At 40.2% G+C, this 137,354-nt stretch overlaps 4 protein-coding genes and 1 pseudogene across 6 annotated transcripts; all 5 read right to left on the bottom strand.

Moving 5' to 3' along the window:
• Positions 1 to 21,920: 21,920 nt before the first annotated feature.
• LOC146701054 (uncharacterized) lies at positions 21,921 to 107,384 on the bottom strand. Of its 2 annotated transcripts, none has more exons than XM_085467388.1 (4): positions 106,914 to 107,384; positions 46,626 to 46,728; positions 44,191 to 44,787; positions 21,921 to 22,837 (listed from the first exon to the last, which is right to left on the bottom strand). In XM_085467388.1, exons 2-4 carry the CDS (start codon positions 46,641 to 46,643, stop codon positions 22,148 to 22,150), a joined length of 1,305 nt encoding a protein of 434 aa, XP_085323514.1. In that variant the 5' UTR covers positions 46,644 to 46,728; positions 106,914 to 107,384; the 3' UTR covers positions 21,921 to 22,147. The 2 variants fall into 2 exon arrangements, with proteins under 2 accessions (XP_085323514.1, XP_085323515.1); XM_085467389.1 differs by lacking the exon at positions 106,914 to 107,384 and adding an exon at positions 48,160 to 48,281.
• Positions 24,156 to 26,251, bottom strand: LOC146701057 (E3 SUMO-protein ligase ZBED1-like). The gene has a single exon (XM_085469161.1). The coding sequence runs from the start codon at positions 26,249 to 26,251 to the stop codon at positions 24,944 to 24,946; it is 1,308 nt and encodes a 435-aa protein (XP_085325287.1). The 3' UTR covers positions 24,156 to 24,943.
• On the bottom strand, positions 71,474 to 72,591 carry LOC146701056 (uncharacterized; annotated as a pseudogene).
• Positions 99,112 to 102,579, bottom strand: LOC146701055 (uncharacterized). Of its 2 annotated transcripts, XM_085467387.1 has the most exons (3): positions 102,484 to 102,579; positions 100,908 to 101,504; positions 99,112 to 100,053 (listed from the first exon to the last, which is right to left on the bottom strand). In XM_085467387.1, the coding sequence occupies exons 1-3, from the start codon at positions 102,499 to 102,501 to the stop codon at positions 99,328 to 99,330; spliced, it is 1,341 nt and encodes a 446-aa protein (XP_085323513.1). In that variant the 5' UTR covers positions 102,502 to 102,579; the 3' UTR covers positions 99,112 to 99,327. The 2 variants fall into 2 exon arrangements, with proteins under 2 accessions (XP_085323513.1, XP_085323512.1); XM_085467386.1 differs by lacking the exon at positions 102,484 to 102,579 and having other exon boundaries at positions 100,908 to 101,595.
• A 7,758-nt stretch (positions 107,385 to 115,142) lies between the features above and the next one.
• On the bottom strand, positions 115,143 to 116,992 carry LOC146701053 (homeobox protein NANOG-like). Its single transcript, XM_085469282.1, has 4 exons — positions 116,962 to 116,992; positions 116,113 to 116,471; positions 115,939 to 116,022; positions 115,143 to 115,543 (listed from the first exon to the last, which is right to left on the bottom strand). Exons 1-4 carry the CDS (start codon positions 116,990 to 116,992, stop codon positions 115,289 to 115,291), a joined length of 729 nt encoding a protein of 242 aa, XP_085325408.1. The 3' UTR covers positions 115,143 to 115,288.
• Between the last annotated feature and the right edge of the window lie 20,362 nt (positions 116,993 to 137,354).

The raw sequence follows: 137,354 nt of genomic DNA, 5'->3' as shown, positions 1-137,354 counted from the left end.
TGAAAAAAAGAAAGTGCAGTTAGAATTTTATTATTCTACACATTGTAAACCAGAGTTGTATTTAACTCCAGTAGCATCATTAGAGTGACTTAAGAACAATACTCCTGAGTCAGAAACTGTACAGTTCTGTTTTGTTTGATGAAAAATAGATAAGAAGTTTAAAAAGTCACATTTTTTATACTCCTATGTAAGTTAGTTCCAGCAGGTAAAGGTGTGGGACTTTTATTGGCTGAATCAGTTTTGGGTTAATTCTATAGGACTAGATTGAGCTACATGAAGAGAAGAACGATTTCTTTTTTTTTACTAAAAACTCACAGAAACCTGATATGCTGTCAGACATACAGACATACATTACATGTTATTTCTTTCGTTCTCTTTTTTTATCCTGATCAAGTTCTAAATGTTGTGGGACAAAGATTTGTTTGTTGCTTTATAAATTGTGTGTAGAGGTCTGAGGTCAACCAAGTCTTTAAATTTAAGAGTATTTAATGAAAAGGCTAAAAAGTGGGTTTGGTGGTTCTGTTGAAGCAGTTTTATTTACGATCGTAAGTCTGTTATTTATCATCAGTTTATTAATGATAGAATTTCTACGACTCCAACATAGTATGAGTTTTGTTTTGCTCATATCCAGTGAAATATGATTGCAGAAAAACTCTTCAATTTCTTAAATTGGTTTTCTAGTTCATTCAGAAGTTGTTCCATGTTACTTCCACAATAACTTTGTATCGTCTGCAAACAATATGACTTCTGTGTCTTTGCAGTTACTTCAAATTAAGACATGTCAATACAAACACCTTTACCCTCACTTATCTCTCATGGCCCTGGTGCCAACTGTCTGCATTGACTTGATAATTAATCAGAGGTAGCAGGGTGTGATACAGGAACTCTAAAAGACACATTAGCGTATGTTTAGTGGTCACTGGGTGAACTGGGTGTGTCTCTAATTCTGAATAAGCCAGAGGAGGCCAGATGCATGTGTCTATGGGGTTTATGATGGGCGTTGGTGTGGCTCATTAGCCTTGCTATTGTTTTACAATGTAGAGGTGAAACTACCATTTGCTACCTTATAAACTCAGTAATGTTCTCTACATGATCACAAAGATCTAAATTAGAGGTGTAAGTCATTGTTTGTATGTAATATTGGTTTAATTTGGCTTATTTTAAAACATTTTTATACATATCAGGTTTCAATACTCACTGAAATAAATCAGATTCCATGCAAAACATATTTAAAACTGAGCTGTATTTGCTCTGATACATTTGAAATTATAAACTATGTGTACAAATTTTCTGATAATAGAAAGTAAATTAATCATCGGTGCAAAGATCAACTTGGTTGCCTTTTCTGAAACAACCAGAGCAGGAAATTAAATCAAAATCATCTAACACAGATCTAGTTGACATGAAAGCAGAACAAGCAAAACTGTTCTCAACTCACCAGTGAGAAATACCCATAAAAATCATGATATACACCAGTTTGTCCTACTGAAAACGTTAGGTCCAGATGAACAGAATCAACTTTTTGGGATTTCCTTACCTGGATGATTGAGCACGCATCAAGGTATTTACAGAAGCCACAGATTCTATTGAATTCTAATATTTCTAAAATCAATGGGTTTTAAGATAAAGGGCCTAATGTTCACCCCATACCTACCATTTACTAAAAGTACAGAAAACAGAACAGATCAGGATCCTGATATCCTGTCAGCTCAGTCATTGATACTAGCTACTATTTACAATATCTGTGATATTGAACATTAACTGTTGTAAGGCTCTCCACCTTGGCTGATGTGTGAAGGAGAAAGCACACACCCACCTGTGACGAGAAACCAAACATGAGATTTCATTACACTTTTTAACACCAAATATGTTTGAGACTCAATAAAAATGACGCATGGAGAAAGTATTTTGTTTTAGCAAAGTCCTCATTTATTGGAAGAAAAATCATTACAGATTCATGTTGACTTTACAACAGTTACACCATATAAAAAGTGGACTTTATCAATCACTCACACAAGCCTTAATCTACCCCACCAACTATGACCAAGCTAATTTTTCCTGGTTTTGTAAAAGTGTAAATGACGAAGAAGTTCACTGAGTTTTATCAAACCTGCCTCTGTGTTAACTTTTAAATAACTTTACATTAAAATGAAAACATAAAAAAAATAACATTAGCGTCCAGTATATCAGAAATACCAATCTTAAGGCTTCAGAATGATAGTTGAGAAATGAAAGAGAGATGTAACAGTAGCTACAGCCATCTTTAGCTGTTAGCAAGGCTCTCCGCTTTCTCTGTAAAAACTTGCACTGTGAAGTCCAGGGTCGTTCATATTCCATGCAGTGCTTAAGACACCGGTGTTGCAATCATAATGTCCGTTGCCTGGTGGCATCGACCAGCCAAACATCTGGGGTGAGTTGTGGAGGGTCCATTGAGGTCCAGAGACAACATTGCCCACAGCATCAGGATAGTGGGCCTGATTATTTGCACCCTTTCTCGTGAAGCTGATGTCCAGTTGTTCGCTGAGTGAGGATGCTCCCTGAAACTGAATCACAGACAGATGCACAGTCAGTAAAACCACAATACAGAGTTCTTGTTTTAAATTATAATCAATACGCTTCATCTAATTAAATGAATTCCCCAGATAGTGACTGAATTAAAAACAGTTCTGTTTAATAATTGGAGATACTTACATGAAGCGGGACGCCCTGATTGAGATGCTGAGAATCTGGAATCCTCCTAAACTTTCTTCTTCGGTTTTGAAACCAAGTCTTCACCTAAAGATGGAGGGAAGCAGAAGAAATTTAATGAGTACAATAGACCCAACATTCAAAACGAATTCAGTTCCTTATGTTCTAGTAACCTTGAAAAACACTCACCTGTTTGTAGGTCAGTCCTGTCAGCTCTGCCAACTCTGTCATCTCTTGTGGGTCAGGGTAAATTTTCTGATTAATGTGCTGGACCAGAGTTTTTAACTGGCTGTCTGAGAACAGCCCTCGGGTCCTTCCTTTGAGCACCTTGGCCTTTTCTTCCTTCACACACGTAGTACTTGTTACAGTGTTGCTGCCCTCCTGGTTTCTTGGGGAAGCAAAAACCAGTTCCTCCTCCGTGACGGAGCTGGAAACAGCTTCAGCATTGTGTTGATGCATGCTCAGTCATCAGGTAAGTAAATCCGTAAAGGTTGATTCAGTTCACCTGGATGTAATGTTTTCAATGGAAGAAATGTTTTGTCACTCAAATGAGTGACTTCTTCAGTCTGAGACCTTTTGGGATTTAAGACTTATCAATTTAACTTTTGTTTATTATTTCTATTAGAAAGTCAGTCGTGCCAAAACATATCAGTAACTGACCCATGTGGACCATATAGACTTGTGCTTACTTGTCCTATTGTGTCTTTACCCTCACAGACTTGTGGAGATATGTCAGCGGCCCTGAAGGGAGTCTTTCCTTGGAAGAACTCGCTACATGGGCAGAGACTGGTCTAAAAATGGAGATGAGCAAAAAAACCACTGATACCTCTGAGGCTGTTTCCAGTTCAGTCTCAGAGCAGAAACAAGATTTTGCTGTCCCAAGAAGCCAGGATGGCAACATCACTGCCACTCTGCACCATCCCAGCACTGCTCCAGAGAAACCTAAAGGAAAGGCCCGGGTGGTGTTCACAGAGAGGCAGTTGATTATTCTTGTCTAACACTTTAATGCGAAACATTACTATGAGCCAAGAGAGATGAAACAGCTGGCACAGATGACAGGTCTGACCTACAAACAGGTGAGTGTTTTTCAACTTGTTAGAATCTAAGTAACTGAACTTTGGGTCCATTGTACTGATTAAATGTTTTCTGTTTTCTTCCATGTTTAGGTAAAAACTTGGTTTCAAAACAGACGGAGTAAGTTTAGGAGGAGGTCACATCCTCAGCATGTGAATCAGGGCGTCCCACTTCATGTAAGTATCTCCTATTATTGAAAAGCCCTGTTTCTGATTCTGTCATTATCTGGGGAATTGATTGTATTTAATGAAATGTAATGTCAATAATTTAAAAGAAGTATTCTGGTTTTACTGACAGTGAATCTGTGGTTCAATTTCAGGGAGAGGGACAGCCCCCACTCAGGGAGTTGTATACCCAGCACCTGGAGGTAAACTCAATCACAAATGGTGCATATTATCATCATGCTGTGGACCATTTTGCAGCTGGACCTCAATGGACCTTCCCCACCTCGCCCCGGATGTTTGGCTGGTCAATGCCACCAGGCAACGTCAATAAAGGAGGCTGGAAGTATGACTAAACACTAAAGTTCATCTAAAGAATCTGGACCTGGATCAAAGATTTTCCCAGGAATACCTCAAATAACATCCCTAGCTTTGAATACTTCATCTTAAAAAACCCGAAATGATACATTGAAAAGTTTCTGCCTCTGTGATTATCTTCCTAAGACTCTAAATGTTGGGTTTGCTTTTAATTATTCACAAGTCTGATGTTTGGAGTAAAGCCTCCAAAAAGCATTTTATTGTCACCTTTTCTACTCTCTGCCCTATGAAACTGAAGTCTTGAAATGAAACATGCAATGTTATTAAATCTTCCCCTTACTGAACACCTGAAGTCAGCTCAATTAAAGTGTAGGATGCTGCTGATGGACATGCATGTTTGTATCAGGGCTGTGTTGGGATCTGTCAGGGGATGTTACGGATGGGGCATGGTGGCTGGAGGTTGCCAGGTTCTTGCTCACAATCCCACCCATGATCATGACTGGGAAGCGTACCAGCAACCAGGCGCCTTGCAGCAGGAGCACGGTGGTGTCCAGCAGAGCCTGAGTGGAGCTGTCAGAACAAAGGAGCTGCAGGAATGAAACATCAAGTTAATAAATGAGCAGCACTGAGTCTAATAATCCATGTAATGTTGTCTTTGAGAGTTTCTGAAAAGCATTATGCCATGAGGTGTTTTTCAATCTCCTGAATGTGAGCAAAGAAATTCAAAGTGAATACAGATTAATGAATAAATCATTAACTGAATGAACGTGGATTGATATTGTACATTCAGCTATTAGATGATGATAACACCAGAGGTGCCCAACCCAATCTAACACTGTATATCTGAAACTATGACAGGCACGAAGTCATTCATGCCTGCTCAAATACTTTGAGTTTATCATCTAAATGTTACAAACAAACTTGGTGTGTTCGATTACAGTGCCGTCAACCTCTGAAGAAATTACAGCCAGAAGATTCCTGCTGATGATGTCACATTTTCAAGAAATGTTATAAAGAACATGGCAACTTTATTAGTCACACTTTGGTAGCACCAGGTTGGATCTTCTTTTGCCTTCAGATCTTCTTTGAGTCATGATTTACATTCAACAACAAGCTTAAAACACTCCTCAGACATTTTCATCCTTGTTGACATGACAACATGGCACAGTTGCTGCAAATTAGATGGCTGCACATCAATCATGTGAAACTTCTGTTACACCACATCCTAAAGCTGCACCATTGTATTTGAGTTCAGTGAAGTCTATGGGCTCAAATTGTGGTCATAAATATTTTGTACTTGTAAACCAGTTTTGTACTTGGCACACACAAATTCATTTTAAACATACAAAATTGATTTACAAGTACAAAATATTTATGACCACAATTTGAGCCCATAGAAGTCCTTGTGATGTTGAAGAAACCAGCTCCAGATGGTCAGAGCTTTGTGACATGACTTATCCTTCTTGAAGCATTCAGCAGAAGATGGCACACAGTCAGTTCTGACCTTTCAAATGTTACATCAGAAATTGAAACTCATCACACCAGAAAACATCTCTCCAATCTTCTGTTGTCCAACTTTCCAAGTTTTTTTGACCTGTAGCTCGAGTTTCCTGTATTTAGCTGACATGAGTGGTACTTGGTGTGGTCTTCTGCTGCATCTTGCTGATGTGCATTCAAAGATGCTCTTCTGCACACCTCAGTTGTAAAAGTAGTAATTGTAGTTTCTGTTGTCTTCTTTCAATTCAAAGCAGTCTATCATTCTCCTTCAGGGATTCTAAAGGCCCTAAATGTTCTCTCAAGGTCGCACTTTGAATGTTGTTTATTGGCAAAAGATGAGACTCACTTATATTTATCAGACTGAGACCTGGCTGCCATGGATTCATGAGTGGGCTGGCTCTCACAGGAAAACACCAAGATGGCAAATGTGACTATGGCAGCACCAATACAGTCAGAAAAATCCTGAGTGCAAAAAGTATTTCCATCAATGAAGAAAGTTGTTCAGAGAGCTTGGATCAGCTGGAGAAACTGTGTTCAACGTGCACACACTTCTGAACCTGCACTGCTGCACTAAAACAAAGACAGTTACAATATCTACACAGTGCTAGTCTATATAAGACAATGGAGGGATCTGAGGCTGACTTTGTGCTTCTAGCTTGAGTCCAGCCTTTTTAATCAGAAGAAGACTGACTTGGGAAATAATGAACAGTAGATGGCAGTAACACACCAGTGATGCATCTAGCCTGCCAAACCCAAAGAAGAAGAACATGGCAGCAAGATTTCTGAAAGATTCACTCACTTTTCAACAATCCCACCAAATATTGTAGATCATGATTGTAAGAGGCCTGTCTGAACTTAATATACAGATTTCATGCTGTTGTTAACTGTGTCATTTCTGATGGTTATGTTTAAGAGGTTTGTATTGAAAGTATTTTGTGATAGTTTATGGTGGGTCATGTGATTTGGGCAGTATTGATTGCTTATTTTAGGCACCTGTTCATGCAGTGTCAGTTGGAGCAGAGAGGATTGCTGAGTTTTTGGTTCTCTTGCGTGTAGAGCTGGGCGATATGAGATTTTTTCATATCACGATATGTTTTTTTCATTTCAGGCGATAACGATATATATCACGATATAAGCCAAATAACTATATTTGTAAGATTTAAATGTGCCGTTGCTCACAAGTAAAATGTGAAATAATCAGCAGCTTGTTTTTATTTAAATATTTATTTCCCATAATAAGTTCAACAGGGTAGATGTACTTAAGGAACATGAGACTTTTTCAGATAAATAAAGGCAAATATTGCAAACTACACAAAAGGCAGCCGCTAAAGCGTTTAAGTTTCAAAATAGAACAAACGAAACAGACTACTAAATTGTCAATTCCACTTAGAAACAAAATATTAATTCTAAAAATAAATCTTAGTTTGTTTTACAGAAGAACAGACAAAACTGACTAACTTTTGTCAATATCAAATAAACTGAGAACTAAAAGGAAATTCTCAATCTCTCCTTGTTGTATAGCTTAGCTTTTCAAACAGTTTTAACAGTTACTTTAGTCTGAAAAAAGCCAAATGACGAATTAGCGCTTCCAGTCAGAGACTGAGGCTACGTCCACACGTACACGGGTATTTTTGAAAACGGAGATTTTCCGTTTTCGTTTTAAAAAATAATCCCGTCCACACATAAAGGCAGAAATGAAGGAAAATGCTGCTATGAACATGCCAAAGCAGCAGGTGGCGCTAGATTCCTAACCGTGCAGAAATGTTGGCCAATCAGAAGTCTAGAAGCCTCGGTGGGAAAAAGTAAACAAAGCTGCGGCATAGAAGCAGAACAGAGTCGTATGTGTGGAGGGACAGTAACTGTGTGTATATGTAAGCATTTAAACACTGCAGAGAGTAGAATTAACAGTATTGTAGAAATTCATTTCACCGAAACAATAACGTGGCGCACAGTGTGACGCATGCACCAGTTTATTGTATTTCCAGACTTGCTTTCGGCACATTTACAGTGCACGCTACTCTGTTTTTGTCAGACTTGAAATAGCCGAAATACCTTCACACTACGGAGCTTCTATGGCTCTTCCGTTCGACAATCTCTCCGGCATTGGAACCATCATCTGTTTTCTCTAGTCGGCACACTCATTTCCTCCATTACGCGCTGGCTCCATTACCCGCTGGCTGCTTCCCAAACAAACACACGTGCGGCTTGGCACTTGTGCTGTATGTAACAAGTCACGCGACGTGACGCTGCGGCTGTGATTGGTTCGGCTCTGCGCTACTTAGTTTGGATTGGCTGACCTTTTTTTTTTTTTTTTTTTAAATTTTAAGAGGACAAGAGCGGCGAGGTCTATCGCGATAGCTTAATTTCTCTATCGAGTAAAAGTTATATCGCGATACATATCGTTATCGTTCTATCGCCCAGCTCTACTTGCGTGCTTCGCTTTAGTTTGTTTCCCTTAGTTTTCTTCTGTTATTGTTAAAGATTTAAAGTTCTTTTCTGTCTCAGTGACTCACTGTTTTTGTGGAAGGCGTCACAAAAGTATTCAGGTCCAGTCTCACCTTCTCAGCAACTTTTCATTTGATCCTGAAGTTGCTTAAATTTGCCAACAAAAATCCATCTATGGAAGAATCTCTACATGGAGCATGGCATCAAGGATGGAGAGGATTAAAGTCAGCAGATATGGATCCAGACACGGAGGTAGGCCCTGACGGTTAAATAATTGCTGAAGTGAAGTTAGAAGCTTCATTTACTGGTGGATGTGCACAATAAGCTGCCCTGTTAATTGAAAAGATTTGGCATGCATAGCCTGTTTGGGGCTGTTGGTCTGCAGGATTGTTTGCTGCTGATTGCTGAGAGTTGAATGTGCGTGGGCACCGATGATGGTGTTTGTACTGAAATCTTGACACTGCTTTCTCCCTCCACAATTGAACAGGGAGTCCACTTCAGTCCAGTTTGAAGAAACTGGTTTAAGCTGTTGGGAAGCATGAATCAGATGGTTGGGTGTAGAGCATCTGTTTAAATCTCTTTGGCACATTTCAACATCAATCTGGTATAGATCCACTCAGATGAAGATCTTGCACATTGCACTCACTCTGGCCTCAGTTAAAAAGGCCCTCAGCAGTCAATGGTTTGGTCAAGAAGGTGTTGAGATTGACCTACATGCCTTTAAAAGAGCGTCAGCTCTCCCTACATGAATGTGGCAGAAACTCTTGGAACATTACACTGTCTTGAATTAAAGGTGGATGTTGGTTAGTTAACAGTTTGATTTTGGTCCTTTTCTCTCAGTTGAATTGATAAACGGCTTTCGTCTTAAAATCTACTACTCGTTGTCAGTTTCTTTGTCTCTCGCCACGGCATCTGACAAAGAGATGCTCTACAGTAGGGGTAGGGAACTCCAGGCCTCAAGAGCTGGTTTCCTGCAGATTTTAGATGTGTCCTTGATCCAACAAGGCTGAAATAAATGGCTAAATTAGCTGCTCAACATGTCTTGAAGTTCTCCAGAGGCTGGTAATGACCTAATCATTTGATTCAGGTGTGGTGAACCAGGATGAGATCTAAAACCTGCAGGACACCGGCTCTGGAGGACTAAGGTTCCCTACCCCTGCTCTACAGCCACAGACTCTGGTCAGGAGAAGAGATTTTCCAGTGCCTACTCTCCTGGGTTCAGGTGGGTGAAGTGGAACAGGTACATCCTAATGCAGTTTATGAACACATGACTGGTTATCATGTCTTCAACTCGCACTGAGCCTGACATCAGTGTGGTTGTTAATGCTGCAAAACAGGATGGTTTAAACAGATGCTTCGAAACCTCTGCAACAAACCACCTGCTCCAGCAGAGATACTTAAACCAGTTTTGTGTTCCAGTCTGTGAAGCTGCAAAAATGGCAGACTGGAAGACTCTGATGGCTTTCATCAATCAGAATCTCAACAGGTATGTACTCAGCATTGTTGCCCAATGAGCAATGTTCAAGTGAAATCTGGTGGCAAATTGTAGGAATGCAGCCAACGTGCAGAGTGTTTGTGTGATGCTATTCTGTATAAGAGTGAGCAATTTAGCCATTATTTAATTACTTTTTTGGTATCATTCAATGTTCTAAAGTGACTTGTGCCAAAGCATAACGGTAAATATTCTGACCCATGTGGACCATATAGTTATAATCATCCCTCCTTTTTCTCTTGTCGTTTTTTTTTTTTTGTTTTTTGTTTTTTTGTTTAGGCGAAGACTTGTTGTCAGAACTGAAGGAGGAAGTTTAGGAAAACCAGCACATGATGTAGAGAAATTTCAGCACTGTGGCTTGACAGGAGCAGGTCCTGTCTTACCTGAACACCTTTTTCAGTGATGGAGCTTCCTGTTTGTATCCAAACACTGGGTCAGTTAAAGAGGGTGGGGGGGTAAAGAAAGGCCACTTCCTCCCTTGTGTTGGTGTAGCTGAAGTTGTAGAAGTTAAATATTGCACAGTGCTGTGTCAATATTTTCTCCTCTTGCCTTTGGTGCAGTTTATCCATCTAGATTATTTTGGTATGGACAACCCACTTTTGTAGTTTTTGCTGAGCTCTGTGTCTCTGAAAAGTAATGTTTCCATCCTAAAGAAATCCAGACTGTGTTACAGATCTACTGACCTTGTAGGAATTCTTTTCTTTCCTCTGAACTACATCTGCTAACCATATCAGTGTCCTAGAGGAAGCACGTAAAGGCTTTGAACAAGAAGCTTGACTTCATGACAGGCTTCATGCTTCTTTGTAGTTGGCAGGTGTAGACACTGCACCAGATTTCTGAGTTTCAACAAATTCATGCATTTCAATAATATTTGGGACTAGAAAAGGTGGCAGTCAAGAAACAGGCAGTGCTTCATTTAACAAAGTCAATATTTACAGCAGAAAAGATGCAGGTCTAGATCATTGGCTTTAAATATTTATTAAAAACCCTGGACTAACCTCCAGCCTTAAAGTCTGTCATGTCAAGAAACATGAACAGAACATTTAAAATGGCTGTCAGATAAAATCCACAGCAAACCTGATATGCTGCCAGTGCCAGCTAGTTTCCATGTTGGAAAAACACAGATGTGGAAGTGCTTTAAATTTCTCTGAAAACCACCAGCATGTGGTTTCACAATCAGACCTCCACGCATCATATTTCTGCCATGTTGTTTTTGAGACCAGTATGGCAAAAATCCTCATCTTGAGGCTCCAGAATGAGAATTCACAAACAAAAGGGGCAGTAACAGCAGCTACAGCCATCTCTATGCTGTTAGCAAGGCTCTCCACTTTCTGTGTAGAAACTTGCACTGTGAAGTCCGGGGTTGTTTACATTCAATGCAATGCTGAAGACACTGGTGTTGCAATCATTGGAAGATGTAACAAAATGAAACGAAACACATTTTCATCTCTTAATGTTATATACAAATCTCTGATGGTGCTCTCTGATTTTCATTAGACTTGTTAACAATTAGAAGGAAACCCAACATTGAGAGTCTTAGGAAGATAATCACAGAGGCAGAAACTTTAAAACTGTATCATCTCAGGTTTCTTAAAATGAAGTATTCAAAGTCTGAGGTAGGGTTGTTATTTGAGGTATTCCTGGAAAATCTTTGAGGTCCATTTGAAAGCTCCAGATTCTTTAGATTGACTGTCTCATACTTTGATTGCGAATAGAGGATTGTAGCTCAAGTTAACATGGAAAGATAGAGGTCTAAAGTCTCTAAAACATTTGGATGTTCAGTCTCTGACAGAAGGTTTGGAGACATGTAGAAAGTTCAGTTTTGAATGGGTGAAACTAATATTTTATTCACAGTTTCTCAAACACAAGGCAGATAATATTCTTCATGTACATTATTTTTTTTACAAATATTGGAACAACGAAATTAAACAAAACATTTTCATGAATTCATCTCTTAATGTTCTACACAACTTCTCATGGTGCTCTTATTTTCCAGTTTGTGTTTTGGATAGACTAAAATGTATTTACAATAGCCAGAGTTGACTGATTTCAAATATTTCTAAAATCCAATGGTTTAAAAATAAAGGTCCAAAAATTCACCCCGTTCCTTTTATTTACTGAAAGAGATCAAATCTGAGACTGTTATGTTGAGCTATAAAAGCAAGAATAGTAAAAAATTTAATACAAAAAAGCTGATATACATTAGTGTCTGTAATTAAAGGAGCATTAGCAGCTGGCAAGGCTCTCCACTTGCTCCTTCAAAACTTGTATTGTGAAGCCCGAATTTGTTTACATTCATACCAGTGTTTAAAACAACAGGGTTGAATTCATATCAGTTGTCCAGTGGCATCGACCAGCCAAACATCTGGTATGTTGTTGTTTTTTTTTTTTTTGTTTGTTTGTTGTTTTTTTTTGTGGAGGGTCCATTGAGGTCCAGGCACAACCTTGCCCACAGGATGATGATAGGGGCCCTGATAATTTGCACCATTTGTGATTGAGTTTACCTCCAGGTGTTGGGTGTACTCCCTGAAACTGAATCACTGAAAGATGCAGAGTCAGTTCTTGTGTAATTATAGTCAATACATTTCACCAAATGCAATTAATTCCCAAGATAATGACTGAATTAAAAACAGTTCTGTTTAATAATTGGAGATACTGGCATGAAGTGGGACGCCCTGATTGAGATGCTGAGAATCTGGACTCCTCCTAAACTTTCTCCTTCTGTTTTGAACCAAGTCTTCACCTAAAGATGGAAGAAAACAGAAAATATTTAATGAGTACAATAGACCCAAAATTCAAAATGAATTCAGTTTCTCATGTTCTAGTAACCTTGAAAAACACTCACCTGTTTGTAGGTCAGTCCTGTCACCTCTGTCATCTCCCGTGGGTCATGGTAACGTTTTTGGTTAAAGTGATGGACAAGAGGTTTTTATCTGGCTGTCTGAGAACAGCCCCCGGGTCCTTCCTTTGACCACCTGGGTCTTTTCTTCATTCTCACACAGTGCTTTTGACATTCTGGTTCTGTGGGACAGCAAAACTGTTCCTCTGTGACAGAGCTGGAAACAGCTTCAGCAGCCTCAAAGATGTTGTTCCTCGTCTCCTTATTGAGAGCACTCCCCACCCATGCAGTGAGCTCTGCCATGGGGAGACTTCCTTCAAGGCTGCTGCCAGAACTCCACAAGTCTATATGGTCCACGTGGCTCAGCTCATCTGTGGTGCCATGACTCACTGTAGAAAAGCCAATTATACCAGGGTAAACTGCTGAGTGGATTTTAAGGCCTAGAGTTGGTGTAGGCAAGAATGCACAGGACTGAAAAAATCATTTTTCCCTCATTGATCCGCATTCATTGATTCATTGTTTAGAAAACTTAAAAAAAAAAAAAAACATTTAGAAAGTGGTCAAATAAATGAGCTCTCCTAAAACCTTCCACCTTATCTTTCTGAATATTCATCTTTGTTTGCAATTCATCATTTTAACCACTGATGTCTGAAGAAAGAGTGTAATCTCACAGACCTGTTTGTAGGATTGGGCGGCAGGATTTCAGTTTCTTTATACCAGTGATGTCAAAGTGATGCTGCAAGAGGTCGTTTATAAATTTGTAATCAGCTGTGTAAGATGGTAGCCTGGTATCATCTGCATATTAACTCACCTCCACATTTACTGTGGGAAATGGCCACTGATGTGTGAGTGGGTTTGTTTCACAACTGCTGTGAGCCAGTGGCTGTGATTGGGCTGGGTTCACTGAAGGCAGGTGTATTTGATTGCACTCTAGTCTAGTCTACTTATACTCCAGACTACAAGTACTGCTGTTAGTGATGGCCAAATGAAGCTTTCTGAAGTGTTGAAGCTTGTATTGGCCAAAAGTATGAAGAGCAGCTCGAATCTACAACTTTGAAATGAACTGCTTCATTATCATTGCCCAGTCACAGCTTCTGTTTAACATCATGTGATAATTCTGTCTGATATCAGGCTAACGTTGTGGTGCTTTGAACCTGTATTTTTCTCTGTGTGACACAATTTTATGTCTGTCTCATGAATAAATGTGATGAATAAATTTGTTTAAACATGAACAATGGTGTGGTCTCCCTTTACTAGTAATTTAACATTTGTAAACATAACAGACCAAAAACATACAAGAATTTGCCTCCACTTAGACTTCTTCTGTTCTTTGGATTCATCATCAAACCATAAAGTGCTCTGCTGTGAGAATAATCTCTGAAGACTTGGTTTAACTACAATTGAATATAATAAACGCACAATATTTGGGCCTTTGTAAAATTCAATCGCTAGTAAACTGATGATAAATAACATGGAAAAATATTTTTCTTTAATCCCTTGAACGGTTTTTATTTATTATCAAATGATGATGATATAGGAACCAAAATTGATTCAGCTAATAAAAGTGAATCTCATCCCATACCATTACCTGCTGGAATTAAGTTATACAGGAGCTTAAAAATGTGATTTATTAAAATAAATTATGGATTTTTTAGCAAACAAAACAGAATGCAATTAAACTACATTTTGGCTCCTGTTTAACTAATATTTGCATTACTTCTAAGACTTTTCCTGTAATATCAGTGCAAAGATGACAGTGTTAAAAGTGCAGAACTGTAATTTTGATTGGACGTGATGTAATTGTCTCAAACTGTACAATTCTGTGAGCAACAGCAGTTAATGATGGTCCGTTTGAAGCTGAAGACCGCATCACTGTGCTGCAGAAATACTGTGTCGGGGCTTGGTACGTCTGAAGTTTAATTCAGTACGTCACTGCTTTAGTCCTTGACTCAATGGTTTATAAGGAAGTGAATCACTGGTGGGATTTGTGGTGTGTGTTAGTGATTTTGTGCAAGAGATCAGTGTGCAACATATTGAAATACATTATTGGTCCAAGCCGTCATAAATAGTAAGTAGTGGGAAGAAAATGACCTTCAATGTTAAGCTTTTTGTTGACGTGTACAGTGTAGTATAAGCATTAGAAGATCTTAAATAAAACGGTAACAATTATGTAAAAGTCATTTTAATGAAAATGAACAGGAACTTTATAGATTTTCAAAGAAAGAATATGAAAACAACACTTTTTTTAAAAAAACGGTGCTCATCAAAATAGAAAACTGAACTTTTAACTTCCATCCATCTGTTCATTTAACTTAGAAGGAAGAAATGTCCTGCTGGTTAGGTGCATGTGCTCCCCTGTTATCTTTAACTGAGTTCACTTTGTGGCTGGGTGTTGTCTCAGTGTTCTCTCAGTATTCTCTCATCACAAACCTGTTTTATTTGACATTTCTCTTGTGCATGAGTTTAAAGCTGGTGCTCCACCCCGCCGCTGCTCTCTTCTCCTCCAGTGTCACAAGGTGTGCCACAGGCTTCATTCTAGTCCTGAGATGTGACATTGGATAATGGCCAGAAAAGAGTTTTACAGATTGTGATTTTTCCTGAGTGAAGTGAAATGGACTGGCATTTATGTAGCACTTTTCTAGTTTTGCTCTTAACTCATGACACTTTTTTCATATATATTCATTCAGCACTTTCATAAATGTAAGCGCTTTAGTCGACTTAAATTAGGAGCTCTGGCACATTTTGAATAACCTTTTAACCCTTTAAAACCAGTCAGAGCGGGCACGCTCCGTTTTGCGTAACTATTTTTAAATCCCGGTAGCACTGCAACCACGTAAGCTAGCGAAAAAATTGTTTTTGCATATGAAACCGAAGGAGTTGTACTTACATCTTATGCCATCAGCTTGTCCTAAGTCAGTTTCCTTCCACATAAAGCTTTGCAAAAACTGCATAAAAAGCACTTGCAGCAACAAAAACATAATATTCCAGAAACACGCTTTGCCGATCCGATCAGCTGTTTGTAACACTTCCTACGTCCATCAGCGCGAACTATCGCATGTCCGCCATGACCTGCCCGAAACCGGAAATGTAGTTTTTTACCATCAAGGCCTCATGAGCCTATACTTGTGTCTTTAAAAGTTATCTTTGACTTTATGACTTTGTGTCGTTTCTGGGATGCTCAGGACTCATATTGCACTGCTGGAAATGGTTTATTTTGATGCACATGCTGTTTTTTTGCAAATTTGGATTATAATATTTATTTTTTGTTTTTCCTGCAGTATATAAAAATTGGTGTATTTCAAAAATAAAACTATGAAGACACTTAAAATAAATTTCCTGTGGTGGGAAACTGTTTTGTGCAACTTTTTTGTATTTACAGTTTTGAGGGATAAGCCTCTTAAATTTCTCTAACTAGAAATATATGTTAAAAAGACAAAAACGATTTTATATTTCGTTGTAGTTTATTGCACTTTTTTGCAATTTATGCAATTACTATGCACTTAATGCATACATATTATTAAAGTTTAGGCTATAATGGTTGTATTGATGTATATCAACTTGAAATGCTCCCAAAAATGGCACTACAGCTGAAGGCTGTAAAATATAATATAAGCTCTGGCGGACTTGGTTCTATGGTAGGTCTTAAAGGGTTAATTAAAACCCAGTTAAAAACACATGAACTCATATAGCCCCTCTGACACCCTGTGTGTTTCCACACATGAACACGCATACCCCCGAGCACACCTGAACGCACATGCGCACACGCACGAAATCTGTCAAACAGGTTGTCAAACCGGTTTGGTTGGCCGCCATATTGGACAGGTAGCAACGTATTACTACTCATGGCCTAAATTTCTTCCCCGACTTCTTATTCCAAAGCCTTTGTCTGCTGGTTTGAAGACAATAAATAGCTGGATGAACATGAAAAACATGTCCATCACTGCGACTGGGGAGAGTGCCCACCCTATGGAAGACGTCCTGCATCGTCCCGGTCCCCAAAAAGAACCGGCCCAATGAGCTGAATGACTTCCGACCGGTGGCACTGACGTCACATCTTATGAAGACTCTAGAGCGGCTCTTCCTCAACCTCCTCCGACCACAGGTACAACATGCCCAGGACCCACTACAGTTTGCATACAAGGCGGGTGTCGGAGTGGAGGATGCCATCCTGTACCTCCTACACAGAGCCCACTCACACCTGGATGGGGGAAAAGGCACGGTCAGGATCCTGTTTCTTGACTTTTCCAGTGCCTTTAATACCATCCGGCCCTGTATGCTTCAAGAAAAACTGAACAGGATGGAGGTGGACCCCTGCCTGGTGGCTTGGATCTCCGACTACCTCACCGACAGACCACAGTACGTCAGGCTGAAGGACATCACGTCTGACACAGTGGTCAGCAGCACAGGAGCACCACAGGGAACTGTGCTGTCCCCTCTTCTCTTCACCCTGTACACCTCTGACTTCTGCTACAACTCTGAATTATGCCAATATTCAGAAGTTTGCAGACGACACAGCCATCATGGGGTGTATCTGGGATGATCAGGAAGAGGAGTACAGAAGTCTGGTGAGGAACTTTGTCGCATGGAGTCACACAAACCACCTGCAACTCAACACCTCAAAGACTAAGGAACTGGTTGTGGACTTCGGGAGGTCCAGAGAAGGTCCACTGCCGGTTCAGATAGAGGGGGAGGAGGTGGAGGTGGTCAACAAGTACAAGTACCTCGGGCTGTGGGTGGACAATAAACTGGACTGGTCATGCAACACAGAGCACCTGTATAAAAAAGCCCAAAGCCGACTGTACTTCCTCAGGAGGCTGAGGTCTTTTAACATCTGCAGGAAGCTCCTGAGGATGTTTTACCAGTCAGTGGTTGCTGGAGTACTTTTCTATGCTGTGGTGTGCTGGGGGAGCAGCACAGCAAAGAAGGACTCATCCAGGCTGGAGAAACTGATCAGGAGGGCTAGCTCTGTGGTCGGCATGAAGCTGGACACTCTGGTGACAGTGGCAGAGAAAAGGACATTAAAGAAACTGATGGACATTATGGACAATGCTGGGCATCCTCTGCACACGGCCATTAACAACCAGAAGAGTCTGTTCAGTGACAGGTTGCTTCTCCCAAAGACAAGAACTAACAGACTTAAAAACTCCTTTGTCCCACACGCCATCAGACTGTTTAACTCCCCTCTGGAGGGGAGAGGGAGGGGAAACAGGAGGACAAAGGAGGGGGGAACAACTAAGCTGTAGTGCCTCTTCACCTCACTGTGCAATACCTTTTGTGCAATACTTTTGTAAATAGTCAACGGTGCAATAGACTCAATACTTGAAATGTGCAATTCACTTGTATTTTTATTTTTATTCCTATTTATTCTATTTATCCCCTTCGTATATTTTATTTATATTGTCTCTGTATTTATATATGTGTGTGTGTGTGTGTGTGTGTGTGTGTGTGTGTATATATATATATATATATATATATATATAAAAAATATTCTGTAACTTCTGTCGGTGCTGTGCTTTTTTGGAAATCGAATTTCCCAGAGGAACCCACCCGAGGGATTAATAAAGTTCTATCTAATCTAATCTAATCTAAATCTTCTTGAGAGTCACTAGAATAAATTCAACTAGACACACAAGACAAAGGCTACTTTCACACTGCAGGTCTTAATGCTCAATTCCGATTTTTTGATCAAATATGATTTTTTTGTCTTCGTGTTCACACTACAAATAAAATGCGACAGCAAACGTGCTCTAGTGTGAACGCTCAAAGCGGCCCGCATGCGCAAAAGAAGACTTCACACACAACACGCTCTGCTTAGACCCAGAGCAAACAGTATTGTTTGACAGATGGCTGTTAATATAAAGACTTCGGACTTTACATTTCTCAATTTTTGCTTTAAGTTATTTTGTTATTTACATAATAATGTAAATAACCTAATAATTATCCTTATTGCTGTTTAAGAGAGGAGCGGTGCTTCAAAGGATAGTTGCAGATTTCTGTCAGAATCTGCAGATTATACAGTACAAATAAAATGTTCACATTTCTCCAACGTTGTCTTCCCAACAGTTTCACTGACATCTACACGGGATGGCCAGGAAGCGTTCACGATGTCTTCTCGGGCGCTTCTCTGGCACTGATAATTGGCGTCTGTCTTGTGTCGGTGACGTAAAAGACGGATTTAATGCGACCTGACCGTTCAAACAGCAGTCGCTTTCTAAAACATAGGATATGTATCGGATTCAGTACCACATACGAAAGTGACCCAGATCGGATTTGAAAATATCGGATTTGCGCCGTCTTTGCAAACTTCAGAAAGCAAATGGCCTAGATCTTGGTTCCACTTACCTCAATGACCATGCTTGCAGAGAGTTTATTGGAACAATAGCACAAACTTCAAGAGACCAGATTGAAAAGGAAATTCAAGAAAGCAGGTTCTTATCCATTCTTGCAGATGGCAGTACAGACACTGGTATAATAGAACAGGAGTTGGTTCACGTCAGGTATGTGAGGGATAATGGTGACATAGCCACATACATGATCAAATGTCAGCCAGTCAAGAGTGCAAATCCTGCAGGTATTTTAGAGGCTATTGATGAAGCAGTGAACACCATGGGTATCAGAGAGGACACATGGAAAAAGAAAGTAGTTTGTGCAAATTTTGATGGTGCTGCAGTGATGATGGGTGAGAAAACAGGAGTAGCTGGGAGACTGAAACAGAGGATACCCCACATCATAACAATCCACTGTGTGGCACACAAACTAGAGCTAGCCGTGCTGGATAGCGTGAAAGGCTGTGAGTACCTGGTGAAATTTGAAGATACACTGAAAACCATCTTTAACCCTTGTATGGTGTTCGGGTCTGTGAGACCCGTGTTCAGTTTTTTTCAAAAGAAAAATTAAACAATTAATTATTTTTTCACGTGTAAATGTGTTGTGTCTTTCCACTCACTCCACTTGATTATAACTGATTTATTTATAACATTTTATATAAAAGAAAAACGAGAAGCACATTAATTCATAAATGTGATCTAACAAAGGTAAAGGGAAAAAATTAACCATGTTTGCTGTTCATATGTCTTGTAATTGGGATGAAGTAAACATCTGTTGAGTAATTTAACATAAAATTGTTTGATAGTGTTAATTTGGAAAGCCAAAACTCTAGCGGGTCCACCAGACCCATGAACACTGGCTGAGTAACAAAAATACGAACACCACACAAGGGTTAAGATGTACTACTATTCCCCAAAGAAGCGAAGAGAGCTGACAGAAATAAGTGAACTGCTAAATGAGAGGCTGGCACATTTCAGTGGGCTGAAGAGCACACGGTGGCTTCTAAGCCGGCTGAGATGTCTAAAGGCTGTGGAAAAAAATTACACTCCCACTGTTGTTCATATGGAGAACATGGCAGAAGGAAGTGATGTCAAAGCCGAGGATGCAGCCAAGGCTAAGGGGGTGGTGCAGGAGATGAAGACTGAGAAATTTGTTCGCTTCCTGCATTTCATGTTGGACTACAGTACCATCTTATCCAAGTGCTCTACTGATTTTCAGCATGATAACCTAAACATCACACGAACAAATCAGTTAGTTGAGAGCACAACATCACGCTTACTCAGCCTAAAAACAAAACCAGGAGAATATCAGAAAACCTTGGACACAAAGTTCACAGCGAACCAGGATGGTAGCATTTGCTACTGTGGAACTCAGCTAACAAAAAGTCAGTGACCTGCTAGAAGAGGTGAGGGAACAGACAAAGACACCTTTGGTGCAGAGATCCAGAAGATTATTGACAACACAGTCAAGTACATGGACAACAGATTTAAAAATCTCCATGAAAAGCCTCTCTCTTGTTTCAAGGTTTTTGACCCTTCCACTCTTCCCTACCCCAGAGAAGAACTAGCAAATTATGGGGATGAAGAGGTGGATTATCTTGTCACACATTTTGCCTGTTTGCTAGATGCAGAAGAGAAAGAGAAAATTCCACAAGAATGGATGGATCTAAAAGTGTGGCTTGCAGAACGCCGGGGTCGCAAAGTAGATTGCTTGTACAGAGATCTCCTCTCTGAGAATCCAGAAAACCTCTCTCATATCTTGTTGCTGGTGAAATTAATGTTGACACTTAGTCCATCGACAGCCATCTGTGAGAGAGGATTTTCTTGCATGAACCGAGTGAAGACAACACATCGTACCTCTCTACACCCTGAAACACTGAATGACTGCATGCAACTCTCCATTAATGGGGAAACAGTTGAATCTTTTTGCCCTGACAAGTCGATTCGTTTCTGGATGTTTTCTGGAAAAGGTTCAAGACACCTGGATCATAAAACCCCGACAAGAACAAAGAGCAGTGAAATGGAGGGCAATGCACACGAAGAGAAAGCTGATGAAGGAGATGCTATGCCCTCAACGTCGAGTGGCATTTTCTCATCCGAGACTTCAGTGGAAATTTCAGATTCAGGATCTGACACAGACTAATTCATGTTCTACACAGTTCTAACAAGTTCACAGAAAATTCTGTTTAATTAGAACCAGATATTTGAGTTGATTGTAATGTTTACACAGTTGTTGTAATTTGTGTTTTAACAATTTTTTGATTGATGTTTTGTTTCCTTTACAATATTATACAATAAAAACAATCTTTTTTTATTCGGGCTACTCAAATTTATTTCGGGCTACCAAAAACTAAAGAGTGCCTGCCCGAAGGGCTACCAGGGATTTTAAAATTTTGCGAGCCCTGGATGTTATCCCTGCATGGCTCTTTAAAGAGGTTTTTCCCTCGATTGGAACCTCAGTCCTTGCTGTTATAAATAGCAGTATGACTTCCAGTGTGGTTCGCGATGGTTTTAAACATGCAATTGTACATCCTTTATTACAAAAAACTTTCCTTGAACCCTCAGTTTGCTCAAATTGTAGACCGATCTCAAAACTCCCAGAACATAGTATTTACCCAATTCAATACAATTTTGATACTAATGGTATTATGGAGGTTTTTTAATCTAGTTTTAAACATTTACATTCCACTGAAACAGCACTCTCACAGGTTTTTAATGACATTCTTATAGAAAATGAAATGATTTTTGAACTAAAGTGGACGATAGAAGATTGAAAAATGCTGCCTGGTCTGATGGGTCTCAATTTCTGCAACACTCAGATTTTAGTGCCAGAATTTGTCTTAAACAACAAAAGCATGGATCCATCCTGCCTTGTATCAGGAAACGCTGATAAATTGAGCAAGTGAAACCACAACTTTAAAAGATTATTCTCCAAAATGAATCTTTTTGACAGCTTAAACAGAAAATCAGAAGTTTTCATACCTACAGCAAGTTTGATAAAAGATAAAAGATTTTAAAGATCTTATTTTTCAGGACAGATTTTTCATAAGGAAATGACATCATGGCTCAAAATCTTTGTCATTAAATTATTCCTTTATTTAACATTTTTTAACTTCATTTAACTTTATTTAACAAAATAAATTCAATAAAAACTTAAGAACAGGGAACTGATTTTTCATTGAACTTTTGAGAAAGAAAACGGAAATCACTGAAAAAAAAGGTAACCACTGAACACAAACACCACAGAAGAACAGTTTACAAAGATTCAAATGGAACTACGGGAACATTTTCATTCATAGCTGCCTCATTAGATCTTTACAGCAGAGTCTATCTGAACTCTGTGGAGCCTGATCTCCAGGGTTTTAAGTTGGACTCTGAAACCAGAAGAGGATGTTTCTCTCTCTTCAGATTCACTCTGATCCTGTGATGGGAACGATTTCAGCCCTGCGTGATCCCGCTGATGTTTGCACAGAGCAGATAATGAAGTGAATGTTTTGGCACATTGGTAACAGTGAAACAGTTTATTAGTAACGTGGGATCGTTTGTGTGCAGAGTATGAACTGAGATTTTTGAAGCTCTTGTCACACTGGTCACAGCTGTAGTTTCCTTCCATGTGTGTACGTTCATGCTCGTTACAATTATCTGAACGTGAGAAGCTTTTGTCACAGTGTCTGCACATGTATGGTTTCTCTCCTGTGTGGACTCGTTTGTGTGTTTTAAGGTGACCTGCAGTGGTGAAGGATGACCCACACTGATCACAGAGGTGCTTTTTGACACCACTGTGAAAGAGTTTGTGTCGTTTTAAGTCACCTGATGTGGGGAAGCTTCTCCCACATTCTTTGCAGTATTTCAGTTTGTCTCCAGTGTGTTTACGTTGATGTATTTTTAGGCCGGCTTGCTGACTGAAAGTTTTTCCACAGATGTCACAACGAAAGTCTTTCCCACCACCACAGCGATGACAAGGTTGAGAAGTGGATCCATCTGTGTCGCTCTGCTTCTAAACAAAGACACAAAGACAGTGTAAGTCAGTCCTTCAACACTTTTATCCTGAACGTCGCCTGAAATAAAGAGCATCTCTGCGGACGTCCAATTATATTTAATTGTTTCAATTAACACACTCAGTTTACTGGGCTACGATAACTACAATACTACCACCATAATACTACAGTAATACTTCTTTAATATTATAGTAACATCTGACTTATGTGGGACTCATGTAATGGGTGGGCACAGATGGAAGTATTGTAATAGATATTGCCCCCCCTCCATAATCTCATGCATTCTTATCATTGTTATGTTATGCGTTCAGTTCTGTATTACTATTTCTGACACATACTGTGATAACTGGCAATATAGCTAGGATACTCTGATCAATGATGATTCCCACGGGTGGTGCTCACGCAGGCACTGAAACGGGCAGCTTCGGGCTCACGCAGGCACTGAATCGGGCAGCCTTGGGGTCCTGTGTGTTCTACTGCACAGATAGCCTGCAGAGCGCAGCTACGCTGAACTGAAGTGCTTGTGTTTTGTATTTGCAGGTGAGCACAAGTTATGTGTTGATAAACGGAATGATGTTGACGTATGAGAAATGTATTAGAGTATGGTACTGTCATTAATGGAACACACCGCTAATGTCGGAGTTTGTGATTTACATGATGTACCTGAACTGGTGTTAAACGGGATGTCACATCGCAAATGAGGGGATCGAGAGGGTAGTCTCCATGCGCAACAATACTAGTTGGAGGAGCATACGAGTGTGCAGAATATTGTAATATGAACATTGGTGGGAAAATACTGAGTAAATGAGTACTTTGTTAACACGTGTTCAGTAGTTATATGTAAAATGGTCGCGTGTGTTCTACTGCACAGATAGCCTGCAGAGCGCAGCTACGCTGAACTGAAGTGCTTGTGTTTTGTATTTGCAGTTGCAAAAGAGCAAGTAAAGAGAATGATTCTGAACTCATGCACGCCTGGAAGTGTCATTTGTCCAAGTGTGCAACACTTACACTTAAGTACTACCACACTAATGTTTTTAGGGTACCCACTAGAGGTGGGAATCACCATAAACCCCACGATACGATATTATCACAATACTTAACTCACGATACGATATTATTGCGATTTTTTTTTTATATATATTTTTGCAATATTCTGGGTATTGCAATACGATATTTTGTGATTTATCACATATTTTTTTCTACTGCAGATTTTGTCCATAAAGGTAAACTTTATCAATATTCATTTTATCTAATAATAAAGTCTCACACTCAGTGTTTCATGTCAGTCAGTTTTATTGCTGACAAAGTGAACGGTTTGTATAACAGTCTAGTAACTAACTTAACTGAACGTAAATATCTGGTACAATTATAGCTTAAAACAAAATATAATTTTACATTAAATAAAAAAGTTTTAAATTTAAATAAAATAAAACATTTCTTAAATTAAAATAAGTAAACTGTCCTGTTTGTTGCTGCCCTAAAAAGTTAAACACATTTGGACAGTGAAGCAATGTCAGCATTCTTGCTCAGAAAAAGGAGCTGATCAACATGCTCTGAAGTCAGAGTGCTCCGTTTTGCTGTGATGATGTCTCCAGCGGTTGAGAAGACTCTTTCAGCCGAGACACTAGTACCTGGGATACAAAGGAATCTTTTTGCCAGCGTGGCCAGGAAAGGATAGACTTCCTCATGGGATTTCCACCAGCTTAGTGGGTCTTCTGTGAGTGCAAGTGACATGACCTCCTGGTATCTTTTCACCTCCTCCTCAGCTGTGGCAGATAATGATTTTGGTGGGGCTCCAACATCACCATAAGTCTGACCAAGCAAGTCTGTTAACCCACAAAACTTCCTCATCTTGGCTGGTATGAGAGGGGGTCTGGGATTTTGTTCAGTCTCGTCAGGTTTCTCATGATGTTCATGGGCTGCTGCCTCTTTTCTTCCTGTAGAAAACCCACACACATACAGAGAGAGGGAGAAAATAAATATTTCATATCTTTTAGTATGCAGTAATATGTTAGCAAATTATAATTAATGTATTTAATTGTTAAATAGAATATTACCAATATGACAAAAATATCACAGATCTACTAATATTGTACGTAAGTTATTTAAATTATAACACCAGAATGTTTGCTTACCTGAAGGGTTATAGCCTCAGCAACCACTCTTGCATAGGTTTCCTGTCTTTCCTCCAGTGACAGGAACGGCAGGGTTTTAAAGCGTGGGTCAAGAGCTGATGCTGTGTAGAGGGTGTTCCTCTCGACTGTGCTGGCATATCTCTTCTTAAGATCTTGACTGATACTTTGCTTGATGTTTCTGACCAGCGCTGTGTCACCAATGTTGTCTTGGGTGTCGTGCAACAGCTGTGCTAGCAGCGGTGCTACGAGAGACAGAGTAGGATTCTTTTCCTCAGACATCACAGTAGTCGTGACTTGCATTGACTTCAAGGCCCGGACAATTTCTTCAGTGTTCCCAATATCCGTCTCGTTTAGAGCAAAGATATCTGTGCTACTCTTTCTGACTTCAGGAGACAGCAGCGCTGCACAAATCGCAGGTTGTTGTTCAAGGAAACGCTGGAGCATGTCATAAGCACTGTTCCATCTTGTGCAGACGTCAGGCTTGAGCTTGTGAGTCGGGAGCTGTAATATTTTCTGTTTTTGCTCCAGAGCGTGGTTTGCCACTGTGCTTCTATTGAAAAACCCAGTTATGCGCCGCACTCTCCCCAAGACCCTGGCTACTGCAGGCAGGTTTAAGGCTCGTTGTGATGCCTGGTTGAGCATATGGGCGAAACACTTCACATGCAGGTATCCCGCTAGCTGAGTGGCAATTGTCATATTAGAAGCATTGTCGGTGACAACCACCAGATTTTTGTCGGCAATCCCCCATTCCTGTGCTGCATTTTGCAGGAGATTTGCAATGTTCGCTCCGGTGTGACTTTCATGTAATGTTCGAGTTTGGAGAACGTAAGACAGCAGTTGCCAGTCCGCTGTGAGATAATGAGCTGTTATAGTCACATATGAATCCACAGCCCGCGAGGTCCATGCGTCGCAAGTTAATGCAACCCTTTCTGCTGTGCTCAAACTTTCCTCAACTTTACGCTTCACATCTATGTAGAGATTGGGTACGGCTGTGTCCATGAAAAAACGTCGTGATGGTATCACATACCTGGGTTCCAGCGTCTTGATCATGTAAGAAAAGCCCTCGTTTTCCACAATGTTGTAAGGACGCAGGTCTTTGCAGATGAAGTACGTGATAGATTGTGTTCTTTTCTTAGCTCGCTCTGAATTGGGAGATAGCTTTGCTAAGCTAAGAGTGTCCAGCGTTGGTTGATTTTTCAGTGGAGCTGATTCAAAGCTAGCTTTCCCGTCCGCGGTTAATGCTATTTTTGGATGGTGCCGTGTAAGATCGGCCCTCATGTTCGTAGTATTCCCAGAGCTTTATTTTCATACGACACACCTTGCAAATCCTGTGTGTCATATCCATCTCATTTGTTCCATCCTTGTTAGTGCTGGGCGATATATCGGGTTTTTTTTTTAAAAATATCGATATATTATACAAGACATAAGCTGTGACAATATCGTTTATATCGATATAGTCTATGTTGGTTATAATTACACTTGTGGAGCCGCTATTTTGCCTCTCTCTCGTCTGGGTTTGTTTGCCCCGCCTCTCACCCTCACTGAACACAAACCCCCTCCCCCATCGCTACACCTCCAGTTGGCAACAAGATGGACACAGGAGCTAGCGAAGAGGAGCTCGTCGGAAAAAAGAAATCCAATGGCTCAATTATTTGGAGATGGTTCGGGTTCAAAGTGTCAGATGAGCAGCAGAATACAGGGAGTGCAGAATTATTAGGCAAATGAGTATTTTGTCCACATCATCCTCTTCATGCATGTTGTCTTACTCCAAGCTGTATAGGCTCGAAAGCCTACTACCAATTAAGCATATTAGGTGATGTGCATCTCTGTAATGAGAAGGGGTGTGGTCTAATGACATCAACACCCTATATCAGGTGTGCATAATTATTAGGCAACTTCCTTTCCTTTGGCAAAACGGGTCAAAAGAAGGACTTGACAGGCTCAGAAAAGTTAAAAATAGTGAGATATCTTGCAGAGGGATGCAGCAGTCTCAAAATTGCAAAGCTTCTGAAGCGTGATCATCGAACAATCAAGCGTTTCATTCAAAATAGTCAACAGGGTCGCAAGAAGCGTGTGGAAAAACCAAGGCGCAAAATAACTGCCCATGAACTGAGAAAAGTCAAGCGTGCAGCTGCCAAGATGCCACTTGCCACCAGTTTGGCCATATTTCAGAGCTGCAACATCACTGGAGTGCCCAAAAGCACAAGGTGTGCAATACTCAGAGACATGGCCAAGGTAAGAAAGGCTGAAAGACGACCACCACTGAACAAGACACACAAGCTGAAACGTCAAGACTGGGCCAAGAAATATCTCAAGACTGGTTTTTCTAAGGTTTTATGGACTGATGAAATGAGAGTGAGTCTTGATGGGCCAGATGGATGGGCCCGTGGCTGGATTGGTAAAGGGAAGAGAGCTCCAGTCCGACTCAGATGCCAGCAAGGTGGAGGTGGAGTACTGGTCCATCATCAAATGTGAGATTTACAAGGAGGGAAAACAGTACACCTCTCTGAACAGTGTCTGGGAGGCTGTGGTTGCTGCTGCACGCAATGTTGATGGTGAACAGATCAAAACACTGACAGAATCCATGGATGGCAGGCTTTTGGGTGTCCTTGCAAAGAAAGGTGGCTATATTGGTCGCTGATTTGTTTTTGTTTTGTTTTTGAATGTCAGAAATGTATATTTGTGAATGTGGAGTTGTTATATTGGTTTCACTGGTAAAAATAAATAATTGAAATGGGTATATTTTTGTTTTTGTTTTTGTTTTTTTGTTTTGTTTTGTTTTTTGCCTGTCCCATTTGGTTCTTTAGCCATCAGAATTGTTGTCTGAAGACCAACAAGGATACCCAATGGATTTACTTTGCCAAATGGATCATCGTGGCATTGCCGTATTGGTCCATTTGATCGACCTTTGTTTTTATTATTTATTATATTTTATTTTCAGATGTTACAGACGGGAGAGACATGAGTGAGGGATAGGAAAGGGAGAGAGAAAGAGGAAGGAAAAGAAAAACGGAAGGGGAGAGGGACAGTGAGAAAGGGGGGGAGGAAAAAAAATCTCCTGGATCACCTGTTGAGAGAAGAAGAATAGAAAACAAGCACAAAAAAAAACCAAAAAACCAAAGCAACATACTAAACACAACACCATCGCATTAATCTAGCTAAGTGTAAACAGCAGTAAATACTAAATATTCAATGTTGTTGTGCAGCACGCAGGACAGACAGCGCACAATGTGCTTTGAAGTAGCAGCCAAGAAAGGTGTAATTTAAGTCTACGAGCAGTGAACATCCGTGTGCATACCTGTGTGGATCAGCGCGCTTGTATTCAAATGGTTTCCACATGTAATGGTCTGCAAGATGATGTAGCGAGCCATAGCCCCGTCCCCCAGGGCATGAAGCAGGCATGGAGGAGATCCAGGCCCCAGACATCCAGAGGCCTCAGAGTGCGAGAGCCCAAGGAGGACCACCGGAGGGGCATCTGTGCCACCCTCATGGGAAGGGCTGAGGATCCCCAGACGAGGCGTCACCCAGTAGCCACCAAGCAGAAGCTAGAGGGGGCTGCACCGGCGTGCCCGCCGGCTCTGCCGGCAGCCAGCTGTGCCAGAGTGAACCGAGCTGCAGGCCCAGAGGCCGGAGGCCCGAGGGCCCCCCGCACCCCGGAGGAGGCCTGACCGAGCAACAGGCGCCAGGCCCCGCCAGGTAGCCACCGGGAGTGAGCCAGTACATACTTGAGTGCCCAGCCCCGGACACCAAGAACCACCAATGCACCGACCCCTGAGGGCATCAGTCACCGGCAGGGAGTGTGGTGAGGGGAGATAGGCCTTGGAGGGCCTGGGAGTTCCCAGAGAGGTGGAGTCTAAGACCCGACCTGACATATAGACACAGACAAACAAGCACACACAGACACAAACATGCATTCCCACCCTCATGCACACATATACAAACACTCAGCACTCACCCAGCGTAAGGAACCCAGACCCAAGAGATGTTACCCTTCCCCCCGGGGTGGAGGCAAGCAGACCGTCCCAGGCTCCGCAGCAGCAGGGAGGCCAATCGGACAGCCAACATCTCCTCCCAGCCCCCCCGCCCCGATGACTAGCAGAGAACGGGGGTGTGTGAAGACCCCATACCTCCCTCCTCCCGCTCATGTGTAGTGTTGCTGCGTGTTGTTCTAAAGTGCATTTAAAACAAGGGAGAGCATGGTGCTGCTGCTAGAGTTAGCACGGCCCCTCCCGAGAACCCTCAATGTCTACATGGATTTAAAATTGAGAGGTGGGCACCAGCGCCAGAGGTAGGTTTGAGTACACAGACCGTCCACTGGACGCCGTTAACGTGCCCACCCTCAAGGCCCTATATATATGTGTGTGTTATGAGAGTGTAAGTAATGTGGATGTCTAAGTTGTGAGATAAAATTGAGGCACAGGTGGCCAGAAGGGGACAGGGGGGGGGGGGGGGAATGTCTCCCCTGCACCCTCGTGACACACCCGCACCCCAAGGCCCTACCTGTGTGGGTGAGTGTGGTGGAGCGGGAAGAGGGAGGTAGCCGGGGATGGGGAGGAAAAGGAGGGAGGGGAGGATGCCCCTCCCTAGGGCCAGCTCCCCCGCTGACCCCAGTAGGCACCCCCGTCCTCTGGTACCCACCAAGGCAAGGGAGCCCAGGTCCATCCAGACCGGGCCTACGGTAGCACTGCCAAGCCCCACAGGACCCGGGGCAGCCCACCCTACCCCACCGCAGAGGAAACTGTACGCACCCCAACATTCAATCGTCTCCCAGACTACACAAGACAACAGACACCCAGGTTAAGTTTATTCTCCACCTCTCCTATGTCTCTCCCCCACCTGCAACGGAACAACCTCCCCGCCAGTTGAAGAGCCCCCCAGTTAGGCCAATGCACAAGAGGCCCCCTGCGTCAGGGCTGAGCCCCCGTGCACCCACCCGCTCACAACCTCGGTGACACACCGATGAGGACCGAAGCCCCCAAGGCCCAGCCAGAGCCCCAGCACGGAGGCGAAGCACCCCCGAACCCCAAACCCCCACGCCTGCCCCGGATCCACTCAAGGGCAGCCAGGCCACCAGGCCAGTAACCTACGTCCACCAGTACAGACCATCCTCCAGCCCCGCTGCACGCAGCCACGAGGAGAACAACCTCTAAGAGTGACCAGAGCCACTAACCAGGTTATGAACACAACCCCCGGGTTAAGCCCTCCAGGGATAACGTCTCTAGGGGTCCTCCAGGCACCCTAAGCCCGTCCCAACTCCATATCAACCACAGTAGCTAAGGCGGGACCAAACCACGACCCCCTACCCCCGCTAGGTGATGGAGCCGATCAAAGGAGCCCAGAGGGATTGATCTAATGTGGTGGCAGAGGCTATATCGAGACTAATGTGATCTATTAGAAGGTTTCTATATTGGCTAGAATTAAGATTATTTTTATTTTTCCAGTTCATGAGGACCGTTTTCTTGGCGATGCATAGGGCAGTAAAAACCATGTGGACTGTATTAGTTTCTGTAGTGACCTCATCCAGTTTTCCCAACAAGCATACTAAAGGGGAGGTTGGAATTTTACATTTCAGACACTTTGATAAGTCTTCACATATCTCGTGCCCAAACTTCTGCACTGGTGGACAGAACCAAAGAGCGTGAATGTTGTAATTGTCTGGTGTATTGCCTTGACAGTGTGAGCAGTTGTTGGAAGATGTAAAGCCCATCTTGAACATCCGATGACCTGTATAGTGCACTCTATGTAGTATTTTGTATTGTATTAATTGCAGACTGGGATTTTTAATCAATTTAAAGGTTTTTAAGCATACCTGAGACCAGAAGTTTTGGTCTAAGCTGACTGATAAATCTGCTTCCCACTTTGCAATAGGAAGGGATATTGATTCATCTAATTTAGAAAGTGTTCTGTATATATTGGATAATAATTTGGGGTATTTAAGAGTAAGGAAATGTGCCGCACTTGGTGGTGTTTGTAATTCAACTTGACTGAGGTTAAATTTCTTTTTTACTATGGATTTAATTTGTTGATATTCTAAAAATCTTTTCTTGTTGATCCCATATTGTGCAACTAGTCTGTCAAATGGAATAAATTCTGTTCCCTCTAATATATGTTCTAAGTATTTAATTCCTTTACAACTCCATTCTGGGAAATTAATCATATTATTGTTTTGTAATATGTCAGGGTTATTCCAGATAGGTGTACGTTTGCATGGGATTAATGAAGACTCCGTTATTTTTAGAAACTCCCACCATGCTGTCAGAGAAAAGCTGATGTTGATACTTTTAAAGCATTCATGTCTTTTGATGTTTGAGCTAATAAATGGTAGGTTTGAAATCTCTAGATCCTTGCATAGTGCCTGTTCAACATCTAGCCAGGGCTCATCTAAGAAGGTATGTTTTAACCATTCTGAGATGAACTGAAGCCTGTTGGCTAAGAAGTATTGGTGAAAATTAGGCAGATCTAATCGTCCTCTATCCTTGGTTCTTTGTAGCGTTTTTAAGCTGATACGCGGGGGTTTATCTTTCCAAAGGAATTTGGAAATATATGAATCCAGAGATCTGAACCAATCTTGTGATGGTTTGTTAGGGATCATCAAAAACAAGTAATTTATTTTTGGCAAGATCATCATTTTTATAGTGGCGACCCTTCCCATGGGTGATATGGGTAAAGATTTCCATCTAGTCAGATTGCCTTCTACTTTCTTTAGAAGTGGGATGTGGTTTAATTTAGTTAAGTCTGAAAGCTTAGGAGAAACATTAACCCTTTAGAGCCGATCGGAGCGGGAACGCTCTGTTATGCGTAACTATTTTTAAATCCCAGTAGCACTGCAACCACGTAAGCTAGCGCAAAAAATTTTTTTGCATATGAAACCGGAGGAGTTGTACTTACATCTGATGCCATCAGCTTGTCCTAGGTCACGGTTTCCTTCCACATAAAGCTTTGCAAAAACTGCATAAAAAGCGCTTGCAGGAACAAAAACATAATATTCCAGAAACACGCTTTACCGATCTGATCAGCTGTTCAAAACACTTCCTACGTTGGAATAGACGTCAGCGCGAACTTTTGCATTTCCGCCATTACCTGCCCGAAACCGGAAGTGACGTCATTTTCGCGGAAATGTAGTCTTTTTTGCGATCAGGGCCTCAGGGCCTATACTGCTCTTTTTAAAAGTTATCTTTGACTTTATGACTTTCTGTGTCGTTTCTGGGATGCTTAGGACTCATATTGCACTGCTGGAAATAGTTTATTTTGATGCATATGCTGCTTTTTTGCAAATTTGCAGTATAATATTTATTTTCGTTTTTCCTGCAGTGTATAAAAATTGGTGTATTTCAAAAATAAAACTATGAAGACACTCAAAATAATTTTCCTGTGGTGGGAAACTATTTTGTGCAACTTTTTTGTATTTACAGTTTTGAGGGATAAGACTCTTAAATTTCTCTAACTACAAATATATGTCAAAAAATCAAAAACGATTTTCAATTTTTTTGTAGTTTATTGCACTTTTTTGCAATTTATGTAATTACTATGCACTTAATGAATACATATTATTAAAATCTGGGCTATAATGGTTGTATTGATGTATAGCAACTTGAAATGCTCCCAAAAATGGCTCCACAGCATGTAAAAATATAATATAAGCTCTGCCGGACTTGGTTCTATGGTAGGTCTTAAAGGGTTAATACCTAAATATTTAATATTTCCGGATTGTAGTGGGGCAGAGGAAGAATTATGGAAGGAGTAGTTAATGGGGAGAACTGTAGATTTTGGTCAGTTAATTGAATAATCTGAAACTCTTGAAAACCAGTTTATTAGAGTAATTACCTCAGAGAGGTTGGTTTGTGTGTTTTGCAGAAAAAGCAACACATCATCCGCATAGACTGATTTTATGTTCTATGTTCTTACATTTTACATATTTGTTTTTTGTTAAGTTGCCTAATAATTATGCACAGTAATAGTCACCTGCACACACAGATATCCCCCTAAAATAGCTAAAACTACAAACAAACTAAAAACTACTTCCAAAAACATTCAGCTTTGATATTAATGAGTTTTTTTGGGTTCATTGAGAACATGGTTGTTGTTCAATAATAAAATTATTCCTCAAAAATACAACTTGCCTAATAATTCTGCACTCCCTGTAATGTATTCTGTAGAGAATGTCGAAAAAGCGTCGCAACGAAAGGTTCGAGCACCACTAATCTTTTCCACCATTTACAACTGCGCCATAAAGTGCAGTATGAAGAGTGTGTGAAATTGCGTGCTGTAGCCCAGACCGCAAAGTCTTCCGAGGTTCCTTTTTTTTTTTTTTTTTTTTTTTTTTTTTTTTTGGCCTGTCCCGTTTGGCTCTTTTGCCATCAGAATTGTTGTCTAAAGGCAAAGGAAGATGCCCAACGGATTTACTTTACCAAACTGACCATCCCAGCCTTGCCGTAATGGTCCATTTGATTCACCTTTTATTGTTTATTTTATTTTCACTTAATGAATACGGGACAGACTTGACTGGGGGAAAGAAGGGGAGAAAGAAAGAGGGAAAGAGAAACAGCTGAGAAGAGGGACGGGGGAGAAGGGCAAAAGACAAAAACCAACAGAACGGGCAGAGAAAAAAAATGCATATATCAATCACCTGGATCACCTGCTGAGAAAGAAAAAAGAAAGCAAGCAGAAGAGAACAAGAGTAATAGAATAAACAACATCACAATGATATATGGGAATATGACAGTAAATACTAAATGTTAAACATTATTGTGCAGCACATAAGATCAACAGAACACAGTGTGCTTTGAGGTAGGAGCCAAAAAGGGTGTAGTTTGTGGGTGTGATCACCCGTGTGTACACCTGTGAGCATGGACGCGCTTGTTTTTTGTTTTTTTAAAAGGTTCCTTCATGTAATAATCTGCTAGAGGGTGTGGGGGGGCCACAGCCCTGTCCTCCAGGGCGTGAAGCAGGTGTGGAGGAGATCAAAACTCCAGACATCCAGAGGCCCCCAGAACACAAGAGACCAAGGAAGACCAACAGAGGGGCAGCTGCGCCATTGTCCCGGAAAGAGCTGAGGAGAGTCCCAGATGAGGGCTCACTCAGCAGCCGCGGAGCAGAAGCCAGGGGGAGTTGCAGTGACGCGCCCGTGAGCTCCGCCGGCAGCCAGCTGCGCCTGAGTGACCGAGCCCCAGGCCGAGAGGCCGGGGGCACCCCACCTCCGAAGTGGCCCGAGCGAGCCCCAGGCTCCAGGCCCCGATAAGCGGCCGCCAAGGAGTGAGCCGGTGTGTACCTGGACGCCCATCTCCGGACACAAAGAACCACCAACGCACCGATGTCTGAGGGGGTCCGCCACTGGCAGGGGAAGTGGTGGTAGGGGGAGATAGGCCTCCAAACCTTGGAGGGCCTGAGATGTCCCCAGAGAGGTGGCGCCTGACACCCAACCTGACATATAGACACAGACATACAGGCACACACAGATACAAACATCCATTCCCACCCTCATGCTCTCATATGCACTTACTCCACACTCAACCAACGTGGAGACAGACATAAAGAGACGTTGTACACATGATCACACTCCCCAAGCGTACTCTACAAACCGGGTCTAGGTGCCCCCGCCCCTGGAGGGGGGAACTGCACCCAGACCCAGGTGGTGTTTCCCTTTTCCCTGCGGTGGGGGGAGGCAGACCGCCCCGACTCCGCAGCAGCAGGAAGGCTCCACACTCCAGACCGCAGTCGGACGGCCAACTCCTCCTCCTAGTCCTAGCCCCCCTGCTCCAGCAGGTCGCAGAGAACGGGGGTGAGAGAAGACTCCGAACCTCCCTCCACCCGCTCATTGTAATGTTGATGCATGTGTGTTCTAAGGTGCATTTAAAACCCAGGAGGGCTTGGAGCTACCTGCCAGAGAGCAGCAGGTAAGCGCATGGTCCCTCCTGCTAGCCCTCAATGTCTACGTGTATTTAAAATTGAGAGGTGGGCAATGATGCCAGGGGTGAGTAAGGAGGATAGGTGAGTAAGTGACGGAGCAGGTGAGTAAGTGACGGAAGTGACGGACAAGGTAAGCGACTCATGTTGTAACTGACGTCAGACGCCGGAGATTTTGGCGGAAAATTAAAGCAAATGGTAGTTTAGATTTGAACAAATTCATTTAAGCTTCAGCATTACCAAATACACTTATCAATTGTCTTATAACTAACACTATTTGTCTAAATAATCTCCAACACCCTGGAGAACAACGAGGAGAGTTTAGAGACTCTCCAAGATTACATCGATCAGTGCTTTCAGGATCTCGTGATGAAGAAGACCCCGTGTGCAGCTTCCCCGGCCAAAGCTGAGACGCCGTCGTCGAAAAGACAACGCCCGGCAGATTCCCCCGGCTCAACATCGCCAGCCGGCAAAGATATTGCCGACATATTGGAGTCAATCGACAAGCGATTGTCCAGTTTCGACGCAAGGCTGTCCTTGGTGGAGATTCTTCACCGAGAATTTAAATGCTTGCGAGAATCCCTGGAGTACAGCCAGCAGCAGGTGGAAACGCTTGCTGCTGAAAATGCCACGCTAAGGGAGTCGGTGAAATGTCTCACAGATAATGTTACCCAGCTCAATAGAGAAAATAAAAAAATAAAAGAAACAGTTATCGATCTACAAGCTCGTAGCATGCGTGATAATCTGGTATTTTCTGGTATTCCAGAAGCCGCTGGAGAGGACGCGGAGACCACGGTAAAAAGCTTCATCAAAACCCACCTGAAGCTGCCGGAGGACACTGTGAAGAACATCGTCTTCGATCGGGTACATCGCCTCGGCCCCATTCGGGCTACGGCCGGGAGACCACGTCCTATCGTGGCCAAATTCGGCCACTTCAAACAAAAGCAACATGTGAAAAGCCGCGGCAGGGAATTAAAAGGAACGGACTTCAGCGTGAACGACCAGTTCCCCAAAGAGATCTTGGAACGACGCAGGGTCCTCTTCCCAATCCGACGCGGCTTCATCCAGAAGGGCTCCCGCGCTGTCATCGCTGTGGACCGGCTGTACGTGGACGGACAGCTCCACCGCGACCCCAACATCACTCCGTGGCTGTATTAACCTCACACCAGATAAGAATCAGCTACACCATTTCCCTATCCACTCACACTAACTTGCATTAACATCTGTTTAACTTACCAGTATCAAATCGCATCTTAAAGTGTGATTTCATAGCAGAATTAACACCGTCACTCTCCGTCAGTGATTTAATTGGAATGTTTACGTTTTGTTTCTGTTTTTTTTTTTCTTCTCGTTTTTTTTTTTTTTTTTCCTCCTCTCTTTTCCCCCTCTTGGTTTTATGCTGCTCACCCCTGTCCTTGGTTTCTTTCTTTATTCCTTTCACTGCCTCGATCACCTGCTTCGACACTCATCCACAAACATCCTTTATTTCGACACATACGCACCATGCACTCAACGGCAGCACATTTACATCAGTCAGACAGCGCACACAGTCATATAAGATACACACACACTTAAGCCAAGCCTACTCATATTAGTAACTATGCATACACAAAGTCAGTCTCAGGGAGCATCTCGCCACACATTTTTTCTCTCTCTCCTTCTCTTTATTTATGAACAAGTGACGTATTCTCTCCACCTGTCTAAGCAACGCACACAGCATACATCCCTAGTTATACACAAACATCTATGGGTACACTGAGGTTCATTACATGGAATATAAATGGAGCTGGCTCCAGAGAAAAGAGGTTAAAAATATTTAACCAACTCAAAAAACTACAGGCAGATGTTGTCCTATTACAAGAGACCCACAGACCTCTTAGAGGTTCGAATGAACTTAAAACACCTGAGTTTCCTAATGTGTTCTCAGCTTGTTATAATTCTAGACAAAGGGGAGCAGCAATTTTAATACATAAAAATATTAATTTCACAGTACTCGATACAGTTATAGATCCAGAGGGCAGATTCTTAATCATTAAACTATCTATACGTGATAAAAAGCTATGTATTGCAAGTGTATATGGTCCAAATGTTGATGATCCCTCATTCTTTCACGGTTTTTTCAGTGCACTCTCTGAACACTTAGATGGCACACTTGTTCTTGGAGGTGACCTCAACCTTGGACTAAATGAAGACATGGATAGGCTCAATACAGCGGGAACTCAGCGTAATTGGCAGTCCACAAATATAATCAAACAGTATATGAGCGACTTTGGTCTTTGCGATGCATGGCGCTCCCTTCACCCCACCAGTAAGGAATATACTTTTTTCTCACATGTCCATCACTCCTACTCTCGTCTGGATTATTTTTTGGTCAGCAGCTCACTGCTGAACGACATTTCAGACACTGAGATTCATCCTATAGCTGTCAGCGATCATGGTCCTGTATCTTTAACACTAATGCACAAGAATAATACTACGCCAAGAAAAAACTGGAGATTTAATATATCACTACTTAAAGATGAAGACTTTATTAAATATTTTAAAAAAGAGTGGACTTCATATTTGAACTATAATGACACTCCCGAAACATCAGCTTCTGTTCTATGGGAAGCAGGGAAAGCTGTGATGAGAGGTAAAATAATTTCTTTCTCATCACATAAAAAGAAAAAAGAAAACAAAAATATTCAGGAATTAGAAAAAAACATCAAATCACTAGAAGAAGCCTACGCGTCCCACCAAGATCAGGAAACATTGAACAAAATACGCAAAACAAAACTAGAATTAAATGAGATAATTGATAAAAAAACAAAATTCTTAGTACAAAGACTACGCCTACAAAATTATGAACATGGTAATAAATCCGGTCAATTTCTAGCAAACCAGCTAAAAATAAATAAAGAAAAAACAACTATATGTGCTGTTCAAGATTCATCTGGGAACACAATATATGATCCGATACAAATAAACAACATTTTCAGGGATTTCTATAAAACGTTGTATTCACCACAAATAAACCCATCTAAAAAAGAAATTGATCAGTTTTTGGACAACATAACTCTTCCAAAATTATTGGACACTCAAGCAATGGCACTGGATTCACCACTGACACCAGGTGAACTCCAGGAAGCCCTGATAAGTATGCACAATAATAAGGCTCCAGGTCCAGATGGCTTTCCTGCAGAATTCTACAAAGAATTCTGGTCGATTCTAGCACCAGTTTTCTACAGAACGTTGTTGGAAATTAAAGAAAAGGGCAGACTTCCATCAAAAATGAATTCTGCAAACATTAATCTCCTGCTAAAACCAGGCAAAGACCCTGTATATCCCTCAAGCTATCGTCCAATATCCCTTATAAATGTAGACCTTAAAATAATCTGCAAAGCTCTCTCAAAGAGACTGGAGAAAATAACCCCCCTCTTAATTCATCCTGACCAAACTGGTTTCATAAAAGGTAGGCACTCATCAACAAATACACGTAGATTACTTAATTTGATAGACTACTCATACAGTAAAAACCTAGAAACTACAATATTCTCTTTAGACGCAGAAAAAGTATTTGACAGAGTTAACTGGAAATTTCTATTTGCAACTTTACACAAATTTGGTTTTGGATCCTCTTTCATAAACTGGTTAAAAATATTATATAATTCCCCAACAGCTTGTGTTAGAACAAATGACCAGACATCCTCCAGCTTCTGTCTCTTGAGGGGCACCAGGCAGGGATGCCCACTCTCCCCTTCACTATTTGCAATTTTTATTGAACCACTAGCAGCAGCAATTAGACAGAATTCAGTAATTAAGGGCATAAAATGCAAGAACGTGGAACATAAAATCAGCCTTTATGCGGATGATGTGTTACTCTTTCTCCAAAATTCACAAACCAATATCTCTGGGGTGATTGAATTGATAAACTCTTTTGCAAGAATATCAGATTACTCAATTAACTGGTCAAAATCTACAGTCCTACCGATTAATTGCTCCTTCCATAATTCCTCTTCTACACCACTGCAATCGGGAAATATAAAATATTTAGGTATTAATGTTTCTCCCAAGCTTGCAGATCTAACTAAATTAAACCATATCCCACTTTTAAAGAAGGTAGAAGATGATCTGGCTAGATGGAAATGTCTACCCATATCACTCATGGGAAGGGTTGCCGCTATAAAAATGATGGTCTTACCAAAAATAAATTACTTATTCTCAATGATCCCAACTAAACCGCCAAAGATTGGTTCAGATCTTTAGATTCATGTATGTCCAAATTCCTTTGGAAAAATAAACCCCCACGTATAAGCTTAAAAACACTACAAAAGACCAAGGATAAAGGAGGACTAGAACTGCCTAACTTTCAGCACTACTTCTTAGCCAACAGGCTTCAGTTTATCTCAGGATGGCTAAAACACACCCTCTTAGATGAACCTTGGCTAGATGTAGAACAAGCACTCTGCAATAATCTAGAGATCTCAGACCTACCATTTATCAGCTCAAACATCCAACGACATGAATGCTTTAAAAGCATCAACATCAGCTCTTCTCTGACAGCATGGTGGGAGTTTCTAAAATTGACGGCGTCTTCATTAATCCCATGCAAACGTACACCTATCTGGAACAACCCTGACATATTACAAAACCATAATATGATAAACTTTTCAGATTGGAGTGATAAAGGAATCAAATATTTAGAACATATACTAGAAGGAACAGAATTTATTTCATTTGACGGACTAGTTACACAATATGGGATCAACAAGAAAAGATTTTTAGAATATCAACAAATTAAATCCATAGTAAAAAAGAAATTTAAACCGGGTCAAGTTGAACTACAAACACCACCAAGTGTGGTTCAATTTCTTACTCTTAAACCCCCCAAATTACTATCCAAAATATACTGAATGCTTTCTAAAACAGATGAATCAATATCACTTCCTATTGCAAAATGGGAAGCGGATTTATCAGTTAACTTAGACCTAAACTTCTGGTCTCAGATTTGCTTAAAAACCTTTCGTCTTCCGAGGTTCCTGCCGTGAAACAGACCACCTTACAACACTCATATACTCGTGCTGTGGGGGGAAATTACTAAAGCAGTGGCCTATCATATAGCTAAAGACATGGTCCCCATCTCAAATGTGGAACAAGAGGGCTTTATACAGCTGCTAAAAACTCTTGACCGAAGATACCAGTTACCTAGCCGGAAATACTTCACCAGAGAAGCACTGCCAAAAATGTATACTGAAGTTAGACAGAGTCTCGCTGCCCAGCTCACCAAAGTGTCTCACTTCGCACTGACAACCGACATGTGGTCCAGCAGGACGTGCGAGCCATATATGAGTGTGACTATAGATTTCATGGAAGACTGGGAACTGAAAACTGCCTGTCTCCAGACCAGCTACTTTCCTCAAGACCACACCGGAGAGCATATAGCTGAAGCCCTGCAGGATGTGCTCAAAACCTGGAAGCTCAACCCGACAGCACTGGTTGCTATAACAGCTGACAACGGGGCTAATATTGTCAAGGCGGTTCAACTGAACAAGTGGCCGAGGATCCAGTGTTTTGGTCACAGGCTTCATCTGGCCATTGGTAAGTGCAATACTGAATTTGTTGATTTGAAAAAAAAAACGCTAATAAATGAAAAGTGTATAGAGTCTCTTGTAGAGCTAAACATGCCTATGGACCACAAGACAAATATTTTTATAAGTCATAGCCAGCATATACATCTATCACTTAGAAATCGAAAGTTAGTTGAATAAATAAATAAACTATCCCTATTAAATCCAATAAACGTATTGGGGTGTATTTGTCTTTGTATTAGATTGAGTTGTGACACTAAATGAGGACCACAGCTGAGACAAGACAGGGATACATTTTTAAATACATAGTGAGATTAAAAGGTGTTTAAAAAAAAAAAAAAAATACATGTTCTAATCATTTGGTGATCTGGTGATTTTACCAAGATAGTTTAACTAGAACCATTTCTAGGTTATACAATACACGACACATTTTGCAAATATTGTTAAGTCTTATGCATCACATTCTATACAACTGAGATGGATGTTAATTTGCCTTTGAGTGATTTGCATCTTAACATAACAATTAAAGTGATTTTAAAAGTTTGTATTTTGTGTGTCACAGGACATGCTATGGATGATGCTCACATTACCCGGGCTATTTCTCTGTGTAAGAAAGTCGTCAGCAGCTTCTCCTACAGCTGGAGGAAGAGAAGAGAGCTGGCTGAAGTGCAAATACAGGTGGGTCTTCCAAGTCACCAGCTACTCACAGAGGCAACAACTCGCTGGGGATCAAGGCTTCTCATGATAGAGAGAGTTCTGGAGCAGCAAAGAGCACTTTCTAAAGTCCTCTCTGTCGACATGAAAACCAGACCTCTAGTCCCTACTTGGCAGGGCATAGAGGTCCTGGATGCAGTTCAGAAAGCTCTCAAACCCTGTCAGGACTTCACTGATGCACTTTCAGGAGAGAAGTATGTGACCTTGTCCTATGTCAGACCTGTGCTACACCTGTTTAACACTAGTCTCCTGGCACCTGGAGAGGAGGATAGTGAGCTGTGTAAATCCATCAAGACCCGCATTGTGGATTACCTCAACAATAAATATGCAGATCCATCCACCAGTGACCTGTTGGACATGGCTTCTTTTGTGGATCCACGGTTCAGGGCGAAATACATCCCTAGTGAGAAGATTAATGCACTAAAACATAAACTCATCTTGGAGGCAGAGTCTCTGCTCAGCTATCAGGGTACGTGTTTGTCTGAGCTGACTGATCCAGCCGTGCCTGAGTCTGCAGACCGAGAAGAAGCAGCAGTAGGACACACAGCTAAAAAAAAGAGATCACTGGCAAGCTTCTTCCAGCACAGCACAGCCACCAACACTGGTTTCACAAAAAGGGAAGCAATCGAATTTTCTAGCTACCTGTTGTCAGTTTGTGTAGAGAGTGATGCTGACCCTCTCAAATGGTGGGAACATGAAGTTGCTTTTCCAGCACTGAGCCTCCTGGCCAAGAAATATCTTTTTGCGCCAGCTACCGGCTCCGAACATTATTAGCAAACAAAATATCGTGATACTACGCAGTATCGATTTTTTTTCCCCACCCCTAGTACCCACATAGGCAAGGCAAATTTATTTGTATAGCACAATTCAACAACAAGGTGATTCGAAGTGCTTTACAGAGACATTAGAAACAAAAACAAATAAAAAGCATGATTTAAAATTGATTAAAACAAGCAAACAAACAAACTAACTAAACACACACATTTCACACCTGTTCGCGCGACCTGTTCGACACTTATCGTAAGGGGAGCTACCAGTCCTTCTGTGGACGAGCTACTTTCTATTTTAAATTCCCTGAATTTAAAATACTCTCTAGACCCAGTCTAGACCCAGTGGGGGAGCTACCCAGAGCTCTAATCCCACACCTGTTCGCGCGATCTGAACCCTTATCGTAAGGGGAGCTACCAGTCCTTCTGTGGACGAGCTACTTTCTATTTTAAATTCCCTGAATTTAAAATACTCTCTAGACCCAGTCTAGACCCAGCTGGGGAGCTACCCAGAGCTCTAATCCCACTTAACAAACAAACAAACAAACAAAACAGTATATAAAATCAAAACAGATAAAATCAGAACAGTAGATAAAATCAGTAGTTAATGTAAGTTTTAAAATTTAAGCTTAACTAATTAACAAACAAACAAAACAGTATATAAAATCAAAACAGATAAAATCAGAAATAGATAAGATCAGTAGTTAGTGTAAGTTTTGAAATTTAAGCTTAAAAGTGTGGATTTGGTGCTTTATTCAAATGCAGCTGAGAATAGGTGAGTCTTCAACCTGGATTTAAATAAACTGAGTGTCTCAGCTGATCTGAGGCTTTCTGGGAGTTTGTTCCAGATATAAGGAGCATAAAAGCTGACTGCAGCTTCTCCGTGTCTGGTTCTGACTCTGGGAACTGATAAAAGACCGGATCCAGATGACCTGAGGGATCTGGAAGGTTCATACTGGGTCAGGAGGTCACTGATGTATTTTGGTCCTAAACCATTCAGAGCTTTATAGACCAGCATCAGAACTTTAAAGTCTATCCTCTGACGGACAGGCAGCCAGTGTAAAGACCTCAGAGCTGGACTGATGTGGTCCACTTTTTTGGTCTTAGTGAGGACTCGAGCAGCAGAGTTCTGAATGAGCTGTAGTTGTCTGACTGATTTTTTAGATAGACCTGTAAAGATGCTGTTACAGTAATCAAGCCTACTAAAGATGAATGCATGGACTAGTTTTTCCAGGTCCTGTTGAGACATCAGATCTTTTATCCTTGAAATATTCTTGAGGTGATAGTAAGCTGATTTTGTTATTGTCTTAATGTGTTTTTCTAAGTTTAGGTCTGCATCCATCACTACACCCAAATTTCTCGCCTGGTTGGTGGTTTTTAGATGTATAGATTGAAGTTCTCTGGTGACCTGTAATCGTTTTTCTTTGGCGCCAAAGACTATTACTTCAATTTTGTTTTTGTTTAGTTGGAGAAAATTGTGGCACAACCAGTCATTAATTTCCTCAATGCATTTACCAAGAGCCTGTACAGGGCCTCGGTCTCCTGGTGACATTGTGATATATATTTGTGTGTCATCTGCATAGCTGTGGTAGTTTATTTTGTTGTTCTTTATAATCTGTGCCAGTGGCAGCATGTAGATGTTAAACAGAGGGGGCCCCAAGATGGAACATAGTGCTAAACTACTGTAACACTGCAATAATACTAATTTAATACTGCATTAAAAACACTGTAATTGTGCAGTTATAACACTCAGCTGACTGGGACACAAAAAAACACTATTACCCCCAATGACACTGCAATTATAACATTAAATGGCTATTTTAACACTAAAAGTACTAAAGCTATATGAAAGCAATAATACTACAGCTACAATACTACGAAACATTACGTAACGATACAACTTTGTTAACGATATCAGAAGATTACTGAATGGTTTGGTTTTGTACTTAATTTATGTTTTATTTTATTCCATTTACACCTGACAGAGGAATGAGCTGCTGTAAACCAAAGGCCATTTATACACAAATAACACCATGATATACCATGAAGCTGCCTGAAGATTAAATAACAGCAACATATCAATTTTCAGCATTTTTAGTTTTTCATGATCGTGTAAACAAAAATCATAAGTGAAATGAAACTCTGAATAATGGCTCAGAGCTACTCTTCGGTGCAGTAGCAGTGCTAACATGCTAACACAATTTAATGAGCAGGCTTGTTCCAAACAGTCAGACTGAACTTACAAGAATAAAATAAAAATACATACCTCACAGTAACTGCACTTGTAGAGTCTCTTTCTGGTGTGGATCTGTTGGTGTTTTCTCAGGTACTGTGGAGTTTTAAAAGTCTTCTCACACAGGTCACATTGATAAGGTCTCTCCTCAGTGTGGGTAAACATGTGGCTTTGTAAGTGTGTGTCTGTTGTAAAGTATTTGCCACACTGATCACACCAGTACACATCTTCTCCGGAGTGAATGCGTAGGTGTATATTTCGGCTCCGTAGCTGGCTGAAGGTTTTTCCACAGAAGTCACAGCTGTATGCCTTAACTCCAGAGTGGGTAACTAGATGTCTCTGTAAGCTGATCTTTTGAGTAAAAGCTTTGCCGCACTGATCACAGCTGTACGCTTTAACTCCACTGTGGACGATTTGGTGTGTTTTTAGGGCTTTCTTCCAGGAAAACGACTTTCCACACAAGTCACAGCTGAACGGTCTCTCTCCAGTGTGGATGAGCTGATGTTGTTTTAGTTTAAACTTCAAAGTAAAACCATTCCCACACTCGTTACAGGTGTATTTTTTCTCTCTCTTTCTTCTGTGAGGTTTGTCGGCCTCCTGAGAGCGCTGACTTCTCGGTCCACGTTGGTCCTGCAGTGACAGAGATACAAACAGAGGCAGTAAGTGAAATGCAGTCATTAAACAAACTGAAGCTTCAAACTCCCTCCATTAACACTAGTTTTAATCCTGAAGGTGGAATGTGGCACCAAACACCTTAAAGGTCTCTTATCCCCACCTACTGGTAGTAGTAACACATTACATCCAACCTGGTGTTAAAGATAATTAATGACTGTAAACACTCTAAAATCATGCCCATCCCTCCTGCTTGTACACAAATATTAATGCTAACACACTCAGAATAGTAATAAATGTTTACCAGGTCTGTACTTTTTTATATTTCCTGTTGCTGATTCTTATTATATAATTCTGTAATTGTCTAATTTATTCAATGATAATGAATCAAATGTAACAGTTACTAGCTTGGTTCAGTGCAGGATGATGTCAGAGTCTGATTGTAACCTGAGGGTTTTTTTTTTTTACTTTTACTCTCTACATTAAAAAAATTATATCTGTATTTTCTACTCCTTACTTTTTCAAAATAGGCTTGTTACTTCTGGTTTAAGGCATTTGAGGAGAGTTATTTCATCACTGCAGGTATCAAAGATCAAATTGATTTGAACCTAAACAGTAACATGTGAAATCCAATCATGATAATGTACTAATCATGAGAGATGAAAGAGGCAAAACTGTGTGCTTTAGTCAGGGGTTAAATTGGGCCGGTGTTTGTTTTTTGGCACAAAACCTGAACGACTGCAGGTGCTGATAAGGTGCAGTCGCGGTATTTCAACATCTAGCAATACAAAGACAACAAAGAAAATATTTTTTATGTGGCAGCGTTTCTATCAGCTCAACAAATATCAGCAAACACAAAACTCTTTATGTGCATTTTGTCTCAGTGTGATTTAAAGACTGCTGTAAAAATCCTCTGCAGGTTAGTGCAGGATAAGCAGGTAAGTTTACTGTTTACTGCATTGTATTATTACATTATTATTACATTACATTAATATAGCACAAGGTAGGGCTGCACGATTAATCGTTAGAAAATCGCGATCTCGATTCATACTTATGTGCGATCTCATTTCCAAATGACAACGATTTAAAAAAAAAAAAAAAGATGACGACGACGACGACGATTGTACCGCATTTTGATCCGGGACGTAATCTGCATGAAAACAAGCGCTCACTCTTCCTGCTCAACAAATGACAAGGGCGGAGCCTTATACCACGTGATACAGAAGCTGTGCCGTGTGATGCTAAAATTAGCAGGGAAAAAACAGCAGAGAGCACGTCAGGGATGACGAGAAAGTGACAGGAGAAAATCCGTCCCGGTCAACCACCCAAACATCAATAACGGGAACCTTATACAGCGCTTCCCTATACACGTCGAACTTCCGCAGGCACAAAGAAATTACGGAGGCTATTACTTATCACCTGACCAAAGATATGGCTCCCATCAACACTGTGCAAAACGAGGGATTTAGGAAAATGATCAACACCCTAGACAAACGCTATACAGTGCCGTCCCGCAACAATTTTTCTATTGTTGCACTGCCTGCTCTATACACGCAGTGTCGAGCAACGGTGGAGATGGAATTTCAAGCAGTACAACATTTTGTGGCAACGACAAAATGTGAGACATTTGTTGTTTTTATGTTTATTTATTGTTTTTATGTTCAGTCTCAACTGTTACAAAGTTGATGTGCAGTTAATAAGCGCAATAAATATTTATACTGGAAAAGAGAATCGTGATCTCAATTCTAAGCCAAAAAATCGTGCAGCCCTAGCACAAGGTTCAGTTAGTTTAGCATAAAACATATATCGGTACTTCAGCTTTTAATGGAGTATTTCTTAACACTAGTTTCTGTCACCTTCTGTGTTGAGCTCATTGTTTTCTCTGCAGTGGCTGAGCTGAGTCCAAGTAGCTGTTGTTCCTCTGCTGCTCCGTCAGACTCTTCTCCTTCTGCTGATCAGCTGGGACACAAAACAGATCTTTGTTAGACTCCACACTGCACTGAAGTGTCTCATATGTTCATTTGAGAACACAAAGAACAAATATTTAGCTTCCCTGGGTGGGCAACTTGGTTGAAATAAACACAAAAGGTTTGAGCACCGATACCAAATTTAGCAGTATGGCACACCAGTACCAGGAGAGCAATTCCTGTTTAAAGAATGTCCTGGCCAAAAACAAACACAAAACAATCAATGGAGCTGCAAAAACTAGTACAGTGTTTCCAAACCACTGTGCCGTGGCACATACGTGTGCCGTGAGAAATGATCAGGTGTGCCGTACAAGATTATCCTGTCTGAGTGGGTGTAGAAATCTGAGCCATGATCTGAATAACCCTCATCACAGTGGGGTCCACTCACACTTGGATTCTATACATGGATCAAGTCCACTGCACTACTTTCAAGTATTCTGAAACCTGTCCTCTAATGTGTGCCTTCCTCCTCTTTGTATTTACTCCTCCTCTCTGTCATTTATTCTAGCTGTCTTATTATTTATAATGTTTTCCAAGCACAGTTGGTATGGAGCACCCACAATTTAGTTAAATATGTACAATGAAAATAACAAAAACTATTCTATTGTATTCTATTCTATTTATCTTTGTTCCTCCATTTCAGTTTTGTTTGCAAACATGAAAATTATCTCACCCTCCAAAAAATTATGGAGCTTAAAAAAATCAGCAGTACTTCTAAATGTGATAAAATTAGAGCACAGATCCCCTCTTAGGGGCCGAGGCTGTATTTGTTTTAAAAATGCATCTCTGGTATCTCTGGCCTATCATTATTATTTTGCTAACAGTTAAGCAGACTCACTCGCTGAATACTGATCAGTATATATCAAATAATCTTTGAAATGATTCTAATAACAGGCCTCTCACAATGAGGCCAGTTTTTACAATCACATGCCCTGTGGGCCGACACAACTTTGCCCTGATAAGAAAAAGGCAGCTGTGTTTTAGCCTGGAATACATTTATTTTTATATTTCTCATAAATGTATTTTATTATAGCGCTTTTAATGCCAACATGTCAGAATTTTTGGAATTTAAGTTACCTTAAATGGATGAAGGGTGGCGCTAGCTAGCTTGGTTAGCTAGCTGCATTCAAAAACTGTACAGGTGCCACAGAGATGCTAACTAGCGCTTAGTAACAAACCAAAAAATAATAGAAGCTTAGCTCATTTTAAAGATTTTTTCTAATATTACCACTGTTTTCTTCTCTGTGTTTCATTAGCATTTGTTGATATTTTCTTGTAAATTAGTTTATAGCAGCTTGACTTGATGTAGAGGCTTTTTCTTTCACAGGGTTCACAAATAACTGACAACAGAGACCGAGGAGAGCAACAGAAAACTTCACTCAGGAGCTAAACTCAAGATTGACTGAACTCACATCGAAGTTACCTTAGTGCTTCTCTTTAGATGAGCCAGAACAATAAACTAAAACACAAACGCAATCAAGCGGGAACTGTGTGGCTTCTTCTTCTTCTTTTGGGTTTTTCTTTGGCGGTTAAAGCTTTAAGGTGCATTACCGCCACCTGCTGGACTAGATGGTTAATATCCTAAATGTCATCATTCCTTTTTTATGGCTTAAATTGTTTCTCATGAAAGAAAAAAACTAATTGAGTGTCACTCTTTGTGAGCTAAAACTAGAGATTTAAAAGTATTTTAATAAACAATAAAAACTAGGACAAAATGTTTCAGTGTGTTTTATTCATTAACATAAACATCAGATGTCTTCAGCTTACCATTAGCTCCATTTCTTTAAGAGGTTTTGCTTTCTGCAGGCCGCCACAGCATACATGTTGTTTTTCCTGATTTAATAAAGGTTACACTGACTCACTTCTCTATCATCAGATCCAAGTGTGACATTAGCCATAATTTCCCAGGAGGGTACTTGGGTTTGGAGTCACAGCACAGTTTTCAGGTTTAATTAATGGGTTTGAGTACAGCCTGATAATTACAGGCATTCAAACTGTTTGCTGATGAACTTTGGAGGTAAAATTATAGACAGCTTTAGAAGGTTTTTCATAGGAGAAGTATAGATTGATACTTGTTCCCACTGAATAAGGTTAGATCTTTAACTGGTTGATTGATGAACCTCACAATAACTTGTGTTGCTTTGCAGATAAACTCGGCCTGGTTGGTGCAAAAAGTCATTCATCAGCACCATGAAGCCATGAAATCTCTGAATAACAAAGACACACGAGACAGGAACATTTCTTTTGTCTTCCATGTAACAATCCCTAACTCTGTAATTAACCAATGTGACATTTTATCTTGGATGTCTAAAATGGCTCATCCCAGTGTGGCTGTTGCTCAACATTTAGCACAAGTCACCTTATGATCAGAAGCTTTGTGGTTTGATCCCTGGCTGCTCCAGTCTGCAAGCCACATATCCTTGGCCAAGATACTAATTCCGAGTTGCTTTCTGATGCATCCACTGGAGCGTGAATGTTTTATGGAATTTGTCAAACAGTTTTACGTGTGGTCACATTGTTTTGTTTTTGTGTTCGGATTGAAGCGCACGCTTGTGAGTCCTCAGAAGTTACACAACATTCACTGAAGATGAATACTTTTTAAAATCTTAGTTTGCACTTGTGGATCATACTGTGTGCATTTGTAACACTTTTGAAACAGATTTCTAAATGAGCAGTGTTCCCTGAATGCGTCTCATACAGCTGCAGGACATTCAGTCAGCTTTCAACACAATCTTTCATACATTCTTCTCCCGTGTTGCATTTTGCGCTACGGGAATGATTCTCACTTCAGGTGTGAGAGGTCCCGGGTTCAACTCCCGGACGAGCCCATGTGGTGTTATATAAACTCTATGAACATTAGATCTTACATATTTCTTGGTCAGGTGCCATTTGAACCACATTCAACTCTTTAACAATAAGTCTGCACCTGCTTTGTGGAGGCAACTAATTGATTTGATAAGAACTTTCCAAAAATCTCATCCAATTAATTCTCCTTTACAGATTGTATAACTGTCACTTTTTACAATAAGAATTCTCCAACAAACTTTTGGAAGAAAATTATTTTTCTTTCATTTGTTTTGACCCCAAACTAACCAAATGTAAGGCTTCTTTTCATCAGCACAATAGTTTTCAATTTCACGTTGGTCTATATTCCCCACATCCTGTTATGTCCTTGTTCTCTTTGGGAATCACAGATATGAATATAATCAATTGATTAATTAACAATTGAATTCCACTGATGTGTTCATCCACAGCCTCAGGTCTTTGTTACTGTTGGAGGTGCTGGATGGCCCGGTTCTTCTGGATCCATCTGTGTCTGCCGCTGGCTCCTGGGGGCTGTTATTGCAGCTTCCCACCCTCATCAAGTACAATGGTGACAAAGAAACACACATACTCTCTCTCTCCAACAGACACACCACAAGATGATTGCTGGTTTATGTATCTGTGGATTTATCTTCATGTGCAGCAGTTCTTTGTAAAAAAAATAAATAAATCAGCAGACGTAGTGAGACGTAGACTGTGACAACATGAGCTTGACACGGGGTCTCATACTGTGATTGTGAATATAGAGGATTGTAGATCAAGTTAACATGGAAAGATAGACGTCTAAGGTCTCTAAAACTTTCGGATGTTCAGTCTCTGAAGAAGGTTTGGAGACATGTAGAAAGTTCAGTTTTGAATTGGTGAAACAAATATTTTATTTAGTTTCTCATACACAAGGCAGATAATATTCTTCATGGACATTACTTTTACAAATACTGGAAGATATAACAAAATCAAACAAAACACAATTTCATGAATTCATCTCTTATTATATAGAAAACGTCGATGGTGTTCTGTCTCCCAGTAAGTATTTTGGATCGAACAAACTGTATTTACAATAGCCAGAGTCGACTGAATTCAAATATTTCTAAAATCAATGGGTTAAAAATAAAGGACCAAAAATTCACCCAGTTCCTTTTATTTACTGGAAGAGATCAAATCTGAGACTCTGATATGTTGAGCTACATGAAGACAAGAAGATTAAAACCTAATACAAAAAAGCTGATATACATTAAAACATTTGTAATTAAAGGAGCATTAGCTGCTGGCAAGGCTCTAATTTGCTCCTTCAAAACTTGTATTGTCAACTTTGGAGTTGTTTACATTCATACCAGTGTTTAAAACAACAGGGTTGAATTCATAATGTCCGTTGCCTGGTGGCATCGACCAGCCAAACATCTGGGGTGAGGTGGGGAAGGTACATTGAACATTGAAATAAACCTACACTAAACACAAGGGCACAAGACACAAAACCTGAGAACAAAACCATAAACTGAAACACAGGATTCTAAAATTCAAAACAGGATAACTAAAGAACCAGAAGATAAACCATAATACAGATAAATACCAAAATACAAGAAACTGAAGATGCTGGGAGAAATGAAGAGAGGATGTTCTGCCTATTCCCAAATAAAATAGAATAACTTCATATGCTTTGTTCACATGTCAACAGTTCATACAAATTTTCACTATATTATAAGTAATTCAGTCTCTAAAATATACATGAGGAATATATCATAACATATAAAGTGTATTTTGTATACTGGGTTGTAACTGGTCCATTGGTGAATTAAATAAGCACGTGGGGAAGCAGCCTCACAGCAGAAGCATACTCCCAACCTATAATACGATTGTGTCATTCACTATTATATATAATGTATTTTATGTTTATGTTTGTATCAGGGCTGTGTTGGGATCTGTCAGGGGATGTTACGGATGGATGGTGGCTGGAGGTTGCCAGGTTTTTGCTCACAATGCCACCGATGATCATGACTGGGAAGCGTACCAGCAACCGGGTGCCTTGCAGCAGGAGCACGGTGGTGTCCAGCAGAGCCTGAGTGGAGCTGTCCGAACAGAGGAGCTGCAGAAATCAAAAATCAATAAATGAGCAGCACTGAGTCTAATAATCCATGTTGCCTTTGAGAGTTTCTGAAAAGCATTATGCCATGAGGTGTTTTTCAATCTCCTGAATGTGAGCAAAGAAATTCAAAGTGAATACAGATTAATGAATAAATCATTAACTGAATGAACGTGGATTGATATTGTACATTCAGCTATTAGATGATGATAATACACCAGAGGTGCCCAACCCAATCTAACACTGTATATCTGAAACTATGACAGGCACGAAGTCATTCACGCCTGCTCAAATACTTTGAGTTTATCATCTAAATGTTACAAATAAACTTGGTGTGTTCGACTACAGAGCCGTCAACCTCTGAAGAAATTACAGCCAAACTTTCTGCTGATGATGTCACATTTTTAAGAAAATAACTTTTATACAGAACATGGTCTTTCAACTTTATTAGTCACACTTTGGTAGCACCAGGTTGGATCTTCTTTTGCCTTCAGATCTTCTTTGAGTCATCATGATTCAACAACAAGCTGAAAACACTCCTCAGACATTTTGATCCTTGTTGACATGACAACATGGCACAGTTGCGGCAAATTATTTGGCTGCACATCAATCATGTGAAACTTCTGTTACACCACATCCTAAAGCTGCACCGTTGTATTTGAGTGCAGTGAAGTCATTGTGATGTTGAAGAAACCAGCTCCAGATGGTCAAAGCTTTGTGACATGACTTATCCTTCTTGGAGCATTCATCAGAAGATGGTACACAGAAACTGTGTTCAACATGCACACACCTCTGAACCTGGACAGCTGCACTAAAACAAATACACAGTTACAATATCTACACAGTGCTAGTCTATATAAGACAGTTTAGGGATCTGAGGCTGACTTTGTGCTTCTAGCTGGAGTCCAGCCTGTTTAATCAGAAGAAGACTGACTTGGGAAATAATGAACAGTAGATGGCAGTAACACACCACTGATGCATCTAGCCTGCCAAACCCAAAGAAGAAGAACATGGCAGCAAGATTTCGGAAAGATTCACTCACTTTTTAACAATCCCACCAAATATTGTAGATCATGATTGTAAGAGGCCTGTCTGAACATAATATACAGATTGCATGCTGTTGTTAACTGTGTGATTTCTGATGGTTATGTTTAAGAGGTTTGTATTGAAAGTATTTTGTGATAGTTTATGGTGGGTCATGTGATTTGGGCGGTATTGATTGCTTATTTTAGGCACCTGTTCATGCAGTGTCAGTTGGAGTTCTGCGGAAGTCTAAATTGTCAGCGCCAGGAAATGATCAGGTATGCTATACCATGTTGAACCAACTCAGTGAGTCAGCTAAAGAACTTTTGTTAGGGTTGTATAACAGAGTTTGGGAGGGTGGGAAACTGCCGCGAAGCTGGGGTGGTACCCATACGGAAACCTGGAAAGGATGTAACAAATCCAGGAAATTTTAGACCTATAGCGTTAAAATCGCACGTTTGAAAAGTGATGGAGCGTATGATAACTGAAAGATTGACGTACTATTTGGAAACTAGAGGATTTATCTCTAAATTTCAAAGTGGGTTTAGAAGAGGGAGGAATACTATGGATCCAGTTTTATGTTTGGAACATAAAGTTTGGAAAGCACAAACAAACAGTGAGAGTGTAGTTGCGGTGTTTTTTGATATAGAAAAGGCTTATGATATAATGTGGAGAGATGGCCTACTAATTCAACTCTGTAAATTGGGGGTTAGGGGGAGGATGTACGGGTGGATAATGGATTTTTTTTAAGGGGGCGACATATTCAAGTGAGGGTTGGGAGGGTTCTTTCTGAAAGGTTTTTGGTGGAAAATGGTACACCTCAAGGGAGCATAGTGAGCCCTATGTTATTTTCTTTGATGATAGATGATGTGTTTAATGATATGGAGGCAGGGGTGGGGTGTTCACTTTTTGCTGATGATGGAGCAATATGGAAGAGAGGGAAAAATATAGAGTATGTTGTGAAGAAACTGCAGGGAACGATTAGCAGAGTCGAAGAGTGGTCTTATAAGTGGGGTTTTAAATTTTCGGTTAATAAAACCAAGGTGATGTTTTTTACGAAGAAGAGAGTTGGTAAAGACATCAAGCTTAAGTTGTATGATCACGAATTAGAAAGGGTGAGTAAATTTAAGTTTCTTGGATTGTGGTTTGATGAAAGGTTGACATGGGCTGCGCATATTCAGGTGGTGGACAAGTGTAAGAAAGTGTTGAATGTAATGAGATGTTTAGTTGGGAGGGACTGGGGAGCGGATAGAATGTCTTTGAGGGCCATATACACTGGGTTGGTCAGATCACTGTTGGATTATGGGTGTGTAGCATATAACTCAGCAGCAGACACAACTCTGGTAAAGTTAGACCATATTCAGTATCAGGCACTACGAATTTGCACAGGTGTATTTAAAACGACTCCAACAGCAGCTTTACAGGTGGAGATGGGAGAGATGCCGTTGGGACTGAGAAGGGAGCAGCTCACACTTAATTATTGGGCTAATTTACAGGGCCACAGGCAGGATCATCCCACGCATGAAGTACTTAAGCCTTGCTGGGAGAAAGAAAGGAGGGAAAAGAAGAGCTTTGGATGGATTGTGGGGAGACAAGCGACAGCAGTTAATCTGGATCAGTTCGACATTAGTCACAGAGTGCCGTCACCGGCAGTACCTCCATGGCTACTTCCTGGTGCTACGGTAGACTTAACATTGTTGACCAAGAAGAATGAGGATAGGGCATTTCCTTTGAACTCTCATGCGGTACAGGTTTACATTGACCAATATTATAGTTATGTTCAAATATATACAGACGCCTCGAAGAACACAACTGGTCAAACTGGTGTTGCAGTTGTGGTCCCAGAGTTTTCGGTGGAAATGGGTAGAAGGATTAGTGATGGGCTTTCTGTGTACACTGGGGAAATGATCGCAATATTATCGGCTGTTCAGTGGGTGGAGGACGTGAGACCTTTACATGCTGTCATTTGTTCGGATTCAAGTTCATCGTTGGTCAGTCTACAGCATAATCACTCAGACAGTAGAGCAGATGTTTTGGCGGAAAATCAGCAGTCACTTTTCCGGATACGAATGATGGGACTTGCTGTCATGTTTTTGTGGGTGCCAGCACACTTTGGTGTGTGGGCGAATGAAAAGGCAGAGTAGCAAAGGAGGCCGTAACTCAACATAGAGCATGGCATCAAGGATGCAGAGGAATAAAGTCAGCAGATATGGATCCAGACACGGAGGTAGGCCCTGACTGTTAGATGATTGCTGAAGTGAAGTTAGAAGCTTCATTTACTGGTGGATGTGCACAATAAGCTGCCCTGTTGTTAATTGAAAAGTTTTACTATGCATGGCCTGTTTGGGGCTGTTTGTCTGCAGGAGGATTCTTTGTTGCTGATTGCTGAGAGTTGAATGTGCGTTTGCACAGATGATTGTGTTTATACTGAAATCTTGACACTGCTTTCTCCCTCCACTGTTTAACAGGGAGTCCACTTCAGTCCAGTTTGAAGAAACTTGTTTAAGCTTTTGGGAAGCGTGAAGCAGATGGTTGGGTGTAGAGCATCTGTTCAAATCTCTTTACAATATTGATGTTGAAATGTGCTATAGATCCAGTCAGATGAAGTTGAAACAGTCCTCAGCAGTCACACTGGTTTGGTCAAGAAAGTGTTGAGATTGACCCACAGGCCTTTAAAAGAGAGCTTCAGCTCTCCCTGCAAGGACCTGGTGGAAACTCTTAAAACGGAGGCAAAAATGTCCTTAATATTTTGGGAAATTTATTCCACATCAACACGCGGCAAAACTTTTTTTCCTTATGGGTGCCATTTTTGTTGTGGTATGCTTTTTCTTTTAGGGTCATGATGATGCAGCATACGTGCCCTTACAATGAAACGGTGCCTCCTTGTGGTGACAACTAAAATACTCTCTCTCTCTGTTAAACAACAGTAACCATAATGCTGTTAAACACACTGTACAACCTGAGCAATGTTCCCTCTAAGCTGCACGCGTGTGCAATTGTGCAGTTGTGCACTGCTGGCACAGTCTCTGCACAGAAAAAAAATCTGCGTTGCGCACAAAAAATCTAACCTGAATTGAAATTGAAATTAAAACTTTTACAATTCTGTTTTGCAGTGTTAGTCAGTAAATTACTGGCTGCTCCCATATGGGATTAGAATGATGACACCTTATCCCATAGTCCAGCCAATCACGCGATTCACATTCGTATATACACAGCTAATCAACGTCGTTGACAGGCTATGACAGCGTCCTTATGTGCCGACGCCAGTGTTTTAGATAGCAAAGCGGCGTGGCTGATGTGGAGTAAAGCCACGTTAATGACAACGTAAACAACCATTAGAGATGTGAGCAGGACAGATGGAACAATTTTGGGTTAGTAAAGTGGACTTTATACCAGCTTTTAAATTGTGTTGATAGGCCACGTAAAACCAGAGTTGTGATTAAAAAATATCTGCAATGTTTGGTTTTCTTCCTGAATACTATCGTTGTTTATCACAGGAGCTTGCAAAGAAAAGCGTCTGGACTTCTTTAAGTTACTTGAAGACGTTTCACCTCTCATCCGAGAAGCTTCTTCAGTTATCGGAAGAAGCTTCTTCCTGAAGTTTAGCACAAATCTTGTTTAGTTAGTGTGTAGTGTAGTCAATAGTTTTGTTGTGTCAGAACAATGAGGCGACTGCTGAGTGTTACAGGTGTTACAGGAGTGATGCATCTCCTGTTGTCAGGCCTGCAGGTATCAGGCTGTTGTTCTCCTTTATCTCATAGTCTCATAGAAATTATTTTTTGGAGTGGCACAAATAATTTGTGTGACGTTAAATTTGATGCAGAACAGCTGATTGTTGTGTAAATAGTTTAAAATGTTTTTAAAAAACGCCTTGGCTGCGTTTTTAGGTAAACGGCTGCAAAAAACTGTTTGCAAAACTCAGTTACTTTTTCAAATAAGTAATTATATAATTAATTGCCCAACACTGGTATTTATACACTGTATTTTGCAGACAGAGTTACAAGACTCTCTCCCAGACCACAGACTCATAATACAAGTCAGAGCTTTATTTAAAAAAAAAAAAAAAAAAACAAAGTTGTGTTTTCAAAATTGGAGTTCAACTTATTTTTACTTCCAATAGTGTTTACATACTACACAGGTCATGAACAAGATTGTTTTTTCATTTTCATTGTGAGTGGGCTAAAGCAGTATTGAAAGTAGTCTAACATAAATGTAAATGCTGTAATTTGATTATTTTAATAAACCATGTAACTTGTATGTAACGTAATGCTTACATATACACACACAGTTACTGTCCCTCCACACATAGGACTCAGTTCTGCTTCTATGCGCCATCTTTGTTTACTCTTTCCCACCCAGGCTTACAGACTTCTGATAGGCCAACATTTCTACACTGTTAGGAATATATCGCCCCCTGCTGCTTTGACATGTTCCTAGCAGCGTTTTCCTTCGTTTTTGGCTTTTATGTGTGGACTGGATGTTTTGTCTGTTTTTTTTTTTTTTTTTTTTTTTTTTTTTATTATAAACGAAAACAGATAATCTCAGTTTTCAAAAATACTTGTGTACATGTAGATGTAGCCTAGAGTGCAATCAAATGCACCTGCCTTCAATGAAACCAACCCAATCACAGCCACTGGCTCACAACAGTTGTGAAACAAACCCACTCACACATCAGTGGCCATTTCCCACAGTATATGTGGAGGTGAGTTAATATGCAGGTGATACCAGTCTACCATCTTACACAGCTGATTACAAATGTATAAATGACCTCTTGCAGCCTCACTTTGATATCGCTGGTATAAAGAAATGGAAAACCTGCCAGGCAAGACTACAAACAGGTCATTGTCTGTGAGATTACACTTTCTTTTCTTCAGACATCAGTGGTTAAAATGATAAATTCAATCATCCGGTGAACTGTGGTTTACTTGGCTACTTGCTAAGTGCTTTTTTTTTTTTTTTTTTTTTTAAGTTTTCTAAATGATGAATCAATGAATGAAGATCAATGACGGATCAATGATTCTTTCAGTCCTGTGCATTCTTACCTACACCACTGTAATCAAACACACCAATATTTACTGTAATGTTTAGGTTATAAACTCAAAGTATTTCAGCAGGCATGAATGACTTCCTGCCTGTCATAGTTTCAGATATAGAGTATTAATATGTGTCGGGCATATCTGGTGTATTATTGTTTTATCCAATAGCTGAATGTTCACTCAGTTAACGATTTATTCATTAAGCTGTATTCAGTTTGTATTTGCTTGCTGAAAGTCTTAGGAAGATAATCACAGAGGCAGAAACTTTCCACGGTATCATCTCAGGTTTCTTAAAATGAAGTTTGAGGTAGGGTTGTTATTTGAGGTATTCCTGGAAAATCTTTGAGGTCCATTTGAAAGCTCCAGATTCTTTAGATTGACTGTCTCATACTTTAATTGTGAATATAGAGGATTGTAGCTCAAGTTAACATGGAAAGATAGAGGTTTAAAGTCTCTAAAACATTTGGATGTTCAGTCTCTGACAGAAGGTTTGGAGACATGTAGAAAGTTTTGAATGGGTGAAACTAATATTTTATTCAGTTTCTCAAACACAAGGCAGATAATATTCTTCATGTACATTATTTTTTTACAAATATTGGAACAACAAAATTAAACATAACACAATTTCATGAATTCATCTCTTAATGTTATATCCAAAACTCTGATGATGTTCTCTTTCATGACTTTTTAAACTACATCAATTCATCAACGTCAAAGACTTGATATGTTACATTAGTCCTTACTACCAGCTTGCTGAACATAAAGATTCCTTTCAGGTCCTGTTATGATCAAGTCCTAAATGTTATGTGTCAAAGATTTTTGTTGCTTTATAAATTATGTGTAGACTTCTGAGGTCAACCAAGTCTTTACATTAAAGAGTATTTAATAAAAAGGCCAAAAAAGTGGATTTGGTGATTCCTTTGAAGTGGTTTTATTTAGGAACCTAATTGCGCTTTTTTTTTTTTTTTTCTTTTTTTCAGTTCATTCAGAAGTTGTTCCATGTTACTTCCACAATAACTTTGTGTTACTCTGCAAACAATTTGACTTCTGTGTCTTTAAAATTACTTCAAATCAAGACATGTCAACACAAACACCTTTACCCTCACTTATCTCTCATGGCCCTGGTGCCAACTGTCTGCATTGACTTGATAATTAATCAGAGGTAGCAGGGTGTGATACAGGAACTCTAAAAGACACATTAGCGCATGTTTAGTGGTCACTGGGTGAACTGGGTGCGTCTCTAATTCTGAATGAGCCAGAGGAGGCATGTGTCTGTGGGTTTATGACGGGCGTTGATGTGGATCGTTAGCCTCGCTTTTGTCGACCTTGGCTTATGTGGTTGTTTTAATTTCACTTCTCACACTTTTACAATGTAGAGGTGAAACTACCATTTGCTACCTTATAAACTCAGTAATGTTCTCCACATGATCACAAAGATCTAAATTAGAGGTGTAAGTCATTATTTGTATGTAATATTGGTTTAATTTGGCTTATTTTGAAACATTTTTATACATATCAGTTTTCAACAATCATTGAAATAATTCAGATTTCATGCAAAATATATTTAAAGAGCAGCTGTATTTGCTCTGAAACATTTGAAATTATAAACCATGTGCACAAATCTTCTGATAATAGAAAGTAAATTAATCATCGGTGCAAAGATCAAACTGGTTTCTTGTCTGAAACAACCAGAGCAGGAAGTTAAATCAAAATCATCTAACACAGATCTAGTTGACATGAAAGCAGAACAAGCTAAACTGTTCTCAACTCATCAGTGAGAAATATCCATAAAAATCATGATTTACACCAGCTGCAGCTCTCAGTCAGCAACTCATCAGTTTTGGTTTTCTTTACTAGATGAGAATTTTTCACATCATAATGTCCACCATGTATTTCAAACACACGAATAAAGATGCAGAGTTTATTTAATTGATTGAATTTCAGTTGCCACTTTCAAAATGTTTCACTTAATAAAGTTAATAAAGACAAAACGAGTGGTCAGCGGTCTTCGTGATATTCAGTGTCAGATTTATTTTAATGATTTGTCCGAGTATGAAAACATTGTTTTGACCTCAACAAGCTGCTGTGGGGGTTTACACAGAGGTGCAACTGAACGCCTGCAGGTCAAATTAACATGAGGATGCATTTGCAAAAATGCTCGATGTGAGTGGAAAGTTCTTTGGGTGATCTAATACTGTGTTAATTGATGCAAACATGGAGTGAGTTCATTTCAGTAATTAGCTGCTAAGTGCTGCTCAAACATGAGCACACCAGTGAGGGAGCCAGTGATGTCCTCACAAAATAATTCTTGTGAGCAGTTTTAACATTTTTATGTGTGAAAACAGTGTGGCAGTTTAGGTCAATTAAAGGAGGCTGAAGAGGAATCGGGGTGGTGTGGTAGAGGACTTCATGTGTAGCTGACTGATAAAGTCCACTTCATTTAAATGTTGTTATAACTTTCAAAGTCAGCAACACATTTATCTGCAATGACTTTTCCTCCAATGAGGACACTGGTATGAAATAAAGCTTCTGTTAAATACTGTTAAAAAAGACTCAGAAATCTCGCTGTGTCATGTCACACCCACCAACTAAAGAAGAGTTTGACCTGTTTTGAGCTCAGGCCTCTCATCACAGGCTGATGTGTGCTTCCTCCTGCACACTGACACAGCTGGTGGATGTAGTTCAGTGGAAAGAAAACAGTTCCTACATTAAAATGTTAATAAAAGTTTGTGGATTTGCATTTGAGTCAGGCATGATTTCTAAAAACTTTGCAGCTGAGGAAAACCTTTGTTACTCTGAGAAATACATCAAGTCCATCTCGTTCCAATTTACTGTAGAGACTTATTTAAAAGGAGTCACCAGCCCCTCACCCCACACTTCAAGCCCGCTTGAGTAGAAATTCTGTACCCAGGTTGGAGATCACACAGTCATTTCTTGAAGCATCAGGGATTAAAACGATAAAATAATTTTAGGCATTAAGTGTTTCATATTTTATAAAGTGTGAGGTGGAAGGATTTGGTAAAGCTCATTTGTACGGCTGCTTTCTAACTGTACTTTCTTTTTTCAGACCTGAGAAACAGCATTTTAAAGAAATGTAAATGATGCCAGTTGGTAGAAACAGCCTGACTGCTTGTAAAGAGACTCACAAAAGAAGAAGCTCAAGCCCCCCCCCCCAACATTCCTGCCCACACCCACAAACCTCCTTAAAAGCCCAGGACAATTGCTCTTAAGTCACCTTCCTGCTTGGTTTGGAGCTCTTTCAGCAGAGATACTTATTCAATTTTTCCTGTTTTAATCACTGGGATTTCAAAGACGGAAGATTATGGGATGCACTTTTCTCCAGGTATGTACTCAGCATTGTTGCCTGGTGAGCTAATATGAACAGAGTTGGCTAACCTCTAAGACAACTTGCAAAAATACTCTTTTACTCTGTGTTGTAAGTCCTGATGGCAGAAGTCACCATTTCTCCCTCCACAGTTGAACAGAGTCCACTTTAAATCATTTTTGGTTTTAAAGAATGTACAAATATTTTTTTCTCTACTTTGTGGGAAACCTTTGTGTTTAAGATTCATTGTGTTGATGCTCAGTCATCAGGTAAGTAAATCCCTGAAGCTTGATTCAGTTCACCTGGATGTAATGTTTTCAATGGGAGAAATGTTTTGTGACTTCTTCAGTCTGAGACCTTTTGGGATTTAAGACTCATCAATTTAACCTTTGTTAATTTTTTCTGTTAGAAAGTCAGTCGTGCCAAAACATATCAGCAACTGACCCATGTGGACCATATAGACTTGTGCTTACTTGTCCTCTTGTCTCTTTACCCTCACAGACTCGTGGAGTTCAGGCAGCGGCCCTGAAGGGAGTCTTTCCTTGGAAGAACTCGCTACATGGGCAGAGACTGTTCTAAAAATGGAGATGAGCAAAAAAACCGCTGATACCTCTGAGGCTGTTTCCAGTTCAGTCTCAGAGCAGAAACAAGATTTTGCTGTCCCAAGAAGCCAGGATGGCAACATCACTGCCACTCTGCACCCTCCCAGCACTGCTCCAGAGAAACCTAAAGGAAAGGCCCGGGTGGTGTTCACAGAGAGGCAGTTGAATATTCTTGTCCATCACTTTAATTTGAAACGTTACTATGAGCCAAGGGAGATGAAACAGTTGGCAGAGATGACAGGTCTGACCTACAGACAGGTGAGTGTTTTTCAACTTGTTAGAATCTAAGTAATTGAACTTTGGGTCCATTGTACTCATGAAATGTTTTCTGTTTTCTTCTATCTTTAGGTAAAAACTTGGTTTCAAAACAGACGGAGTAAGTTTAGGAGGAGGTCACATCCTCAGCATGTGAATCAGGGCGTCCCACTTCATGTAAGTATCTCCTATTATTGAAAAGCCCTGTTTCTGATTCTGTCATTATCTGGGGAATTGATTGTATTTAATGAAATGTAATGTCAATAATTTAAAAGAAGTATTCTGGTTTTACTGACAGTGAATCTGTGGTTCAATTTCAGGGAGAGGGACAGCCCCCACTCAGGGAGTTGTATACCCAGCACCTGGAGGTAAACTCAATCACAAATGGTGCATATTATCATCATGCTGTGGACCATTTTGCAGCTGGACCTCAATGGACCTTCCCCACCTCGCCCCGGATGTTTGGCTGGTCAATGCCACCAGGCAACGTCAATAAAGGAGGCTGGAAGTATGACTAAACACTAAAGTTCATCTGAAGAATCTGGACCTGGATCAAAGATTTTCCCAGGAATACCTCAAATAACATCCCTAGCTTTGAATACGTCATCTTAAAAAACCCGAGATGATACGTTGAAAAGTTTCTGCCTCTGTGATTATCTTCCTAAGACTCTAACTGTTGGGTTTGCTTTTAATTATTCACAAGTCTGATGTTTGGAGTAAAGCCTCCAAAAAGCATTTTGTCACCTTTTCTACTGTCTGCCCTATGAAACTGAAGTCTTGAAATGAAACGTGCAATATTATTAAATCTTCCCCTTACTGAACACCTGAAATCAGCTCAGTTAAAGTGTAGGATGCTGCTGATGGGCATGTATGTTTGTATCAGGGCTGTGTTGGGATCTGTCAGGGGATGTTACGGATGGGGCATGGTGGCTGGAGGTTGCCAGGTTCTTGCTCACAATCCCACCATGATCATGACTGGGAAGCGTACCAGAAACCAGGCGCCTTGCAGCAGGAGCACGGTGGTGTCCAGCAGAGCCTGAGTGGAGCTGTCAGAACAAAGAAGCTGCAGGAAGGAAACAGCACTGAGTCTAATAATCCATGTAATGTTGTCTTTGAGAGTTTCTGAAAAGCATTATGACATAAGGTGTTTTTCAATGTCCTGAATGTGAGCAAAGAAATTCAAAGTGAATACAGATTAATGAATAAATCATTAACTGAATGAACGTGGATTGATATTGTACATTCAGCTATTAGATGATGATAACACCAGAGGTGCCCAACCCAATCTAACACTGTATATCTGAAACTATGACAGGCACGAAGTCATTCATGCCTGTCATATATCATCCACCTGGTCCTTACACAGTTTCTCTCTGATTTCTCAGACTTTTTATCTGATTTAGTTCTCAGCTCAGATAAAATAATTATTGTGGGTGATTTTAACATCCATGTAGATGCTAAGAATGACAGCCTCAATATGGCATTTAATCTGTTATTAGGCTCAATTGGCTTCTCTCAAAATGTAAAAGAACCCACCCACCACTTTAATCGCACTCTAGATCAGTGGTTCTTAACCTTGTTGGAGGTACCGAACCCCACCAGTTTCATATGTGCAGTCACTGAACCCCTCTTTAGTGAAAAATAAAATATGATTTTTTTTTTTTTTTTCCAAATTCAAGACACAGATGTTTTTTTACTGGTGCACAAAATGAGCCGTGCATGTCAAGGCGGAGGCTCTGCCGAACCCCTGAGACTGACTCACCGAAACCCTAGGGTTTGATCGAACCCAGGTTAAGAACCACTGCTCTCGATCTTGTTTTAACATATGGCATAGAAACTGAACATTTAACAGTGTTTCCTGAAAACCCTCTCCTGTCTGATCATTTCATGATAGCATTTACATTTACAATAATTGATTACACAGATACTCTGGATACTGTAGCTCCTGTGAAAACTAAGGTCTCAAATCAGAAGTACCTGACTCCGTGGTGTAATTATCAAACACATAGCCTAAAGCAGGTAACTCGTAAGCTGGAGAGGAAATGGCGTGTCACAAATTTAGAGGATCATCATTTAGCCGGGCGATCGTGGCTCAAGAGTTGGGCGTTCGCCTTGTAATCGGAAGGTTGCCGGTTCGAGCCCCGGCTTGGACAGTCTTGGTCGTTGTGTCCTTGGGCAAGACACTTCACCCGTTGCCTACTGGTGGTGGTCAGAGGGCCCGGTGGCGCCAGTGTCCGGCAGCCTCGCCTCTGTCAGTGCGCCCCAGGGTGGCTGTGGCTACAATGTAGCTTGCCATCACCAGTGTGTGAATGTGTGTGTGAATGGGTGGATGACTGGATATGTAAAGCGCTTTGGGGTCCTTAGGGACTAGTAAAGCGCTATATAAATACAGGCCATTTACCATTTAGCCTGGAGAAATAGTTTGCTGCTTTATAAGAAAGCCCTCCGCAAAGCCAGAACATCTTACTATTCATCACTGATTGAAGAAAATAAGAACAACCCCAGGTTTCTCTTCAGCACTGTAGCCAGGCTGACAAAAAGTCAGAGCTCTTTTGAGCCAACAATCCCTTTAACGTTAACTAGTAATGATTTTATGAACTTCTTCACAAATAAAATTTTTATCATTAGAGAAAAAATTACCAATAATCATCCCACAGATGTAATATTATCTACAGCTACTTTTAGTACCATTGATGTTAAGTTAGACTCTTTTTCTCCAATTGATCTTTCTGAGTTAACTTCAATAATTACTTTCTCCAAACCATCAACGTGTCTTTTAGACCCCATTCCTACAAAACTGCTCAAAGAAGTCCTGCCATTAATTAATTCTTCGATCTTAAATATGATCAACCTATCTCTAATGATCGGCTATGTACCACAGGCCTTCAAGCTGGCTGTAGTTAAACCTTTACTCAAAAAGCCATCTCTAGAGCCAGCAGTCTTAGCTAATTATAGGCCAATCTCCAACCTTCCTTTCATATCAAAAATCCTTGAAAGAGTAGTTGTCAAACAGCTAACAGATCATCTGCAGAGGAATGGTTTATTTGAAGAGTTTCAGTCAGGTTTCAGAGCTCATCACAGCACAGAAACAGCTTTAGTGAAGGTTACAAATGATCTTCTTATGGCCTCTGACAGTGGACTCATCTCTGTGCTTGTCCTGCTAGACTTAGTGCAGCGTTCGATACTGTTGACCATAATCAAATCAATCAATCAATCAATCAAAATGTATTTATATAGCACATTTTTAAAGCCCGAAGTACACCAAAGTGCTTTCCAGTAAAATCATGATACAGATAAAAATCACAATATAAAATATAAATTACAGATATAAATAAAATATAAAATAATTACATAATCTAAATGCAAAGCCAGATGTAAATTATCCTAATTCGCCTTGAATGCCAGGTTAAACAAATAAGTTTTTAAACGTGATTTAAAAGACTGAATGGAATCTGATGCGCGAATATGAAGAGGAAGAGTATTCCATAACCTGGGTGCAGCAATGGCAAAGGCACGGTCTCCTCTGGTCTTCAGCCGAGACCTAGGTTGCACTAAGAGCAGTTGGCCCGATGATCTTAGTGCTCTCTGAGGGCTGTACAGACAGAGGAGATCAGCTAGGTAGTCAGGTGCCATATTGTTTTGAATTTTATAAGTAAACAATAAAATTTTTAAATCAATTCGGTATTTAATAGGAAGCCAGTGTAAATTTGCCAGAACAGGGGTGATAGAATCGTACTTTCTAGTGCCGGTCAAGAGACGTGCTGCGGCATTTTGGACCAGCTGCAAACGCTGAAGAAGAGAAGATTGTAGGCCCAAGTAGAGAGAATTACAATAATCCAGTCTTGGAGTGATAAAAGCATGAATGAGTTTCTCCAGATCTTTGTGTGGTATGTAAGGTTTAGCCTTAGAAATTAGGCATAGTTGGTGAAAGCTGGTTTTTGCCACAGTAGAGACCTGTTTATCTAGTTTGAAGGAACTATCCATGAAAACTCCACGATTCCTAGCAGCATCAGTGAGGTGGTTAGCAACAGGCCCGAATGTGCCAGTCAGTTGTCCCAGAGGCATATTTCTATCAAAAACAATAATTTCTGTCTTCTTTTCATTTAAAGTAAGAAAGTTACGTGATAACCAGTCTTTGACATCGCTCAGACAATCAAACAGAGGATGTAGTGAAGATGAAACATCCCCAGTCAGGTGGAGGTAGATTTATATCCTATTAGAGCGATTAGAACATGCTGTAGGTATTACAGGTACTGCACTGCAGTGGTTTGTATCATATCTATCTAATAGACTCCAATTTGTGCATGTAAATGGAGAGTCCTCTTCACACACTGAGGTTAATTATGGAGTTCCACAGGGTTCAGTGCTAGGACCAATTCTGTTTACATTATACATGCTTCCCTTAGGCAGCATCATTAGAAGACATAGCATACATTTTCACTGCTATGCAGATGACACCCAGCTCTATCTGTCCATGAAGCCAGATAACACACACCAATTAGTTAAACTGCAGGAATGTCTTAAAGATATAAAGATGGCCGCTAACTTTCTGCTTCTTAATTCAGATCAAACTGAGGTTATTGTACTCGGCCCTGAAAATCTTAGAAATATGGCATCTAACCAGATTCTTACTCTGGATGGCATTACCTTGGCCTCCAGTAACGCTGTGAGGAACCTTGGAGTCATTTTTGACCAGGACATGTCCTTCAATGCACATATTAAACAAATATGTAAGACTGCTTTCTTCCATTTGCGCAACATCTCTAAAGTTAGAAATATGCTGTCTCTTAGTGACGCTGAAAAACTAGCTCATGCATTTATTACTTCCAGGCTGGACTACTGTAATTCATTATTATCAGGATGTCCAAAAAACTCCCTGAAAAGCCTTCAGCTAATCCAAAATGCTGCAGCAAGAGTCCTGACAGGGACTAGAAAGAGAGAGCATATTTCTCCTGTTTTGGCTTCCCTTCATTGGCTTCCTGTTAAATCCAGAATTGAATTCAAAATCCTGCTCCTCACATGCAAGGTCTTAAATAATCAGGCCCCATCTTATCTTAATGACCTTGTAGTACCATATCACCCTATTAGAGCACTTCGCTCTCGCTCTGCAGGCCTACTTGTTGTTCCTAGAGTATTTAAAAGTAGAATGGGAGGCAGAGCCTTCAGTTTTCAGGCCCCTCTTCTGTGGAACCAGCTTCCAGTTTGGATTCGGGAGACAGACACTATCTCTACTTTTAAGATTAGGCTTAAAACTTTCCTTTTTGCTAAAGCATATAGTTAGGGCTGGACCAGGTGACCCTGAATCCTCCCTTAGTTATGCTGCAATAGACGTAGGCTGCCGGGGATTCCCATGATGCATTGAGTTTTTCCTTTCCAGTCACCTTTCTCACTCAGTATGTGTTAATAGACCTCTCTGCATTGAATCATATCTGTTATTAACCTCTGTCTCTCTTCCACAGCATGTCTTTCATCCTGTTTTCCTTCTCTCACCCCAACCGGTCGCAGCAGATGGCCCCACCCCTCCCTGAGCCTGGTTCTGCCGGAGGTTTCTTCCTGTTAAAAGGGAGTTTTTCCTTCCCACTGTCGCCAAAGTGCTTGCTCATAGGGGGTCATATGATTGTTGGGTTTTTCTCTGTACCTATGAAGCGCCTTGAGGCGACTTTTGTTGTGATTTGGCGCTATATAAATAAAATTGAATTGAACTGAATTGAATTGCTCAAATACTTTGAGTTTATCATCTAAATGTTACAAACAAACTTGGTGTGTTCGATTACAGTGCCGTCATTCTCTCAAGAAATTACAGCCAGAATTCCTCCTGATGATGTCACATTTTCAAGAAATGTTAAACAGAACATGCACTGTAAAAAAAAAAAAAAAAAAAAACTGTCAAATTTACGGTAAAATACCGGCAGCTGTGGTTGCCAGGAATATACGGTGAAAAAAATGTGGAATCTGTAAAAGACAATACGGTATACTGGTTTTGTAACCCTAAATTTTAAGGTAGACAACGTATTATTTTACCAAAAATCATGATAGAAAAAAACAAATATATTTGTCAATTATACAGCAATTTAATGTAAAAAAAAATGCAACTTTCCATAGCTTTTTACGGATATTTGCAGTAAAAAAAAAAGTTATAATGTAATATTATTTACAGTAATTTGTTGTTAATTTAACAGTAATAGGATAGACCCTATTATTGTAAATAACTGTACAAATAACAGAAATATGTTAAACCTTATTAAAACCTTTGACAGTAAAAGACACAGTGAAATTGTATAACAAATTACAGCATTTTATTTTGACCAGATACATTTTACAGTAAATTCCTGGCAATCACAGCTGCCGGTATTTTACCGCTAAAAATACAGTACAATATGAGGAACATAAATGGTTTACCGTACATTTTACATTTGCAACCGCTAAATATAGAAAAATCTAAAGATGCTCATATACAACCAAGGTAGTGAATATTACTGATAAACAATGAGAAAATTTGACATACCATTTGAAAACAGACTAAACATATCATTTTCTCTATTCCTACAAAACAGCATAGATCCTGAGAATACAGCATGTGTCCATATATATGGCTGGTAATCCATGGAGGAATGAATAAACATGAAACAAAATATTACCTGCCCCTGACCTATCAACAGTAATGAGTCACTGGGTCCTGCCTTGGTGAAGGAAAGGACTCAGTGGAGTTTCTAATGCGCATGGTGTCGAAGATACAAGCTCTGCAGGAGTACTTCAATGTCCATCAGGAGTTCACTTTGGACTGGCAGGATCCCCTCTGCAGCAAAAAATGGACAAAGTTTGATCAGTGCTTGAGCAAAATGCACAGAAATGAACAAAACGTGCTGCCAAAAACAGATCTAATGATAAATGATTTCTTAAGTGTAAAATATACAGTTCTTAAAGGATAGTTATTGTCAAAATGCAACTTGGGCTGTTTTTTTGGTTTTTTCTACTGTAAACGAGACAAACATATATCTAAAAGCATAATTACGACAAACGAGCCGATTTTGAGATTGACCGTGATTTTGTTTTGTGGTCAATAGCCAGTGAATGGGAATACTAGGGGGCCGGGGCATAAATTTGAGCGCATCAAAATCGATACAGTAAAAAAAACAGCCCAGGTTCCATTTTGGCAATAGTTATCCTTTAAATCTACTTATGTAAAAGTGATACATGGACAACGCAGCCCTAATCACAATCATAATTTGTTGGAAAACGTATTTAAGTTTCCTATTGATTTATCATAGAACTTGAACTTAATGGCAGAATGCATGGTGATGAGACCTATCATTCAATCTACATTTTATAGTGTATGAAACTGCTCACCTGGACATGAACCTGAGCTTGGCTGATTAAGATTAGTGTCTCCTGTCCATCTTTCTTTAGCAAAACTTGAATAATACCACTGCTTACCTCTTATTGAAACTTTGGGTGCAGACTTAATTGAAGAGCCTCGTATAAACAGGCAGAGTGTGATGTTTAGGGAAACCAAAGAATACAGGCGCCATCATTTCTGCCAGAAGACTCATGGGGTGCAACGAAGCTTTCATTGTGGACTGGCTAGATACCTTCTGCATTCAGAAAGAAAACAAGAAGGGCATACACCATAAACAATAATAACTGACAAAAATAATGAGACAAGAAATTAAAGTAACAAAATAAGTGCAAATCAAGTTTCCCTGTGTTGCAGTGTAGCTGAATGTTTTTCAACAATTTGATTTACGGTAAAACACATACCAAATATTTTCAGCCAAGGTTTGTTTCAATCTTTAGCATGTTTTTCCTGCCATTGTCTTGAAACTGTTTCATCTGTCCCTCTCATTTGATGCTGTTTACAAAAACAAAACAGCAATATTGTAAAGGGAAAAAGGAAAATGAATTTAATGGAGAAAAAAGATTATGACCTGAAATCTCACCATTTCCTGAGAGTCACAGTGTCAGGGTCCTGGGACTGGGCGACCCAGGATCCCTGAGCAGTCATGTATTATTATTATTATTATTATTATTATTATTATTATTATTATTATTATTATTATTATTATTATATGTATTTTGGTATTGCTGCTGCTCTCCTCCATGATTGTAGATGTGAGTGTGTGTGTTATGTCTGCGGGGATGCTTGGAGGATGGAGCTCAGCCACCTGCAGCCCTGAGGGGTGTGGCCCTGCGGAAGGACTGGCCACACCCGAAGCCACACACCTGCCGCTGATCAGGGCTCGTCGGGGGAGCTACTTAGGAGAGTCTTGGAGCTCCCACCGACGCGGGATCATTGCATGAGACTCCACGTTAGTCGTCCTGTTACAGTGTGTGTGTGTGTGTGTGTGTGTGTGTGTGTGTGTGTGTGTGTGTGTGTGTGTGTGTGTGTGTGCGCGTGTGCGCGCGCGCGCGCCCGCCCATGCCCGCAGTTGTAAGTGTCCTGACGGCTGCGTCTTTTGTTTCCCGCAGGAGGAGCGTGGAAGACACGGGAGCAGCGAGCACCGGGGGGTGCTGACACGGGAGCGGAGAGCACAGAAACACGGACTATTCACGGGGAGACACGACACGGGAGTCTGGGAGAACACGGGGATTTATTGTTACTTTCTACCATCACTGTAAATAAACGCACTGTTTATACACAGAGTACCGCGCCTGGGTCCTCCTTCCCCACTCCTTCCACGGTGTGCCATGCCATACCGTGACACACAGGTCCTTTGAGTATCCTTATGGTTTCTGCTCAAATTCAGTGTCTGAAAAGGGCAGGAACAAAACAAACCTTTTTAATCATAATAAAGACAAAATAAGATTTAGAGACAGACAACAAAGAAATGTGTAAAATATCTTCTTGAATCTGTTTACTTTACTAACCTTGAAAGAGACTCTTGGGTCTTAGCTGTGCCACCACCCTTAAGCCTTAAAACACATGCATCAGAAAATCAATGCAACAAAATTTCAGATGTCCTTCACTGACATTTTTATTGTCTTGAACATATTTTGACCTCCACACACTTGCTGCTAGTCAAATATATTGCTTTAATCAAATAAAGGCAAAACAAGCATCTAAAGCTTCTCCTGGCATTATGAAAAGAAGAAAGCCAAAACTGCTTAAGCTCTACACTTAAAGTCAACTAACAAATGTATATTAACCATTGTCAGGAAAACATGAATTTGACCAAGCACATAAGCTTGTGACATCACTTTTGCAGAAACGTACAGCTACAAAATGCTATAATAACAGTTAAAGTCAAGTAATGTTTGTAACAGACAGTGCTGTTTAAATTTCAATGTTAACAGTTCAGTGCAACACTTAACTTGTTTACTAATTAGGGCAATACAAAATTCAAATAGTTTAAACTCTGTTGTATAGAATATAGAACATCTCTGAAACATCAAAAGTACAGTTCTCAGTAACAATCACTAGTTAGAGGGATTGTTTAAAGATGTATGGTCAAAACCTCTGAAAAGCATGCCTGTGATAACAGAAATCAGGTAAGAGCACAGTACTCAATATCAGCTGGGATAACTGAAAACATAAACAACACAGTAGTTCCCAGTCAAGGTACAGTTAAGCTGACTGTACCGATCTGTTCAAAATGTCTTTAAACGGTCTCTCGCCACTCGTGATCAGAGAGATCGGCGATGAGGGTGAGTACTCTTGGGTTCACATGCAGTGTCTTTTTCTTAGTTTTTTCAACTTTTGTTCCCTTCTCTGGGTTAATGTTGAAGAAACACCTTGATAAACACAATAATCCATAATAAAACACTATACAATGAAAAAAAAAAAGGGAAAAGTAAAAGAATTACCTCTGAAGAAATTCAAGTGTGGAGCCAAGTTCCAGGGGATAGTGGATGTTCAGGCAGTAGTAGCTACCAAGCATAAGACAGATTGCAGAGATGAAGTCAGTATTTGGTCATTTACAACTTTGTGGTCAATGCTGAGCATGAACAGTCTCGATGCAAAGAAGGAGGATCCTTGGAATGAAATACAAGTGTAAAAAAATTTAACTGTAAAACCCCCTTTACTATTCAAATGTGTCTTAAAATAGTGAAAGTGCAGACATTTAATATAGCGTATCCTTGCATTAGCTTAGGTTCTGTGCACTTCTGTGCACACTGTACTGATTTTCAATTCACCACAAACAATGATACATGGTGTCACAGGCAGGCTTTCCACTTGGACTTCTTTTGCCAGACATGTTTCATCAACATAGTGGAAGAGGGTCTCCTCTTTTTCATCGAAATAGGAGGAGCATTATATCTTTCAGGTCTTCTGAGCAGCCCTTCAGCTGTCCCCTCTGCATTCGAAGCTTTATGACAGCCTCCAAGACACGCTTGCTCTTGTCTGCACAAGTGGCTTTCAGAAAGTCCAGAAGCCGTTTTCCCTTCTTTTCCAGACTGGTGAGGAAAGTTTCTTTCAGCGGTACCCCAGTAAGTTCTTCAAAATGGACTGTCATTCCAATCGCCTGAAACAAAAAAGGCTACTCTTCTTTGAGGGTTTGCTGTTTATTGCTTTGCGCTGAGAGTAGTAGGTGCATTTCATTAGAGTTTTTACTTCTTCATGACTGAAGCTTGTCTGTTCACTGAGAATCTTCATACGTTCTTTCTTCTGCTGGGTTTCCAGTGTCTCACTGACTGGCAAAAACTTCATGTCCCACTTTATGCAGCCATATGTGTCTTGAACAGATGCTCGCTTTTCAGGTGTCACTTCATCAGTGTCATCTGATCCTCCCTGTTTGCGCTTCTGTAACACTGGTGAAGTAGACCTCTTCACATTTTCAATTCGTGCCTGAATCTGTTTTACCAAAGAGTGGTACCCCTGTCCTACCACATCCCCCTCTATGACATCCTGCAGTGACTTGGGATACATCGCAACCAGTTTTTTTGCAATTTCAGTCGAGGCTCTTCTACTTGGAGAGGCACAGGCTTTCATCATCTCCTTCACAATGATGCGGATCATCTCCCTCCGCAATCGAGGCGTTGGTTTTTTCTCTCTCTGAAGACACTGGATCAAGTCTTCTGGAAAATCTTCACTTGGAATTCTAAAGTTATCTACCCAGTCTAGAGAATATATTGGACTGGGTGAGGGGGAGGCAGAAAATGAGGAGCAAGAAGATAGAGACGATATGCTGGCCTGGCTTGAAATTTCCATATTTGGTGCTGTAAAACAATATCACAAACAATAGATTAATTGTACTTTTTGGACCTTGGCCAAAGCATAATAGAAAAAACAGAAAGCCCTTCGTGGCTATTGTGCAATGAAATCATAATACTTACTGGTTTGTTTCCAGGCAGCCAGCAGTTTTCTTGCCTGAACTGGTCTCAGGACAGAGTTCAGATCAGTCTCACTGATGAACTGCAAGTCCTCAGATGTCTCCACTCCTAATGATTGTAGTGCCTCCAGTACAATTTCAAGGATTAAGGCCGACAGGTCCGGCAGCACCTTAGTAATGGAACTCCTTATGCTGTCCCCCATTTCCGAGATGTCTGATAAAAGAATGTGAATAAAGGTCAATTTACACCAAATGGTACCTTTGGTCTTAAAACATGAAGCTGATCTTGCTTGATACTACACTTTTATACAGTGTTTCGTGAGTACCAAACTAACAGCACCATTATTGTGACAGCACACTGTGTTTCAATGGAACCATTTGGTACCCATACTTCATGTAAGATGTTAATGGATAGAAATCAATTAAGTCAATGATGTTCACACACTGCATCTTTTCTTTTTCCTTTCTTACTGAGTGCAGATGATACTGAGAATGGTATTCTGTCACGTGCACCGACACCAGAAAATAAACACTGTCATTCTTAATCAAAATGAGAACTACTTCACCAAACTCAACAGAGTCAGAGCCCCCTGTGACAAGGAAGTGTCCTTTCTTGTACTGTGTTCCCTTGTACATCATTTCTACTGTGACCTTTGTATTGGTTTCAGTAAAGTCCAACATTTGAACTGCTTCTTGAATGGCTTTACTGTACAGTACTGAGTAAAATGGAGAACCATCTTTGACTTTCAAGACAGATTGACACAATGACCCTGCTGCAAGATAGGCTTGAAACATCTGATGTCTTTCAGAGAGTGTATGGCAGAGGTTTTTGAAATTTTTCAGATTTCTGGCACACCTCTTGAAATAACTGTGCTTACTTTCAAAGCGCATTGTCCATAATCTTATCAGTGGGCCAAATTTCAGAATCAGTGCTGGGTAATGGCGTAGAAAATGGTGTTTTGGTCTCAGGTTGCATTCTGGGAACAGAGCTTTTCTTGACTCTAAATATTCTTGAATAAGAATATCAAGATATGCTACCTGAGCCACTGAAATTTTCTGAGCACACACCATGTCTACAATATCTTTCAGCTGCAGAGTTAAGTTCCACACATCATCTGTGGGGTCTGTCACTATGTCACCAACTATGAGAGGCAGCAATTGGAGGAAGTTCCAGTTCTGTATAGCCTGTCCTGAGAGTTTAGCTGCTTGAGGACTGACCTCAGATGGCTTTGTAGAAGCATCAGAGGCATGGTAACTAAACTGTTTGATGCGTCGGTTCAGAGTGGAGTAAGTGAACCATGCTTTTTTCTTTATGAAGTATTTCAGATACAGTGCCACATCATAAGCCAAAACTCCCTCAAAGATATCATGACCTAGACATGGTGGCAAGCCTGGCATACAAACGTTGAAGTATTTCAGTGAATTGAACTCTGACCTGAACTTCACTCCTTCGACGTCTGGTGTATTGTCAATCTGGAGGCGATCAACAGCAGAGTTGTAGTTCTCTTTGGTACGTTCTGGTCCACACAGATTTGGGTCAGCACCCTGAAATTCAGATTTCATTATCAGGCAGTACCTGCAGAACTTTGAAGAACTAAAGTTTTCAGTGAAGCCACCAATACAGTGAGAACCCAGATTATCACCAGCAATGCAAAACAAAGTTCCTTTGACTCTAGTTTCATCTGATGCAACAATCCCACTGTTCTCCAATTCTTTCAAGTCTGCCAGTAATTCAGAGAACACATTAGCATGACCAAACTCTTTAAAATCTTTCTCCCTGCACAGTAAGACAAGAGACATGTGATCTGTGTCTGAGCGTACATGAAGTGGCAAGTTTGCCACTGATGCATATACAGCTAATACCTTGTGTTTTGTCCTTGCAGAGCCTAAAGGGTTAGCGACTTCAAAGGCATCCTGGTAGCGTACTAGCTTGAGACATGATGGGTTTTGACCAAAAAAATCATTTGATTTAAACAGCTTACTATCACTTATGTCACACAGAAAATCAGCAGGAGGCTCAGTAGAGGGCTCTTCTGATTTCTGCCACAGATCAGACTCTAGCAGACATCTCAAAGTCTCTCTTAAAGGCACATAATAGGCAAACCTATCTTTTCTGTTTTCATCTCTCCCTAAAAATATTTTCTTTGGTTCCACATAGTTGAAGGCTTTTTTAAAGGTCTGAGCTCTGGAGTGCACTGTCCTCAATGGCCCGGTATGACATGCAGAAAAAAGATCATAGCTTTTGACAGACTCGCAGACTTTGTTGATGTCCTCCTCTGATAATGATGTGTCATCTTTTAACAGTGATGCAAGTTTACCCAAACTGTATGTCTGTCCCAACTCATGTATGTTCTGCATTTCCTCCACAATGTTCTGTTTGGTTGAAGCAGGCAGTAGAAACTGACCCTGCAATTTTAAGTAGAATAGTGAAACGTTTCTCAGAAAAAGATCACAGAATTCAGGGGGCATTTCCATGTTATCTTCATCTGTAATAGACTGTGCAGCAGGCTTGGAAATCAAGGGTACAAAGTCATCTGATGTGGTTGGAACAGATGATGATTGACATGCAGACTCTCTATATAAATCACCAATGCTGCTGTCTGAAAACTCTGTGTTTACGTGACGTGAGCAGTAAAAGATGATTTAACTATTTATTTGTTTTCACAGAAAATATTTATAATTTCAACATTTTATTACAGTAAAAAACAAAGTTTTATCCAGTCTCACAATTAACGGTTATTCAATCTATTTAATACAGTAAAAGGAAGTTTTTGGTTTTAAGCTCCATTACCGTTGGAATTTGACGGTGTTTTGCTGTATATTTTACTGACTTTTGTTACAGTGTGGTCTGGTAACTTTATTAGTCACACTTTGGTAGCACCAGGTTGGATCTTCTTTTGCCTTCAGATCTTCTTTGAGTCATGATTTACATTCAACAACAAGCTGAAAACACTCCTCAGACATTTTGGTCCTTGTTGACATGACAACATGGCACAGTTGCGGCAAATTATTTGGCTGCACATCAATCATGTGAAACTTCTGTTACACCACATCCTAAAGCTGCACCGTTGTATTTGAGTGCAGTGAAGTTATTGTGATGTTGAAGAAACCAGCTCCAGATGGTCAAAGCTTTGTGACATGACTTATCCATCTTGAAGCAAATTCATCAGAAAATGGTACACAGAAACTGTGTTCAACATGCACACACTTCTGAACCTGGACAGCTGCACTAAAACAAATACACAGTTACAATATCTACACAGTGCTAGTCTATATAAGACAGTTTAGGGATCTGAGGCTGACTTTGTGCTTCTAGCTGGAGTCCAGCCTGTTTAATCAGAAGAAGACTGACTTGGGAAATAATGAACAGTAGATGGCAGTAACACACCACTGATGCATCTAGCCTGCCAAACCCAAAGAAGAAGAACATGGCAGCAAGATTTCGGAAAGATTCACTCACTTTTTAACAATCCCATCAAATCTTGTAGATTATGATTGTAAGAGGCCTGTCTGAACTTAATATACAGATTGCATGCTGTAGTTAACTGTGTCATTTCTGATGGTTATGTTTAAGAGGTTTGTATTGAAAGTATTTTGTGATAGTTTATGGTGGGTCATGTGATTTGGGCGGTATTGATTGCTTATTTTAGGCACCTGTTCATGCAGTGTCAGTTGGAGCAGAGAGGATTGCTGAGTTTTTGGTTCTCTTGCGTGCTTCGCTTTAGTTTGTTTCTCTTAGTTTTCTTTTATTGATAAAGATTTAAGTTTCTTTTCTGTCTCAGTTAATCACTGTTTTGGGGGGAAGGTGTCAAAAAAAAGTATTCAGGTCCAGTCTCACCTTCTCAGCAACTTTTCATTTGATCCTGAAGTTGCTGACATTTGCCAACAAAAATCCATCTATGGAAGAACCTCAACATGGAGCATGGCATCAAGGATGGAGAGGATTAAAGTCAGCAGATATGGATCCAGACACGGAGGTAGGCCCTGGCTGTTAAATAATTGCTGAAGTGGAGTTAGAAGCTTCATTTACTGGTGGGTGTGCACAATAAGCTGCTGTTGTTAATTGAAAAGATTTGGCATGCATAGCCTGTTTGGGGCTGTTTGTCTGCAGTAGGATTGAATAAGCGTGGGCACAGGTGATTGTGTTTGTAATGAAATCGTGACACTGCTTTCTTCCTCCACAGTTGAACAGGGAGTCCAGTTTATGTATGCTGTGCAGTGTTGGGACTAACGCGTTATTAAGTAACGCGTTACAGTAACTACGTTATTATTGTGGTAACGAGCACGGTAACTAGTTATTATGCCAAAATCAGGAACGCGTTAGTCGTTACTGGGATTTAGATAGGCTCGTTACTTCGTGTGGTGGCTATCGCGGAGCTTCCACAGATTCAGTAACATTAGCAAGTGGTGGAGGCAGCAGGTGGATGAGGGAAAAGAGACCCGAGGCGGCCGCCGGTCCAAGTGTGAACTGAACTTCAGGTAAGAAGTTATGACCTGCAGTCTCTCTGGGTCAGATATAAACCAAGTTTATTTTCGTTATTCTGACTTTTTCCGTACTGCGTGCTAGCTAGCATGACAGAGTTTCTATACAGCTGGGTGGTGCTATGAAGTTAATGATGTTGAACTTTATTTTGTTCATAAGTTATTAGAGTTGCCAACCGTCCCGTCTGGTATTCAGAGAAAATATTACGCGTTTCTTATTGAGGTGAAAAGGAACAGTTTGTCCCGTAATTCAGCTACAATGAAAAAGGCACAAAGCTGGAGTTGTGATATTTTGATACCATGGTAGCATTTACAGGATATTGTTTTATAGTGATATTATACAGGGAAACTGTTACTCAATAAGGCCCATTTACTAGTTGTGTTTCTCTTTCTCTGTGACCCAAGAATTAATGTGTAAGAATCACAGGCTGGTACCAAGGTTGAAAATGCCACAGAGATCACTTCCTTACTCCCATCCTCCCTTCTTTATCTCTTAGAAAAAGGCTTGTTAAAGGCCAGGTGGTTTGTTTCAGAATTCACAAATGAAAGAACTCTGTATTCTGTGTCTAGGAGTGTATTTCGCTGGGATAATCATAAATTGTAGCTGAACTGATAAACTATACAAAGGATACTTCTTTGCTCAGAGGGCAGGAAGACGCTTCCTTATTTGGTCTGTACCGGTTTGAACTGAGAATCTGCTGACACACGAACCTTTTTCCTCTATATAAACTGTTGTCTGATGAATAAACCTTTGAGTTGATTTTGGGAAAGCAACCTGAAGCAGTCTGTGTTTCCTTGTTCTCCCAAGCTACTCCCGACGTCGTAACTAACCTGCTGAACGGCATACCTGAGTGTTACTTTGAATAATTTTGAATCTTATAGGGTAAAGACAAAACTCTGCTTATAGGTGCCCACGCCTCGGAGGAAACCCGATCCACGGATGACCCGGGACGGAGATTTCTTTCAGGAGTTATTCTGTGTCTTTACGCTGCACAGCTGCCTCTTCTTCTCTCATTCTCCCCCCTCCCTCTCCCGTTTCTGCTTCAATCAAACTGATCAATGATCAGCTGATCGGCTCTCTTGTTTGTTTATCGCTCACTTTGCGCCAGAAAGAGGAAACCAGTGGATGTCGCGGTAAACAACAGCAGCACGTTTAAGCTTGATCAGCTGTTGTTAGAATTTATTTAATATTAATTTCTAGTATCAGCTGATGTTTGCTGGAGCCACAGCTGTAAAGCTGCTGGTCATGATATGGTTTGGTTATCTGGTGAGAGGGAAACATGAAGATGAAACCAGGAGATGTCCTTACTGAATCACCAGAGCTGAACAGGTGATGGAGAAACAGGTTTACCTTTTAGGTGACATGAATGAGTTGAAGGGAAGTTATGAACTGTTTCTGAGAGACAAATAACCCCAGGATCCTTTTTTATGTAGCTGACAGCTGGTAACTGTGCAGGGGCGGGTCTAGGAAAGTGTTGCCAGGGGGGGCATGTAGGGCATTAACAGGGAGAGGGGGGCACAAAGAAATACTTTTCTTTCTTATTCTCATTTAAAATGTCTAGCTTTTAAAAAATAATTATCTGAATCTTACAACAAACGATTGATAGATTGATGCATATATACCATCAAAACAGTGTACATCGCTGTCACAACAGTGTTTATTTTCATTCAAAGGCTTTATGATTTTTTTCCTATAATGGTGGGCCGGTCTCTAGTCAAAATGCCCGGGCCAATTTTCTGTCCCAGTCCAGCTCTGTATGCAGCTCATCTGCAGTCTGGTGTTGCCTACATCTTCCTATTCAGAAGGCAGAATTTCTGAGTTCTGAGTACAATCGAAAGCACCACGACTGCAGTTTTTGTGTTGGATGTAAAAGGCGCACATGACACTGTGACGTAGGCTAGAATCATGGCAGCGGTCAATGACGGTCCAGGCGTGGGATTTCTCTCGTGGAAATGTGCACATTATCTTTTCCTTTCTATTGGTAGGTGGCACAGTGCACTGTGGCAAGTAAGCAAGCTAGAAGACTGGCAAAGTTATGGAAGCAACACATTAACAAGAGAATTCTGAGTAAAACCAAAGTTACTTTCCCTAGTAACTAGTTACTTTGAAAGTAACAAGTAACTTGAAGTAACTGAGTTACTTTTGAGAGAAGTAACTAGTAATGTAACTAAGTTACTATTTTAAAGTAACTTACCCAACACTGATGCTGTGCCACATCTGCCTGCTGAGTGGGGAGGTAAATGCATATTAGTTTTTTGTGGGGGAGAGTTGTTGTTGTTTTTGTGGGTTTTTTCTTTTTTTAAATCTACTACTTGTTGTCAGTTTCTCTCCACAGCACCTCACAAAGAAGAGCTGCTCTACAGCCAAAGACTCTGGTCAGGAGAAGAGATTTTCCAGTGCCTACTCTCCTGGGTTCAGTGGGTGAAGTTGAACAGGTACATCCTAATGCAGTTTATGAACACGAGACTAGTTATCATGTCTTCAACTCTCACTGAGCTGACATCAGTGTGGTTGTTGATACTGCAAAACAGGATGGTTTAAACAGATGCTTTGAAGCCTCAGCAACAAACCACCTGCTCCAGCAGAGATGCTTAAACCAGTTTTGTCTTTTTTAGTCTGTGAAGCTGCAAAAATGGCAGACTGGAAGACTCGGATGGATTTCATCAATCTGAATCTGAATCTCAACAGGTATGTACTCAGCATCGTTGCCCAGTGAGCAATGTTCAAGTGAAATCTGGTGGCAAATTGTAGGAATGCAGCCAACGTGCAGAGTGTTTGTGTGATGCTATTCTGTATAAGAGTGAGCAATTTAGCCATTATTTAATTACTTTTTTGGTATCATTCAATGTTCTAAAGTGACTTGTGCCAAAGCATAACAGTAAATATGCTGGCCCATGTGGACCATATAGTTATAATCATTCCTTCTTTCAGGTGAAGACTTGTTGTCAGAACTGAAGGAGGAAGTTTAGGAAAACCAGCACATGATGCAGATAAATTTGAGCACTGTGGCTCGACAGGAGCAGGTCCTGCCTTACCTGAACACCTTTGTCAGTGATGGAGCTTCCTGTTTGTATCCAAGCACTGGGTCAGTTAAAGAGGGTGGGGGGGTAAAGAAAGGCCACTTCCTCCCTTGTGTTGGTGTAGCTGAAGCTGTAGAAGTTAAATATTGCACAGTGCTGTGCCAATATTTTCTCCTCTTGCCTTTGGTGCAGTTTATCCATCTAGATTATTTTGGTATGGACAACCCACTTTTGTAGTTTTCTCTGAGCTCCGTGTCTCTGAAAAGTAATGTTTCCATCCTAAAGAAATCCAGACTGTGTTACAGATCTACTGACCTTGTAGGAATTCTTTTCTTTCCTCTGAACTACATCTGCTAACCATATCAGTGTCCTGGAGGAAGCACGTAAAGGCTTTGAACAAGAAGCTTGACTTCATGACAGGCTTCATGCTTCTTTGTAGTTGGCAGGTGTAGACACTGCACCAGATTTCTGAGTTTCAACAAATTCATGCATTTCAATAATATTTGGGACTAGAAAAGGTGGCAGTCAAGAAACAGGCAGTGCTTCATTTAACAAAGTCAATATTTACAGCAGAAAAGATGCAGGTCTAGATCATTGGCTTTAAATATTTATTAAAAACCCTGGACTAACCTCCAGCCTTAAAGTCTGTCATGTCAAGAAACATGAACAGAACATTTAAAATGGCTGTCAGATAAAATCCACAGCAAACCTGATATGCTGCCAGTGCCAGCTAGTTTCCATGTTGGAAAAACACAGATGTGGAAGTGCTTTAAATTTCTCTGAAAACCACCAGCATGTGGTTTCACAATCAGACCTCCACGCATCATATTTCTGCCATGTTGTTTTTGAGACCAGTATGGCAAAAATCCTCATCTTGAGGCTCCAGAATGAGAATTCACAAACAAAAGGGGCAGTAACAGCAGCTACAGCCATCTCTATGCTGTTAGCAAGGCTCTCCACTTTCTGTGTAGAAACTTGCACTGTGAAGTCCGGGGTTGTTTACATTCAATGCAATGCTGAAGACACTGGTGTTGCAATCATTGGAAGATGTAACAAAATGAAACGAAACACATTTTCATCTCTTAATGTTATATACAAATCTCTGATGGTGCTCTCTGATTTTCATTAGACTTGTTAACAATTAGAAGGAAACCCAACATTGAGAGTCTTAGGAAGATAATCACAGAGGCAGAAACTTTAAAACTGTATCATCTCAGGTTTCTTAAAATGAAGTATTCAAAGTCTGAGGTAGGGTTGTTATTTGAGGTATTCCTGGAAAATCTTTGAGGTCCATTTGAAAGCTCCAGATTCTTTAGATTGACTGTCTCATACTTTGATTGCGAATAGAGGATTGTAGCTCAAGTTAACATGGAAAGATAGAGGTCTAAAGTCTCTAAAACATTTGGATGTTCAGTCTCTGACAGAAGGTTTGGAGACATGTAGAAAGTTCAGTTTTGAATGGGTGAAACTAATATTTTATTCACAGTTTCTCAAACACAAGGCAGATAATATTCTTCATGTACATTATTTTTTTTTACAAATATTGGAACAACGAAATTAAACAAAACATTTTCATGAATTCATCTCTTAATGTTCTACACAACTTCTCATGGTGCTCTTATTTTCCAGTTTGTGTTTTGGATAGACTAAAATGTATTTACAATAGCCAGAGTTGACTGATTTCAAATATTTCTAAAATCCAATGGTTTAAAAATAAAGGTCCAAAAATTCACCCCGTTCCTTTTATTTACTGAAAGAGATCAAATCTGAGACTGTTATGTTGAGCTATAAAAGCAAGAATAGTAAAAAATTTAATACAAAAAAGCTGATATACATTAGTGTCTGTAATTAAAGGAGCATTAGCAGCTGGCAAGGCTCTCCACTTGCTCCTTCAAAACTTGTATTGTGAAGCCCGAATTTGTTTACATTCATACCAGTGTTTAAAACAACAGGGTTGAATTCATATCAGTTGTCCAGTGGCATCGACCAGCCAAACATCTGGTATGTTGTTGTTTTTTTTTTTTTTGTTTGTTTGTTGTTGTTTTTTTGTGGAGGGTCCATTGAGGTCCAGGCACAACCTTGCCCACAGGATGATGATAGGGGCCCTGATAATTTGCACCATTTGTGATTGAGTTTACCTCCAGGTGTTGGGTGTACTCCCTGAAACTGAATCACTGAAAGATGCAGAGTCAGTTCTTGTGTAATTATAGTCAATACATTTCACCAAATGCAATTAATTCCCAAGATAATGACTGAATTAAAAACAGTTCTGTTTAATAATTGGAGATACTGGCATGAAGTGGGACGCCCTGATTGAGATGCTGAGAATCTGGACTCCTCCTAAACTTTCTCCTTCTGTTTTGAACCAAGTCTTCACCTAAAGATGGAAGAAAACAGAAAATATTTAATGAGTACAATAGACCCAAAATTCAAAATGAATTCAGTTTCTCATGTTCTAGTAACCTTGAAAAACACTCACCTGTTTGTAGGTCAGTCCTGTCACCTCTGTCATCTCCCGTGGGTCATGGTAACGTTTTTGGTTAAAGTGATGGACAAGAGGTTTTTATCTGGCTGTCTGAGAACAGCCCCCGGGTCCTTCCTTTGACCACCTGGGTCTTTTCTTCATTCTCACACAGTGCTTTTGACATTCTGGTTCTGTGGGACAGCAAAACTGTTCCTCTGTGACAGAGCTGGAAACAGCTTCAGCAGCCTCAAAGATGTTGTTCCTCGTCTCCTTATTGAGAGCACTCCCCACCCATGCAGTGAGCTCTGCCATGGGGAGACTTCCTTCAAGGCTGCCGCCAGAACTCCACAAGTCTATATGGTCCACATGGCTCAGCTCATCTGTGGTGCCATGACTCACTGTAGAAAAGCCAATTATACCAGGGTAAACTGCTGAGTGGATTTTAAGGCCTAGAGTTGGTGTAGGCAAGAATGCACAGGACTGAAAAAATCATTTTTCCCTCATTGATCCGCATTCATTGATTCATCATTTAGAAAACTGGGGGGGGAAATAACACTTAGTGTTCCTAAAACTTTTCACCTTATTTTACTGAATATTCATCTTTGTCTGCAATTTATCATTTTAACCACTAATGTCTGAAAAAGAGTGTAATCTCACAGACCTGTTTGTAGGATTGGGTGGCAGGTTCTCCATTTCTTTATACCAGTGATGTCAAAGTGAGGCTGCAAGAGGTCGTTTATAAATTTGTAATCAGCTGTGTAAGATGGTAGCCTGGTATCACCTGCATATTAACTCACCTCCACATTTACTGTGGGAAATGGCCACTGATGTGTGAGTGGGTTTGTTTCACAACTGCTGTGAGCCAGTGGCTGTGATTGGGCTGGGTTCACTGAAGGCAGGTGTATTTGATTGCAGTCTAGTCTACTTATACTCCAGACTACAAGTACTGCTGTTAGTGATGGCCAAATGAAGCTTTCTGAAGTGTTGAAGCTTGTATTGGCCAAAAGTATGAAGAGCAGCTTGAATCTACAACTTTGAAATGAACTGCTTCATTATCATTGCCCAGTCACAGCTTCTGTTTAACATCATGTGATAATTCTGTCTGATATCAGGCTAACGTTGTGGTGCTTTGAACCTGTATTTTTCTCTGTGTGACACAATTTTATGTCTGTCTCATGAATAAATGTGATGAATAAATTTGTTTAAACATGAACAATGGTGTGGTCTCCCTTTACTAGTAATTTAACATTTGTAAACATAACAGACCAAAAACATACAAGAATTTGCCTCCACTTAGACTTCTTCTGTTCTTTGGATTCATCATCAAACCATAAAGTGCTCTGCTGTGAGAATAATCTCTGAAGACTTGGTTTAACTACAATTAAATATAATAAACGCACAATATTTGGGCCTTTGTAAAAATTCCATCAGTAGTAAACTGATGATAAATAACATGGAAAGATATTTTTCTTTAATCCCTTGAACTGTTTTTATTTATTAAATAATGATGATGATATAGGAACCTCAATTGATTCAGCTAATAAAAGCGAGTCTCATCTCAAACCATTACCTGCTGGAAGGTGTACAGGACCTTAAAGATGCAATTTCTAAAAATGTATATTTTTCACCAAACAAAACAGAATGAAATTCAATTATTTTGATTCCTGTTCAACTAATATTTGCATCACTTCTAACAGTTTTCCTGTAATATAAGTTCAAAGACGACAGTATTAAAAGTACAGAACTGTAATTTTGGTTGGACGTTGCTGTAATTGTCTCAGAAACTAGAATTGTGTGAGCTGTGGGCAACAGCAGTTAATGATGGTCCATTTGAAGCTGAAGCTCCAGCACATGGATAGCATCACGGTGCTGCAGAAATACTGTGTCGGGGCTTGGTACGTCTGACCAGAGACGTCTGAAGTTTCTTTCAGTACGTCACTGCTTCAGTCCTTGACTCAGTGGTTTATAAGGAAGTGAATTACTGGTGGAATTTGTGGTGTGTGTGTGTGTGTGTGTGTGTTAGTGATTTTTTTTATTTTTTTTATTTTTTTTTTGCACGAGATCAGTGTGCAACATATTGACATACATTATTGGTCAATGACAAGTATTTTTATTGTCAATTGGGAAGAAATTGACCTCAGTGTGTTAAGGGTTTTTTTTTTTCTTTGTTGCTTCTTTTTGCTCTGTTTGTCTTTTCCTTTTCTTTTATAATAGAAACTGTGATCAAACTTTTATTTATATTCTGAAGAGAGTGACCTACCTGAGGTCACAGAGATCTTAACCACTGACTCTAACTTCCAAAATCTAGTCAGTTGTTCTTTGAGGCCCTGCACATGTTTTTGCCAAATTTGAAAAAAATCTCAGTGGCGTTCAAGAAAGCTTATTTTCAAAACATGCACCAGAATCATAATGTTACAGAGGTCTGATACGTAATCCCATCAGTCAGGGAGTAACAAGAGTTTGTTTGTTGTTTAAAATTGCTGCCTTTCTCCACTCTAACCCTGCTGCTGTTCTCCGCACTATAATCACTTCTTAACCTTCTCTGTGCTGCTGGTTCTTGGAACCATTTTGCTGGATCCTGACAGTATGCTGGGATGTTGATACACCTCTCCTGTTTTGAGAGGAGGAGAGGTTTTAGTTCCAAAAGATGAAGAGCAAACTCCAGATGTATCACAATGTGCAAATAAAGCAGCACCCTTTGTCTTCCTCCTGCTGTTGTTTATTAGGTTGGTCCTGACATCGTGTTTTAAGTCTTATTTGTGTTTTGTTTGTTCTTTTCATCAGTTTGGAAACTTTTCCCTTCAACATTGTTATATCCTGCTGCCATTTGGTTTTACTACGTCTCTTCCTAAATAGAAGTTGCATCAGTGATAGCAGAGATATCTAAACAACCTCTGCATGTTCCATGGGAATTTCTAAGCCTGCACTTATTCCAGTGTTGAATACTCAAGTGTCAATTTAAAATTCTTTGGTTTTGTGGTTCCTTTGAAGTGGTTTTATTTAGGATCCTTATTACTCTTTTTTGCTCAAAACATGGGTGTGTGTATTATAGGTGACTGATATATCCATAATGTGGAGTATCCACAATAGTTTGTGATGTATTATCACCCCACTAAGTTTTATTTCAGATATTTTATTTTAATTCTGTTATTTGTCATCAGGAGTTTTGTTTTGCTCAGATTGAGTGTTAATTGATTATAGAAAAAACAAGTCTTCAATTTTTTTAAACCCTTTTTTCAGTTCATTCAGAAGTTGTTCCAAGTTACTTCCACAATAACTTTGTATCATCTGCAAACAATATCACTTCTGTGTCTTTGAAATTACTTCAAATTAAGACATGTTAACACAAACACATTTAAAAAATAAAAACCTTACCCATTTATCTCTCATGGCCCTGGTGCCATCTGTCTGCATTGACTTGATCAGAGGTAGCAGGGTGTGATACAGGAACTCTAAAAAGACACATTAGCGTATGTTTGGTGGTCACTGGCTGAACTGGGTACGTCTCTAACTCTGAATGAGCCAAAGGGGGCCAGATGCATGTGTCTGTGGGTTTATGATGGGCGTTGGTGTAGATCGTTAGCCTTGCTATTGTTGACGTTGACTTATGGCTCCGAAAGACTTGGTCGTTGTGTCCTTGGCAAGACACTTCACCCGTTGCCTACTGATGGTGGTCAGTGGCGCCAGTGTCCGGCAGCCTCGCCTCTGTCAGTGCGCCCCAGGGCAGCTGTGGCTACAATGTAGCTTGCCATCACCTGTGTGTGTGTGTGTGTGTGTGTGTGTGTGTGAACGTGTGGATGACTGGATGTATAAAGCGCTTTGGGGTCCTTAAGAACTAAGTAAAGTGCTATACAAATACAGGCCATTTATGTGGGTGTTTTAATTTCAGAGACTTTTACAATGTAGAGGTGCATTTCAAAGAAGGTGAAACTAATATCATTGTGATATTCAGTGTCATATTTTTTAATAGTTTACCCGAGTGTGAAAACCTTGGTTTGGCCTCTAAAAGCTGCTGTGGGGGTTTACACAGAGGTGCAACTGAACACCTGCAGGTCAAATTAGTGTGAGGATGCATTTGCAAAAATGCTCTGTGAGTGGAAAGTTCTTTGGGTGATCTAATACTGCGTTAATTGATGCAAACATGGAATCAGTTCAATTCAGTAATTAGCTGCTAAGTGCTGCTCAAACATGAGCACACCAGTGAGGGAGCCAGTGATGTCCTCACAAAATAATTCTTGTGAGCAGTTTTAACATTTTTATGTGTGAAAACAGTGTGGCAGTTTAGGTCAATTAAAGGAGGCTGAAGAGGAATCGGGGTGGTGTGGTAGAGGACTTCATGTGTAGCTGACTGATAAAGTCCACTTCATTTAAATGTTGTTATAACTTTCAAAGTCAGCAACACATTTATCTGCAATGACTTTTCCTCCAATGAGGACACTGGTATGAAATAAAGCTTCTGTTAAATACTGTTAAAAAAGACTCAGAAATCTCGCTGTGTCATGTCACACCCACCAACTAAAGAAGAGTTTGACCTGTTTTGAGCTCAGGCCTCTCATCACAGGCTGATGTGTGCTTCCTCCTGCACACTGACACAGCTGGTGGATGTAGTTCAGTGGAAAGAAAACAGTTCCTACATTAAAATGTTAATAAAAGTTTGTGGATTTGCATTTGAGTCAGGCATGATTTCTAAAAACTTTGCAGCTGAGGAAAACCTTTGTTACTCTGAGAAATACATCAAGTCCATCTTGTTCCAATTTACTGTAGAGACTTATTTAAAAGGAGTCACCAGCCCCTCACCCCACACTTCAAGCCCGCTTGAGTAGAAATTCTGTACCCAGGTTGGAGATCACACAGTCATTTCTTGAAGTATCAGTGATTAAAATATAAAATTTCAGGCATTAAGTGTTTCATATTTTATAAAGTGTGAGCTGGAAGGATTTGGTAAAGCTCATTTGTACGGCTGCTTTCTAACTGTACTTTCTTTTTTCAGACCTGAGAAACAGCATTTTAAAGAAATGTAAATGATGCCAGTTGGTAGAAACAGCCTGACTGCTTGTAAAGAGACTCACAAAAGAAGAAGCTCAAGCCCCCCCCCCCCCCCCCCCCCCCCAAACATTCCTGCCCACACCCACAAACCCCCTTAAAAGCCCAGAATTACTCTTAAGTCCTAAGTCTGTCAGTCTTAAGTCACCTTCCTGCCTGGTTTGGAGCTCTTTCATCAGAGATACTTTCTCCAGTTTTCCTGTTTTAATCACTGGGATTTCAAAGATGGAAGATTATGGGATGCACTTTTCTCCAGGTATGTACTCAGCATTGTTGACTGGTGAGCTAATATGAACAGAGTTGGCTAACTTCTAAGACAACGTGCAAAAATACTCTTTTACTCTGTGTTGTAAGTCCTGATGGCAGAAGTCACCATTTCTCCCTCCACAGTTGAACAGAGTCCACTTTAAATCCTTTTTGGTTTTAAAGAATCTACAAATATCCGACTTATTTTTTTCTACTTTGTGGGAAACCTTTGTGTTTAAGATTCATTGTGTTGATGCTCAGTCATCAGGTAAGTAAATCCCTGAAGGTTGATTCAGTTCACCTGGATGTAATGTTTTCAATGGAAGAAATGTTTTGTGACTTCTTCAGTCTGAGACCTTTTGGGATTTAAGACTCATAATTTAACCTTTGTTAATTTTTTCTGTTAGAAAGTCAGTCGTGCCAAAACATATCAGCAACTGACTCATGTGGACCATATAGACTTGTTCTTAATTGTTCTTGTTCTTAAAATAATTACCCCCAGGGATCAATAAAGTATTCTGATTCTTACTTTGCCTCTGTCTCTTTACCCTCACAGACTCGTGGAGTTCAGGCAGCAGCCCTGAAGGGAGTCTTTCCTTGGAAGAACTCGCTACATGGGCAGAGAGTGCTCTAAAAATGGAGATGAGCAACAAAACTACCTCTGAGGCTGTTTTCATCTGTGGTTCAGTTTCAGGGAGAGGGACAGCCCCCACGCAGGGAGTCGTATACCCAGCACCTAGAGATGATCACAAATGGTCCAAATTATCACGCCCCCTATCATCATTCTGTGGGCAATTTTGCAGCTGGACGTCAATGGACCTTCCCCACCTCACCCCAGATGTTTGGCTGGTCGATCCCACCAGGCAACTGACATTATGATTGCAACACCAATGTCTTCAGCACTGCATAGAATGTGAACAACCCCGGACTTCAGTTTTTACAGAGAAAGCGGAGAGCCTTGCTAACAGCTAAAGATGGCTGTAGCTACTGTTACATCTCTCTTTCATTTCTCAACTATCATTCTGAAGCCTTAAGATTGGTATTTCTGATATACTGGACGCTAATGTTATTTTTTTTATGTTTTCATTTTAATGTAAAGTTATTTAAAAGTTAACACAGAGGCAGGTTTGATAAAACTCAGTGAACTTCTTCGTCATTTACACTTTTACAAAACAAGGAAAAATTAGCTTGGTCATAGTTGGTGGGGTAGATTAAGGCTTGTGTGAGTGATTGATAAAGTCCACTTTTTATATGGTGTAACTGTTGTAAAGTCAACATGAATCTGTAATGATTTTTCTTCCAATAAACGAGGACTTTGCTAAAACGAAATACTTTCTCCATGCGTCATTTTTATTGAGTCTCAAACATATTTGGTGTTAAAAAGTGTAATGAAATCTCATGTTTGGTTTCTCATCACAGGTGGGTGTGTGCTTTCTCCTTCACACATCAGCCAAGGTGGAGAGCCTTACAACAGTTAATGTTCAATATCACAGATATTGTAAATAGTAGCTAGTATCAATGACTGAGCTGACAGGATATCAGGATCCTGATCTGTTCTGTTTTCTGTACTTTTAGTAAATGGTAGGTATGGGGTGAATATTAGGCAGTGTTGGGCAAGTTACTTTGAAAAAGTAATTCAATTATAGTTACTAGTTAGTTCTTCAAAAAAGTAATTGAGTTAGTAACTGAGTTACAATATTCTAAAAGTAATTAATTACTTGAAAAGTAACCATTGCGTTACTTTAAAAAAAAAAAAAAAAAAGAAAGTTTAACCCTCTGGGGTCCAGGGTATAATTGGCCGTTTAAAAACTATTTACTTTGCCTTGTTTGGTATCATTCTTTTCAGCACAACCTCACGTGCCTGAATTTACAGTCATGTTTTCATTTTGACATACTGTATTAACACAATTGATCCAAAATCAGACAAAAAACAGAGTAGAAAAGTTATATTTTTTACTGTAACAACCACAAACATCTTTAATGAATCATATTTCATAACTTTAAATGCAAATATTAATTGTCAAGTTTAAAATCCTTTGAACAAGTTTTGCAAACAACAAAGTTATTTGCATCCATTTACCTTTTACCCTTTTTTTTTTAAATAACCATTTCAAACTATTTACAGAACAATCAGCTGTTCTGCCTTCAATAAGATGCCACACAAATTATTTGTGCCACTCCAAAATATAATTTCTGTCCACATAAAGGAGAACATCACAGCCTGATACCTGCAGGTCTGACGGCAGCGGGTGTATCACTCCTTTTTCCACCTGGAGACAGCAGTCGCCGCATTGTTCTGACACGCAACACAAAACTATCCACAACACTACACGCTGGTCGTGTCCAAATTCATGGGCTGCATCCTCCTGAGGACACGGCCTTCGCTGTCTACGTGGGCCGGATTCTCAGAAGGTCGGGTAGGCCGGAAGTAAACGGCTGGGGAAATTGGACGGTCTAGCCTTCTGATTAGCGTCACCGCCATCTCGGTGGAGTTTAATAAACTCAGCCGTCTGCTCCTTGCTATCTAAAATATAACCGGACACTGGCGTAAATTCTCGACCATCTCATACTTCTGTTTAATCAGTTTTCTGTTTGACGTTTATTCAGCTGTGTAAAAACCAAGGAGGAACCCACCCGGGGGATTAATAAAGTTTTATTTTATCTAATTTAATTTACTTTAATCTCAGCCAAACCGATTGACTCACGAACAAATAAAACACTGAAAAAAGCCCAACAATAACATTTTTAGTTTGTCTAAGTGACTTGTATATAGAGATTGAAAATGTGACGTCATTCACGGGTAAAACCGCAAAGAATTCTGGGAACTCGTGGCAAGAGGTACTAGCGCACGCAGGCTTTCAATTGAAATCAGTTATACAGCGATAAAAAGAAACACAAAAATGGCAAGAAGCTGTTGTATTATTAACTGCAATAGCCGGTCGCATGACAGCCACGGGAAGCCGACGGGTAAAGAGATCGGTTGTTATCGGATTACCTCGTTGAAGAGAAATTGTTCGAGCCATGTTTCCGAAGTAACAAAGAGGCGACTGGATTGCAGCCATTCAAAGATCAAATATAACGTCCCAGAACACTCCAGCTCACAGGTTAGTCTGCTCCAAGCATTTACACGAAGGTCAGTCTGCTGTTGTAGTTAATGCGTCATTTTTCTTAACATAATTGGTGATACAGGTTACAAGCAAGTCTGGCACTGAACAGAAATTGTCGCGCTATGCTCCTTTGTTTATTGTGCATAAATAGTGAATTGTCCTGACATGATATTGCGTTTCGCTTCTGTTATTATGGTACATTGACAAAAACATATACTTTTATTCACAGGATAAAACAGTTGTTTTGTATCACTAATTGCCCAGTACGATTACAACATACAGTATTATTGTCACTGCTACATTTCTGTGATGCGAACAGAAATTATTTCCACTGCTAATTAATTACCATTGAGCTCAAAGGTCCTATTAATAAACGGTTAACGAATGTGTATTTATGACGACGATTTGTGAGACTGGTAAACTTATGATACGTACGATGGTCTTTCGTTCTACACGGTGCATTTCAAGGTCCTGCACCCATCCAGCGGTAAACTGTACCTGGGCTTGTTGCAGTGACCTGAAGTTACTAAACTTCATGAGTGTATGCACTCACTCCAAGAACCGTATGATTATAAATATGAGCGTGGTGAAAGTTGGGCAGCACGCTAACGTATTTTGTCCCTCTGTAAGGGTCTAACCCTTTCACTCCTTTGATTTTTTTTCCTCTTTTCTTTGACTTTTCATCAAGTCTGTCTTTGTACGAACCGGCATTGTTCTCCTTCGTTTTGTACATACCTTTTTGGGGGGCAAAGAAAAAGCAAGAATTTATTGGAACCGAAGAATGAACGTTTTGCGGTGCTGCAAATGCTTGCATTTGATGCGGTACTTGGATTGTTTTGCCACGAGTTCCCGGCATGCAATGCGCGAAAGTCACGTGGTCTGTCAATCTCTATTACGTTTAACCTGAGTAGCGAAACTCCGATCTGAAACTGATGTGCCGTTCTCGGCGGCTTCAGTGACTCTCGAGCTCCCGGCTAGCTATCGAGCTGGTGGGTAGCAGACGTCTCCGAAAACGTCGAAGCACTTTTGCAAATATGCGATATCTTGATAAACGGAGCAGATATTTGATGTTTACACAGCTACTTTCTCGCCTGAAAATATGTTAAAAGTTTATTTTGTGACCCAGAAAGATTAGTGAGAGTAATTTTAAAACTTAGTAGCGGCCGCCATTGTTGAAAACTGGAGTTTGGCTGGGATATGGTGGGCCACGAAGGACACACCCGACCCATCCTTCAAATTCGGGGAAAAGAAGGACGCATTTGTCGGCTGCATTCGGAGGAGTCTACGAATTTGGACAGCCTTTGGCGCGTCGCTGTGACGTAATCGGTCTACAAATGCAGCCTCAGGAGGATGCAGCCCATGAATTTGGACACGACCACTAACTACACAAGACAACACATTAACTACACACTCCAAACACGCTAAACGTCACAAATCTCTCACATCTCAAAACTCGCGCTCTCTCTTTTTCTGCTGTCTCTCTCTGTCTCTCTCTCGCCATCACTCATAAAACTTCCCCTGGGTTTTTTGGGGGTTTTTTGCTCATAAGCAGAGTGTGCTTGCTAGCGCTAACATGACGAAACTATTGAGAAAAAAAACCGCCGCGTATATATTGTTTATCATGACTCTGGTTTTACGTGGCCTATCAACACAATTTAAAAACTGGTATATATCACCTTGTTGCTTTGTCTTTAAGTGGTCATGTGATTGACTTACCACGACTACTTTATTCTTCCTCAGTCAAACAGCAGCACTCATGTGATTGTTTTGCCCCCTTAGCTCCAGGTGTTGTGCTAGACAGTGATCGTGATTGCCGTCCGCGGGGGCGCGCAGCTGCTTAAAGCTGTAGCGTCCAGATTAGGCTACTTCCGTGCAACTGATATAAGATGCGGTAAGCTGAACACAGCTTCAACCGTCTGTTTGATGAAAAATAGTAACGGACCGCATTTTCTTGTTAGTAGCTGTAACGGCGTTGTAACGATAGGAATAGTAATTAGTTAGATTACTCGTTACTGAAAAAAGTAACGCCGTTACTTGTAACTCCGTCATTCCCATCACTGATATTAGGCCCTTTATCTTAAAACCTGTTGATTTGAGAAATATTAGAATTCAATAGAATCTGTGGCTTCTGGAAATACCTTCATGTGTGCTCAATCATCCAGGTAAGGACATCCCAAAAAGTCAATTCTGTTCATCTAAACGTAGCATTTTCAGTACAACAAACGTTTACAGAAAAACGTACAGGTCAGTGGCCACTCTTTCAGTGATGAGGACGTACACATTAATGGTCATTGAGCTCTTGTGTCAGGGAACTCCAGTGTGGGTACTGGTGGCTTTTATGATTTGATCTTTGTAGTCATTTAACTTCCTGTCCCCTCTTAGTTTCTCCATGACCAGAGCTTCTAGACACAGGCATAAACACAAACATGAAGCTTAAAGCTGCCTTACCTTTTCTTCAATGGCCGGCCAGCTGGTTATGGTCCGTTCTGTCTATGGGATGAGTATTGATAAGATTGTCACGATTCCGATTCCATTTTCGATTCTGTTTAACGATTCGATTTGTCGAGGAAAACCTGTTATTTTATTGTTACTTGGTTATCATTTACAGGCACTGTCATTATTTCATCATTACTTCATTAGTCTGTATTACTTATCTTCAGTTTATCATGTATCATTTATTGTTTATTTCAGAGCACGTAGGATAAAACCCATTCTAGATGTAATACTCTATCATGTGGCGAAAGCACCTCTCGAGCTAGAGGGTCCAGTTGGGCCTCCTGCAGTCACTTGCAGGCTTACACAAACATGCACATACACGTTCACATACACACTTATTAAGGAAAGGGAGGTCGTCTCAGGACATGCTCCCTGTTGGACATACACTCACAAAATACACACTCATGAACACACTATTGGTTAAGTTCCCAGAAAGCATGAGTGGAAACATCTGGAACATGTTGTTGTTCATAGCCATAGAAGGACATAGAAGGAGATAGGGGAATGTTTCTGAATTCTTCTGACGTCATAATGACTATAAACTCTTTTTTTTTTTTTAAAGGAGAACACTAAGGTTGATTAGCTTAGAACTTTGGTTTACATCTACATTTACATCTTTTACAAATTTAGGAGTAACATGGCCCTACAAACCCAACAGTGAGACTTCAATGGGGTGTCACAGGGTCCCCGGGAAAAAAATTGTAAATGTAAAATAATGAAATAAATATTCTTCTGTAGCAATAACAAAGTATAACATAAATTATTCTGTAGCAATTACACAAGAATATCCAGTAATGTCCCTGCCTACAATTAAACACATTCACTTACCAAAAATCGGGGTATCTGCTGTGGCAAATGGGTGTAAGGCTTTGACCACAAACTCAGTCACTGCTCGGTAACATTAGTCTATCCTGGCCTGAAAGGAGACGCTACCGGTAGACTGCAGCGAGAACTGCCAGCATCTGATCCAGCCAGACTCTGTCTCTCTCATCATGGTCACCTAAATGCACAGTAATGGCAGGTTTTGTAATAAGGCAGATCGCGCTAACATAATATGCACTGTTAGTTGATTATTTACCTGCCGCATTAACGGGAGAGGACGTGTAAACGTTACCGCTGCTGCTGGGTTGAGATTCACGAGTCCGGAGCGGAATTAAAAACACGACATTCATTTAAGGTTATCGCGTGTTTTGTGAGCAAATGCTTTTGCATATTCGTAGTGTTTCCTCCCTTAAATGAAATATCTACTTGGCAAGTATTGCAAGTTGCCCTGTTGTCATCCGTTCTCGTAAAGTATAATCAAACTTTTTAGCGTTTGAGCCGCCATGTTTCCTGCCAGGTAAATGACGCTCCGCAACGTGGTGACGTCATTCGGGGCGACTGGAATCATTAAGGAAATCGTTTGCAAAAATGGCAAACAATTCCAAGGAATTGAAACAGTAGGAACCGGTTCTCAACAAGAAGCAGTTTTCGATACCCATCCCTAGTTCTGTCACATCCAAAGGCATCTCCTGGATCCTGTTTTCTCCTGGCTGGTTCCTGTTTTGGGCTGAGGTGTCCATAACCCTGCTCGCCACTGTTTTTTGCATCTTGAGAGTCGTTGAATAAACCTTTTGAATTTGTACGCATTAACGTGGGCTACACAGACAACTTCTACTCAGGCTCCAGCTCCAACAAGGGTGGCTCTGATAAATGTGAGGTTTTAGCAAATAAAGAGTTCATTATAAACAATTTTTTTTCTTCCAGTGGATTGGATCTCCTGTTTGTGACTGAGACACAGATGAGAGTGGGTGAGCCTAGCTTTATTTCTGAACTGTTACCCTCCGACTGCTCATTTCTTAATGCTCCAAGGAGATCAGGTAGAGAAGGAGGAATATTGACTGTTTTTAAGAAAAGAACTTTCACTACAAACAACTCCATGTACTGGTTTCCCCTCCAGCGTTGAACTTCTCATATCTGACCTTTGACGCTCTCAACCGGTTGTGTGTGCAGTAATCTATCAGCGCCTAACTTTAACAAAGATTTTTAAATGACTTTTCATGTTTTGGGCTGAAATTGTATCGAAACAGGATCAGATTATAATAGTTGGTGATTTTAATATTCATGTCTGTTGCCCTGATGGACTGCTTGCTCAGGAGTTTTTAAATCTTATTCAGTGTTTTGACCTTGTACAGTTTGTAGAAGGCCCTACACACCAGCAGGAGCAGACTCTTGACCTGGTGTTATCATATGGTTTATCTGTTTTATATTTGGAAATGTGGGATTCAGTGTTCTCTCATCACAAACCTGTTTTATTTGACATTTCTCTTGTGCATGAGTTTAAAGCTCGCGCTCCACCCCGCCGCTGCTGTCTTCTCCTCCACTTTTATAAAGAAAATCTTTACCGATCCCGAGATTACTTATTGGGCCCACCCCAGATGAGCTGCTTTTGCAGTTCCAGGAAACCTGTACTCAGACCCTAAACACTGTGAACCCATTAAAAACCAGGCTCTCAAAATGTGTTCCTCAGCCCTGGTTAAATGAATCCACCCGAGCAGTCAGGCGTCAGTGTAGGAGAGCAGAGTGAAAGTGGAAGAAAGACAAATTGCAGGTTTCTTTTGAAATGTTAAAAGAATGTTGGAAATTTGATCAGAATACAGTGAAAATGAGAGAAACAGATATTTTTCTCAGATCATTGTGTTAAATTGTCATAATCGCCGTGTTCTCTTTAACACTATCAGCTCTACTCTAAACAACCCTGAAGCCTCTGCTGACACATGTAATCAGTTCCTTTATTTCTTTGTAAACAAGGTCGAGTCTGTCAGGTCAGCAATAGTACTTCCTACAAATGACCCATCAGTGTTTATTCTCTGCTCAGCTGTTTTACATTCGTTTGAGCCTGTTTCATTCACAGTTCTTAATGAGCTGGTTAGACAAATGAAACCCTCTGATTCTCCTGCGGATGTTATCCCTGCATGGCTCTTTAAAGAGGTTTTTCCCTCGATTGGAACTTCAGTCCTTGCCGTTATAAATAGCAGTATGACTTCTAGTGTGGTTCGCGATGGTTTTAAACATGCAATTGTACATCCTTTATTTAAAAAAACTGGCCTTGAACCCTCAGTTTTCTCAAATTATAGACCGATCTCAAAACTCCCAGAACATAGTATTTACCCAATTCAATACAATTTTGATACTAATGGTATTATGGAGGTTTTTTAGTCTGGTGTTAAACATTTACATTCCACTGAAACAGCACTCTCACAGGTTTTTAATGACGTTCTTATAGAAAATGAAATGATTTTTGAACTAAAGTGGACGATAGAAGATTGAAAAATGCTGCCTGGTCTGATGGGTCTCAATTTCTGCAACACTCAGATTTTAGTGTCAGAATTTGTCTTAAACAACAAAAGCATGGATCCATCCTGCCTTGTATCAGGAAACGCTGATAAATTGAGCAAGTGAAACCACAACTTTAAAAGATTATTCTCCAAAATGAATCTTTTTGACAGCTTAACCCTTAGATGCACACGTGGTATCAAAAATGACCCCACGGCTTGTTTTTCTTCAAAATCTTTAAAATGCAAAGTTGTAATATATTCATATTCCAGGTATTCCTCATAAAATATGTTTGTAACATGAGGCCATTTGCATTTTTATTTATTTTTTCATTAATTTTTTAAAAAAATGCAGTTTTTGTATCACTACCCCACTCTTCCACAAGTGGGGTCAAAAATTACCCCAAGCAGTTCCTATGGAATTTTCTATGAAACTTTCATTCTTAGCACCTCTGACTGTCCCACTTACACTTCTGATGGATCAAGAATTAATTTTTACACAGTAACATACACGATTTAAAGTCAGGGCTGCACATAAGTGGTCTTCAGGTGTGCCCTACAAATGATCCAGGACAGATGGGATGAAGAGCCCATCAGAGGCATTGACTCAGAATTTGACATCTCAGATATAGAGGACCCAGACTATTGTCGTCCCCCTCCCCCCGAACAAGACTAGTCAGATACAGAGGAGTCCTCTGAAGAGGAAATGGATATTGAGTCTAACACAATGAGCCCCTCTTACTGCTCTAGCCACAATATTCTGAATTAGTTGGCCAGGGCTTGCACCTGGGTCTAGTACTTTCTCCCCAGTAAATGCATGGAAGATGTTCATGTCTGATAATATAATAGAAGAGGTGCTGACATGCACAAACATGGAGGCACAAAGAGTAGCCACAGACAGGGGAAAAGAGTGGAAAAATGTAATCAAACAAAAGCTCCTGGCCTTCATTTGATTGACCATTTTTGCAGGAAGTGAGAAGAACTGGGATGTACAAGTTGGTGTGTTTTTTGGGAGTCCTCTGCATAACCCATTGTATAAGGCCACTATGTCAATTCAAAGATTTAAAGATATTGACCGTTTCTTGCACTTTGATGACAAGAGGACCAGAGCCTACCGACTGAAAACAAACCACATGGCAGCTTTCCGCTACATATGGGGCCTGTTCCTGGTCAAGTGCAGGCAGAAATTCATCCCTAGTGATTGTGTTACAGTGGATGAACAACTTGTGCCTTTCAGAGGGAAGACCCAGCTTCTGCAGTATATGCAGAGCAAGCATACAAAAGTGATACAAGCGATAGAAAACTGCAATTTCTTAAAATTAATGAAAAAACAAATAAAAATGCGAAGTGCCTCATGTCACAAACATGTTTTATGAGGAATACCTCAAATATGAGAATGTTACAACTCTTTGTTTTGAAGATTTTGAAGAATAACAACCAAGTTTGTAGCAAAATGCATTATTTCTATTTGGGGTCATTTTTGACCCCACTCATGGAAGAGTGTAGGTATTGGTAGGTTGTGCATCCAAGGGTTAAACAGAAAATCAGAAGTTTCATACCTACAGCAAGTTTGATAAAAAATTTTAAAGATCTTATTTTTCATAACTTTCAGGACAGATTTTTAATAAGCTGCAGGAACCCTGTTCAGTGTGAGTAGAGAACAGCCAAGTCTCCTCTAATAAACCTCCATCTGTGCCACTGAAAACAGATCATCAGACTCTGACTGTAAACATGTTTCCATTTGTCACTTCAGTCTTTACTCTGAAAAACAGGAAATGACATCATGGCTCAAAATCTTTGTCATTAAACTTTTTCTTTATTTAACATTTTTTAACATTATTTAACAACTTTATTTAACTTTATTTAACAAAATTAATTCAATAAAAACTTGAGAACAGGGAACTGATTTTTCATTGAACTGTTGAGAAAAAAAGAAGGAAAACACTGAACACAAACACCACAGAAGAACAGTTTACAAAGATTCAAATGGAACTACGGGAACATTTTCATTCATAGCTGTCTCATTAGATCTTTACAGCAGAGTCTATCTGAACTCTGTGGAGCAAAACAGAGCGTGTCCGCTCCGACCGGCTCTAAAGGGTTAAGTTGGACCCTGAAACCAGAAGAGGATGTTTCTCTCTCTTCAGATTCACCGTCATCCTGTGATGGGAACGATTTCAGCCCTGCGTGATCGCGCTGATGTTTGCACAGAGCAGATAATGAAGTGAATGTTTTGGCACATTGGTAACAGTGAAACAGTTTATTAGTAACGTGGGATCGTTTGTGTGCAGAGTATGAACTGAGATTTTTGAAGCTCTTGTCACACTGCTCACAGCTGTAGTTTCCTTCCATGTGTGTACGTTCATGCTCGTTACAATTATCTGAACGTGAGAAGCTTTTGTCACAGTGTCTGCACTTGTATGGTTTCTCTCCTGTGTGGACTCGTTTGTGTGTTTTAAGGTGACCTGCAGTGGTGAAGGATGACCCACACTGATCACAGAGGTGCTTTTTGACACCACTGTGAAAGAGTTTGTGTCGTTTTAAGTCACCTGATGTGGGGAAGCTTCTCCCACATTCTTTGCAGTATTTCAGTTTGTCTCCAGTGTGTTTATGTTGATGTATTTTTAGGCCGGCTTGCTGACTGAAAGTTTTTCCACAGATGTCACAACGAAAGTCTTTCCCACCACCACAGCGATGACAGGGTTGAAAAGTGGACCCATCTGTGTCGCTCTGCTTCTAAACAAAGACACAAAGACAGTGTAAGTCAGTCCTTCAACACTTTTATCCTGAACGTCGCCTGAAATAAAGAGCATCTCTGCAGACGTCCAATTATATTTTAATTGTTTCAATTAACACACTCAGTTTACTGGGCTACAATAACTACAATACTACCACCATAATACTACAGCAATACTTATTTAATATTACAGTAACATCTGACTTACACTTAAGTACTACCACACTAATGTTTTTAGGGTACCCACATAGTGCTAAACTACTGTAACACTGCAATAATACTGATTTAATACTGCATTAATAACACTGTAATTGTGCAGTTATAACACTCAGCTGACTGGGACACAAAAAAACACTATTACCCCCAATGACACTGAAATTATAACATTAAATGGCTATTTTAACACTAAAAGTACTAAAGCTATATGAAAGCAATGATACTACAGCTACAATACTACGAAACATTACGTAACGATACAACTTTGTTAACGATATCAGAAGATTACTGAATGGTTTGGTTTTGTACTTAATTTAAGTTTTATATTATTCCATTTACACCTGACAGAGGAATGAGCTGCTGTAAACCAAAGGCCATTTATACACAAATAATAACAACACTATGATATACCATGAAACTGCCTGAAGATTCAATAACAGCATCATATCAGTTTTCAGGACTTTTTGTTTTTCTTATGATCGTGTAAGCAAAAATCATAACTGAAATTAAAACTTGAATAATGGCTCAGAGCTACTCTTCGGTGCAGTAGAAGTGCTAACATGCTAACACAATTTAATGAGCAGGCTTGTTCCAAACAGTCAGACTGAACTTACAAGAATAAAATAAAAATACATACCTCACAGTAACTGCACTTGTAGAGTCTCTTTCTGGTGTGGATCTGTTGGTGTTTTCTCAGGTACTGTGGAGTTTTAAAAGTCTTCTCACACAGGTCACATTGATAAGGTCTCTCCTCAGTGTGGGTAAACATGTGGCTTTGTAAGTGTGTGTCTGTTGTAAAGTATTTGCCACACTGATCACACCAGTACACATCTTCTCCGGAGTGAATGCGTAGGTGTATATTTCGGCTCCGTAGCTGGCTGAAGGTTTTTCCACAGAAGTCACAGCTGTATGCCTTAACTCCAGAGTGGGTAACTAGATGTCTCTGTAAGCTGATCTTTTGAGTAAAAGCTTTGCCGCACTGATCACAGCTGTAAGTTTTAACTCCACTGTGGATGACTTGGTGTGTTTTTAGGGCTTTCTTCCAGGAAAACGACTTTCCACACAAGTCACAGCTGAACAGTCTCTCTCCAGTGTGGATGAGCTGATGTTGTTTTAGTTCAGACTTCAAAGTAAAACCATTCCCACACTCGTCACAGGTGTATTTTTTCTCTCCCTTTCTTCTGTGAGGTTTGTCGGCCTCCTGAGAGCGCTGACCTCTCGGTCCACGTTGGTCCTGCAGTGACAGAGATACAAACAGAGGCAGTGAGTGAAATGCAGTCATTAAACAAACTGAAGCTTCAAACTCCCTCCATTAACACTAGTTTTAATCCTGAAGGTGGAATGTGGCACCAAACACCTTAAAGGTCTCTTATCCCCACCTACTGTTAGTAGTAACACATTACATCCAACCTGCTGTTAAAGATAATTAATGACTGTAAACACTCTAAAATCATGCCCATCCCTCCTGCTTGTACACAAATATTAATGCTAATTGTCTAATTTATTCAATGATAATGAATCAAATGTAACAGTTACTAGCTTGGTTCAGTGCAGGATGATGTCAGAGTCTGATTGTAACCTGAGGGGTTTTTTTTTTACTTTTTACTCTCTACATTAAAAAAATTATATCTGTATTTTCTACTCCTTACTTTTTCAAAATAGGCTTGTTACTTCTGGTTTAAGGCATTTGAGGAGAGTTATTTCATCACTGCAGGTATCAAAGATCAAATTGATTAGAGCCTAAACAGTAACATGTGAAATCCAATCATGATAATGTACTAATCATGAGAGATGAAAGAGGCAAAACTGTGTGCTTTAGTCAGGGGTTAAATTGGGCCGGTGTTTGTTTTTTGGCACAAAACCTGAACGACTGCAGGTGCTGATAAGGTGCAGTCGCGGTATTTCAACATCTAGCAATACAAAGACAACAAAGAAAATATTTTTTATGTGGCAGCGTTTCTATCAGCTCAACAAACATCAGCAAACACAAAACTCTTTATGTGCATTTTGTCTCAGTGTGATTTAAAGACTGCTGTAAAAATCCTCTGCAGGTTAGTGCAGGATAAGCAGGTAAGTTTACTGTTTACTGCATTGTATTATTACATTATTATTACATTACATTAATATAGCACAAGGTTCAGTTAGTTTAGCATAAAACATATATCGGTACTTCAGCTTTTAATGGAGTATTTCGTAACACTAGTTTCTGTCACCTTCTGTGTTGAGCTCATTGTTTTCTCTGCAGTGGCTGAGCTGAGTCCAAGTAGCTGTTGTTCCTCTGCTGCTCCGTCAGACTCTTCTCCTGCTGATCAGCTGGGACACAAAACAGATCTTTGTTAGACTCCACACTGCACTGAAGTGTCTCATATGTTCATTTGAGAACACAAAGAACAAATATTTAGCTTCCCTGGGTGGGCAACTTGGTTGAAATAAACACAAAAGGTTTGAGCACCGATACCAAATTTAGCAGTATGGCACACCAGTACCAGGAGAGCAATTCCTGTTTAAAGAATGTCCTGGCCAAAAACAAACACAAAACAATCAATGGAGCTGCAAAAACTAGTACAGTGTTTCCAAACCACTGTGCCGTGGCACATACGTGTGCCGTGAGAAATGATCAGGTGTGCCGTACAAGATTATCCTGTCTGAGTGGGTGTAGAAATCTGAGCCATGATCTGAATAACCCTCATCACAGTGGGGTCCACTCACACTTGGATTCTATACATGGATCAAGTCCACTGCACTACTTTCAAGTATTCTGAAACCTGTCCTCTAATGTGTGCCTTCCTCCTCTTTGTATTTACTCCTCCTCTCTGTCATTTATTCTAGCTGTCTTATTATTTATAATGTTTTCCAAGCACAGTTGGTATGGAGCACCCACAATTTAGCTGAATATGTACAATGAAAATAACAAAAACTATTCTATTGTATTCTATTCTATTTATCTTTGTTCCTCCATTTCAGTTTTGTTTGCAAACATGAAAATTATCTCACCCTCCAAAAAATTATGGAGCTTAAAAAATCAGCAGTACTTCTAAATGTGATAAAATTAGAGCACAGATCCCCTCTTAGGGGCCGAGGCTGTATTTGTTTTAAAAATGCATCTCTGGTATCTCTGGCCTATCATTATTATTTTGCTAACAGTTAAGCAGACTCACTCGCTGAATACTGATCAGTATATATCAAATAATCTTTGAAATGATTCTAATAACAGGCCTCTCACAATGAGGCCAGTTTTTACAATCACATGCCCTGTGGGCCGACACAACTTTGCCCTGATAAGAAAAAGGCAGCTGTGTTTTAGCCTGGAATACATTTATTTTTATATTTCTCATAAATGTATTTTATTATAGCGCTTTTAATGCCAACATGTCAGAATTTTTGGAATTTAAGTTACCTTAAATGGATGAAGGGTGGCGCTAGCTAGCTTGGTTAGCTAGCTGCATTCAAAAATTTTCCTATCGTTGCCTAACATTATACCGGTATTATCGTGAACGGTATAATATGGCCCAGCCCTAATTCAGAATTGGCGACTGAAACACGTAGGACACATAAGAACATCAGGAAATAAAACACCGATAAATATAACCTCAGTAAAAGAAGTCAGTGTCAGCGGGGGTTATTACAGCTGTGTACCGGGGCCTGAGCTTTGTCGGTGGTAATAACAGCTCGATTGCTTGCGAGGCGAACGGGTCTATCCACGCTTTGCCGTGAGACTGGACAAACCGACCAGACACATGAAGATTAAACCACTACATTCTCGGCTAAAAAGATATTAAAACGGTATTTGGTGACACACAAACAGGGTTTTTCAAAGTTCAGTTCTGTTAGTTTCCACATGCCGGTTGTTGTGTGCTAAAAACAATGGCCACCAGGCCAAAGCAATGGTTTTGACTCAATCAGCGTTAGCCCCGCCCCCTGAGTTTGATGGGTGAGGTTGACAGATAAAATTATTTCATGGTGAGACCTGAAGGTGTCAACTGTGCAATAATTAATTAAAATGTGAAATAAAGAAATAATTAATTAAATGTGTCAATAATTAATTAACCCTTTAAGACCTACCATAGAACCAAGTCCGGCAGAGCTTATATTATATTTTTCATGCTGTGGAGCCATTTTTGGGAGCATTTCAAGTTGCTATACATCAATACAACAATTATAGCCCAGATTTTAATAATATGTATTCATTAAGTGCATAGTAATTACATAAATTGCAAAAAAGTGCAATAAACTACAAAAAAATTGAAAATCGTTTTTGCTTTTTTAACATATATTTGTAGTTAGAGAAATTTAAGAGGCTTATCCCTCAAAACTGTAAATACAAAAAAGTTGCACAAAATAGTTTCCTACCACAGGAAATTTATTTTGAGTGTCTTCGTAGTATTATTTTTGAAATACACCAATTTTCATATACTGCAGGAAAAACTAAAATAAATATTATAATGCAAATTTGCAAAAAAGCAGCATATGCATCAAAATAAACTATTTCCAGCAGTGCAATATGAGTCCTAAGCATCCCAGAAACGACACAGAAAGTCATAAAGTCAAAGATAACTTTTAAAAATACCAGTATAGGCCCTGAGGCCCTGATGGTAAAAAAATACTACATACAAATGACGTCACTCCCGGTTTCGGGCAGGTAATGGCGGACATGCAAAAGTTCGCGCTGACGTCTATTCCAACGTAAGAAGTGTTACAAACAGCTGATCGGATTGGCAAAGCGTGTTTCTGGAATATTATGTTTTTGTTGCTGTAAGTGCTTTTTATGCAGTTTTTGCAAAGCTTTATGTGGAAGGAAACCGTGACCTAGGACAAGCTGATGGCATAAGATGTAAGTACAACTCCTCCGGTTTCATATGCAAAAAAAATGATTGCGCTAGCTTACGTGGTTGCAGTGCTACCGGGATTTAAAAATAGTTACGCAAAACAGAGCGTGCCCGCTCCGACCGGCTCTAAAGGGTTAAATGTGTCAATAATTAATTAAATGTGTCAATAATTAATTAATTACATGTGTCATAAATATTTATGTAATTAATTATTTCCGATTTTAATTAATTATTGCCACATTTAATCAATTTTTTAATGGTGTATTTAATTAATTCATTATGGCAGTCCTGGCGTTCCATACCTAACAGCCTCCACATGTTCTCACTGTAATTTCCCCTCATGAATGAATTTATGCTGCACTAATCTGAATGTTTGCAGGGAAATCAAACGCATTTCACACGCAGTACTCAAGCTGACTTCCCTTTGTTTGAATGACGACTTGTACGCGCTGACTCCACAGACAAGGTACGAAAATATGTCAGGCTACGTCAATAGCAGTTGGTCTTCAGGGTTTCTACACCACAGCCGTATTTCATACGGGTCCACATTTCCAATGCACACTATTTTCTGCAAGTACCGCTGCTTTGCCTCTGCACGCAATCGGTGTCTATACAGTTCATTCTCTTTTGAGCTGCTTTTAAGCATCTTTCTTGTAGTCGTCGTTCCAACACAGTGTGTTTGTTTTGATTCGTAGACCCCGAAAATGGCGCTGCACTCCCACAATGCATTGCGGCGTGACGTCAACTCCAAAGCCCTATACAGTTTGAAGCTGGAGGATCTCTATATTAATAATCCGATAGCAGCTAGGTCCCCTAACTTTCAGTAGCTGTTGAAAGGATAAAGTTGTGGTATATCAGTGGTTAGAAATACCATTATTACTTTAGGATTAGCTTAACACAAAGTCAGGGCTGACCCGGGACCATTGCTGTGAGTCACAGTGCGCAGCATAAAAGTCCTTTCACATCGGACACAGGATGTGCTGCTAATGCTAACTGCTAACTAAGAGCAAAGGATCCAGAATTTGTTGCTGGCTGCTGGGCTCTGTGGGTTTTTGCAGCAGCTCTACCTGTACTAGATGCACCTGCTCCTTGTCTTTTCTATCTCTGACTTTATGTCCTCTACAAGAGTTTGTTTTTTTTGCTAGTTCTTCAAATGTTCAATAAAAACATCTATGCTAATTCATAACGAAGAAAGCTTTGTAATGAAGACTGTCATTTCCAAAACACTGCCCGCCCCCACCCCGCGGTCCGCAGCGCTGTTGAAGACCTGTAGACCTGTGACACAAAAATCACCAAACTCGGACGACCACAGACTGTTTTCCTTCATGGTTGACTGGGTAGACGTGTTTTAGGTCCGCTCCGCTACACGGCTCAGCATTTACCTAACGAACCTACTTCTTTGAGATTTTGATTCCCAGTTTTGGATGTATTTTGCCTTTGTAGACTACCGAAGATTTAAAGAATGTCAAAGTCAAAGGGCAAACAAGACCGAGACCGAAAAACCTCGACACCTGCGGCGCCTGTAACTGCAGCCGAGATTAGTTTAATGCTCGAGGAGCATAGAGCTGCATTGCTAGCGGACTTCAAGTCATCCTTTCAGGACTTGTCCTCTAAGTTAGACAGTGTGCAGTCTGCAGTGCAGGACCACGGTCAACGCATTAATTCTTTGGAATCGACATACACTGAATTTGACCAACGTCTGGACCAATTAGAGTTCGAATGCTCTACGCTTCGCAAAGACAACAACTGGCTAAAATCCAAGGTGGCAGACTTGGAAGGTCGCAGCAGAAGGCAGAAACTACGACTTGTGAGACTACCTGAGGACATTGAAGGCCCACACCCGACAGCTTTCTTTTTTCAGCTCCTCGTCGATGTTTTCGGAGCGCAGGTGCTTCCCTCACCGCCCGAGCTGGACAGGGCGCACCGGAGTCCAGCTCCGGTTATTCTGCGACCAAATAAAAGACCTTGTAATCCGTGAAGCTCGTAAGAAAAGCGAGCTCAGCTACAGCGGCCATAGGATCCGGTGTTCTGACAAAACAGCCTTGTCACTGTCACTATCCGATCCGTACCGGAAACCCGATCGGTACCCCGCATGCGCGAAAGGTGTCTTCTTCCGGTCGAAGCGTTTTACGATAGTTACGGGTCAGAGTATCTGTTAAGATGTTAAGAATAATAAGTATCTCTTAACATGTTTCCAATAATAAAGCATTTCAATATAATGTAGACAAAAACGAAAAATAAAAAGATCGTTACGGATCAGGACTCCCCGATCCGTGCCGCGCATGTACAGGGGTTTTCTTCTTCTCTTTGTTTAATGGCAGTTTACTCCCCAGTATACGAGGATACTGCCACCTGCTGACTGAGCGAATGAGCCCTATTGTAAAATGAACGAGCGTCATTACAAACGTGTGTTAAATTTGATTTAGTGATAGTCGAGTGTGTTTATGCTTGTCTGTGTGGAGAAGATTGATTGGAATAGTGATGATGATGTCCGCTTACACTGTCAATTGTCAGTAAACACTTCATCTGGCTGATGAATCTACATTGTTTTAATAACTTTATTCGATATTGATAGAGAGTAAGCTGGATATATAAATCTAGATAAACTATCCATTTTGGTTAATAATATTCTTCCAAAAATTGTGATGTCTCTTTGTAACCACTTATTTAGGATTGTCTTACATATGTCAACATTATCTAAAATATTTACTTTTTCTAAGACTTTGTGATCTTTTGAAATTGTGATGCCCAAATATTTTACCTCCTTCTTCACCTTTATATCGTACAGTAATTGTGAATTACACTCCTTTAATACCAATAATTCACATTTATTTAAATTTAACTTTAAGCCTGAAGCTTTTGAGAATGTAGTGATTATTTGTTTTACCAGGGGAATCTGATGTTCATTTTTTAAGAAAAGAGTAGTGTCATCCGCAAGTTGACTAATTATTAAAGAATTATCCATAATCTCAATTCCGGCAACGCTGCTGTTTTTAATTAGAATTGCGAGCATCTCCACAACCATTATGAACAACAACGGAGGGCTTCCACACCCTTGCCTAATTCCTCTTTTGACGCTAAATCTTTTACCAGTGCCATAGCCTAATGACACAGAGCTATTTATATCATTATACAGTATACAGTGGGGCAAAAAAGTATTTAGTCAGCCACCGATTGTGCAAGTTCCCCACCTAAAATGATGACAGAGGTCAGTAATTTGCACCAGAGGTACACTTCAACTGTGAGAGACAGAATGTGGAAAAAAAAAAAAATCCATGAATCCACATGGTAGGATTTGTAAAGAATTTATTCGTAAATCAGGGTGGAAAATAAGTATTTGGTCAATAACAAAAATACAACTCAATACTTTGTAACATAACCTTTGTTGGCAATAACAGAGGTCAAACGTTTACTATAGGTCTTTACCAGGTTTGCACACACAGTAGCTGGTATTTTGGCCCATTCCTCCATGCAGATCTTCTCGAGAGCAGTGATGTTTTGGGGCTGTCGCCGAGCAACACGGACTTTCAACTCCCGCCACAGATTTTCTATGGGGTTGAGGTCTGGAGACTGGCTAGGCCACTCCGGGACTTTCAAATGCTTCTTACGGAGCCACTCCTTTGTTGCCCGGGCGGTGTGTTTTGGATCATTGTCATGTTGGAAGACCCAGCCTCGTTTCATCTTCAAAGTTCTCACTGATGGAAGGAGGTTTTGGCTCAAAATCTCACGATACATGGCCCCATTCATTCTGTCCTTAACACGGATCAGTCGTCCTGTCCCCTTGGCAGAAAAACAGCCCCATAGCATGATGTTTCCACCCCCATGCTTCACAGTAGGTATGGTGTTCTTGGGATGCAACTCAGTATTCTTCTTCCTCCAAACACGACGAGTTGAGTTTATACCAAAAAGTTCTACTTTGGTTTCATCTGACCACATGACATTCTCCCAATCCTCTGCTGTATCATCCATGTGCTCTCTGGCAAACTTCAGACGGGCCTGGACATGCACTGGCTTCAGCAGCGGAACACGTCTGGCACTGCGGGATTTGATTCCCTGCCGTTGTAGTGTGTTACTGATGGTGACCTTTGTTACTTTGGTCCCAGCTCTCTGCAGGTCATTCACCAGGTCCCCCCGTGTGGTTCTGGGATCTTTGCTCACCGTTCTCATGATCATTTTGACCCCACGGGATGAGATCTTGCGTGGAGCCCCAGATCGAGGGAGATTATCAGTGGTCTTGTATGTCTTCCATTTTCTGATGATTGCTCCCACAGTTGATTTTTTCACACCAAGCTGCTTGCCTATTGTAGATTCACTCTTCCCAGTCTGGTGCAGGTCTACAATACTTTTCCTGGTGTCCTTCGAAAGCTCTTTGGTCTTGGCCATGGCGGAGTTTGGAGTCTGACTGTTTGAGGCTGTGGACAGGTGTCTTTTATACAGATGATGAGTTCAAACAGGTGCCATTCATACAGGTAACGAGTGGGGGACAGAAAAGCTTCTTACAGAAGACGTTACAGGTCTGTGAGAGCCAGAGATTTTCCTTGTTTGAGGTGACCAAATACTTATTTTCCACCATAATTTACGAATAAATTCTTTACAAATCCTACCATGTGGATTCATGGATTTTTTTTTTCACATTCTGTCTCTCACAGTTGAAGTGTACCTCTGGTGCAAATTACTGACCTCTGTCATCATATTAAGTGGGGGAACTTGCACAATCGGTGGCTGACTAAATACTTTTTTGCCCCACTGTAGATAGTAGAGCCAGAGGAGTGGCAATTTTAATTAGGAATAAAATACATTTTTCTCTCACTAAATTGATTGCTGACAAAAATGGACGATATCTAATTGTTGTAGGGACCCTCATGAATAACCCAGTTGTCTTAGTGAACGTCTATGCCCCAAACTTTGACAATGCTGTGTTTACTAATAATCTTTTGAGGATGATTCCTGACTTAAAGACGCACCCTCCTGATCTTCGAGGTGATTTAAACTGCGTTATTGACCCAGCTTTAGTCAAATCTGCCACTGGCTCGAAAGCATCATCTGCTATGTTCAGGGCTTTCTCACACTTTATCACCCAAAATGGACACATTGATTGGAGGTTTTTTAATCCCGAAGCCAGAGAATATTATTTTTTTCAAATGTTCATCACACATATTCTCACATCAATTACTTTTTTATAAATGGCTCCATGGCTTCTAAAGTTTGCAACTCTGAATATCTCCTGATTGTTATATCTGATCATGCTCCATTAGTCCTGCATATGGCTTTGTCTGCTGGCTATAGACCTCAGCATCCATGGAGGTTGAACTCTCTTCTTTTGTCTGATTCAGCTTTCTGTGACTATATCTCATCTGCAATTGATGATTTCTTAACTACGAATGAGTCTGAGGACATCTCAAATTCTCTACTATCAGAATCAGAAAGGGTTTTATTGCCAAATGTTGAGCAGGTTTACAACATTAGGAAATTGCTGCGGTGCTTAGTGCAAACATACTGTCATAAACGCTTAAATAGATATAAAAATAAAAATAAGAATAAGAATTAAAAGTGCTAAGTAGATAGATATATACATGAGTGCAGGTGGTGATCAATGCCAAACATGGAATGATGCAGTGAACACAGTGTAGGGTCATGTGTTAGTGGTGGGAACAGTCATACGGTTATTGTTCATGTGTCCAACAGCAGAGGGGAAGAAACTGTTCTTATGGCAAGAGGTTCTGGTGCGAATGGACCGGAGCCTCCTGCCTGAGGGGAGCAGGTCAAACAGACTGTATCCAGGGTGAGAAGTGTCAGCTGAGATCCGAGCTGCACGCCCCAGTGTACTATGGGAAACTCTTAAAGCTTACCTCAGGGGCCAAATAATTTCCTATTTATCTCACCTATCTAAATCAACGAAAGCTAAGCAAAATGAACTTTCTGCCAAAATTCAAGCTCTAGACCGGCAACACGCTCAAACTCCCTCACCTGAAATATATAAGCAGCATCTTAACCTGCAATCGGAGTTCAGTCGCCTGTCAACCCATGATGCAGAGCAATTGATATTACAGTCCCGTGGCAACTATTATGAACATGGTGATAAAGGCTCTCGTGTGCTAGCCCACCAGCTACGTCACCAATCGGCACCTCGCCAAATTTTGCAAATTAGAAATGAATCAGGAACTTTGACTTCTGATCCAACGGAAATCAACTCAATTGTTAAGTAATTTTATAGTGCTCTGTATGCATCATAGTTCCCCTCTAATTTTATAGATATGAACCAGTTTCTTAACAAATTGGACACCCCTACAATCGCAACCTCAACAGCAGCAGACATTGATGCACCGCTCACTTTGGATGAGGTTATATCATCAATCACATCCTTACAGTCTGGAAAGTCCCCTGGTCCCGATGGGTTCCCTGCCGAATTTTATAAAAAAATTCCACTTAAAACTGGCCCCTTTGCTGTTGTCGGTTTTTGAGTAGTCACTGAAACAAGGCTCTCTCCCTCAGACACTAAGACAGGCTTCTGTCTCATTACTGCATAAAGAAGGAAAGGATCCTACCTGTTGTAGCTCCTATCGACCAATAAGCCTTCTTAATGTAGACTTTAAAATCTTATCCAAACTGCTAGCAACCCGTTTGGAAAGAGTTCTCCCTTCTATTATATCAGACGAACAGACAGGCTTTATTAAAGGAAGACATTCCTTTTTTAATATACGGTCCCTTCTTAATATAATATACTCCAAAAATCATAGCACCGTCCCTGAGGTGGTGATCTCATTGGATGCTGGAAAAGCATTCGATTGAGTGGAATCGGGGTATCTTTTTGCAGTCTTGAGGAAATTTGGTTTTGGTAACAATTTTATATCTTGGATTCATCTTTTATATACTACGCCACTGGCATCTGTTTGTACTAACACTGATTTCGGAGTATTTTACTCTCACCTTTACTTTTCACTTTAGCAATAGAGCCTCTCTCTGTGGCTCTCAGAACCTTGCCTCTGTTTCAAGGGGTTATTCGTGGTGGTACGGAACATAGGGTTGCTTTATATGCAGGTGACTTATTATTATATGTTACAAATCCAACAATTCATTTATCCTCTATAATGCAAATACTTCTACATTTTGGCTCTTTCTCTGGGTACAAGATTAATATATAAAAAAGTGAATGTTTTCCCATAAACCCAGCTGCACAAGAGCTTAGACAAACCGATTTTGATTTCCAACTAGCTTCTTCAGGCTTTAGATATCTAGGAGTGCGTATTACCAGTTCATTTAAAGCTTTGCGAACAGCAAATGTTAACCCTTTGCTGACCTGTGTAAGGTTGGCTTTTCAAATGAGGGCAAACCTTCCTGTATCACTTCTTGGCAGGATTAATATTATAAAAATGAATATTCTACCCAAATTTCTTTATCTTTTCAGTGTATCCCACTGTTTTTACCTAAATCCTTTTTCAAATCTGTGAATCAAATGATTTCATCATTTATATGGACAAATAAGACCCCTGGGATTTGTATGACTTCACTACAACAGGGTAAGCTCAGTGGGGGTCTTGCTCTGCCCAACTTGATGTTTTATTCAGAATCAGAAAGGGTTTTATTGCCAAATGTTGAGCAGGTTTACAACATTAGGAAATTGCTGCGGTGCTTCAGTGCAAACATACTGTCATAAATTGCGCTTAAATAGACATGAAAAAATAAAAGTAAGAATAAGAATTAAAAGTGCTACGTAGAAAGATATATACATGAGTGCAGGTGGTGATCAGTGCCAAACATGGAATGATGCAGTGACACAGTGTAGGGTCATGTGTTAGTGGTGGGAACAGTCATACGGTTATTGTTCATGTGTCCAACAGCAGAGGGGAAGAAACTGTTCTTATGGCGAGAGGTTCTGGTGCGAATGGACCGGAGCCTCCTGCCTGAGGGGAGCAGGTCAAACAGACTGTATCCAGGGTGAGAAGGGTCAGCTGAGATCCGAGCTGCACGCCACAGTGTCCTGGAGGTGTACAGGTCCTGCAGAGATGGGAGTCTGCAGCCAATCACCTTCTCAGCAGAGCGCACAACACGCTGCAGTCTCTGTTTGTCCCTGATAGTGGCTCCAGCGTACCACACGGTGATGGAGGAGGTGAGGATGGACTCGATGATTGCGGTGTAGAATTGCATCATCGTCCGTGTTGGCAGGTTGAATTTCTTCAGCTGCCTCAGGAAGTACATCCTCTGCTGGGCTTTCTTGATGACGGAGGTGATGGTGGTACCCAGGAAGTGGAATGAGTCCACAGAGGTGATGGGGGTGTCAGTCAGGATGATGGGGGGAGTGGGGCTGTGTGCTTCCTGAAGTCCACAATAATCTCCACTGTCTTCTGGGCATTCAGCACCAGGTTGTTGTGGCTGCACCAAGACACCAGACGTTCAACCTCCCTCCTGTAGGCAGACTCATCCCCGTCCGAGATGAGCCCAATAACAGTGGTGTCATCTGCAAACTTGATTAGCTTGACAGACTGGTGGGTGGAGGTGCAGCAGTTGGTGTACAGGGAGAAGAGCAGAGGAGAAAGAACACAGCCCTGAGGGGAGCCGGTGCTGATGGTCCGAGAGTCCGAGACATTCTTTCCCAGCCTCACATGCTGCTTCCTGTCCATCAGGAAGTCAGTGATCCACTGGCAGATGGGATCAGGCACATTCATCTGGGAAAGCTTGCCTCGGAGATGGTCTGGAAGGATGGTGTTGAAGGCAGAGCTGAAGTCCACAAACAGGATCCTATTGTTGGGCAGCCAACATTCAAAAGTATACTTATTGGCTGAATGATCCTCAAGCTACTTTGTGTTGCCTTGAGGCTCAATCATGTTTCTCTTCCTCACTCCCAGCACTATTATTTTCATCCCTTCCTGTTTCCCTGTTATGATTCACAGACAACCCCTTTCTAATTGGCTCTCTAAAAATATGGTATCAATTCCGGCATCACTTCAATTCAGTCTCTGCTTCTGCTCTGACCCTAATCTGCAACAACCACCTTTTCCCCCCATCGCTGGTGGACTCCTCCTTTCGTATATGGGCAAGAAAAGGTATCAAATGTTTTTATGACTTTTTTAAAGATAACATTTTTCTCAGCTTTAGTGACCTTTGTTCTTTGTATGATTTGCCCTCGTATCATTTGTTCTGCTACTTTCAAATAAGACACTGTGCATCTTCTATCTTGCCAGAGTTTCCAAGTCAGCTTCTCAAGCCTTGGTGGGAAGACTTATTCCAGTTGAAGCCTCACAGTAAGGCTCTAATATCACAAGTATATACTTTAATTATGGCATCGAGCAATTACTCAACCAAATAATTGCTTTGAGTTGGGAACAGGAACTGGGTCTTCAGCTTCTTGAAGGTTACTGGGACAAAATAGTTGACAGAATTCATTCTTCAGCCTCATGTGCAAGACTCCCTTATTCAGTTTAAGACGGTATACAGATTACACATCTAGATTATCTAAAATATACCCCAGCATTCCTGACCTGTGCAACAGATGCAACGCCTGTTTTTTGCCTTCCCGACACTTAAGTTATACTGGACTTTTTATTTTGAAGTGCTCTCTCATGTTTTGAGCGTTACACTCCAACCATGCCCACTAGTTTGGTGTTTCTGAAGATGCCACCCTAAACCTTAGTCATAAACAGCTGGATGTTATGTTCACTTCACTGCTGGCACGACGTAGAATTTTGCTGTCTTGGAAAGCTCATCACCTTCCAGCCCGAGCACGTTGGCTGGAAGATGTTATGTTCTTTTTAAAAATGGAGAAAATAAAATTCAGACTCAGAGGAAATGTTAATAAGTTCTCACAGATGTGGCAGCCTTTTATTATTTACTTCAGTTCATTGAAAACACTTCCAACAGACTAAACTTTAGTACCATGGGGTTTTCTTTTGTTCTGGTTCTGGGGGGAGTGTTTTTTTGTTTGTTTGTTTTTGTTTGTTCTTTTTTTTCTTTGCTTTTTCTTTTGTTTTGTTCTCTCTCTGTGTGTTTTTCCCACTTTTTCCTTTATTTTCATTTTATTTATTTATTTATTTAACTTTAATGGCCTAATCTGTATTGAGATATATCTTTGTGTCTGTGGTACCCTCTTTATTGGGCCTGATATGTCAACTTACATGTAAAAACTCTATAAATAAAGAGGGGGAGGGGCTGAGAAAGTTCAGTTTTGAATGGGTGTAAATATTTTATTTACAGTTTCTCATACAAAAGGCATATAGTATTCTTCATGTACATTCATACCAGCAGCAGGGTTAAATTCATGCTGGCCGTTGTCTGGTGGCATCGACCAGCCAAATGTCTGGGGCGAGTTGGGGAAGGTCCACTGAGGTCCAGGAGCAAAACTGTCCACAGCATGATGATAGGGGCCCTGATGGTTTCCACCATTTGGGATTGGGTTTACCTCCTGGTGCTCGGTGTACTGCTGCCTGAATGGGGGCTGTCCCTCTCCCTGAAACTGAAACACAGACAGGTGGACTGTCAGTAAAATAAGAATACTTTAAGAATACTTCAATCAATTCCCCGGATAATGACAGAATCAGAAACAGTGCTTTTTAATAATAGGAGATACTCTAATAGGAGATGTCTCTCTCCCTGAAACTGAAGGGGACAAGGGGACTGTCAGTAAAACGAGAATAGTTGTTTTAAATTATTGGCATTACACTTTTTTAAATACAGTCAATTCCCCAGATAATGACAGAATCATCATCATCATCGTTTATTTGTAGAGCACTTTAAGAACACACCAGGCAGACCAAAGTGCTGAACAACACAGATCAAAACAACAACCAAATTAAAAATACCATAAAATCAAATCATAAACAATTCTGTTCAATAATAGGAGATACTTACATGAAGTGGGACGCCCTGATTCACATGCTGAGGATGTGACCTCCTCCTAAACTTACTCCGTCTGTTTTGAAACCAAGTTTTTACCTAAAGACGGAAGAAAACAGAAAACATTTAATCAGTACAATGGACCCAAAATTCAATTTCTTAGATTCTAACAAGTTGAAAAACACTCACCTGTCTGTAGGTCAGACCTGTCATCTCTGCCAACTGTTTCATCTCCCTTGGCTCATAGTAACGTTTCAAATTAAAGTGATGGACAAGAATATTCAACTGCCTCTCCGTGAACACCACCCGGGCCTTTCCTTTAGGTTTCTCTGGAGCAGTGCTGGGAGGGTGCAGAGTGGCAGTGATGTTGCCATCCTGACTTCTTGGGAGAGCAAAATCTTGTTTCTCTTCTGAGACTGAACTGGAAACAGCCTCAGAGGTATCAGCGGTTTTTTTGCTCATCTCCATTTTTAGAGCAGTCTCTGCCCATGTAGAGAGTTCTTCCAAGGATAGACTCCCTTCAGGGCCGCTGCCTGAACTCCACGAGTCTGTGAGGGTAAAGAGACAAGAGGACAAGTAAGCACAAGTCTATATGGTCCACATGGGTCAGTTGCTGATATGTTTTGGCACGACTGACTTTCTAACAGAAAAAATTAACAAAGGTTAAATTGATGAGTCTTAAATCCCAAAAGGTCTCAGACTGAAGAAGTCACAAAACATTTCTCCCATTGAAAACATTACATCCAGGTGAACTGAATCAACCTTCAGGGATTTACTTACCTGATGACTGAGCATCAACACAATGAATCTTAAACACAAAAGTTTCCCACAAAGTAGAAAAAAATAAGTCGGATATTTGTACATTCTTTAAAACCAAAAAGAATTTAAAGTGGACTCTGTTCAACTGTGGAGGGAGAAATGGTGACTTCTGCCATGAAGACTTACAACACAGAGTAAAAGAGTATTTTTACAAGTTGACTTAGAGGTTAGCCAACTCTGTTCATATTAGCTCACCAGTCAACAATGCTGAGTACATACCTGGAGAAAAGTGCATCCCATAATCTTCCATGAAATCCCAGTGATTAAAAGAGGAAAACTGGAGAAAGTATCTCTGATGAAAGAGCTCCAAACCAAGCAGGAAGGTGACTTAAGAGCAATTCTCCTGGGCTTTTAAGGAGGTTTGTGGGTGTGGGCAGGAATGTGGGGGGGTTGAGCTTCTTCTTCGCTTTACAACCAGTCAGGTTGTTTCTACCAACTGGCATCATTTACATTTCTTTAAAATGCTGATTCTCAGGTCTGAAAAAAAAAGTACAGTTAGAAAGCTGCCGTGCAAAATGAGCTTTACCAAATCTTTCCACCTCACACTTTATAAAATATGAAACACTTAATGCCTAAAATTAGCAGCTAAAATTAGCAGCTAATTACTGAAATGAACTCACTGCATGTTTGCATCAATTAACGCAGTATTAGATCACCCAAAGAACTTTCCACTCACATAGAACATTTTTGCAAAAACATCTTCACGTTATTTGACCTGCAGCCGTTCAGTTACACCTCTGTGTAAACCCCCACAGCAGCTTTTTGAGGCAAAAATGGTTTTTGTACTCATGCAAACCATTCACAAATGTGGCACAGAATATCACAATGACCGCTGACCACTCATTTTGTCTTTATTAACTTTAATAAATGAGTCTGAAAGTGGCAAGTGAAATTAAGTCAATTTATCAAGGTCTGCATAGTTAATCATGTGTTTAAAACGAAACAAGGTGGTCTATATAATGTGAAGAATTTATTTAATAAAACAAACAAACAAATCTAATGAGTTTAGATTGTTCTGCTTTCATGTCAACTAGATCTGTGTTAGATGATTTTGATTTAACTTCCTGCTCTGGTTGTTTCAGACAAGCAACCAGTTTGATCTTTGCACCAATGATTAATTTACTTTCTATTATCAGGAGATTTGTGCAAATAGTTTATAATTTCAAATGTATCAGAGCAAATACAGCTGCTCTTTAAATATATTTTAAACAAAATGTGTATTATTAGTATTGAAACCTGATATTTATTAAATGTTTTAAAATAAGCCAAATTGTACCAATATTACATACAAATAATGACTTAGACCTCTAATTTAGATCTTTGTAATCATGTGGAGAACATTACTGAGTTTATAAGATAGCAAATGGTAGTTTCCCCCTTCTTTGAAAAGCACCTCTAAATGTGTGAAAAGTGAAATTAAAACACCCACATAAGCCAAGGTCAACAAAAGCAAGGCTAACGATCCACATCAACACATCTGGCCTCCTCTGGCTCATTCAGAATTCGAGACGAATTCGAGACGCACCCAGTTCACCCAGTGACCACTAAACATACGCTAATGTGTCTTTTAGAGTTCCTGTATCACACCCTGCTACCTCTGATTAATTATCAAGTCAATGCAGACAGATGGCACCAGGGCCATGAGAGATAAATGAGGGTAAAGGTGTTTGTGTTAACATGTCTTGATTTGAAGTAACTGCAAAGACACAGAAGTCATATTGTTTGCAGATGATACAAAGTTATTGTGGAAGTAACTTGGAACAACTTCTGAATGAACTAGAAAATCAATTTAGGACTTGGTTTTTCTATAATGATTTAACACTGAATCTGAGCAAAACAAATCTCATACTATTTGGGAGTCAAGCAAATTATATCATTAATAAACTGATGATAAATAACATAGAATTAGGATAATAAACCAAACCCACTTTTTAGCCTTTTTATTAAATACTCTTACATTTAAAGGCTTGACTGACCTCAGAACTCTACACATAATTTATAAAGCAACAAACAAATCTTTGACCCACAACATTTAGGACTTGATCAGGGCTTGTGTGGAACCTTCTTTAAATCTCAGTGATTCACCGAGATAGAAAACAATTTGAAAGAGTGAGTGGTGAATCAAAGAGAAGAAATTAAATAAACTTAATGCAAACTGCACAAAAGAATGTAAAACTCAGCAATACATCCAGTGAGCAGCACTTCTCTGGATGAAACAAGCTTCTTGATGTCAGAGGTCAAAGGAGATAGACCAGATGACTTCATGCTGATAGGAAGGCAGCAGAGACTAAAAATAACCACCCATTTAAAGCAAACTATACAGAAGACCATCTCTGAGAACACAACATGTCAGAATTTGAAGCACATGGGCTAGAAGCAGCAGAAGACCACACTGGCTACAACAGCTGTCAGCTAAGAACAGCAAACTGAGGAAACAGACTCACAAATATTAGACAATAAGAGATTGGAGAAATGTTTCCTGGTCTGATGAGTCTCCATTTCTGCTGTGACATTCTGGGTCAGAGGTTAAACACAAGATTTCATGACTTTCACTTTTTAACATCCTCAAATATTGTAAATTATGATGTTAGAGACTCAATGAAAGCAAAACAAAAATGCAGACAGTATTTAATCATAGCAAAGTCATCACTTGTTGGAAGAAAATGGATGGCACTGACTGCAACATTTACAATATATATAAAAAGTTGACTTCATCAGTCTCCTACTCGAGCCTTCATCTGCCCCACCAACTCTGGGGAAAAGAAGGGAAAAAAGATGTACATTACATTTTAATGTTTTTCTTATTGTTTTATTTTAACTGAGATTCACTGAGTCTTATCAAAACAGCCTCTGTTTTATATTTAAATGGAAAGAAGATAAAATCTACAAGAAATAAAACAGTTAAACAGGATAAAACATGTGTGTAGCTTCCATGTTGAAAAACTGCAGATGAGTTTTAAGTCTTTTAAATCTTTGTGAAAACCACCAGCATGTGGTTTGGCAAGACCAAGATTGAATAATAATAATGGATTACATTTATAATGTGCTTTTCGGGACCCCTCAAAGCGCTTTACAATACCACTATTCATTCACTACAGTTGTAGCCATGGCTGCCATATCGCGCCATCGGCCCCTCTGTCCATCACCAGTAGGCGGTAGGTGAAGTGTGTTGCCCAAGGACACAACAACCGAGACTGTCCGAGCCGGCAACCTTCCGATTACAAGACGAACACCCAACTCTTGAGCCACGATCACTCACGATGGAAAAAATCTTCATCTGAAGCTTTGCTGAACATAAGGATTTCTCTCCGGTCATCACGATTCGGCCTTTATCCTGATCAAGTTCTAAATGTTTTGGCCAAAGATTTGTTTGTTGCTTTATAAATTATGTGTAGAGTTCTGAGGTCAACAAAGTCTTTAAATTTAAGAGTATTTAATAAAAAGGCTAAAAAGTAAGTAGATTTTAATTTTGAGATTGGACTCTCACTTTTATAAAACTTGTGTGTACTGCCAAGCACTGTTTTAATATATAAATATATTAAAACAGTGCTTGGCAGTACACACAAGTTTTATAAAAGTGAGAGACATCTGAAGAGAGTTCTTAGGGGACACACTCGTCACAAAAGCGTACTCTGACCTGGAAGTCTTGGTTGAATTCATTGACAACCAGTTGCAGTACTCTGGTAGCTTCACGCGTACTGATGGATATATGCTAAATGCAGAGAACATTGACTACGCGTGAGGAAAGAGGATGTGCACTTGGTGTTGACTGAGCTGGATCCCTGAGGGGTGGCATTGAGGCACACAAGACGTCTCAGGCGAAGGCGAACTATTTTTCAAAAGGGCTGAACTTCATCTGGCACCTGTACTCCTACGGCAAACTTAAACCATATGGCATCTCAATCAATGAGAGTGTTGATGGTTTGTCGAGAAAAATAATCTGTCTTAATGCATACACAACAAATAGTAATCTGAAAGTGATCGGGGGGTGTTACGTAGAAGCGGTGCAGCGGTGTAGAGTTGCCAGAGGTGATCTTGGAACTGAAAATGGCCATGTTATAGGCTTTCAGTGTTTCCTTGTGCCCGTGGCTCCTTACGACACCTTTGAGAGTTACCTGGAGGGAGGAAGTACTTCCAATGAAAGAATTGAATACTGGTGGCATTTTCTTCACAGCCAGTGTCTGGAGTTCTGGTTATTCTTATTTGCAGACATCAGAGACAATGGGTACTTTGATGGTGGGTTTCCGGACAAAAACCTTCAGTTTGTTTTGCATGGGTCTTATCCGGGTGAGCTAATAAATTATGTTTTCTTGCATGTATGGATGCATGCGTTTGTGAGTGAGAGATAAAGGGAATGGAGGAAGTGATAGAGAGGGAGTAGAAAAAGTATAGTGAGTGATGAGATGTGGACCAGATTGAGGGAATGGAGAGACTTGCAGGAAGAAAGAGACAAGAGAGGGAGAAGAGGTGGAGAGCAGCAGGGAGTAAATGAAATGAAAATTGTGTAAATACTATAATTTAGGCTTAAGAAATCGGCTACCTTAAAGAACAGTGTAACAACCAAGACTAGAGAAAGATCTGTGTTCAAGATGTTGACGTGGCATATGTAAACTTCTTATCTATAATATTAAGTCTTTACAATAAACGCTATCCCCTGGTGAATAAAGCAAAGAAAACTGAAAACATGGCTAACAAACGCATGTAAGAAAAAGAATCTGTTATACAAGAACAAACTTATAAAAGGTATAAGATAAATTCATAATAATTATGAGAACGAGTAAAATAAATTACTACAGTAAACTTTTAGATAAAAAAAATATGAAAAGCGTGGACAGTACTAAATGATATTGTAAATAAAGGAACTAAAAGATTGGAATATCCCAATAACTTTCAAACACAAAATACACTGATCAGTGACATAAAACAATTTGCAAATGGTTTTAATGACTTTTTTTCTTAATGCTGGTCCTGGCTTACCTAAAGAAATTGTAAAAACTGGACACCCTTCTAAAAATAAAACATTAACTATTACTGTAGCAAACTCAGCGGGAGTAGATGAACCAAGCCAATGGTAAAGACTAATGTAAAATATCACAGCATTACAATCACAGGAGTTAGTGTGTGGAACACCTGTACGTATGAAATTAACAAAAGTACATCAATACAAAAATTCATACGATTGTTTAAAAATAATAAATTGCACGGTGGGGCAGCACAACTGACACAGCAACACACACAGGGAAACAAGGAACCAGGAGAAGATCACACCACAACCATAAATGATTAAGAAAGATGAATAAAACTCATATATATAGTTATATATATATATATAGGGCTGTTTTAATTTTATGCATTATGTGTTTTATTTCTATATTTTTGCTGTTTTCTGTTATTCTATTGTTTTTAACTTATTTTCTGTACAGCACTTTGTTCCTGTGCTGGGTATTTTAAAGTGCTTCATAAATAAAATTGGATTGGAACTTTGTGTTGACAAGATTGTTAGTTAAACAATTACAAGTCTACAAATCAGTATTGTTTGCATGGACAGCAACTTTTTTTAAAATTTGTTTATTAAGAGATTATACAAACTTATATACGTTGTATTGTATACATCTTACGTGACATATTTTATCAAACATTTCTTTCCCAATCATTTTAACGTTTTCTTGTTAAACAAAAGACAAGTTAAAATACAAAAAACATCATACCAACACAAGAACAGAAAATTGAGAAAAGAAAAAATGAAGAAAAAAGTGAGTAAATTAGAAAAAATATTAAATAAATAAATTAAATTAAATGTAAAAAATTAAAATTAAACACTATATAAATACAATTTAAAAAATTAAATTAAATTAAAAAAGAATAGAAGGGGGGGGGGGGGTAGATCCTATGCCTACCTTAAAAAAAAAAAAAAAGTACATTTCAAATTCTTTTCAATCTATTCGGAGGGTGGGTAAATTGCATTGTTCTAAGGAAAAGATTTGAGATATTCCACAAGAATGTCCGGACAGTATTAAGCCATTGCAATGCAGATGGAAGTAAAATACAGCATCTAGCAAGAAGGGAACAAAAAGCTAAGATCTCAGTTTGCTGGGGAGTTACATTAAGAGGGATCTTTGGAACTCCAAATATGGCAATTAAAGGCTCTTCTCAGATCTGACTTCCAAGAACCCCTGACAGTACAGAAAAGAAATCAGTCCAAAATTGGTTCAAACTTGGGCAGAAGAAAAACATATAATAATAATAGATTGGATTTATATAGTGCTTTTCAAGGCACCCAAAGCGCTTTACAATGCCACTATTCATTCACTCACTGGTGGAGGCAGCTACGGTTGTAGCCACAGCTGCCCTGGGGCAGACTGACAGAAGCCAGGCTGCCATATCGCGCCATCGGCCCCTCTGGCCAACACCAGTAGGGTAAAGTGTCTTGCCCAAGGACACAACGACCAGGACAGAGAGCCCGGGGATCGAACCGGCGACCTTCTGGTTACAGATACGCTTCCCAAATCCCCTGAGCCACGGTCGCAAGGGGAGGTGTGACATCTGTCACATTGGTCTATAATTGAAGGAAACTTTAAACTGTATAAGCTGTAGCCTAGCACATGGTGTACTTGAACGCATGATGAGATTCACCTTATCCCACCATGATTCAAACAGTTCAACACCTAATTCATGCTCCCAGGCGGTTCTGATTTTACCTGATGGATTAGATTCGGTCACCATAAGCATACAATATATATTTGATAGAGGTGATTTTTGATTAGGTGTAACAGCCAGAAGGTCAACCCATGATGGATCAGCAGGGAGAATTGGGGAATTTGGAAACAGTGATGAGACACAGTCTAATTTGCAAATAGAGAAGGGGCCTGTAGGACTCACAGGCCGTAGGCTCTTTGCCTTTCTTCAGTAAAACTGAAATAGATGCCTTCGTTAAAGTGGGGGGCAGCCAGCCTTTTCTCAGTGATTCATTATATAGATCAAGAAGGAGAGGGGCTAGCTTGTCTTTAAATTTTTTTAACAACTCAGCTGGAAATCTGTCTGAGCCTGGGGCCTTACCGCTCGCATACACTTGATTGAGCCAAAAACGTCCTCTATTTTAATAGGAGCGTCGAGCTGCAAATTTTTTATTTTTTTTTAAAGTGAACATATAAGGAGAAGCGTCCACCAAGTATTTCCTGCCATGGCGTCCACGTCACCATGGTAATGGCACAGCCAGATAACAACATGAGATTTCAAAACATATGTACATTTAACGAGTTACTTTTAATGAACCTCAACATAATTACTTTTATAATTCTTTGTTATTTATCAGACTCCTGAATAGTATGAGTTTTGTTTTGCTCAGACTCAGTGTTAACTGATTATAGAAATAACCGAGAACTCAGTTAAATTGATTTTCTAGTTCATTCAGAAGTTTTTCCAAGTTACTTCCACAATAACTTTGTGTCATTTGCACATAATATGACTTCTGTGTCTTTGAAATTACTTCATGTTAACACAGAAACCTTTATTTATCTCTCATGGCCCTGGTGCCATCTGTCTGCATTGACTTGATAATTAATCAGAGGTAGCAGGGTGTGATACAGGAACTCTAAAAGACACATTAGCGTATGTTTAGTGGTCACTGGCTAAACTGGGTGCGTCTCTAATTCTGAATGAGCCAGAGGAGGCCATATCCATGTGTCCGTGGGTTTATGACGAGTGTTGTTGTGGATCGTTAGCCTTGCTATTGTTTACATCGACTTATGTGGGTGTTTTAGTGTCAGAGACTTTTACAATGTAGAGGTGCATTTCAAAGGTGAAAGCTACCATGTGCTACCTTATAAACTCAGTAATGTTCTCCACATGATCAAAAATATCTTAATTATGTAAGTCATTAGTTGTATGTAATATTGGTATAATTTTGCTTATTTTAAAACATTTTCAAAGATGCTGAGTTCAATTGGTGTAATTTCAGTTGCCACTTTTAAACTGTTTCATTTAATAAAGTTAATGAAGACAAAACGAGTGGTCAGTGGTCATCGTGATATTCAGTGTCAGACTTTTTTAATGGTTTGTCAGAGTTTGAAAAACTTGTTTTGACCTTAAAAAGCTGCTTTGGGGGTTTACACAAAGGTGCAACTGAACGCCTGGAGATCAAATTAGTGTGAGGATGCATTTGCAAAAATGATCTATGTGAGTGGAAGTTCCACTCACATAGACACTTTCCACTTAATCTTGCTTTCACTCACCCACTGACTGAACAACCCAAAGAACAACCAAATGAAAGACCCACTGAACAACCCACTGAACAACCTACTGAACAACGCACTGAACGACCCACTGAACGACCCATTGAACGACCCACCGAACTGAATTTGGTGTTGAATTTTTTTTTTTTTTGCTAATTTAAGAGCAGTTAAAACGGACACTAAAGTAATGGGTAAGAGGTTAAATTGAAAGTAAAACAGTAATTTTAGGCATTACATTTTTGAGATTTTATAAAGTGTGAGGTGGAAGGATTTGGTAAAGCTCATTTGTACGGCTGCTTTCTAACTGTACTTTCTGTTTTCAGACCTCAGAAACAGCATTTTAAAGAAATGTAAATGATGCCAGTTGGTTGAAACTTGGTAGGGTAAAGCGACTCACAAAGGAAGAAGCTCAACCCCCCACAATCCTGCCCACACCCACAAACCTCCTTAAAAGCCCAGAATTGCTCTTAAATCAGCCTTAGGATACACAGCACTATCCTGCTTGGTTTGGAGCCCTTTCATCAGAGATACTTTTTCCAGCTTTCCTGCTTTAATCACTGGGACTTCAAAGATGGAACATGGGATGCACTTTTCTCCAGGTATGTACTCAGCATTGTTGCCTGGTGAGCTACATGAATAGAGTTGGCTAACCTCTAAGACAACTTGCAAAAATACTCTTTCACTCTGTGTTGTAAGTCCTGATGGCAGAAGTGACTCTTGGTTCTGAATAATGTACAAATATCCCACTTTTTTTCTGGGAAACTGTTGTGTTTCAGACTCAGCAATTTACTTTTTAAAAACTTTTTTTTCCTGCTGTCTCAGAAGAGAAACAAGATTTTGCTGTCCCAAGAAGCCAGGATGGCAACATCTCTGCCACTCTGCACCCTCCCAGCACTGCTCCAGAGAAACCTAAAGGAAAGGCCCGGGTGGTGTTCACAGAGAGACAGTTGAATATTCTTGTCCATCACTTTAATGCGAAACATTACTATGAGCCAAGGGAGATGGAACAGTTGGCAGAGATGACAGGTCTGACCTACAAACAGGTGAGTGTTTTTCAACTTACTACAACATAAGAAATTGAATTTTGGGTCCATTGTACTCATTAAATGTTTTCTGTTTTCTTCTATCTTTAGGTAAAAACTTGGTTTCAAAACAGACGGAGTAAGTTTAGGAGGAGTTCACATTCTCAGTATGTGAATCAGGATGTCCCACTTCATGTAAGTATCTCCTATTATTAAACAGAATTGTTTCTGATTCTGTCATTATCTGGGGAATTGACTGTATTTAAAAAAGTGTAATGCCAATAATTTAAAACAACTATTCTCGTTTTACTGACAGTCCCCTTGTCCCCTTCAGTTTCAGGGAGAGAGACAGCCCCCGTTCAGGGAGCGGTACACCCAGCACCAGGTAAATTCAATGAGAATGGGTGCAGATAATCAGGCCCACTATTCTCATGCTGTGGGCAATTCTGCGGCTGGACCTCAATGGACCCTCCCCGACTCCCCTCAGATGTTTGGCTGGTCAATGCCACCAGGCAACGGGCATCACGAATACGACACAGCTGTTCAAAACCCAGCAAAAATGTCCACTATGATCGAAGCAATGGGAAGAGCTGTGAGTACTCAGACTGTTCTCATTGAACACAACATGGATAAGATCTTGGAGAAGCTCACGGCTCTTCAACAAGAAATTGACAGACCTGGTGACGAGTGACAGACATTTAGACTGTCTGTGAAATTGGAGGCACCAAACCCAAACATCGTCTCTCCCCTGCATACCGATGTCCCTGGAAAGCCCATCAAGACCTTTTTTTTTACTGTTACTGTTTTAGAGGTCCTTTTTTTCCTCTTGTCCCTGATGTACGAATTTTCACTGTCTTTTTGTCTTTTTGGTTTCTTCCTGGTGCGGCTACATCCGCAGCCCCAGGACACAGGAATTTCATTGCATGTTGTACTTTGTATGACTGTGTATTTGACTAATAAAATTTGATTTGAACACCAGTTCAGCACTGAATGGAATATAAACAACCCAGGACTTTTTTTTAAATTATTTTTATTGTCTTCATGTAGCTCAACAGTCTCAGATTTGATCGCTTTCAGTAAAGGGGGAGGGGGGTATTCAATATCCAATGGATTTTAGAAATATTAGAATTCAGTAGGCTCCGGCTACTGTAAATAGTCAAAATAGCCAAAATACATACTGGGATATCAGAGAAAACACCATCAGAAATTCTGCATATAAGATTAAGAGATGAATTCATCAAAATGTGTTTTGTTTCATTTTGTTGTATTTGTTGTAAAAAATATTGTACATGAAGAAAATTCTCTTCCTTGTGTGTGAGAAACTGTAAATAAAATATTAGTTTCACCCATTCAAACTGAACTTTCTACATGTCTCCAAACCTTCTGTCAGAGACTGAACATCCCCATATGGAAAAGAAATAGTAAAAACTTATATGTGATTTACTCATGAAAGTGGCCACTTTCTCATTACTTTCATATATTGTTTTAGTAAGTATCCAAAACATACAAGTTTCATTATCTAATTTTTCAAGGGATCTTATATCTGTTTTCACTCTTATATGCTTTTCATACAAGTTTCACACAAGACAGATCCAAACTTTATAAGATTTATATATATCTTTTCCATATGGGTCCAAATGTTTTAGAGACTTTAAACCTGTATCTTTCCATGTTAACTTGAGCTACAATCCTCTATATTCACAATCAAAGTATGAGACAGATAATCTAAAGAATCTGGAGCTTTCAAATGGACAAAAAGATTTTTCCAGGAATACCTCAAATAACAACCCTACCTCAGACTTCATTTTAAGAAACCTGAGACGATACAGTGGAAAGTTTTTGCCTCTGTGATTATCTTCCTAAGACTCTAAATGTTGGGTTTTATTTTAATTGTTAACAAGTCTGATGCTGATTACTTGGTAAAGCTCCAAAAACATTTTATTGTCACCTTTTCTACTCTCTGCTCTGTGACTACAGAGTCTTGAAATGAAACGTGCAATGTTATTAAATCTTCCCCTTACTGAACACCTGAAGTCAGCTCATTTAAAGTGTAGGATGCTCCTGATGGCCATGTATGTTTGTACCAGGGCTGTGTTGGGATCTGTCAAGGAATGTTACGATGGGGCATGGTGGCTGGAGGTTGCCAGGTTCTTGCTCACAGTGCCACCATGATCATGACTGGGAAGCGTACCAGAAACCAGGCGCCTTGCAGCAGGAGCACAGTGGTGTCCAGCAGAGCCTGAGTGGAGCTGTCAGAACAGCGAAGCTGCAGGAATGAAAAATCAAGTCAATAAATGAGCAGCACTGAGTCTAATAATCCATGTAATGTTGTCTTTGAGAGTTTCTGAAAAGCATTATGACATAAGGTGTTTTTCAATGTCCTGAATTTGAGCAATGAAATACAAGAGGCATACAGATTAATGAATGCATCATTAACTGAGTGAATGTGGATTGATATTGTACATTCAGCTAAGTAATTTCAAAGACACAGAAGTCATATTGTTTGCAGATGACACAAAGTTATTGTGGAAGTAACTTGGAACAACTTCTAAATGAACTACCAAAAAACTAAGAAATTGAAGACTTGGTTTTTCTATAATCAATTAACACTGAATCTGAGCAAACAAAACTCATACTATTCAGGAGTCTGATGATAAATAACATAGAATTAAAATAAATTATCTGAAAGGACAAACTTCTTCCGGTGATAATAAATCACAAACCATCATGGTCATTATCAGAATCAGAATCAGAATCAGAATACTTTATTGATCCCTGGGGGAAATTATTTTTTGTTACAGTGCTCCATTTTAAACCAACATTAAGACAAGACAGACAATACGCTAACTAAGAATAGTACAATATATACATATATATACATACATACATACATAAGTCACTTATAAATAAATAGTTGGAAAAATTATGAATATATCGATAACCTGTAAAACACACACAAAGTGTAATAGGGATCGTAAATAAAACCACTTCAACAGAACCATCAAATCCACTTTTTATTAAATACTCTTAAATTTAAAGACTTGATTGACCTCAGAACTCTACACATGATTTATAAAGCAACAAACAAATCTTTGGCCCACAACATTTAGGACTTGATTAGGATAAAGACCAAATCATGACGACCTGAGAGAAATCCTTATGTTCAGCAAAGCTTCAGATGAGGATTTCTTCCACCTTGGTCTTGCCAAACCACATGCTGGTGGTTTTCACAAAGATTTAAAAGACTTCCATGTCATCTGCAGTTTTCAACATGGAAGCTACACACATGTTTTATCCTGTTTTACAGGTTTATTTCTTGTAGATTTTATTTTCTTGCCATTTAAATATAAAACATAGGCTGTTTTGACAAGACTCAGTGAATCTCAGTTAAAGTAAAAAAAAGAAAGAAAGAATTAACATGTAATGTACGTCTGTTTTTGCTTTTTTCCTCAGAGTTGGTGCAGTAGATCAAGGCTCATGCAGGAGACTGATAAAGTCAACTTTATATATGTTGGAAATGTTTCAGTCAGTGCCATTCATTTTCTTCCAACAAATGACGACATTTCTAGGATTAAATACTGGCTCTAACATCATAATCTACAATATTTGATAGGATGTTAAAAAGTGCATGCATGTTACACTTTACAAGTCGTGAAATCTTGTGTTTAGCCTCTGACCCAGAATGTCACAGCAGAAATGGAGACTCGTCAGACCAGGAAACATTTCTCCAATCTCTTATTGTCTAATATTTGTGAGTCTGTTTCCTCAGTTTGCTGTTCTTAGCTGACAGCTGTTGTAGCCAGTGTGGTCTTCTGCTGCTTCTAGCCCATGTGCTTCAAATTCTGACATGTTGTGCTCTCAGAGATGGTCTTCTGTATAGTTTGCTTTTAATGAGTGGTTATGTTTAGTCACTCCTGCTTTCCTATCAGCATGAACTGGTCTGGTCTTGTTGCTCTGACCTCTGACATCAAGAAGCTTGTTTCATCCAGAGAAGTGCTGCTCACTGGATGTATCGCTGAGTTTTACATTCTTTTGCGCAGTTTGCATTAAGTTTATTTAATTTCTTCTCTTTGATTCACCACTCACTCTTTCTCGGTGAATCACTGAGATTTAAAGAAGGTTCCACACAAGCATGCCCTGATCAAGTCCTAAATGTCGTGGGTCAAAGATTTGTTTGTTGCTTTATAAATTACGTGTAGAGTTCTGAGGTCAACCAAGTCTTTAAATTTAAGAGTATTTAATAAAAAGTGGGTTTGGTGGTTCTGTTGAAGTGGTTTTATTTATGATCCTAAGTCTGTTATTTATCATCAGTTTATCAATGATAGAATTTGTACATCTCCCAAATAGCAGAGTTTTGTTTTGCTCGTATCCAGTGTTAGTTCATTATAGAACTTTGTATCATCTGCAAACAATATGACTTCCGTGTCTTTGCAGTTACTTCAAATTAAGACATGTTAACACAAACACCTTTACCCTCACTTATCTCTCATGGCCCTGGTGCCAACTGTCTGCATTGACTTGATAATTAATCGGAGGTAGCAGGGTGTGATACAGGAACTCTAAACGACACATTAGCGTATGTTTAGTGGTCACTGGCTGAACTGGGTGCGTCTCTAATTCTGAATGAGCCAGAGGAGGCCATATCCATGTGTCCGTGGGTTTATGACGAGCGTTGTTGTGGATCGTTAGCCTTGCTATTGTTGACATTGACTTATGTGGGTGTTTTAGTGTCAGAGACTTTTACAATCTAGAGGTGCTTTTCAAAGAAGGTGAAAGCTACCATTTGCTATCTTATAAACTCCAAATGACCTCCACATGATCAAAAATATCTAAATTAGAGGTTTAATTCATTATTTGTATGTAATATTGGTATAATTTGGCTTATTTTAAAACATTTTAAACATCAGGTTTCAATACTCACTGAAATAATGCAGAACATATGCAAAAATATATTTAAAGAGCAGCTGTATTTTCTCTGAAACATTTGAAATTATAAACTATGTGCACAAATCTTCTGATAATAGAAAGTAAATTAATCATCGGTGCAAAGATCAAACTGGCTGCTTGTCTGAAACAACCAGAGCAGGAATTTAAATCAAAATCATCTAACACAGATCTAGTTGACATGAAAGCAGAACAAACTAAACTTTACTCAAATCACCAGTGAAAAATATCCATAAAGATCCTGATATACACCAGCTCACAGTCAGCAACTCAACAGGTTTGGCTTTCTTTACAAAATGAGAATTTTTCACATCATATAGTCCATCATGTATTTCAAACACATGAGTAAAGATGTTTATTTAATTGATTTAAGCGGATTAAGTGTTTCATATTTTATAAAGTGTGAGCTGAAAGGATTTGGTAAAGCTCATTTGTATGGCTGCTTTCTAACTGTACTTTCTTTTTTCAGACCTGGGGTCCGTTCTTCGTACCTCGCTTACTACATCCAAGATCAAATCATCGCGCTAACTTTGAGCTCGCTAATCCGGTTCTCCGAACACACCTGTTGTTGACGATTAGTACAGCTGGATGTAGTAATGTGAGATCACTGGGTGGCTTAACAGGGGCTACGCATCGATAGTAGAAACATTGATCGGCAACCCTTTGATTGGTTGGCGAAAATGTCGAAGGAGCGAGTTCGGTATTTTGCGGCAGCAGAGCAAGAACTCTTGATTGAGGGATTTCAATCTGGTCAACACCAGTAGGCGGTAGGGTAAATTTATTATATTACACTATATTATATTATATTATATTATATTACATTATATCCTCTTTCACATTAGTGCCACGACAGGACCCACTAGAACATGGGAACAAGTAAAAGTGAAATATAAGAATATTCTACAGAATGGTAATATTTATCACTTATATTGCTTTTAGTCTCTTGGAAAGAGACCCTGAAATAATCTGTTTGTTTGTTTATAATAGCAACCAAGAAAAGGGCAGAGCAAAAAAAAGACAGGTGGTGGTCCTGCACCCCCTCGTCAACAAGTTGGTTAAGTAAATAATACCCTCACGGGAAAATCGATATCTCTATGAGCACACTGTCGCACTGAGCTAAAGGATCCTGACTATCCCGCAATATACGCTGAATTCTGAAAACTCTCCTTATCAATCTTGCACCTTCCGCAATGGGTGGCTCACGTATACGGACAGGACATTGCTGCGACAGACTTCCCAAATCCACCTTCGCTTTTATAGCCGTGGTCTCTCATCTTGATTACACGAAGTAATTTACTATTACTACTCTAAAATATGAATTACATCTGAAATAATCAAATACATGAAATAGAATGATTAATAGTACATTTCCCTTTTTTTTAGGAAATGACCTGTATGTATCTGTATGAAATCAATAAAAGGATCAAGTACTGCATTAACTTTAGTTACATTGATAATATTTATTTATGGTAAAACAGTGGTAAAATATCGCTGTTGCTTTCATATAAATGAAGCGGACATACCTGAGTGGCCGCGATCTAATCCTGTTTACATAAAGTAAGCCTGCTCCCGAGCAGGTTTACGCTTACGGATCTGTTGCTATGACAGCAAATCCCAGATGAGCTTCGGGGAACCGAACGATTCAAGATCACGCGAAATCGTCAACAATCAAATCCAGCTAACTTAGCGAGGTACGAAGAACGGACCCCTGAGAAACAGCATTTTAAAGAAATGTAAATGATGCCAGTTGGTAGAAACTGCCTGACTGCTTGCAAAGTGACCAACAAAAGAAGAAGCGCAAACTTCCACATTCCTGCCCACACCCACAAACCTCCTTAAAAGCCCAGGACAATTGCTCTTAACTCCGTCAGTCTTAAGTTCCTATCCTGCTTGGTTTGGAGCTCTTTCAGCAGAGATACTTTCTCCAGCTTTCCTGTTTTAATCACTGGGATTTCAAAGATGGAAGATTATGGGATGCACTTTTCTCCAGGTATGTACTCAGCATTGTTGCCTGGTGAGCTAATATGAACAGAGTTGACTAACCTCTAAGACAACTTGCAAAAATGTTCTTTCACTCTGTGTTGTAAGTCCTGATTGCAGAAATAACCATTTCTCCCTCCACAGTTGAACAGAGAGTCCACTTTAAATCCTTTTTGGTTTTAAAGAATCTACAAATATCCGACCACTTTTTCCCCCCCCCAAGGTTGTGTCAAACTGTTGTGTTTAAGACTCATCTATATAACCTTTGTTAATTTTTCTGTTACAAAGTCAGTTGTGCCAAAACATATCAGCAACTGACCCATGTGGACCATATAGACTTGTGATTACTTCTCTTGTGTCTTTACCCTCACAGACTCGTGGAGTTATGACAGCAGGGTTGAAGGGAGTCTTCCCTTGGAAGAACTCGCTATATGGGCAGAGACTGCTCTACAAATGGAGATGACCAACAAAACTACTGATACCTCTGAGGCTGTTTCCAGTTCAGTCTCAGAGCAGAAACAAGATTTTGATATCCTGATTGTTGCTCTGATAGGTATTGTTAATCAGCACCTCAGCCTGACTGGTGGGCCTGTTTGTGCTTAACCCAACTTGCAATGTTGGTTAAAGTTAGCACCTAGTTTTCTTTAGATCTGTTTTCTCAGGATTAATAAATGGATATGGTTAAAAATTTTCCCCTGTGGCTCTGCTTTGTCTGTCCTGACTTAGCCGGGCATTTCACTATTCCACCCAGCATATACATTTCTGGTGTGGGCTTTCCCACCAGACACTGCTTCCACGGCTGATGCTGTTTGTTAGCACCTCATAAGGAGAAGCATGTCCTCACCTCACCAAAAGTGCTCTATGACCACTGGATTTAGATCAGAGCAGAGAGTTGGGGTGAGGGAGTGTTACGTCCCCCCCAAAGGGGTCTAGGCATGCGAGTGAGGGGACCAGTAACAAATTAGTCCAGAACAGTCCAGAACTCCTCAACATAGTGTCCCAAGTGACAGCCAGATGTTTTTTGAGCCATCACATATGGAGAACCCAGCGGATAGCTAGAAGGCCTTACTGAAACACTTTTCAGGCGCTTCTTTGCTAGGTCATGGCGACAGGCATGCTGGTTAGCCAGAGGTGCAGGTTGGAATGGGTGTGATACAACCAATCTGTCACACTGTAGGTCATCTGGACCTGAAAGACTGTCAACAGGTGGCGGATCACAATTAGTCGATTTCTGACAGGGACCAAATGACACCACCGAGCAATTATGCTCCAATTGTCGTCTCGGACTGGCAACTTTGTCCGTTTGTGAACCACGATTGACTCCTTTCAAAGCAGAGCCTTTTTGCTTTGAGTGGGCATTCAAACAGTTAGCAACCAGGTGGCCAGGTTTGTGGCAGAAGAAACAGAGCTGTGTTTTGGCTCTTGAAACCACACCTGTATCAGCTTTGCTAGCTCGTACACTCCTAGCCCTTTAGACTGACTGTTTCTGTTTGTAGGTCTTACAATTTGCTACTTGAAACAGAAAAACACTTTGGTTTTGCCTTGGGACGGGACACCGGTACCTCGCTCCTTGGGTACTGCACAGCTGGCACATTGCTAACCTTCACTGAGGCATCGCGTCGGTCGTGCTCAATAACACTAGTTTTATGGGTGAGGGCAAACTCATCAGCCAGTGCTGCAGCCTGCTGTAATGAGGAAACCTGTTCACTGAGGTATACTGCAATCTGCTTAGAGATACGGTTCTTAAATTCCTCCACCAACATTAATTCACGCATCAACGCCAGGTCAGTAGCTTTGCTGGACACACACCACCGATCAAAAAGCACACTTTTCTTCCTTGCAAAATCTCGGTAGGATTGATCCTGTCCCCTTTTTAATCCCCGGAAACGCTGGCTATAAGCTTCTGAGACTAGCTCATAAGATAGCAGGATGGCACTTTTCAGCTTGTCATAATTCAGACTGTCCTGAGCTGACAATGAGGAACAAACTTCCTGAGCCTTACCTACCAGCTTACATCGTAGCAAAATAGCCCAAGAATCCCGTGGCCAGTGCAAGGCTGCAGCTATATGCTCGAAGGACTCAAAATAACTGTCAACCTCGATGTCGTGAAACACTGGAACCAGACAAATGTTTTTCCCCCACATCAAATGGTGTGTCTGCCTGCCGAATGGAGGCAGTCGGAGGAAGGTAAGCCTGCTGGAGTTCCAACTGTTGCAACTTAACAGCTGTGTCCACCTTTTTCAATTCAACCTCCTTGGCTCTGGCAAGCTCTGCGTCTAAACGCTTAAGCTCCAACTCCTTTAGCTGGAACTGCCTCTCATGATCCTCCTTTTCCAACTGAAGACGAGCCAGGCGGACATGTAGCATAGCATCGTGCTTTGAACCTACGGATGACTCTATGGAGAGTGGTTCAAAGTGAGGCAGTGTCATTGGCTTGTCCTGAGGCAGCCACTGAGCAACAGGTGTAGACAGTGATGGAGCTACAGCTTGAGCTGGCACCTGCGGAACAGGCTGAGACGCTACACCATGCTCAAGTGGACTGGCAGACACTGGCAGGGCCACTATCCCTTTCTCCACCAAGCCAGACACAAGAGCAGCTTTCAGCTCAGCCTTACGTAGAGCCGTGGAGACAGAAATGCCATAAAATGATGCGACCTCATGCAAATCCATCTTCCTACAGGCGTCCAGCTGGACAAGCGAAGGGTTTTCCTTAAACACGGCAATTTCAAAGGTAGCCATTAAAACTGAAACTAAAACTACCTGAGGCTAACAGTAACAACAAAGAAGCACCACCTCCAATACACAAATGAAAAACAGGTGGGAAATGTTTGGCCACAGGTTAACCAATAAATAAAAATACCACCGACCCTCTCCCCAGACCTACCTACTAAAATCTTAGCCTAGTTAGCTTCTGGAGTGTACCAGGCTCGAGGCAACTTTAAAGGCTAAGCATCAAGTGCACAAAGCACCGACAAGCCTGCCCCCGACAGGGAACTAATCCCCACCCGGGATTACTCCGAAAATAAAAAAGGCAAAATAAAAAATGAGTGCCTGAAGGAGGAGCTTACGCTCAGCTAGACACTCCCCTTTGCTAACTGGAGAGAGAGCGTAGTAGATACCATACAACTAAACAGGCCACCAGCAAACAACTCACTAATACTCAATTGCTGTTCCTTCCATTCATATTCCGGACGAGCCCCCACATTGTTACGTCCCCCCCGAAGGGGTCTAGGCATACGAGTGAGGGGACCAGTAACAAATGAGTCCAGAACAGAATGAAAGGAAAACAGACAGGTGTTTTTAGTAAATAAAATAGTCTTTATTATAGATAATCTTAACATAAAGAGCTGGCAAGGCCTTTTTACCAATAACACTTGGAAAAAGGGAAAAAGGTTGCAACAACACAGAACACAACAACCAAACAAAAACTCCACACCACGAGGAGGCACTTCCAGGGGCCCACAAGCTCACCCTGTCACTAGCAGCAGCTAGCTTTACTGCCACCAAGGCCCACAAGCCCACACTACTCACGTAAAGCAGGCATACTGCTTACACACTATAGGCAGGACCTTCACACAACTAGCACACAAAGCAGAGACACCAGAGAAAACTCCCTTGCTCAGAGCTCATCCCCAGCTTAAATAGCCTCAGAGGTGATTGCTGACTGGATTCAGGTGGCAAACAAGGCTAACCAAGAGCAGCTGTGTCCTGGGGAGAGAGGAGAGTGAGAGAAACAGAGGGGGTAGGAGTGGCAAGAGAGGAGGAGGTGGAGAAAGACACCACGCCCACACAAGGGCAGTTTCAGGAGGCCCAGCTAGGGCTGTAACAGGGAGGTTTACAAGGAAGTGAATTGGAACAGGTACATCCTTTTGCAGTTTATGAATACATCACTGATTATCATGCCTATGTCTTCCACTCACACTGAGCTGACATCAGCATGGTTGGTTATGTTGCAAAACATTATAGTTTAAACAGAATCTGTGCAGCCTCTGCAACAAACTACCTGCTCCAGCAGAAATACTTAAACCAGTTTTGCCTTTTAGTCTTAGAATTCTGGCAGCAGCCTTAAAGGGAGTTGTCCCCTGGTAGACCTTACTACATGGGCTGAGAATGCTCTTGATAAGGTGATTTACCATGACCCATCGAAAATGAAAGAGGTGGTAAAGATGGCAGTACTATCCAAACAGTGTTTTTATTTTTATGTTTCTAGAATACAAGTGAGAGCCAGCCCCCACTCGAAGAAATTCTACAACCAGCGCATGATAGAGGCAAACTTGAGGAGGAAAAAGGGTGGACTAATTAGAGGAATTGTGTAGTAATAACAATAATGTATACTTTATTGATCCCCGTAGGCCAATTACTCACCAAGTGAATTATGGGGCAACCACTTTACCTACTGAGCTATCCCTGCCCCAGATGACACAATCACACATGC

Source organism: Copadichromis virginalis, linkage group LG9, assembly GCF_057382275.1.
Source record: "Copadichromis virginalis isolate Kocher_CV1m ecotype Utaka linkage group LG9, C_Virginalis_male_GT1.1, whole genome shotgun sequence".
In the NCBI taxonomy this organism is placed as follows: Eukaryota; Metazoa; Chordata; class Actinopteri; order Cichliformes; family Cichlidae; genus Copadichromis; species Copadichromis virginalis.
The sequence above is the reverse complement of the archived record's forward strand: the minus strand, read 5'-3'. Positions and strand labels throughout refer to the sequence as shown.

Coding starts and splice junctions, on each gene's coding strand:
- LOC146701057 (XM_085469161.1), bottom strand. CDS start 26,251: ATGAGGGCCGATCTTACACGGCACCATCCAAAAATAGCATTAACCGCG.
- LOC146701054 (XM_085467388.1), bottom strand. Junction 22,838..44,190: donor ACAAGTGCAGTTACTGTGAG/GTATGTATTTTT, acceptor GTCTTTGTTTAG/AAGCAGAGCGACACAGATGG.
- LOC146701055 (XM_085467386.1), bottom strand. CDS start 101,552: ATGACTGCATTTCACTCACTGCCTCTGTTTGTATCTCTGTCACTGCAG. Junction 100,054..100,907: donor ACAAGTGCAGTTACTGTGAG/GTATGTATTTTT, acceptor GTCTTTGTTTAG/AAGCAGAGCGACACAGATGG.
- LOC146701053 (XM_085469282.1), bottom strand. CDS start 116,992: ATGGAAGATTATGGGATGCACTTTTCTCCAG. Junction 116,472..116,961: donor TGGGATGCACTTTTCTCCAG/GTATGTACTCAG, acceptor TTACCCTCACAG/ACTCGTGGAGTTCAGGCAGC. Junction 115,544..115,938: donor ATCAGGGCGTCCCACTTCAT/GTAAGTATCTCC, acceptor TCTGTGTTTCAG/TTTCAGGGAGAGGGACAGCC.